Genomic DNA, 144,179 nt, shown 5'->3' on the forward strand with positions numbered 1-144,179 from the left:
AAATTTCAAACGTTACCATATGCCAGACTCTAAAATTAAAGGTGAATTATACAGCTATACCTAATCATTGAAACTATGAAACTTCTGGAAGAACACATCAAAGAATATCTTCATGGTAAAAAAAAGGGGGGAGGATTTTTAATGAGAAAACCTAAATTATTAACTATAAAGATAATTTACTAAACTGCCTTCATTAATATTAAAATGTCTGATCATCAAAAGACACTCAATAAAATGAAGTACCAGACATGGATGTAGGGAAAATACTCACAACATATATATCTAAGCAGTGACTATTATATAAAATTTGTAATGAATACTTGGAATCTATAATTAAAAATAAAATTATAATATATTCCAAATAGGCCCCAAAAAGGACACTTTACAAAAGAAGATAAAAGAATGGCCACTAAGAAAATTAAAAGGTTGTAACATCATCAGTCGTGATAAAATGCAACCACAGTGAGATATCAATAGGATGCTAAAATAAAAGATACTGACAAGATAAGTCTGAAATGCTGGAGAACAAATGAAACTTCCTATCTTCCAAGAAGAAATATAAAATGTTTGGAACACTGTAGAACAGTCTGGCAATATATTTTTTTAAAATAAAGTTAAGGGTAAACCTATTCTAAGAGCCAATATTCTCATACCTAGGTGTTTAACCCAGAATAAACAATTCAACAGGAAAACTTTTACAAAAATGATTGTGGTAGAGATTTCTACAACCAAAAATAGGAAACAATCCAAATACCCATCAAAAAGAAAATGGAAAAATGAACTACCCTGGGTGAAAATGCCAGAATCACAATTGCGTATGAGTTTTATTCAAAATAGGCAAAACTGTGAATAAGCTAAATGTCTACTAATAGTTTATTACATAAACAAATTATGATTTTTATATACAATGGAATACTTTCTAGCAATAAAATAGAATACATTATGATGCATACAATTATGATAATGAAGAGAGTCAAACACAAAGGAGTATGTACTATATGACTGCAATTCTTTGGAAATGAAGAGATAAAAATAAAATTATAATATTAAAAAATCATACAGCAATTGCTTATAATGGTGGGAATTGACTGGAAATGCATATAAAGGAAATATTAGGTTGACAGAAATCTAAATCTTAATCTTAAATATAAATCTTACATTTACCTAAATTCATTGAATTACACGCTTAACATATGTAAAGTTTAATAAAAGTAAAGTTTAACTAAAACAAAAGATTCATAAAGTTTTTTGTTCCTATTTAGAGAAAAAACAAAAAAGAAAATTAGTAAAGATATTTGTTAAAAAATAGATTACCCTTATAAATAAATATGCCAATTTTAAATTAAATACTATTTACTATATTTATTTTCATACTCAAAATTTTATAATCCAAAAACCTCTGTTAAAAGGAAGGGAGTAGGGCAGAGGTAGATAGGGGTGAAAGGAATAAAAATATGATAAGAATTTAAGTAATGAGGAAGTTTTAAAAAAACATATTAATACATTAATTTTATAGGCTACGTTCACAGACATATCAGTGTCTGTGAGTATATAGAATTTGATTGATGATTTGAACAACTTTTGATCTTATTTTGCTTTTTAAAAATAATCCACTTCAACTATTTTTATAATAACCCGATTTACAATACATTTTTAAAAAGAAAAGATTGACAAAGCATTTAAAAAAGGGAAAACATGTTAAGATGATTTCATGACCTTATTTATGCTGTAAGTTTCCTTAGATCCATAAAATCGACCATGTTGCATTAGAAACCAAAGTCTGAAAGTTGTCTACAAACATGAGTGTAATCTGGTATATTAAATATAATACAATAACCATTTTTTAAAAATCTACATATTTGTTGTTTTGAAATACTGTTTTTGCTATACCTCAGAAATTTTGAAGTGCTGTGTTTTCAACGCCATTTGCCTTTTACATTTTATAATTTTGCTAATGAATTTTTAACTCAATTCTTGCTGAAAATATGTGGTTTTGTTTACAGTCATACTCATTATACAATCTTTTGTTGATTTTTAATGTTTCATAATGTTAGCAGAATATAATCAGAATGGTACTATTTCATTGGAATTTATCGAGACCTGATTTGTGATCTCTTTCACGTATAATTTTTCAAAAAACACTTTAGGTCTGAAAGAATTGTTTTTTTCTGTGTAAAATTCTTTCTTGTGAAATTCAAATTTAGCCACTCATGCATTAAGGACCATAAATTTTATTGGAATTTGAGAGAGATGTAGTAAATCTCCAATAGAAACAATGCTACCATTGGTATTTTGTTACACAGTTGTCTTTTGTAATTGTGTCCTTCTACTTTCAACATTTCTATATCTTTGTTTTAAGTTAATGTTTCTTGTGCACAACATATTACTTAATATCAAAATCCACTCTGAGAATCTGTTCTTTATTAGTGAATATGTATTTATTATATATACATTTATATTTACTATAGTTACTGTTATGTTGAGATTTATTTCTTTCAAATAAATTATTCTGTTCTATACACTTTTTTTCTTTGTCCTATCTTGCCTTCAGTAGAAGAGATCAAAGACATTTTTCTGCTCATTTCAAATTATGTATATGAGCATAGAATATAAAATCTACTGAGATTATCTGATTATCCACAAAGGAAAATTATTTTTCTCCTGATTAATTCTCCACAGTACTTGTTTATACTATAAAATTTCTATAAACCTATAAACCATCTTGCAATACACTTAGATGTTATCAGTGTTTTTAAAAATTTTATTATAAGCTTAAGTCACTGAATATTTCCATATTAATCTTCATATTATTCCAAGATTTGCCTAATATTCTGGCATAAAATTCATGTATAATTGTTTTTAAATAAAATTTTATTAAAAGTAAATGCATTTAGATTAATAGTCTAGAGGGATATATAAATAATTTGTAAAATATAACATTTTTAGAATCAAATGTTAATAGGAAGAAATCACATTAAGTATTGCCAAAGAGTATTATCCTACACTGATGAAATAGATGTCTATTTCTGCAGGAGATAAGAATCACTTTTATGTTCAGGATTTTAATAGTTTCTTCTGGAAATAGTTGCCCAACTATTGAAAAATATATTGTATTGACTAAGTCTGTGATAATTCTACAGATATCATTGCATAATTAGTATTAGAAGCCATTTCAACCTTATACTAGGACAGTGAAAGACTAAGGAAATGAACAGTTAATATTATGCTTACCCCTGAGAATTTGAGATTCTAAGTCAATGCCTAGGCCTCCTATGCAGGTTATAAGAATAAAAATACTTGTGAATACCTAATGAATTAATTCATGTTAAAAAAAAAAATCAGTGCTTAAATACGAATTACACTAATAATTGGCAGTGATTAATTTGATACAGCAATTCTCCTCCTGAATGTGAAAAAAATTTACATCATATATGTAATATCCTGAAAATTCCTCACCTGTTTGTTGGTAGATCATAAATATGCATGCTTTAGTGGGTTGTGATGTGGATGGGTAGGGATAGAATCCTTAGATTTAATTTTCTTTACTTTCTTTTTGAAAATGTGCAAAATAGAGATCTTCAGTTGAGTAAGTGAGAAGTAAGGATTTTATCACCACTTTCATGTGCTGTGTTCTCAGAATTCCCATATAATATTAGTAACTGTGTATCCACATAATCACTAATTTGCGCTAAAAAAGATTCTGACTTATTTTCTTTTTACATGTGCTTTGTAGAGACAGACAAAATGTTAACTGTATCTGTTGTTCCACTCATTAGCATCTAAATTTTAATTTTTTTCTCAGTTGTTGATTCACGTTAATTTTTTAAAGTTTTGCATTTGTTTTTGTTTTTCATTAGAGTGGTAGAAGTGTTGCTTATACATTTTTGTTATTTTCAAATTATATCTTTATCAATGAATAGACAGGAAAAAAAGCATGCAGATTTAGAGCTTGTCACTAATATTGCTTTTAAATGACGAAAAATTTAACTGATACAATTATTGTATTTTGTCTTTTAAAACCTACTCGCAATTCCTAACAGTGAATAAATTTTGGCATTAAGAAAAAATATCAACCTTATAAATTTGAGAACTGACCTAAAATGATTGATCATTAGTTAAATTCAAATTTCCACTTCTTATATTGTTCTTTATTTCTTGTCTGTTGTTGTTGTTGTTTGCACTGAGGAGATGCAAAGCATAAAATTAATTATTTTCAAATTTAATTTACTTCTCATTTGGTTATCTCTGGTCTTAATCCTATTGAATCAAATTTTTTCTTTGCAGCCTTGAGTGATCTGATAATTTTTCCTTATGTACATTTTTATTTAGACTTTGAATCAAGCATATGCAGACTGAATGTTAGGATCTCATAGAATTGTTTTATGTTCTGCCTAGGGTTTATTAACACTGACTAGTTTATAATTTATTCAATAGTTTTAATTTGTTTATTCATCTGACCCTAAAGCTGTTAGTTTTCTTACTCATTTGTTTAATTCTCAAGGTCTTTATTTCCTCATTGTGCCTCTTCATTTGTTCATCGTTGGCCTTTTCTTGATTTAGCAACTCACAACATTCATAAAAACGTATAGTTCACTGAACATCTAATGTTAGAGAGATTCATTATGTTGACATTTTATAGTCTTTTCAATTATACTTTCTTCACTGGTTGTCCTCAAGTATTCTATTTATCTTTATAAGTACTCTCTTAACTTTATAGAAGCTTTTCACCAGGAATCCATTTTTAGGCTTTAGAAAAATCAGGCATGTACAATCCTTCCTGTTTCTAAGTATGTAATATTAATTTTTTCTCTCATTCCTTATATCATTTAGCAAAAATGGGAAAGGGAAATGGTTTTATTTAATATCTTATTACAAATAAGCTTCAGTCTGTTAGTTTAAAAATATCTATCATAGGCTAGACATTTCTTTAATGAGTTAAAATTTTAAAATACTACACATTTATTCTCCCAGTTTCTTTACTTTCTTCCTCCTTCATGTTATTACCTCTATAAAGAGTAATATTATGAGCAGACTAATGCTTGTTAGGATCAGCAGAGGGGTTCAATAAAGAGTACTCTCTTCTCTGTTGAGAAAATAGAAAAAAAGAGTCACAAATTAAGTATGCAATTTCATATTAATAGCTAATAATTGCCAAGTTGGTGTTCATGATATATATTTGGGCAAGTGCATTTCATAATACACACCTCCACAATCAGGTACCCTTATTCACCCGGTGAAAATTTTTGGTGAAAGAGCAGTGGAAAATGCTTTCATTCAAATCAAAATCATTCTGAATGTATTCTCCCCCTATGACAAGGAATGGGGAGGTGACCCGAGTGTACCCAGTCATACTCGAATATATCAACCACTAACTCACTTCCCTTCCCTATGTTAAGAGTGAATAAATTGAGAAGTCAGACGTTTAGAAAACGTCCTCCTCCTGGAAACTGGGAGTAGAGAAAAAGCATTCTTCAATTGTTTTTCCCCAACTTCCCATTCTCTTAAACCACCGGCCTTTGGGATTAAACCCAGGGTGTGAATAGACAAGTGGTTAACCTGCTTAGGGGTGGAAGGTGGATCTGGATCAGTATTTCTGAGAATTTATTCCTCTACTAAGCCATTGCATGTTTGTGTACCTTCCTGGGACAGTATGAGATAGCCTGGACATTTGCCCCTAAAGGCTTCTGAAATATAAGATTAGTACTTGGTTGCATTAACCCAAAAGTTTTCTGAAATATTGGAACAGTACAATGGCCACATTAACTTCAAAGCCATTGTTTTACCAAGGCTGAAAATTCACTTACTAATCTACTTCTTTTTCCACTTTATGTCCAGCTACATTTTCTATGAAAGCTTGAGATTCTTCAATAATGGAAATATTATGGTATTCTAAAAGCCAGATGTGTAAAGCTAACCAAGTGATTAAAATTCCTATAAATAGATATGCTATTTTTGAATATATATCCTTCCCTAATATCACATACCATGGTGAAATTAAATACTAAGTGTTAAATTCTCTTTAAAGTTAAATCACAAAATAGAGGAAGAAAGTCCAAAGTCTATTTCTCTTGCATAATGGTGAGTACCATTTCAAAGAAATGAAAAGCTACAGTCTGTCTTCCCCGCCTTTGTATTTTGCTCAATGCCTAGGTAGAATCTGGCCTCTTCAGCATCCTTACACAGCGCTAACTCTCACAGAAATATGTGGATTTCCTTCAGGGCCTCAGAAAGTGTTTTATTTCCATGTCAGTCTCTGATGTATCTCAAACTTAAAGTAGCCAAAGAATTAGAAGGTCACAAAAGCGTATTACTACGCTGGCCTTGTACCCTCTAGACCTAGCAGCATATACCCTCTACATATACCATAACCACACAGGACCCAACCCAGTTATCACAGATACGATTATGTTGCCAGTAGCTGGCACTTAATATTGCCTGTGGATTTAGAATAAAATCACCTGATCATGAGGGAGTGAGGAAAGAATGAGAAAAATCTTGGCTTTTGGTCCACCAAATTAATAGTCAGTAGATACCTGCTGTCTTGAATCCACATTCTGTGGATTTTAAATTCTGTTGAGAGAAAAACTAGCATAAAATTAATATTCATGTTATACATGAGTACTACCTCTGCAGATTATTCCATTATGCTTAATCTTATAATGTCCATCTCCCTTTGAGCCCTGTTTCTAACATGACAGTACTGGATTGGTTGTGAATATTATGAAATGACATAGCATCATTCCTATTTTTCAACTGGTTTTCAGTCCTATGTGGCAGTGGAATTCCTTAGGACTAAGAAATTTGCCTCCTAGGAAAGGTTTCTCTGTCATTTGTAGCTAAGCATTCAAAGGTCACCTTCAGACTATGCACTGGGAGATAGTGTTTCAGCATATGGAGAAGCTACCATCAAACTCAAGGTCAGCTAGTCCCACATTTTTCTGCATGGAAGGTCCCTGAATGGAGGACAGAACTCATGATCGGTAACCTAAATTTCTTAGCTAGCCTAGCACTAATGATTTATAGCTAAAACTTCAGCAGCACACATCATCATATCAAAACTCTGCTGACTTGCAATTGAGAAGCAGTTAACATTGTTCAGCTCCCAGACCCCACTTCCAAAGCACATAAACACCCTCTGTCCTTTAGAATCTAGTGTCGGTCTCTCATATGCATGCTTGAGAGAAGTTGTGCTTTCTTGCTAAGTTGCAGGAGCCTATTTTCAGAGACTCCTATACTCAGAGGCTGGCCACACCTACTAAAAATTATCCAGACCCATGATTTTGCTTGCGCATGTCTACTATGCACCAGAAATGGGTACAGCCACCAAAATTGACCCTGGGATCAAATTCCTTACGTTAGCTTGTCCAGTATAGTCTTAGTGACCTGCTACCATCTGTTGAGGTCACTTAATCCCTTGTGACTCTGCACTCTTTTATGGACCTTGCTGAAATGCAGGTCACATGTCTTAGCTTAGGTACCTAACCTCTACAGAAAGAGCCCATTGTGGACTGAACCACCATAAACTATAATCCTTCTCTTAAGTCAGTGTTGCTTGCAACCAGCTTAAAGCTTAATGCACAGTTCACAGACACTAAAAATTAAACCTAAATTAATCAAATTGTACACGGAAATAAGTGGCTTTTATCGTATGTAAATAGAACTTTTATTTAAAAAAAATAATGTAGCAAAACAAGAAACAGTCTATAAGGGACAGAATGTCTTGGTGGCATCTGCAGGATTTTAAAGAATTCGTAAACTCCAAACTTAAAAAAAAAGAGAGAATTTACTGTATATGAGTTACGCATCAATAAACCTGATTTTAAAAATAAGTCTTACAAAGGTCTCACTACAAGGTTAAAAACAAAACAAAACAAAAACTTGCCAGAAAAGAGATGCACAAAAGTCTAGGCCCTGTAATACAAAAAACAACAAAAATCTTACTGTGGATAATTTTTGATCTACAAAATTCCACTCTTGTATTTTGTTCATTAATTTTCCCAGCATTTGTATAAAAAGCTTTGAGTATCAGAGAGGGTCCACATTAATCGGGCCCCTACTTACTGGACAAGGTTTGAATAATTCAAGGACAAGTGGAAAGGAGTAGCTGATGAAGGTCTTTATTAACTTAAAGACCTTTATTAGTAAGAGAATCCAATTTGAAAGGCATGGCTTAGAATGGGCAGCAAGTCAGCTTCACCCCGAAAACTAAAACAACTCAGACTAAGGTAGAGATTTTTTTTCCTAATATAGTTGGTTTGAAATCCTGGGGAGAACTCGTACTTTCACCTCTCGTTTTTCCTCTGTCCTCCTTCTCTATCCAGGCATGTGGAAAATTACACTTCTGTTTATTTTGTTAGCCACCAGTACAGTTGTCTTTTAAGTGGATCATTTCTTTTGTCGACCTTCTTTACATTCCCAAACTTCTTTAGGAATGTCTAAAATCTCTGCAATTTTTTTTTTTTTTTTTTTTTTACTATATTAGATTCAATAGGTGTTTTTATTCCTTCTTACTTTGAGAATCACTGCCTTTTTTTTTTTTCTTTGTTGGTGCCATTTAGCATCCCAGCACTCTATCCTATAAACTGCTTTCCCGTACACTGGTCTAGGAGTTGTATCCTGTTTGCAGCAATGTGATGAGCTATATCTAAATCATCTGTCTCAAACACAAAGTCAAGTGTTTAGTATTCTTCCACTTCTCCTCACACACAGTTTCAGCTTTAGAGATGAGTAGCAGGCAGAAGTCCCAACTCAAATGCTTCTTAACACATTCATACTTTTTATCATGTGCTTGTCTATGTATGCCTCTTCATACAATTTACATTTCTGTAAATTTCATTTCTCTTTATTCCCTCTGTTCGAGTATTCTTTATCAGTCAGAGTTCAATCAGAGAAGCACAACTACTGGGAGATAGACATATATATGGGGATTCTTCACTGGACTTAACCTTCACACAAGCAATACCTATTTAAGCTGGCTAAGCAATCTCCCTCAGGCTGTTGTCTTTGCCTCTGAAGCTGCTGGCATGAAATTGACCAAGATGGCCTTAAAGTTCCCCTTAGATTAACCAAACTTTATATAAGCTCCTTCAAACTCTAGGCCCCTGATCTTTCTTCCTTCCTTTTTTTTTTTTTTTTTTTTGAACACTTATACTAGAGAATTTATAATCCTGAAACCTTTATCTCTCCTTTGAGATGTAAATCTTTTAAAAAACCACTTGCCAGGTTTATAACCCAGTAATCTCTTTTTCAAGGATCTTGAAACCAGGTCTTTGAAATATAATCAAAGAAGATCCGGCCTCTATCTCCTAGTTTCTGAGGGAGGATAGGACCTAAGTTCAGTGGTCCCCCTTGTTCCAAGTTTTAAAACTACCTCCTGTCATGAAGATAGAGGAAGTTTATTTTTCCACTGGGTAAATTCAATTAGCAAATACACAGCTGAGGGGTGGAGAAGCCGAAGGATGATTTAAGGGAAGTTGGAGAAGTTGCAACCCTGCTGGTGCCTCACATCACACCAATGATATGAGTGAGCATGTCCATGGCAACCCATGTAAGCTACAATATGGCTGCTACTTTACCTCCCCCCTCCAAATCTCACTCAGAAAACTCTCTTGTGGTCTCGGCTAACCTGAAAATGCAGGGAAAGGAATTCTGGGAAATGTTTCCTAAATGAAACACTGCAAAGCTGTCATACTCTCACCTTTGCTCTCTAGCAGGAATAAAAATAATCACTCTGCAAGTCTCATTGGGTATGTAACAACCTCTGTGATACCTTCTCTTTTTTGGCCCCTTAGAGTCACCGTTTTGTTTTGTTTTGTTTTGTTTTCATTATTTACAGGATCACTTATTAGAATATAACTGATTATACTTTTTTTGTCCTTCTTTAATACTTTCTTCACATACTTAACAGATTGCTTATTGAAATATAGTAAAGATAATTTTATACACAAATGTATGTGTCACATGTACATGGGAACTGCTTACTTAATCATATATAAAATTGTGTACAGAATTCTGCTTAGGAGTATGAAGCAACAGGAAACTTTTTTGAATAGTGTAAATAGAAAAATACCAATATGTAAATGAATTGACAGCGAAATCCTTATTATTCTTTTACTCCAACTTATTTTTATCTAGTTCATTCTTTAATAATTATATCACGTATATTTTTTAGAACAGAAATTCTTCAAACCAAAAAATAACATGCTCCCTGTATTCTAGCTCAGGTAACCTTCTGCCTCTTACCAGTCTACATAATCTCAATTATAAAATTTTAACCTGCATTGCTTTTCCTACATCCACTCCTCTCTCTGAATGTTTTTCTTTCACCTTAAAGTAAAAGAAACCTTCAGCATCACCCTCCAGCCAATTATTGTCTGTTTCCTCTCTTTAATTTTACCACAACGCTTATTGTGATTGTGGATAATATTATTTTTTTTTTTACATTTTGCCTTGCAACTTTTCACTTTACATATAAGTAGGCTTTCTTCTACCATTTGACTCTAGTGACAACTGTTAATCACTTTTAGAAATATTTTGGACACAAGCAACAGAAAACCTGGTTAAGAGTAATAAAAATAGACCATTTTCCCATGAAAGGTGCAGGCCATATATAGCCAGGGCAGCCACTCAAAGGTATCAAGGAGGAACAGGCTCCTCCTACATCGATGCACTTCCATCTTTAACATGTGATTTTATCTTCAGATGTGGAGTACTGCTGGTGCACCGTGGAAATCCTGTTTACAATTTTGGAATGTGAGACAAACCCAGAGCCCAAAGAAAACCGCAGGCCGATCTATCTAAAGAACTTTCCTGGAAATTTAATACTGTCAGTTATTTTCTATCTATATATGCTTTGATATTATAATGTTAGGTAACTGTTTTCTGGTTGGATTGCTGTTTTTACAGTTATACTATTTGGAAACTATCTTTAGACCAACAAATGACATTTTCACTAAAGTTCTATTTCGTATTCAAATTGTGTTTGTAGTTGAATACCTGGAAGTATGTTTATTATGATTTATTCTTGATAGCTTGACTGAAATGAGATCCTAGGCAAATAATTTTCACCTCCATGAAGATATTATTCCATTAGCTATTGACATCGTTTGCTATGCTGATGTTTCTACTTTTGATATAATATTTAAACATTTTTAAACTGTCTGTCATGTATCTGGAAAATCTTAAGATTTCTTATGTCTGACATTTTGCAATTTGACTTTAAATTTTCTAAGTGTGCAGTGTCATCAACCAGTCCAAGCTAAAACTACATTTCCCAAAGCCAAAATAAATTTCAGTCTAATTTGGAAGGCAGTAAAGATACAGATAGTTTTATTGCATGGAAATTAGGGAAGAGCACCAGGCCCTGTGTAGTTGTGAATCCAGCAGCTCACCTTTTTGACCTGGACAGCACCCAAGCCCTCAGCGGCTCCACTTTCTATAGGATCTCTCTGTTGGCCTGGTTCGAATACACATGAATGTGTAGTTTCGTGGAAAAGGGTGCTGGCTTGCTCTGCGGGTCACCCACATAATTATGGTTAGAGGTAGTATGAGTCAGATACGGAATCCAGTTTATCCTTGTAAGTCACAGTTTGTCTAAGTTTTTCTTGCTATTTTACAATTTATGTTCAGCTTTTTTTCTTGAACCTTGCCCTGCTTAACCCATATCATTAGGCCCATATCATATAAAAAAGCTATAATTGCATAGAATTTTAAACCAGCTCCCACATGGTATATATTCTAATAATCTACAATAAATCTCTTATCTATATACTTACCATGGTACTCCTTCTCTGAATGAACCATGGTAGATTTTTTATTTCTTATTCGTTCATTAATTTATTTATTCGTGCTACTTAGGACTTAATATCTCTTTTTTTTTTAGGCGAGACAACCCTTAGTTGACCTCACAGATTGCAAGGATCTTGTCAGCTTACAATTCCTTATTTTTTTATTTTTTTTATTTTTTGCACCTACAGCACCTAGTCTTCCTAGGTGGTCTCCCATCCAAGTGCTAACCAGACTTGACCCTGCTTAGCTTCCAAGATCAGATGGGATCGGGCTTGTTCAGGGAAGCATAGCCATAGACTAATATCTCTTTCAGTTGTGATATATCAAGTATTTATTCAGTTCTGGAATATTTTTTAGTCATTATTTTATTACTCAACATTATGCTATAATTTCTCAAAACTCTTACAATAATTAATTTACTTCTCTACAATTTTCAAATTAGATTGTATCCCATATATCGAGTTTTCCTACATATTTATCATTTCAAAATATTTGTTTTTTTTCTTTTTTTACTTATTTAAAAAAATTGTTCTCATTTATTTCTTTTTAGTTCATGATTCTTACTCTCAATATTTACAGTATATCTTTTAAGAATTTGAAGATTTCCAGCAGACATTGAAAATTATTTAGACTGATGCATTTTTTTTCTTTTTATAGAGAATTAATCTTTTATTTTTCTTTTATTTTGTCAGTGTACCCTTTTAGCATGAATTGTTTTCAATTGTGGTGAATTTTCTCATTCTCTTTCACCTTTACTGGACGTTTGATTTCTTTATATTTTTTTCTCTCTTATTTTGTATTCAATCTGACTTTCCAGGAGTTTCTTCTATACAGGACTACCAACTCAGAAGATGCTCTTATATTGATGGCATTGTCTTCTAACCCAGCAATTATCAAGATATTTCATTTTTAATTCTAAGCACTGAATAGGATGGCAACTCAGCCCAGTTCTTTGCAATGAGTTTCTGCATATTTCCTCTCACCTACCACGTTATGAACTATCATCAAGTCTATAGCTGTAGGCAGTAGTCAGAGTATGTTTTTTCTCAAGCTGCACTCTGTGGTCTGGGGTGCACATGCCATTTTTTGATTTCCAACCATGAACCTGGTCCATCCATTGACTCACATACGCTAGTCTTTCTGTTAACCTGTAGGAACTAAATATTTTAATGCCTTTGCATAGACATCCTCTCCTAAGATTATGTTTTGTTATTTGTCCATGAGTATATTAATTTTGAATTTTAATTTAGATAAGTCTATTTAATTGTTTCTGTTAATATTTCATTTTTGGTACGGAGTTGGAGAGATAAAATCATGAATTTGCAATACCATCATAAGTAGATTAAAAGTCTCACATATGCTCTCTACCAGAGTTGGAAAACTTTTTCTGTAAAAGGCCAGATGTTAAATATTGTAGGCTTTGCAGATCACAGTCTTTGTCAGTTATTATTTTCGCCCCAAAAAAGTTTTAAAATGTAAAAAACTATTCTTATCTTACAGGATATAGAATACATACAAAGCAAGAAGACAATTTTATGCTATTACACAGATAAATTTAGGACTGTTAGGACTGAGATGGTGTGTTGACATGATAAGTAAGGTGTACAGTATAAATTTTAACTGGAAAGATCAGAGTTACATTATATTTAATCTTAGTTTTCTTCATTGATATGCCTTCATTTATTTTTTCCTTAATGATCATTTATATATGTCAATAATTTTATTTTTTCAGAAAACATTAGAGACAAACTGAGCATCAGTCAAAATAATATTCAATTCTTACTGTATATGAAGATAAGAGAGTCAAATAAGGCAACTATTGTCAATCAGATAAATGGCCAAGGGTTGAACAAATTCATGCTGAGAAGAAGTGAGTTTGAGGGGAATCTTCTAAAAATGATAAGTATTCTTTAGTTATTTAAAGAACTTCTGAAGAAAAAGGTACCTTGGTTAGAGTCTATTCAAGAGTAAGAAACTTTATACATATTTGATGTTATAACTTCTGTTGAAGTTTCTCTCCAGTAGCAGCAAAATGAACATTATCAGCAACTGAGTAGAAGAGTATCACTTGAAAAAGACATTAAGCTATATGATATGTAATTTATAAAGATACATATAAAAGCCTACTTTTGTTGAATTATGTTATCTCTCAGAGCATGCAGTGTTCAGTAGACTAGAATTGGGAGGAGACAGGAATTTATTTGAGTCAAAATAATGTTCTTCCATTAAAGCAAAAATAATGTTAATTATTTTAATGAACATATGTTCTGAACCTCCTGGAGAGTTGTTAAATAAGAAAATTAAGAAACTCTATGAGAAAAGTTGGAAAATATTCTAAATAATTTATAAAAGTAGACATGCAAACATTTTATAAACATTAGAAAATATTTGGCCATGATATCATATAAATATTTTTAATTTCCAAATATACTATGTGGTTTTCGTCACACTTAAAAGTATAATTATCAATAACCACTAATTATTAAAAGTGACTGTAGCTAGTAAACTGAACACTTCTAAAATTACTTTCAGAGTTCAAATCAGTGCATCTTTTCTGGAGAAAAAATTTGGAAATGCATCAAGAACCTTTAAAAAAAAACCCAATTTAAAAAAAAAATGTAATTTCACATTCAGGAATCTGGTTTTTAATGTAATCAGCAATATAAAATATAAATAATAATTTGTATGAAGAATAGCCATTACAAACTTACCTAATAGATAACAGCAAATAAAATCTTATTAAACTAAATGTTAGTAAGAAATAACCCTGTATGTTAGGTAGACCTTATCTTGCAGAAATAAAACATTTAGTCATCTTTTGAAGGTCTAGATGTACAATCTCTACTACACAGATATTTCACATGTGACCTAACATCTGAAGAGATATCAATGTGTAGAGAAAGTTATGAGGTATGTGTCAGTGTTTTTCTATAAAATATTATGTTTTTTAGGTGTGTCACAAAACTTTATATAATTGTTTTTTTGAGTAAACACTGTCATATTAAACTGTTTTCTATTAGCGCATGCTACTAAAAGGTAGATATTCACTTAAAAATGAAAACTGAAAGTATGCAAATTATAACCCTAGAATACAGTTTAGAAAACACAATAAATTAATGTTAATAATACTGGACTTTTGAATTTGCCCTTATGATGTGTCTATTTATCATTTTTATCAATAATGATTATTTTTATGCAAAGTATATTTTTATTGGCTAAGATTACTTTCTCTTTGATAACTTGTGGTCTTATTTTTTATTTCACAAATACATTTTCTGCGAATGTAGCATCTCCTATAGTATATATTCATGCTATTGCATGTGTTAAAAAAATATTAATTTCCAGATAATATTCTTGATGCTCCACATAACTTTGGATAGATGACTATAATGAATAATGCTAAGTATAAATTTATTTTTAAGTTAATACATCATAAATGCTACTTTTGACCTCTTGCTATTTATAGAACATTTATTATAATCTACATTGTGAACACATACAAATGAAATAAAGAATTATTTATTCTTGATGAAAATATAATAAAAAGTGGACAGAAAACAGCTGCAAATAAATACGTACATATGTAGCAAATAGATATTAAATAAGTGACAGTGAAGAGTCCATAAAAGATCAATAAAGAGGTAAATTATGGATATATTCAAATATTCTTTCATGTATGCATTCAGTAATATTGTTTTACTCATATTATATCCAAGGCATGTTTGAAGATAGAAAAATAGAGATGGCAGATTTTGTTCCTAATAAGTTTAAGATCTAGTAAGGAAAATAAAGCCAGTAAACATGTAAATATAATAATTTTTGAAAGGCAAATTATATAATATTAGACCTGGAAAAATAGTTTAATAAAAACTGAGATGTTTTATAGTGTGAGTAGGGTAGCCTGGTTGGAGAAGCTGCCATTTGAATCAGTTCTTAAATGATACATAGAATTTGAGTAAGTAAGATTAGGATAAAGAACATTTTAGACAGTGGTGTAAATGTTTTGAAGGACAGAAAAAATGCAATATGAATAGAAAATGCTTGAAGAATAATGTGTAAGAGAATTGGTGTGTGACCATAAGCAGAGGTGCAAGGCGAATGTATTCCATAGGAACAGAGACTCAAGTAGGTTACTGTGCAGAGAAATGGAAATATCAGTGCTGTGCATCAGGACTATGAATCTGTAAGACAGATATGAATTCAGCAACCACTTACAAATCCACTTATAGTAAAGGAAACGCAAATAAAAAAAGAGAGATAACTTTCTTTTATTACATAGACTTTGGAAAATATAAAATCGTTGCTCTAGTTGTAATCACCAATACAAGTTTAACAAGGTAGAAAATGATGTGCTGTTTTTAACATATCAAAGAACTAAAGATGCAAAGAAACCAAAATAAACTAAATTTTAGCAGATGACAAATTCTTTACAGGAGAGAGGAGACTACAGACATAGTAGAAGAATCCATTCTTGGTATAGCCACAGAAGGAATCTACCATATTCGGTGGTACAGAGAAACTTCATACCTTTCCTAAAATGTAATGGTGACATGTGCTCTGGTTGCATAAAGGCTGGTAGAATAGATTAAATTTCTGAGAAGTCCCAGCTATAGAGTGAACATCCTTTTATCCACCTACTGTTTCCCATGGTCTTTCACTGATAACATGGGTAACAGGCAAAAAAGCGGGGGCACCTCAGGAGCCTTGAAAGACATGTATCTGAGACACTTCAGGGTCTCAGCTACCAAAGGCTGAGCAAAACAGAAAGCTGAGCAGAGTCCTTCCTAAGCATTCCAGACTTTTAGTTCTCTAAGGCAGGAGGTAGGTCAGGGAAGCACAAAGAAATTCTGAGGCATTCTGGGTACTCACAGAGTGATGAAACACCCTGAAAAATCTAGGGTCAGATTTATAGGATGTACAGACAGTTCCTGAATCTCAGAAAGCCGGTGACTAGATGATAGGGAAAAGAGAACTCCCACTGGGCCCCTAAATTGTTTCAGTGGGTGGCAATGAGAAGGGCGCATTATCACATGTGTATATTCTTAGTATAAATAAATACCTTGTGCCGCGGTCCAGCCACGACAGGATCCAGGGGGCCCCGAAGGTGGGCAAGGCGTCGGCGCGGGAGACAGTCGACTACACAGCTCAGAGGCGGTGTGACACTGTTCCGTTTTATTGTGATTTGAGTACAACTTTTATACTTTTTATTTTGGCATTTGATTATACTTTGTTGTTAAGGTAGCAGGGAGTTAAATTTCTGTGGTTAGGCGAAGCAGAAAATCTTATAGAGTATATTATTATTAATGTTCATGATTAACTAGTACATTTTTCTCTCAATCATTAGAACAGAACTACCTGATGGAACAATCTAAACTTTTAATTCTTATATCTATTACGTAAGATACAGTTTGATTTAAGTAAAGGTGATAGATGTATTCATAACAGCAAGCATTGGCTTGTGGGCAGACATTGTTCTTCTTTCTGCCTGAAGAAATCTTTTAAATGCTATTTGATTTATGCTATATCTAAAGTTCAAGCTGAACCTTTCTCATAGCTGTTCAAAAGTTTCCTTGGTGCAGTAATGAGGAAAATATTTATAAAAATCAGTTTTACAAAGCTGCTTTCATAAGCTAAGTTTCTGTTCCTTTGTTTTTAAGCACCAAGGAGATCCTGACCTAGCCAGCCTTTCTATGAAACTTAAACTACTATAAGGCACATGAATTCTATCTTTATTCACTACATGTATACTATCTTTATTATAAGCTTCTGAATAAGGCAAAGGAAGATCAGGTAATCTTTTCATACTATTAGCCCCGCTAGGTGGATACCAGAGTTTTCTATTTATCCACTAGGCCACAAAAGGAGGCCTTTCTATAGTAGGCACAGGCTTATGAGTAAATTTCTTATCCTTACTAATTTTTCTACTAACTGCGTGGGAACAGGAGTATAAACTGGTTCTAGTAATTCAGCTTTTTATAATTTATTCATAATATCTTTAAGAGGCGCGTCAAAAGGAATTTCCCTTAATAATTGTTCAAATAAAGGGTTTACGCATTCTGGACACGTCAGGGTGACTAGGGCTGATTCCATACGCGGGGAATTTACTATGTTTTCCTCAGAGCCAATTTTGAGGAAATTCATTTGTACAGCGTTTACACTTACTAGAATTTGTGCTACCCAAATTCCCCCTATTAATAGGATCATTTCTAAGAAACCAATTATCCCTAAACACATGCCACGTCCTCGTTCTTGACGATGCATTCCTTGAAGCCTCTGTCCCCATCTCTGGACCTTGTCACGCAGTAGGGTAGAAAGAGGACGTGGCAACCTTGGATCTTCCATCTCCTTTTTTTTTTTTTTTAGTCCCTTCTCTATATTTCCCTTCCTTCTGAAACAGTTTGAGACTTAAGCCTGTAGGTAGGATTAAGTCAGGTGTAGAGAAAACTCATAGCAGCCTGGAACTTGTGTTTCAGGCCTAAGATTGATCAGAAGAATGTCCACATGTGTGACTTCCTGGAACAGGATTTAGAAGTTCAAGCAGAGTATGGAAGACAGCTCAGTGAAGTGAATCAGAGACTGACATAGGAGAGGGAGATATCAATGTAGGAGTCTGCAAAATACTTTGGAATGAGGAAACATGTTGCCCAATCCAGGCCAAGACAAATACATTATACAGGCCCTCAGTATAAAATTCAAGAGTCAGATAGAAATAAGGTAATGCATAGTTTGTCTTACCATGCCTCTTTTATTGATGTGAGTCCAGCAAGTACTATTAGCAACTGCTCAGATATTATCACGACTAGCCAACAGATATCTAGAGGAATACATAGTCTCATCACTACTTGTGTCCATAATTTAAACTGATTTGTATTCCATTACCATTACTATGGATAATTTTAATGTTAAATTTTCTGAATATGATCATTGTTCTTCAGGTATGTAAGAGAATGTCCTTATTATTACAAAATATATGCAAAAGAATTTAAGAAGATAAATTCTCGATCTCTGCAACTTACTTGCCAATTTTTCAAAAAAATAAATAAGTGAAGTATAGGTAAAATATAAGAAAAATACGTAAACTTACTGAAAGGAATTATCAAAGCTATTTGAAATAATTTTTTGCAAATTTTATGAAGGTGTTTTTGTTGTTATTTGATGTTTTTCAAATTAAAAATATAATTAAAAAATAATGTCACTGGAAAATAAAAATGGAATGCAATTTCCTACTCATAACAGCAATCTAAGAGCAAATTTAATAAGAAATTTTCAGGGCCCATATGAACATAGCTAAAAAGACTTCACTGGGAGAGATAATAATCTAAAAAAGTAGAGAAATTAGTAAACTGCACTAGTAATCACCAAATATGAAAACAGGAATGAGATTGCCTTTTGTCCACCGATTTGGAAACTAAATCACAAAATAATATTTACAAGTACTATAAGTGTATGGAGAAATGAGCTCTCTTATATACTGCTTAAGGGATTTTATAAATTGGTTTAATTATGCTTTTGAGCAAACTTGTGATAAGATTAAATGGGACAGATATATTCCCGTCTTCTTGTTGCCCCCACTTTACTCAGAGAAGATTGAACCAAGTGGAAACAGTGATTGGAAATTGCAGGCAGGCAAAGGAAGGAGCAAGAGTATTCTGCCTCGATATCTCAGTGAAAATCTCTGTGGCTATAAATTCCCATTCTTCTGTCCAGACTGTGATTGCAGTGCCTACCCAGCAGTCATCCTCGATCACTGGGTGACAGTAACACTGTTTCTTCTGTTGTCCTTTAACCTATATGGAGTCAGAAAGTTCAAGCTGTTGCTAATTTCTAAGTTTTCCTCACTGTCCCATTTGTCTTCCAAACAAGTTATTGAAAGTAGATTTGTAACTAGTTTCTCATTTTAAATATGAACCACCTGGCATGGGTTTTGTTTGATGGAAGTATGGGATCTTGATTGATGTAGGTATGAATTCTACTCATAGGACTGCATCCTAAAAACACAATACAATAAATATCTGGGTTTGAGATGATAAATCACAGTTCCTTGAGACAGGAAAATGTAGGAAGCATTAAAACATTCAAAAGTCCTTGATTGGTTAAATATACAGTTCACTCATATTTGGCAACACAATGCAGCTACCAAAAATTGTGTTTTAAAGTTCTTATGTTTGAGAAAGTTGTTCACTCTTTGAAGTTTAGTGAAAAAAGAAAAAAATATCTAAATTTTATAACATTCTGAAATGAGCAACTAGAATGAACTTTTTATCATCGATTTTCTAATTGGGGGATTTAGATTTTCAAGAATTAATTTTTGTATTTTTCACATTTTACAAAGAATATATTTAATTATATATCATTAAATAATAACTGTTATTTAAAGGAAAAGATTCAGGATGATCTTAATGAGAGAACAGACATGAAGCTTTCTACTTTCTCTGTAAATGGCTCTCTTTGCATTATAGTAACTAGCTGGATAAATTCACTAACGTAAAGTCAACATTGAATATATATCAACATAAAACATTTTTTTTTCCATTCCTAATACATGAAATTGTTGCAGTCTATATTATTCATGGATTTGGTATTTACAAATTTGCCTACTCCATAAAATATATTCAGAACCCCAAAATCAATGATCATAGTGCTTTCTTATCATTTGAGGACTTGTACAGATCACCAAAAAATTTAAGTCACCTAGTGCACATCTTCCTCACTGAAGTTAAACAAGGCCCCTTCTTGTGTCAGTTCTCACAGTAAACAAGTGTCCTTTTCATGGTCTACTTAGCGCTATATTTTTATTATTTTTTCACATTTTGTAAGTGATTTCGTTGTTTAAAACAGCCCCCAAGCATAGTGCTAGACTGCTATCTAGTGTTCCTAAGTGCAAGAGACTGTGTGATGTGCACTACAAAGAAAATGCATGTCTTCAGTAAGATTCATTCAGTCACGAGTCGTTTGATGTTAATGAGTCCACAATATTAGATGTATCTTTAAACAGAATCACACATAAAGTTATGTATTGACTGGTAGATGAAAATGTTGTGACCAGATGCTCACAGAAACCTAATTCTGTACTTCCCCCCAGGAGAAATATTCAGTATTTGATAATTCATTGTTTGAAGGTAACGTATGGAGTATAACTACCACAAATAACAATCCATTGTTTTGTAGAGCTAGTTTTCTCATTTCTATACAACTTCTAAATAATTTTATCGCTTACCTACAACTCTTTCAGCAAAATGTCAGTTATTTACAACACTAGTTTCTGAAACATGCTCTTCAGAGACCTGATGTTTTATGGTGGCCCTGAGTAGACTCTTTCACGTGGAACAAGAGCCCCAATTTTTCAGGGCTTTCTTTATCTGTTTTTCATGTTGAGATTTATATAAGACCTTATCTGTACAGTTTCTGCTGATAAAATAGAAAAAGAAATGAAAACCACAGCCGTTTTACTAGTCAATAATGATGATAATGATGAGGATATTCAAATTATTAATATTGTTACTGTTATTATTTTAAACATAGAGAACTTACAAATGGAAGATTGCTTATTCTAACAACAAAATCCTAGATGCTAAGTAATTATTACTATTTTGCTGCATTGATTTTTAAGTACATTGACTTATTTCTTCATAATTAATATATGTTGTATATATTGTATTAATTTACTTTTTAAAGGAAATAATTAGGCCTTGAGCAAGAACACTGGCAGTGGTAATGAAAAGTGATTATAATAATTTTCATTCAGAAAGGACTTTCCATGATAACTGCTTGAATAGAAAGGAGTGATTAAGATGAAGGAGATGCAAAGGGCACTCAGAGATGACTTTAAGCTAGAACAGTAATGTAGAGGGGGAGGAGAGGGACTGGTCTGGTAAAGGGGGTGTGTTGGCACTAAGAGACATAGATGAACGAGAATGTACTTGATCTAGGTTGGAAGGTATTGGTGTTTTTTGTTTGTTTCATAATGTGCGATAAGTTGCTCAGAAACATTCAAAAGGCAATTGTAAACAGAAGAACTAGAGATAGAGAGGGAAAGTGTCGATGAGCTTATTTTTAAGAATTTCCAGTTTAGAGATACTAGTAATCTATGTGGAGCAGCCTCGGTTGAGTTTTATAATTGGGTTAACAGCTCTTTAATGGAATAGGTTTTAGTCTTAAAATGTAAAGGAAATGTGACTGATGATTAAATGTCCACAATGGTAGCCTATCATATTTGAGGTCTCACGTGAATGAGAAAAAAGAAATAACATAGTCTCAATGTGAGACCCTTGTGCCTGACTCCTGATACCTCTGCTAAATATAGTTCAAAATAAATGTACCTCACACCTTCTCTCCTTTCAATAAAAGCAAAAAATCTGAGATGCCATAAATAAAAGACAAATATTAGGAAGACTTCAATAATAAATCAAAATTTTATTCCAAAATAAATCTTTATAGTAATTTACTTGTCTTCCTCCTCCTCCTCCTTCTTTTTCATCTCTTACTTTCTACGTGTCATAATTAGCAAACTAACATCTAAGCAAATGTATAGAGAAAAGCGTTACTTTTATCAAACTTTGTTATAAATAAATAAATATAGATATAAAATTAAATTCTAGTTGCAAGACAAAAAGATTAAATATAGACTGACCTCAAAAATCTGTGTCTAGTGGGAAGGCAGACAATAAATCTATTATTACTATACAGTGTCAAACACCATGGAAAACGTGCTTAAAGTATGTGATAAGAAAGAAAATGTTCTTCTAACATTCAAACATGAGGGATTTGGGGATACTAAACACATAATACCACACATAAAAATCATTTGTAGTTATTTGGAAATTAATTAAACATGCAAGATTATTGTGTGCCCTAGATCCAATAAAATGAAAATTTTCTTCATAGTGATATAAAATTATATGTGTGTACACATATAAAATTTGTATATGTAAATTATTATATTTATGTTACATATGTATATAAAATTTAAGTATACATACACAGACACATGCATTAGTCAAACTCTGATCTGCAGAACACTTTGGCATAAAGAATTTTATGCTTGACCAGTTTGTTACAGTTGTTGGGAATTACCACCATAATGTAAAGCTGACTGAGTGGGCACATTATTTCCCAACTCCTGTAAAAACAACCAGGAATCACTGAGAAAGATATAATAGTTGGATTAAATAGTGAGATTGGAGATGATCTACAGGCTATGGCTACTGAGTTAAATGCTATGCCATGAAGGAAAACATGTTGAAAAGGACTCATATTCAAATTTTTGGTCTCATTCTTTATCATAAATTCTGTAAGACCTTCCCATCATTCTGCTAATTCATCTGGGTAAAGGGAGATCTGTTCCCCAAATCATTATTCCAGTTAATCAAGATTCTATAAAGCAGCCATATGAGAATTGCTACAAATAAATACTCTTGGAATTACTGTACTAAAGAGACAGTTTTTCTGCTGAGACTATGATGGCTTTACAGAGGAACAGATTTGAATTAGAATGTATAAACTGGTAGATACCTAAAAGCAGTAATAGGGAGAAAACACAAGAAAGGTGACTTGTGCCTGATACCGTCATTTAAAATACCCTATTTTATATGTTCGAATCTAATTTCCAAATTTATTTTCAGCTTTAGCAGCCACATAAATAACATAAAGTCACACTAGGAAGCAAAGTCTTGCTGATCTTTTGCCCTAAAATACCATCTTTGAGAAAATGCCATCAAGAGACATTGGCATTTCAAGTTAAGGTTTTATTTGGCAGTACTGCTCTTTTCTCTACATTGTTTCAGGAAAGTGTGGAATTTAAGGAAATGGAATTTTTATATCCTTTTTATCCCCTTGCCTACTGATACACTGATATTTTGGCACTCCCAGTAAGATCTCAGAGCTTTTCTGCAGTGCATTTTATTTTTAGAAAACTCCAGTAGCTTTATCTGCTTCTGTCATCTTCCACTCAGGTGACAGACACACACGCAAAAGTAGAGAAAATCCCCTTTTTTTAGATGTACTTTTAAAGAGTTACAGAGTTTTCTCTCCTATACTAGGCAAACTGAGGCTGAAAATCCTGTCCAAAGTTTCAGGAAGGCACATGCTCTGACAGACTTCATTACTGATATTTTTAGAAGGTATTGTTACAAATTTGCTATTGTATTTAAATAATCCCTCAAAGGAAGTTACTAGAAATAACAATAATTAATACTCATACAATTTTAGCTCTCAAGATCTTATTCAATCATTTTCTAAAATAATTTTATACTGCCTCTTATTGATATATTTTTATAGATGTGACTGTATCTTTTAAGATTGAAGGATTACATGAACTGTGTATGAGACTTAAACTATTTTATTAGCCCAAAAACCATGTGATTAGAACTGAGACTCTCTTAGCAAAAACTTGAAACAAATTCAAAATTATATTTCAAAAACACTCTCCAATTTCCCCAAAGAAAGGAAAATGGAAAGGAGAGGGAGGATTTAGCAATTCAATAAGTGGGAGTCGGAGCCCCCTTTTCCCACAGCTTCTGGGATAACAAGAACTGTGATTCCAGACACTTGGAAAATGCTCTAAAACTATTTGTTAGATCAATAAAGATGAATTAATGATGTTATGCACAAGAAGAATTTAAAAAGAACAAGGTACTACCACCTCATAAATACGGGCTCATACCTTTGAACAATTATCTCTGAGCACTAAGGCGACCCTTTCTTTAATAAAACAGCTGTCAGTCTCTGTCCAATAAATAAATGCCTTGTAAGTATAGCAGGAGAATATCTGGCACAAGCTATGGTACTATTTGTCAATTTTTCATATATTTTCATTATTTGGAAACTCTTAAAACATCAAACAATTAAATGATAGGAACTACTGTAGCTTTCACAGAGTTGCTAACAGCCTTTTACTTTTAGGCCGAATTTCTCTTGTGAGGTTAGCCAAACCTAAACTATTAAATGCATTTTACTAAATGTACATTAAATATTACACTGCGGCTTAGGAGATTGTTTTGACAGGTGAGATCAAAGTTCCAAATTAAGCGAGCATGCTGTATATAACATCACTTTAAAAAATAACTTACCTTAAAAGCAATTTTGTTTTTATGACCTGGACCCATGAAACCTGGCCACAAAAGCAGTAAGATATGCACATTTTTATCTTGATTATAAGGTTTTATTATTACTAAAGAGACATATAGTGAAATATTTCTCCGAGTATACCCAACACAAAGCATTATCTGTTATAGACAGGATACTTTGTTGAAAGAAGAATTTGATTGTAAATTATTAAGCATAAAAATGGTTTTAAAGGATATTGGAGATTACTGCCAGAATATATTAAAGTATAAACATTCAGAAAGAATGCTCAGAACCACAGGCAGATCTGCTTAAAGATGAAATCACAACCACTGCCATGGCTGCCACAGGACCCCAAAGTGCACTGCTACCAGGATTTTAACTTGCTTTGTCATCTATGATGCTACCAGCATCCACACCACTACTGCCACAACAGAAACCCAATGATACAGTCAATACTTTATTCATAATCCACAAGTATCTACAAGTATCCACAAGTATCTACAAGTATCTACAAGTATCAACTGACAAAGTTGCTTCGCATGGGGACACTTTCCACAAGGTACGTAAATTTGAACTGAATCTTCACCTTGGTGAATCTGATTGGCGAAGCGTACACTAGATGTCTTTGACCAGGATGCAAAAGAGGCACTGAAACATTTTTGGGCTCTACTTTGAGGAGAAAGTACTCGTATATTTGATTAATTCTCAAACAATAATAGGGATGTTTCAAATTTATTGGAAAAATAGAAACTATAATGGAATTCTGGCACATTTTCCAAAACAAATTAGCTTTAAAGTTTTATAATACATATAAATCTCATGTGTCAAGTGCATTTAACCATTTGTAACAACTAAACAATAAAGACTACTATTACAAACTTGTATTTATAGAATCCTTTGCCATTAATAGAACATGTTAATTAACTTCAAATTTTATTTACTTTTCCACATTTTATTTTATGGAACATGGAATATGGGACCAAGGCTAGAGCTCAGATCTCATTTCCTGTAGCATGGCAATTCTCAAGAGTTGGGCCATGCATGTTTGGTATACCAAGATGCTTTTAGGGGGCATCTTTGAGAGAAAATGATTTCCACAATGATAGTAAGCTGTTATTTGCCTTTTTGTAGTGGGTTGATATTTGAACTTACAGTGCAAAAGCAGTAGTGGGTAAAACAGTGGTGCTTTCACACAAATCAGGGAAGTGAAGACAAAACTATACTGCCAGTCTTTATATTGTTCACCCCCACAAAATCAAAGAGAGAGAAAAATCTTATTGTTGAAGCAGTAAAAGAAAATGATTAATATTATTGCAAGTGACCTTTGAATACATGCCTTTTTTAATATTCTGTGTGATCAAATAAAAAGTTCTCATGAAGAACACCTACTGCCTATTGAAGAGTGATGGTTGATAGTTGTCTTGAAGAAAAGCACTGTGTGACGGAGTTGCAAGCTGAACCAACTGACTTTTTTTCTCTTCTAACAGCATTTTAAAGAACAGCTTACAGTCTTAAAATTATCATTCAGACTCAGGTATTTGGCATGTATTTTCTAGAAAATTAACAAAGTGAGCATGTCACTCCAAGGAAAATAACTAAAATTTGTTGTCAGTGATAAAATTTGAGGGTTTTGTGAAAATCAAACTTTGGAAAATGTAACCATGACTATAAGTTTGACAGTCTTCCAGTATTTAGAGCATGTTTGATGAGGTTGGAGATTATATAAATAGATGCATTTAAAATATTTATTTTATAATTAAATGTTCCATATGAAAAGTTTACTGATGTGACTTTGGATTAGAGATTGCAATTAGACTTTAAGAAACTACCTCTTGTGGACTATTGGTGTAGTATCAAAGAAGAATATATGCTGTCACCTAAAGTTATTGATAAATGCCTGCCATAAAGAATGTCATGTGTTTGATTGAAAACAGGCATGCTATCATCCCCCATTTCTTCCAGAAAATGATTAGCCATAGAGAATCTTCACTCTGAAGATTAAACAATGTTTTCCTCTTTTGAAATCTCTATAGTTTTCTTATTTGCGTAAATGCTGCAAACCAAGGACAAAAAATGTACCTGAAGACCAATTAGAAAGTTTTCACCACTTCCAAAACTCCTACCATAATGGAGCACTTGCCAACCACAGACTGTCTCAGGATTTCCTCCATTTCCTCCATAAAACTGACTCTTCCTTCAAACACCTTTGAACCCTATTGAAAAGAACATGGCCATACATGTGTTCCCTTAGGGCAGCAAGCTGATGAATAAATATCCTTTATAATTTTGTCTCAAACTTGCTATTGTCTTTGACATTATTAAGATGCTCCTCCCTTTCCAAGTACAATTTTGTGTGAGGTTGAATTTTCATGTACTTCAACCAAAACAATATAACAAATTAAAAGTAGATGAATGTATTCTTCAGAAGACGTCTCTCCTCTAATAAACCAAATATGTAAGAGATTTGCAAAAATATGGAAAAATGATATTCTGCTTACCAATTATTTTTGGTTTAAAAAATGTATCTTTAAAAAGGTATATTATTTAGGTTAGCATGTAATGGATTAATCTCACTTTTTAAAAATTAATCAATTAGTATTTTTAAATCTGTTTTAATCTATCATATGGCAATTATTAAAATATGTGAGCCATGATACACATTTCTATGGAGTCCTCAATAAATTTTGAAAGTACAGAAATGTCTTGAAACAAAAAAAATTTGGAAACTTCTCTTCTGACCTTTCATTAAGTTCTATCTCCTGTAAATGTATGCACTGTCTCATAAAAAGTAATTATAATAAAAATCGTCAGCAGATTTTTAAAATCTTTAAAGTCAGACTCTTGTTACTGTCATAATTGTCAAATACAATGCCTAACATTCACAGTGTGATCAAATAGGAAGAACACAGAGTCAAAAACGTGTCAAAAAATAAAATCGATGACACTTGAAATGGGCAAGAGGGCAAATTCAATAATATAGTGTATTGCATTCATTAGTATCTATATGTTTTTAAATTATGGTGGTAATGATTATAATTTCAAAAAATCCAAAGAGGAAAAGAATGGAAACAAAAAGCAGTGACTTAAAACAATAATGCAGTACACCCTTGCCTTTTCCTTCACATTTCAGCAGTTACCCAAACTTTTATTCACATTCTGTTTTATTCTACAATTATATCCTCAGCTGTATGCCATGGAAATGTATTTCTTATTTACTTCACAAGAGTACTTTTATAATGAAACAATTAACAGCCCACAAATTGTTAATTCCTTGTTAGTATGAAACCATCTGTTGTCAGATTCTACACGCCAGGGTGGGGTTTGAAGTAGACACGCTCCCCACAACATGTTCATCACCAGTGTTAATCACCAGTGAAAGAAAATAATCTGTTTTTAGAACCGGCTATTGTTTTAGACAGGTTTTTTTTTTTTTTTTTTTTCCGGTACAATGTTTATTTCACTTGAACCTATATTGAAATTTTATTAAATTGTTTGTGTCAGGGGCAATAATAACATCCATTTCAGAAGCTTTACAAGGTATAGGACATCAGATGCTTTATATTTTCCTGTAAGCACATGAACCATGCATGATCTCATTTGCTGAACATTATTGTTTTACAAAATATTTTAGAGTATTTTTTACATTTAAAAAATATCTAAAATATATGAACTTACATGCTCCGTGTGAATAAGAGTAAAATGATAGGAAGCATGAAAATTAATTGTTTATTATATAAGTATACATATAAGAGATCATCTGAGTCTTTCTTGGTCATAAAGATATATCATAAAGAAGAAATATGACATTTGCAACATTCCGTCTCTCTTCACATTTTATTTTCCTACTTAAATTTTTGTTCACCCTGGTTATAATGTTGACCTAGTTCTTTAACGATTTCTGAACATCCATAGGTCCGGATATTTTCACCTTCCCGTGAAAATGGTGAGAGGTTCAGATAATTTGGGAAGTTATGACTCTCAGTACAGAGGTAGCTGTTTTTTCTACAACAGGCACACTCAATTTGACAAGCTTGCTTGAATTTTTGGAAAAGATGGTAGTTTTAAAAAAATCATTCTTAAAAATCTCTTTACCTACAACTCACTTAAAAAACAAGAACTAAATGTAAGGAAACATTATTGACAAGGAAACTCAGAAATTTATTATAATATCAATATTAACCAGCATCTGCTATTTGCAATACAATATAAGAAAAATGAAATAAAAAGGGTTTTCAGACCAACCTATATTTTTTCTACTATAAGTCAAGGTGCGATGTCATAGGACATGGAACTTGAAGTACACTGCTCAGTCTGTCCTGTGGTTTGATGAAGTAAGAATTGGAGGCAAGGACAAGCTGCAGGGAATGTGGACAGGATACTTTATTGTCATCAGCAGTAATGAAAGAACCAGGAAAATACCATCCTGCCAAAATACACGTTAAAAACAGGTCTCATATCTAGCTTCCTACCTTGGAGGAATAAGGCCTAGAGATGAGCTATCTTTGCAGCTGCATAACAAATCTTATGAAAGAGAAGAGCAGGTGCTGAGACACATTGCCAAATGTTTATAACGATTCCACTGCATAGATGTTTCTTTTCTCAAATAAGCCCCCTATTTGTGGCAGCCCCAAAAATAGCCCTATGATTGAAATATCTGTGTCATCTGATCCTGCCCAGTTAGATGTCCCCTCTCCATGGAAATCACCTGCATGGAGTTTGGGCCTGCCATGTTTCTCTTCCCAATAAGTGTAGATATCAAATTTCTTACTCCAAAACCTCCTGAAGTAAGTAGCCGAGGACAGAGCAGGAGCTAGAAATGGCAGAGGTCTGGAATACCTACAAGATAACACTACTTTTTAAAATTCTTTCTGAGTACTACATCTGGTTCTTCATTGAGAAGTTATAATAGACCTATTAGTTTTCTATAGCTGCTGTAAAAAAAAATTACCACATACTTACTGGTTTCTAAAGACCCAAATGTATTATTTTATAATTATTAGGTCACAAGTTGGTCCCAGGCTTATTGGGGTCAAACCACGATGTCAGCATGGTTGTGTTCCTTTCTGGAGGCTCTAGCAGAGAATCAGTTTCTTTGCCTTTTTTAACTACTATAGGCCTCATATGTTCCTTGACTCATAGCCCTTTTCCTCCATCTACAAAGCCAGCAATGTTTCAACTTTATTTTTCCATAGTCACATCTCCTTCTCGGAACGATTCTTCAGTTTAAAGACCCATGTAATTAGACTGGACTCACCAGGATAATCCAGGATAATCACAGAGTCCTTAATTTAATCAAATCTGTAAAGTCCTTTTCCCATGTAGAGTAACATATTTATAGATTCTGGGCATCAGAACTTGGACATTTGGAATGGAGCATTATTATGTTCACCAGGCCAGAGGAAAATCCTCTTGTTTTTGACTCTGAAAATAAACTTGTTTTACTTTATTTCCACAAAGTATCTCTGTGGAAAAAAGTATTTTCAGATTATTTATAATGCCATTATCAAAATTAAACACTACGTGTATCTCTTTTTACAGTTCAATCAAGCTCTCAGGTTTTATTTTTCTTCTTAAAGGGCTAAAATAATAAATTTGTGTCTTTAGAAAGTAAGTTTGTGGTAAATTTTTAGAGCAGCTATAGAAAACTGAAACACCTAGCAAAACTTCCAAATGAAAAATCAGATACAAAACACAAACGGCTATGAAACTGAGGACAATTAAGTTTGACATGTACAGTTTTAATTCTCTCAACTCCAATGATCCTGTGCTCTGCAAAGTCTGTATACTAAAGACAACATTTCACAGACTCTCATGAACCAAAATGTGAATCCAAATATCTACTAAAAAAAAAACTCAGATAAAATATAACCATCTCAGAGTTTATCTTTCTGAAACACCACAGGATTCTCAATCTAATGCATTACTACTCAGAGCACGCTTCTCTGTCAAAAATTATAGATTGCTTATTTGATCATTACTTTCCCTATTCTTAATCCAAAATGTATTTATTACAGTTACATCTAAAATCCAGCAAACCTTTTATATTCCATACTTGTAATGGTTATTCCTTTCTTTTCTCAGGAAACAAAAATTTAAAATATACAAATGTAACTGACAAAGTTTTTAACTTTTTGAGAAATGAAAATTTTATAGTGGAAAAAATTATTACAATTACATATTTTCTAATTTCTCAGAGTAATTTTCTTTTTGAAAAATAATCAGCTTTTTATGCGAATACAATATGATAAAGAGGTACTTGACTCCTGAAACTACTTCAAATTAAAAAGGGGATAGATATATGATTTGCTCTCTATGTTCAATCATTTCTAAACCAGATATGTCATGAAAAAATTAGGACAATTCCCATATTTGAAGCACATGTCTAATTAGAGATAATACCTGTTCTAATCTATTGTCTTTTAACATCATTGGCTCACATCATACTTACGGTAGGGAGAAAAATTTATCTCTGAAACAGAAGGATGAAAACATTTTCATATTTCTATAAGTCATGTGATATTTTATTGAAAACAGGAAAAAATAGGTAAATCAATAAGCTATGGCTGGCATTTAGCTTCATCTTAAAATTTATTTCACATTTTTTTTTCCTGGTTTTTAAGAAACAAAAATAGGGCTTAGAACTCTGTCGATCTTCACATGATCCATAAAATGCAATCTAAGAGCATGAAGGCAAGAACTTCTGACCAAAGACATAGGACTTGTAAGAAAATAAATTCCAAGAAAAAAGTGCTAATGAAGGTAAAGTCATACTTAAAAGGCTCTGACAGTTGGATAAGTGTGTGCCTTGATCTCACCGGAACGACTATGCAAATTTCATGAAATTTAGATAAACACAAACACAATCATTCTAAAATGCAGTTTCCCAGTGTGTTGGTTTTTGTTTAACCACAATTTCCTATACTCCCCAAATCCAAGGAGTTCCAAGTATGAAACACAATAAATAAAATATCAACCCCAAGACCACCTACTTTCAATCTCTACAAGAAATATCAAAAATCGGCCATATAAACTGGGAGAAGAATAAATTCCAATCACAATGTTTTTGATAAAAGATTAATCACAGGTATAACTGCATCTCTTCAAAGATGAATAAACTGAAGGAAAAAATAGCAAAAAAAAAATAATAATCTTACATAGTTCCTTTTCAAATGCAGCAAAGAAAAATGGGAAAAGGGAAATTTTAGACAGTATAGAGATAAACAAAATGTGTTGGATGCATTGCAATAGAAATAAAATGAAATTGCAGGCTAAAATGACTCATTCTTTGAGGAATTCTCAACAAAAAGTACTCTTAAAAAAAAGAAATAATCAAGTAATAGAATTCAATTAAAAGGGAATTCAAGAAAGGAATTGAGGTAAGGATGCTATTGTATAATTTGCAAACATAGTCAAGAGTAGCAAAGAGTAGAATTAAAGCACCAAAATAAATCACAGACATTTGAGAAAAATCTCACAAAGGCTGACAAAAATATACAAATTAATTAAAGACATAAAAAGAAAATTATAAATTATAAATTTATAAATTATAAATTTATAAATTTATAAATTAAAAATTATAAATTATAAAATTATAAATTAATTAAAGACATAAAAAGAAAATTATTTGAGAGCAGAACCAATGGAAAACATAGAGATTGTTGGTGTTTCTGACCAAGAGAAATAACAAGAACAGCAACAAATCCAAATTTTAAGTAACCATTTTTGTCTGATTTGAATAAAACCATGAGTATTAAACTTTTTCTCAGAAAAGCAAACAACGCAAATAACATAGATAGATAGGTGATAGATAGATAGATAGATAGATAGATAGATAGATAGATAGATAGATAGATGATAGATAAACAGGTAGATAGATAGATAGATGACAGACAGACAGAAGATAGATGAAGTTATTAAACTTAAAGTATGAAATCTTAAAAATTCCAGAGATCACTTCAGAAAAATCTGGTCACCTATAAAGGAAAACAAAGTCACACTGTCCTTCGGCCTTCTCCTTGGAGGTATTAGATGCCGAAGTCAAAGGAGCAGGGTCTGCAGATTTCTGAAGAAAGCAAGATTAAGATTGATTAATTCTATACTAAGGCAAGTTCTTATTCAAGACTGAGAAAATAGAAACAGAAATTTAAAGTAATTTAAAGAATACCTTTGATTCCTAAAAAGTCAATTAGAAAGTTAAGCCAGTCAATAGATAAATACATTTCAATAATGAAAATATAAATGATGAAGCAATTTACAGATGTCAATGAATAGAAATACTGCTATTTTTTTTTAATTTACAGTATTATGGCTTCAAAGCAGAATGACTTTTTTAATAAAAAAAATTAATTAACATTCATGGGCTAAAGTAAAGCCAAAGACTAGGCCAAAAAGAGAATGATTGTATATGGGTTTGAAGAAGGAAGAGTGGGTTGGAAAATATGCAATATGCATATTTTCCTATTTTATTTGAGTGCCAATTGTTAACATTTCTTTCTGGACATAAAAAGTTAATAATTATAATTCATGTTGATATATGTCATCCCTTTGTATTAAAAACAGTTTGTATAGCTTTTAAGTTATATGAAACAAAAGTAAGATTTAGTAACAAGAAATATTTAGTAATATATGGAAAATAGTCAGTAAAATAAAGCATAGAATATTAAATATCAAACACATTTTACATTTGATATGGTAAACTTATCAAGAGAAAAAAGGCTCACCTTAGAAAAGCAAAAGTTTGGCGATATAGCTCACAAAAAACCAAAGGACTCTAGAAGTTAAAATTAAATTATTAATATGAGTTAGACAAATGAAAACCTTAAAAATCAAGCATCACAATATTTATGTCAGATAAATTAAAAAAGTACATGTGAGCTTTTAAAAAATTATTATAAGAACAAACTGTAATGAAGTTATGTTGTGAGTACTGATGGAACAATACATAACTATACAGATGCAGGTAAAAATGTTTGAATCTCACAGAGCTACTGATAATAATGAAATACAATGTTAGATATCCATAAACTAACTCAGTCTTTTATCTTTCAAAGTGATTAAAAATAAAAAAAAACATACAGAAAATCTGAAAAAATAGAATCACTGTAATTTTTAAGAACATGTTAACTTTACTTACCCTACAAATATAAAAAACATCTTTTTTGCCTGCTCTGTGATATTTTCAAAACTCTCAACAAATCTCTGCTTCCAGTTACATATAGTTATTGAGATCTTTGTCTTTTCTTTCGATTTTTAAGTTTTATTATTTTAATTTACTATATTTCTTTTCTTGAATTCCATTTTCTCTTACTTCATAATTTGTCTTTATAGTTACACTCAGGGAATGTGGTCACAGGACTGACAATCCTGGAGCCAACTAAGTCCACAATATAAAAGATGTCAGAAGCCTTTCTTTGTCATCTTTACCAATAACACCTCTCTAACTATAATAGTACCCAATAGATGTACCTTCACTTTTAAATTATTATGTCACCTTGGACGCTGTGATACTCAAAAAAACATTTGTTGAATAAATGAACAAACTGATATGTGTGTGCACATGTATGTACATGTTTGTTTATCTTTCTGTCAGACAGTATATATTTCCCTTATGAAATTTTATTCTCTAAGTGGCATAATCTCCAGATTATAACTACCAAATGTAGTGGCAGGGTGAAGGATTTGGGATCTGTGTGCTATATTGCTGGCAGCAAAGCTAGCTGTATATTTATTTTGTGAGACATCCTTTACTAGGCACTACCTGTGGTTTATTGAGGAACAACTAAGTTTTGAAACATCCAGCAGACGTTCATCAGAGGAGGCAGAATACAGGCTGTATATTTAGGCTTCCAGCAACAATCGTCAAGCAGCCATCCTCTAATATGTTCATTTCTTTGTTGGTGTACATCCATTTTCTGCAGTACTGTGAATATCTCCTGGTGGGTTGTCTTCTCAGTTTCCTTTTATGTCTGTGAAGAACAAGGGGATGCTGGCTAGAGTTAGGAATAACTCTAATATATATATACAGGATGTATATGACTCAACTGAAAAGTTAAGATAATTTGAAGATTATTATCAGGGGTCCCTCAAAATTACTGACTATAAGAAAACAAGGGTGCTATTTTAATAATCAATCCATCTTGCTCCTCTGGAAGAATTTTGTTACAGTGTTGCTTCAGTTTGGATTATCTGACTCCCCTGCCATCTTTCAAATGACTAGAGAACAGTAACTGGGAAGTTCGAAGTCTCTAAAGCTCACATAATTTTTATTGCTATTTCATAGGATTCTTCCCCAGTTACATTCCCATTTGCTTATTTTGAGTCACCACCTGAATAGTCGCTTTCTCCATTTAGAATAAAATAATATACACTAATTTCCCTACGACCAATTGCACAGGAGATCCACACTTACAAAGTGGTAGTTGTTATAACATTGCTCATCAAATTGCTCCTCTTCATATCCAAAAGACCTTTCCATGGTCCACAAACGCACCCTAAACCTGCTAGCTCATACATAACCTCGTTTGGGGGCAGCTGAGTTGGTCAAGCAAGAATAAAGTTTTAACTATCTCCAAAATCTAAATATCTATCTGGTTTGGGGTGAGCTTTGTGTATACACATTCATTAGACTTAGCAAATGACAGTGAGAGCTTAAACTAAGATTGAATGCTTGTTGCAATTAATTTCTATAACTTGTTCTGCAACTTCACCGTTCATCAAAATTGCCCAGATTTCTCTCATGGAATATGTATGGAAGTGATCAAACAGTTAAATATCTTAATGAAATCTATTTTCTTATAGTACAATGGTTGGCAAGTCAATAAATGGTCAGATTGTCAATATTTTAAGCTTTGTGGGTCTTACAGTTTCTTTGGCAGCTGCTCAAGTGTGATATTGGAGTGCAAAAGCAGCTAGAGACGACACATAAATGACTGAACGTGGCTGTGTTCCAATGAAACTTTATAGACACTGAAGTTTGAATTTCAAATAATTTTTATATATTATATTCTTCTGAATTTATTTATTTATTTATTTTTGACCATGTGAAAATATAAAACGCCATACACAAATGGCCAGCAAGTGAGGTTTGGCCAACGGGCTATAGTTTGCCAACCTCTGCTGTAGTATACAAACTTCAAATTATATTTTAGAAAATATAGTCAGGCATTAGATCTTTTTTCTCTGGATATAAAAAAAAAAAAAAGTACTGATGGAAATAAGTGGGAACTGGCCACTCTGATCTGTCAACCCCGGGCTAAAAATCCACAAAGCTCCTTGGCTCATACTTTAAAAATCTGTTCCAGTTCTAATTCAGGTCCCTGACAACTTGGAAGTGAGTTGCCTTCGTTCTTTATCCATCCTGTCAAGGCAATGGCTGTCTGCATGGTTTCTTAGCTACATTTGGAGAATCTGCTAGTGTTCATTTATTCCATATCCCATAGTGGGGATAATTAACTAAGACCCAGAATAGAAAGCGAGTTTGACAGTGCCCTGCTTGGTACCATTGTAGAACGAGAGGTCTGCTTTTTTCTTTTTTCTTTTTTTTTAAGCCAATTATGAAGGAAAAAGTACATGATTTTAAGTAATTTTATTTTTCTAAGACATGCACCAAGTTTAAAAAGTTAAAAAAATTCTAATAAGATGTTAGTGAAATATCCTCCATACTCAAATTGTGATTATTATATTATTTTATATTTTTCTTTCATCTAATATTTATCTCTACTTTTTAATGATAATGTTTATCTTGCTATTTTATTTAATGTTGGCAAGCATAATCTCTTGATTTATCATTATTTTAATCAGTTCATGTACACTACCAGGTCACCCTCTTTCCCTTCCCTTCCTTCTGTCCAATACAGATATAACATAATTTTTGTTTAAATCAGTACTTAAAATTTACAATATTATGACCATAAAAATATCATTTACTTTGAGTCAAATAATTCACTATGTTTATGTTTACATTTACTTAGGAATTGATTGCCTCTTATTTATGTTTATTTCTCCATGTACCTATGGCTAATTCTTCTACCGTCCAATAGCCTCAAACAACCTCTCAATATAGTACTCTAAACTAAAAACTCTCCCCATTAATCTGTTCACTACATGCACTTTTTTCCCCTCCTAGTGAGCCTTTTGTTTTCTTGCTCAAATCTGTACCAACTATGCATGCAAGGATGCCCCAATTCTCCTGCTATTTCCTTTAATCTCATTCTGAAAGGTCTCTTTACCATCTTCCTTTGTCAAATGTTCCATTTTCAGTGTCTGACATTTTCATTTTCCTAGGTTTAAGCAATGATTTGTGGAACTCACCATTCTAAAAAAGAGGTCACAAGAATGAAAGTTTTGGAGACTTGTTTATGTAATTTTTAAAATTCTACTTTAGAATTTGATGAATAATTTCATGTAGTTACATAACTTTAAATTTAAATTAATTGTCCTTCAACATTTTTGAAACATTTACCCATTTTCTTCTAGCTCCCAATATTGCCGTTAAGATTCTTATGTGCAAAAATTTTTATCACTCCCCTTTTGTTCTCACTATTAAAGCTTTTCATCTTTATTTATCATCTATCTATCTATCTATCTATCTATCTATCTATCATCTATCTATGTATCTATGTATCTATCTCTTTTAATCTATCATCTATCATCTCTATGTCTTTCTCTTTTAATTTTAAAATGATATGCTATAACAAGGAGGGATTTTTTTGCATCCATTATTCTGAATACTTATACATATAGAAATTCATGCAAGTTAATGTTGGGGATAATTGTTACATTATTTTTGTAATATCTTTTTTATTTAATATTTTTCTTTATAGAATTTCAATAAGGTGCATGTTTGAGTTCCTATATTCTTTATTTCCTTGTATTTTTCCTACTAGACTCATACTTGGAAGGAAATTTCTTTATCTTATCTTTCTACCATCCTATCTTATACTAAAGCTTTGATTTTTTTAATTTATCATGCTTTAATTCCTGAGTTCCTTTAATTTTTTTTTCATTTTTTCTCTTTTTATAGCATATTATATTTGATTCTCTTTTTTGAATATTAATTTTTCAAAATAAATTCTTGACTTCTTTTTGCACCTTGGCTGTTTCATCTGAGTTCTTTTGCTCCTGTTTATTTACCTGCTGTCTTTTATGACGGCTTCTGTTCTCAAAGTTCTAATGATCTTGGCACTCTCATACACATTCAGCAGTGGAACACGTAAACGCTGATAGAAATGTCAGCTTAACTGGAGGAAAAAGAAAACATGTTTAAGTGAAAATTTCTTTCTTAAAAAGTTTGCTAGAACCAAAACCTGGTAGTGCTTAATGTCAGAATATAGATGAAATAAGCAAATTTTAGTTAGATATGAAATCTGAGAGCCTGAGTAATAGACTGTTTATATTATAAGTATACCTACTTGCTTGTTACTATTTATAAAATAGGACTTTTAAATTTTATTTAAAGGAATCATTTTTTTCTTCACTTTATCTTCATTTCAATTGCCCCAAATCCCACATACACCTGTAATTGTACTACTTTTTGAATATTCTGAAGATAAAAAATGGTGGGTTTTTATTTATAATTCCATCAGTAGTTTTATTTTCAAAGGATGCCTTGAAGTTAAGTTGATCTCCAATAATTTCAGAGAACATTTTCGTTACCTCATATTGTTAATATCTGTTTTTATAAATGTTCACTAGTTTTAAATTCTTGCTGTTTAAGCATTCATGATCCTTCTCTATATAGCCTTTGGCTTTAATAAACTGTTAGCCAAAGAAACAAAATATAATAATATATAAAATGTATTATTATTATTTGCATACTTCTAGGTTCCTTATGTGTATGAATATATTTAATCTTCACTTAATCCAAGTTATGTATTATTGCTATTATTACTTGCATTTTCTGGACAGGGAAATTAAAGGAGAGAGAGAGAGAGAGAGAGAGAGAGAGAGAAAGTAATTTGCCCCAGACCCTACAGTAAACAAGCAGCCAAACATACATTTGAACTTGGGCTATTGGGAATGACCACTAAGGTCTATGGAACCTCAAAGAAGAAGTCATAGCCTTGGACTATTTTGGTTTATATAACAAGATAAAATATCATAAATAAAATTTTGAATTTATATTTAAGTTGACATTCCACATATTTCCATATAAATGAGAATTAGTGCACCTATAGTACTCTATCAATATAGACACATTTCTCATTTATTCCTGAAAACAATACTAATCCTTCAAACTGCCTGGAAGATGCTTACTGACTATAATACCCTGAAATCAATTTTATTACAGGAAAACAAATGTGTTAGTGAACTTTTAGATTTATTCTAGGTGAGTGCAAGTATATTGACATATGACAGTAAAAGCAGCTTTCATTATTAACCAAATTATGTTTTCATTTAGAACTGAACAATGGACTTCTCCCAAGTACCACAACAGAGAATCAAGAGAAAGCTCCACCACAAGAAACAGGTATGTGCTGGGATGTCCTCCAGAGAAATGTAAGTCGGGTTCTTTTCACATACACACAGTCCATGGCAAGGACATATTAAAGTACTACATTCTAAGCCTGGTCGTGGAGCAGGTGTCCTAGGGCTCCAAAAGCAGTCATCACAAATCGAGGACAACAGGCATGATCTACATGTCCTTTAATAATGACCTGCACTGTGACCATCAACAGCACATTGTACCTGCAGATGTAGGAGTCTCTCTGACCTCTACCTCTGGGCCTTCAGAAAGGGACCAAGGTGACATTCGAGGAAGATGAGCTTTTGAATAGAAAACAGTAAAATAAAATCCAGAAAAAAATTATAGTGAAAGGAAAAAAAAAAAAACAAGATCACCAGTTTTCAAGAGGACTAAGGCCAGCAGGGAAGGCTTTCATTACTGAGGCCGACCAGTACGGCTGAGCCGATGGCTTCGTGCACATTGCTGGCATGCTGTCTGAGGAAAATCCAGGTCCAGAGAGGCAAATAAACCCTTCTCCATCCTTTCTTAGTGCATGAAAAAAAGGCATTCATTGTTCAAAAATATTCTACTATGAACTTGCCGCTGTAAGAGTATTTCTACTGGCAGACAAAACAATTAGAAGAGTAGAGCAGGCAGCCGTTCGCAAACATTTCTAATTTTAAAACCATCTTAGTCATACTTCATTGCAACCATGTTAAACCAAATCTTGCATTTACTTTCTGAAGATAATTCATTTCGTGCATGACTACCTGAGACATATTTCTTTTCCTGGAATTTCCCCAAATATTCAAATACAAAGTGGTGTTCATAGTACAAAATAATATAATGTCTTTATAAAAATATAGTAAAATAATAAAAAGTATTTTATTATATCATCACTGGGAATGCCACATTAATCTCTAACTCTAAGGGTCTTTCACATTAGTCACAGAAATTTGTGGTTATTTTGTTCTAGCTTGATGTGGAATGCTGAGATATAATCACTTCTTTTGTTTAGTGATCTGAGTTCTATGTGCTGACTTTTGTTTCTTGTAGATTTATTCCAAACTATAGTTTCTAGTATAAGTTACTTAGCCTTTGTGATCTTCACAAAGAAAAATAAACAAGCAAAAAAAACAAAACAAACAAAATATTCTTATATCCAGAGCAATTAAATAGAAATACTTCTCTGTGGCAGAGACAAGAAGCTATCTACCAAAATTTTTTCCTCTCCATAAAACAGAGTTGTAGTTTGAAAATGAATACTAAGGCAAGAACTATACTTCCCAGTTCCCTTGAAGTTATGGGTGATCATAAGATTAATTTTTCTCAATAGAAAACGAATGAAAGTGATATGTCTCCTTCTGGATCAAGGCTTTTGATAAGCCAATATTTCTCTTATATAATCTCTCACTCTCCATCCAATGGACCTAATTGAAAATTATATCCTACTGGTTGGTTAAGCTATAAGACAAAAGGATCAGAGATTTTTGCAAAACCACATGGAAGAGAGCAGTTCCATTAGCCTGACCAGTCACCAAGAATTGTTTTAGAAGAAAGAAATAACGTTTCATTCTGTTGAGCCATTACATTTGGATTTAATTATCACTGCATTCTTGCCTATCCTCACTGATATATCTTCTCTGCTACTGATTATGAAGCCTCTTCAAATTTTACAAAGATCTCAAAGTCCACACAACTATTCTGAGGCTTTTGTATTTTGGCTTACTTTCCAACTGCGTGCACACACTTTGTGGGTATTCAAATATGTAATAAGCTCAGGAGCTAGAGTTGGGGAGTCATAACTATTGGCACACGGTGGAAATCTTTTTACTGAAATGGTGAGTATAACATTAATAATCCACTTGGATGTAGAGTGATTTTACCACTTCTTAAAGTAGAAATATATTCCCTTGAATTTAGCAAATATTATTTGCTGTGCCCATGAACATTCATTGACACATTTGATGAGACCACACATTCTACTTTCCTTTTTCAGACAATAAAAGCTGTTTTATGAAACAAGTGTTTTAGATGAAAATGAATAGGTAGGAAATAAAACTCTAATGTAAATCTAGACTCATAGCTGGATAGTTGACAGCTGCATGTCTGAAGGAAAAACAGTCAATATTTTCTGTGATGATAGATTGAAATGGGATTAAAATACAGCTGGATTTCATCTGATACTTCTCAACAGTACACATTTCCCTCAGACTTAAAAGAAGTATCTGGATGAGTTTGAAGTATTAAACTATTCACCAGTTATAAATTCTGTTTCTTTTCCCTGAATATAAATAATTTTCATGTATCTAAGCTGACATCTGACATTTCTGACATCTCAGAAATAAGGAATATATTTCCAAATACTGTTTGTAATAGGTTCAAGTTTGCTTGTATGTGACTATATGATTACTCCTCTGAGACCCCACCAGAACAATATGCATAAATCATGTCTCTTACAAGATTAAGAAAGAAAAGAAGACCATGCCTCAGTGAGTTCATAAATTGTGATTTTGAAAAACATTGCAGCCACTCGGTTTCTTCAGACATGTTATAATTATGTTCAGATTTGTACTTAATCAGTATACTTTAAATATTACTCAAAAGAAATAAGACTTCATATATGTACCATACTCTATCAAACTGTTAGTCACCCTTCCATTAACATCAAATACATCTACATGATTTAAATGCAGCAAAGACTTATTATTCTTAATTATCTAAAAATGCAATAAACTCATACTCTCAGCCTGTGAATATTATGAAAACTAACAATAATGATTATGTTGATAACCATTGTTCTAAGAACAAAGACTCAAATTTATCCTGGCCCACAGATCTAGATCATCTGTTTTCCATCTGCCTCACAAGTCTCATTTAGCATTATGTTCTCACCTCATGGTCTGTGCTCTAGCTACTCTGACCTCTTTTCAGTTCCATATTAAACATCTCAAGCTATTTAGCCTGCCTGAAATTTCCTCCCCCTGCTCATCCACTGCACACAATTCTTGTCTAGTTGAATCTTACTTTCTGTCAAGTCTTAGTTCAATAGTCACTTCCTCAGGAAAGCCTATACTAGGCTCCATACCTAAATTATTTCATCTAATGTTTGCTTTCTTATCAGCATGCTCCTATTCTTTATAACTGTTATGCTGTCTGAATTTTTTTGTTGTTTATGTGATACTATATTGAACATTATTTTTTTCTACTTAGTTGCAGGGACTGTGCCATTTGGGGTCACCTTTATTATCTTCATCACTTAAAAAATAAATTGAACATAGTAAAAGCTGAATAATAAATACTGGTTAAATGAATAAATAAATGAGTAAAGTAGGTTTTATATCAGGATCAGTGTCTAACAAGAAGAATATTAGACATAAATTGAGCCATTACAGTCTCTGTTTGATGATATCTTTAAAGATGTTTCAAGGTACTATAAAACAAAAATCTATTTTTAATTACACTTTGAGAAGAAAAAGATGATTTCTTTCCAAAATCTTGTTTATTTCAATGAGAATAAACTTGAAAATAAGAAAAATGAAAACTTTGAGCATAAAATTTAGAAAGTGTTTTAGCATTCTTCAGACATTCTTATTTTTAAAAGTACTCTCGTCCATTTTAAAACTATATATCCTATGTAAGATATTTTTTCTTAAAGAGGAAACAGGGAAGGAGGAGGAGGAGAAAGAGGAGGAAAGGCAGGGAGAGGAGGAGAAGAGGGAGGGGGGAGGAGAAAGTTATTTTGATGGGGAGTCACTAATTGAAATGAAGAATGACACTTTGAGGAAGGGAATAACCCTAAATGAAATATTTATATATATGGTCTTTAAGACTAGGAGACAAATAAAACTCTTAAAGAAAAATCTGCAGTATTTTTGTCTTGAAAAACCAGAGACTAGAATTTGGAACAATAAACTCTGCTTTAAGTAATGGAAGAATCCTAAAAAAGGAGAGGACAAGACTGGAGGAATGATAAATTATGTGTGTAATGTATTTTCAAATTGCTGCCTGACTTATGAACCACATGCACAGAGCATACTCTAAGTAGCACAACAAAAGCTAAAATCGCTGTACTGAATTTTGAGCTCATGTCCAAGAGACAAAGATTGCAGTTGACGTACAATCAAGTTAATGCCTCTTTAAAAATTCCAATCTACAAAAAAATTAATACTATCTGGTGGAATGTAACAGAATCTAAAGTCTCCAAAACATAGCATTCAAAATGTCCAGGGTACATCTTAAATTATGCAGTATATGAAGAATTAGGAAAATGACCACATTAATACACAGAGACTAACCACAGGTTATTGGAATTAGTGAATAAGAATTTTGAAGTAGTCATCATAACTATAATTTTTGGTAAAAGGGAAAATATGTTCATAATTTATAAAAAATAGAAGAAATTACAGCAGAAAAAACCATGATATAAATACAAATAGAAATTCTAGAACCAAAATATTAAATATCTAAAGTAAAAATTTTACTGATTAGATATGGTAGACACCCTCCAAAAATCTCCATGTCCCAATCTCTGGTACCTTTGTATATGCTAGGTACATGACTAAAGACACCTTGCAAATATAATTAGGGTTACAGATCATGAAATTGAGAGATTATCCTGGATTATCTGGTGGTTCCATTGTAATCACAAGAGTCTTTAGCAGAAGAGAAAATTAGATAAGAGTGAGTTATTATGGAAGAGGTGAGAGAGGTACACTGATTCTACTCATTATTGCTGGCTTTGAAAATTGAGATGGGCAGTTATAAGCCAAAGAATGCAAGAGGCTTTTAGAAACTGGAAAAGGGAAGAAAAGATTCCCTCTAGAGGCCCCAGAAAGGAATACAGTACTTTAGACACCTAGACTTTATTTAGTCCAGTTAACCCCATTAGGATCTCTAACGTACATACTGTAAGGTAACTAATTTGTGTTGCTTTACGAATAAGTGTATGGTAATTTGTTGCAGAAACATTGTAAACCTAATGCAATGAGCTCAACATCTGAATAAAGGTGAAAGTTTAAAGAATCAGCAAGCCTGACAATAAAACGATGGTATTATTCGATGTGGAAAACAAAGCTTAAAGAAGAGGAGGAAGAGGAAGAAAAAAGAGAAGAAGAAGGAGCAGAAGAGGAAGAGAAAAAGGAACAGAAAATTTAAGAATAATGTAAATTGACTGTTAGAACTGTTATGCAGATTTATCAATGCTGCTGAATATAAAGTCAATATATAGAAATTTTATTTTATACTTCAGTAGTAAGTAATTTAAATATAAAATTTTTAATTACCATCAAAGCAAAATATTGAGAATTAAGTTCAGCACAAATATGCAAACATGGACTATGAATTTTTTAATTACTGAGAAATATTAAAGAATACATAAATAAATGGAAATCTATGAATTATCCATGAATTGAGAGACTCAGTATTGTTAAGAAGACTACTCTTTCTAAATGGATCTATATATTTAGTATAATCTCATTAAAAACTTCCCACAGACCTTTTTTTTGTTGTTTAAATTGAAAAACTGCTTCTAAAATAGATTTGGACATGTCAATAACCTAGATACTAAAGTAATTGCTAAAAAAAAAGCAATATTGTCTGACTTATACTACTTCTCTTAGAGACATAATAATCTATACAGAATAACGCTAGACTAAAAAGTTACAAATATACCAATTGAATTTAATAGAGAGCTTAGAAATGGACCAAATTGATATAGTTGTTTTATTTTCAACAAAGTCATGTAAAACAATCTCAGTTAAGAAAGGACAGTATTTCCAACAAATGACACTGTAACAACTGGATCCATACAGTAAAAAAAAAAAAATTAATGAACCATACACACATACACACACACACACACACAAAAGTAAATTGAGATGGATAATAAGCATAAACATTAAAAAAAAAGAAAAGAAAAAAACTAAAATCACATCAGTTTTAGAGGACTACAGTGGAGAATGTCTTCATGTCATAAGAATAGGTTCCTTAGAAAGTACACACAGAGTAATAACTAAAATACTGTATACAAGTGATAAATTAGACTTTATTGAAATTAAAATTTTTTCTCATCAAAAGACCTCATCAAAGTAATGAATTCCATGGACAGGGAGGAATTTGGGTAAAACATATATCTGACCAAAAAAATGGTATTGAAGATATATAACTCCTTCAAGGGAATAATAAAAATACAAAAAATTTAATTAAAATGAGCAAACAATGTCAATGGAAACTTTACAAAAGGTAATGTACATATGGCCAAAAAATTCATGAAAATGTGATTAACAACATTAGTGATCAAAAAAATGCAAATTAAATTCCCGGTAGGCTTACACTACAAAGAAATAAAGAAAACTGTTGTATTTACAATAGTATCAAAAACCTTAAAATACTTAGGAATAAATTTAACCATGAAAGTGACAGATCTGTACAATGAAAACTACAAGACTTTGATGAAAGAAATTAAAGAAAATTTGAACAAATGGAAGGATAACCCATGTTTATCAATAGGAATAATCAGTATTGTTAAAATGTCCATATTACCCAAAGTAATCTATAGATTCAATGCAATCCCTATCAAAATTCCAATAACATTTAGTCTGGAAATGAATTAAACAATCCTAAAATTCACATAGAACCAAAACAAACCCTGAAAAACCAAAGTAATACTGAGAGAGAAGATCAAAGATGGAAGCATCACATTTCCGGATTTAATACTGTATGACAAAGTTATAGTAATTAAAACAGTATTGTACTAGCATAAAAATAGACACATAGACCAATGGCACATAATAGGGAACCCAGAAATAAACTCGCATATATATGGTAAACTAATATTTGACAAGGGAGCCAAAAAGCACTCAATAAAGAAAGGACAGTCCCTTCAACAAATGGTGTTGGGAAAACTGGATAACCACATGCACAGAAATGACGTTGGACCCCTATGTTATACCACTCACAAAAATGAATTTAAAATGAACTGAAGTCTCAAACATAAGACCTGATACCATAAATTTCCTGAATAAAACATAGGGAAGTAGCACCTTGACACTGATCATAGCAATAACATTTTTGGATATGACACCAAAAATACAAGCAACAAAAGCAAAAATAAATTAGTAGAACTACATTTAAAAAAAAAAAAAAAAGCTCTGCAAAGCAAAGGAAACAATCAATGAAATGAAACGATAACCTATAGGAATAGGAGAAAATGTTTACAAATTATATATCAGATAAAGAGTTAAAATTCATAATATTGAAAAAGATCATACAGTTCAATAGCAAAAACCGACGATAACTACAACGGTTCAATTAAAAAATGGGAAGATCTGAATAGACATTTCTATTCACTTCTGAGTATATATCAAAAGGAAATTAAAACAGGACATTGAAAAAATATTTTCACTTTCATGTTATTACAACACTATTTACAGTAGCCAAAATGTGCACACAACCTAAGTATTTGTCAATTGATAAATAGATAAAGATATGGTATACATACAATTGAATATTACTAAGCCATGAGATAAAAGGAAATCTTGCCATTTGCAACAACATGGATGGACCTTGAGGACATTATGCCAAGTGAGATAAGTCAGAGAAAGACAACTGTATGTGATATCACTTAAATGTGTAATCTAAAAAAGCCAAAGTCATAAAAACAGAGAGTAGAATGGTAGTTACTGGGGTTAGGGAGTGGGGGATTGAGATGTTGTTTAGAGGTACAAACTCGTAGTTAGTAGATTAAATAAGTTCTGGATCTCTAATACACAGAATAGTCTCTTAAAGTTGCTAAGAGACTATATCTTAATTGTTCTCACCAAAAGAAATAAATGATAATTATGTGATGTGATAAAAGTGTTAGCTAACACAATGGTGTTAATGACATTGCAATATATAAATATATCAAATCAAGACACTGTACACTTTAAAGTTACATAATGATGTATGTCAATTATAGCTCAACAAGAAAGAAAGAAAAGAAGGAAGGAAGGAAGGAAGGAAGGAAGGAAGGAAGGAAGAAGGAAGGAAAAGGAAGGGAAGGAAGGAAGGAAGGAAGGAAGGAAGGAAGGAAGGAAGGAAAGGCAGAGTGCTAGTAGAAGTAAGAAGGAAGGAAAGAAAAAGGAAGAAAAAATCTTGATTTGTTAGACTCAAATGAAATGTAATGGATAAATTTAGCTATAAAACCTCATTTCACACTTCTGTCTGAAATTTCTAATCCCTTAAATATATATACTGAGTTTCCTACAATAATTAAATTAATTTTAGGGAGTAAAGATGCCAGATTAATAGTGAATAAGTTTATGGTCAAAATGAGAGAATATTTCATTTATTTCTAACACAGAGAGAGAGAGAGAGAGAGAGAGAGAGACTTTAAATCAACGCTTCAAAACATCCAGCAGTAAAAATAAAAATCATTATAAAGTACAGATCTCTTATGTGGGCAACAGCAATAACAAAAGACAACATGCATCTACAGATTGATGATTATTTGTGCCATGAACCAAATAATGATTAACCTAATTCCACACACCTGAGATAAAAAAGGAAAAAGAAGCAAAACAAGAAAAGAAAACTGTAGTTAAGTAGATTTGATTAAGACAAGCTTTTTAAAGAATGAGCATATAATTAAGAAGATATAAATATATATATACTAAATTTAATTATTCACTATAGGATTTTGGGTTTCATTAAAATAATTACTGAGCAAATTGGTCCGTGGTAAAAGGCATACGGTCAGTCTTTGTGTAGTAGGTCTCCTTAATTCTCAATCCTTGATAAAATATATGAAGGAATGCTCAGAGGTCTTCCAAGAGGAGAAATCCCCAAATCATGACTTACCAAAGCTTGTTAGAATATTGCTATCTCTAATCTCTCTTGATTTTAATAAGAAAATATCTTCATAATTCTCTTCTTTGTGCTTTTCCCATAAATGTATAAAGTATTCAAATAAGTTAAAAATCCATCTCAAATATTAAGAAACAGATTCCTGTTATTTATGCTAGGTTACTTAATCCCTCTTTCATTAAATATCTGGAAAAACTCCAACTTGTTTTGCATTTCATTTTAAAGAAATGATAAACAACAGTTATCTTATATAGATGTATCTTATCTTATATAGATGTATCTTAAACTTATATGTTTCAGGCATTCTCCCTCTAAAAATAATACATATTTTCATACTGTGTCCTAGACATAGTTCTAGATACTGGGAATTTGCTGTTAACAGTAAAGATGATATTCTAACTTTTCCCAATTTTATGGAGCTTTTATTCTAGTTGGGAAGCTAAACATAGTCTACTATCCACACACACACACACACATAAAAATAATATTTTTTATTGTATTGTGAAGAAAATAAAACAGCTTGTTATGATATATAGTGAAGTACCACTTTATATTTGGTGGCCAGAATGTAACTGTCTGAAATATTGACATCCTTATTGAGACCAATCATATGAATGTGCAGAAGAGTGTGCAGAATGTGCATTTTAGGCAGAAGAAAGTGTGAAGTCTCTAAAGTATGCATGAACTTGGCATAATTTTAAACTGACTGAAAGCCAACGTGGCCAAAAGTGATGAAGTGAAGGAAAGAGTGGGATGTGATAAAGTTGGAGGGACAGGCAATTTCATGTAGGAACTAAAAAGCCTAAAAAAGAATTCGTAGTTTTCATAACTACAGTAGAAACCATTGCTAAATGACATGTATTTTCTAAATATTATTGTTACATTGTATATATGAAAGTATAGACAAACAAGGAAGTCGAATGAACAAAGAGAAGTTAGTAATATTTATTACAAAGTAGGCAAGAAATGACAATATCTTGAAAAAAAAGTATAACAATGAAGAAAGAGAGAAGTAAGTGAGGTTTAATTTTATTTTAAAAATAGAATTAAGGATTTTGTTTGGTCCTTTTTATATATTTTATGTAGTTGAGCTATCAAAAAGGCAGTGAAATATATACACCTGAAGCTCCAGGGAAATACAAAATTAACTCTAGGAGAGTTAGCCAAAACCAATAAAAATTTGGGTTAGAACTGTGTAATGGGAGCCAAAAACAAAACAAATCAAAAACAAAAAAGCATCAAAAAAAAATAAATTCAGATTTGAGCTTCATAAGTAGAGATAGTAACACTCAGTAAAAAAACTATTACAACAGTTCTATTCTTTATTCATGACACAAGACTAAGTATTATATTTATTTTTAATCATTACCTTTAAAATGATAAAGGCAGTGAAGAGTTAACAATTATAGAAATGAGAAATACTGGGAAAACTTGAGGATGTTTAGCTTAAAAAAATAGAATCACAGTGGTCACAATATCTGCTTTTTTTCATATATGAAGTCTTGGATGGTTTAAGATTTGCTTTTTTTCAATATAATGTTCGGGTAGATCTGTCAGATACGTACTAAATACAGACAGTTATACTTACAGCAGTACTAGGAAGATTGATCTAAAGAATTACACTAACCTGAAGTGTGTGAGTCTCTATTCCTTGCTGTATTTATCTGCCTACTCCTCTGTACTACTGTGGTTGATTGACTGATAATCTTTCAAAAATTGAAAGGAACTTGGCATCTGCATTACAAAATGATACATTCTCTCTATATGTTTATCAAATAGTTTATTATTCAACTTGAGATCCATTTGAGAATAAAGGATGCTTTATTAATATTTAAAATGAAAAAACTGTCAGAACTGAACTGTCCTGGGTAGATCAGGATGCACGGTCAACCTTCTTGTAGATAATAAACCAATACTATCTTCATATTAAGAGATGGCTTTCTTAATTTCCTTAACTCTTTAATTCTCTTCTCCTCCATCCCTCTTTAGCCACCCACGTGTATGTCATAACCTGGAAAATATTATCCCTTTTAACTAATCCACTCTAGAGATTTTAAATTGCCATATCCCAGGCTCTTTCTGTTTTTGACTCCAGTAATGGAAATAGTTGGTAAGATTCACCTTGGCTTTAGCAACTTTCCACTTAGTATGGACCAAATGTTTGATCTCCTGAACCATTTTTGTGTTTCTGTAGAACTTGCTCAGCAGAGCCCCAACTCAGCATCATCCCAGCAATGTAGATACCCATACCTTGCTAACTGTACAGGACTGATATCTCTAACATTCATAATTTTTAAGTCTTTCTCTCTGTGCTAAGCAGCAATCCTTTGGCATGTTCAGTCACCTTCTCTTTCGCCTCTCTTTTCATAATCTCTATCATTAATTAATAGCATTGAAATAAACTGCACTGGAATTTTTCAAGCCCTGACCTTGAATCTACAAATATATATTTATTTCTACTCATTTTACTTTTAAAATAATGAGATTTGTGTTCCTGTTTGAGGACGAATTTTTACTTGAGCTCTTGGTTTTCTTGAATATTCTCTGAAACATGGTTTCATCGAACCATCATTATATCAGATGGTTTTTCCCTCAATCTATGATCACATGTCTTGCTTTTTTTAAAAAGAAAGGAAATAAATATCATACTTTGGTTCTCATGTATTGCTTCTCCTTCAGACAGGCTTCTTCTAGTCATAAGCTATCTTGATCTCTTAATCTCCCTTTTATTTGACAATCTACTACTACTTTCTAACATCTGCCTCAATGATATCAAGAAAACGTCTCCTGCTTAGGTTTCCAAATCATATGTTGATCACTTTATTCAGCATATGCTTGGTGAATACCCATTGTGTATCAGGAATTGGTGAATTGCTTAGATTAAATCAGTGGTAGAAAGAATAAAAGAAACAGGCAAAGCACCTGCCCTCGAGCAGTTTATATTCAACTGAACTGAAAAGATTTTTAATAATCAAGGAGCATACTCAATAGATAATGTAGTTTGTGGAAAGTGTTAAAGAGCAAAATGTGAAAAAAGAACACTTTGGTAGGCAGAATTAGGACTGGCCTGAAAGGTGAGATACAAGTTTTGATTGAGTGGTCATAATAAACCTCATTGAGAAAGGATATCTAAACAAGGTTTTTATGGGAGGTGCGGAAAATAGCTTTATGAGTAGCAAGGGGACGTGCCCAACGTGTTCCAGGAACACCAAAGAGGTCAGTGTGGTTAGAGTAAGGGAGGGCATAGCAGAAGACTGGTTCACAGAGGTAATGGAAAATAAGGTTTTGGATGACTTTGTAAGACACTGTAAGTTAAATGACCTTCATTTGGACTGAAACGGGCACTGTGATGCTTTTGACAGAGTGACATGATCTGACTTAGATGTCAGAAGTATTACTCAAGATTCTAGATTGAGAATCTTGAGAATCTTAGATTGAGACCTTGGAGGGCAAGGGCACGTACTTGGAGGCCGTTAGAAAACTATTAGAATAAACCAGGAAGAAGCTGAAAGGATTTTGACCAATATGGAACCATATGGTGTTAGAATTACTGCTAAAAAGTAAAAATAGGCACATTCTGAATATGTTTCAAGATGGTGCCAACAAGATTGGAGACATTGGATCTAAGAGAAGGGATAATTCCAGACTTTTTGGTCCAGGTGGATCTTGATTAGAGTTTTCCAAAGACATGAATAGTTGCTGCCATTAAGAGGGCAACAGAACCAGTGAGAGAAAAGCAGTCAAAGAGGGAAACTTGAGAAGTCTCAGCACCTTACTACATGGAATGTGGCCCATAGACAGAAGCATAGAAATTACCTAAAACTTGTTAGAAATGCAAAATCTCAGTTCTATGCCCAATCTATTAAATCAGAATCTCCATTTTTACAAGATGTCCAGGTGATTCACATGTACGTTAAAGTTTGGGGAGCATCTCTTCAATAATACGTTATATTGGAGAATAAGAAGGAAGCATGAAATTGGCAAAAGTGGAAAATTCTTTTAAAAAACATTTCCTCCTAAATAGTGAAAGCATTATGGGTTATAAATTGTTATTAATCTGGAGTAAAGTTATTAAAAATTGCTGATATTTTATACAGGAAAATTGATGCTGTAGCCTCTCCATAAAGTTAAAATGTCTATTTTTAAGTAAGTTAATTTTATAACCCTGTTTATTGTCCCTCCCTCAATTTTTCTGATTTATGTAAGCTAATTTCTGATTTTCTTATTTCTATCAAAAGTATATTTAATGTAACTAACCATATAATGATTTAGCCACAAATGACTAGGATGTCAGTTAGTCAAGAATTTGTTTAGAGATATTGAAACAAAGGCCTCTGAAGCCTGCATAAGAAATGCAAGGTCATGTAGCTAGTTAGAGAGAGACTAGGACCAGAATAAAAGATCAGTGAATTCTTGAAGATAATTAAGTTATGATTTTTAAAATGTGTTCCATATCACAGAGGGGTTTTTTTGCCCGTATAATTTTACTACAAATATAAATAAATTGGCAAAAATTGCCTTTTATAAAATGCTTATCGAAAGCATCTGTAAGTTTATAAAGAAAATAATTTGTGTTAATCTACCCATAATATGTGACATATGTCTAGGATAATATGTTAAATTAAGAGGTGCTATTTTAGCATGTTAATATTAGCTACTGTCATATATTTGGTAACAAACGAGCATTAAAACCATAAAATATAAATCTCAAAGCAGTCTGCTTTGGAAGTGATTCTTAATGCCAAATTGTACTTCATCCAGCATGTAGTACTGATGGTAATACAACTGGCATAGAAGCTCCTCTGAAACTGCCTCAATTAATATTTCTAAACTTGATTTTTATTAACTATTTTACAAATATCGGTGGATTTTTATACACTCCACTCAAAACACATTGTCTCAACAATTTTTAAAAGGGTATTTCTATGCCATGTTTCTTTCCTACATCTAGAGTTTTCCTCCGTCACACTCTCACCATCACCTACTGAACTTTTCTTTTCAACCTTGTAATTCTCATTTCAAGATGATTTCTTTTTAAAACTTTTCTGACCCATTACCAGGCCAGAACTGATCTTTCACTGTTTTTAGTCTCTGTAGAATACTTTCTTCTGTCTTTATTATTCTCCTTTATTATTACATAAGATAATACCATATATCGTGGTTATTAGTTTGTTCAAATTCTAAATTTAAGATCCTTAAGGACTAGAATGGGTCTTTGAAAGCACATTAACTCTGTGGACAAGAAGATCATAATAACGGAAACAGCTAAGTTTCATGGTATATTTATGCTCCAGGATATCATGTGCACAGGAAGCAGTTTCTATCAGCCTAAAGTGGCGAAGTTCCTTGTCCAGTCAGCCTGCAAGTTACATTAATAGGATTCTAACCCCTGATGCCAGTGCTGTGATTGTATTATTTTACAACACTGTTTTGACAAAGAGTCTGGAATTCTACAGTTCCTTGCTTTCTATCCATAACTTCTCTTTCACTTCATGAACAACCTTTGGAAGCAGATGTAAATTCTCTGAGATGTCTTTCTCATAGTAATAACATGGTAACACTTACATGACAGTGGTGTTAATTAGGAAACCAAATTACTTATATTTCATTTCCTTTTTGGAATGATTTGTCTTATAGGTATATATCACAATGTCTCCTTGATTCATGATTAACTTTCCTTGACAATATCCAACTTTAACGTTTAATGGGTCCTCACAAGGAGATCCCAAAGAAGTTACGTAGCAAGTGACTGCTTTAGGTTTTACACTTGCCACTTAGAATTGACCTTTTACATTCATTGATTAAAAAAAAAAAAAAAAATTCTGTATCACTCGAACAAACAAACAAACAACAGAAAGATAAAAAAAGAATTCTTAAGACAGATTCCCATCATTTTCAGTCTATGAAAACAGTTTTAATTAAGGAGATGAGTGACTTTTCTCTGAGAAACCACAAGTAATTTTGTTGTCAGTAGGAGAACTAAAAGCATTTGGTTTATACATGTGGTATGGGTGTCTTAATCTTTTAGTTCATAAAATTCCAAGGAGTGAGCAAAAGGCAAGGATTGTAGCTTTAGCTGCCAAGGAGAGTGTGAATCATTTCTCTCAAGATTTTAAATATCCTTTTTTAGCTTGGAGGCATAAAGCAAACAACCTGAATGAAAACAGATTTAGACTGTAACAAGAAGACAGAATTTAACCAGCATATGTTAAAGTGCCTTACTGAAACAGAACAAAAGTTTTAAGCATAAATGTTACTTTAAAAAAAAAAAAAAGCATGCAGCAAATTATTCACACCGTGTTCGCTGGACCTTATTATAGCTGTAAAGGTCATGAAAACTCTACTAAGATAAAGAACTAGAAATTCCCAAAACAGTAATCTGTCATGACAAAGAATTTTTGATACTTATTGATCAATGCAACTTCTTAGTAAATCATCTACCAAGATGTACTCAAAGGCTTGTATAGCCGAGTTAGTCATATATTACATTTTTATATATTTACTGAATTGATAATCATTTACTAAAATAATGTACTATATTTAAATATTATTTATCTTAGCATTTTATAATATTAAATCCTACAGTTCAGTGGAACAAATTAGAAAGCTCAGAATGGACTCAAATATATATAGACATTTAGTTTAAATTAAGATGACATCTGAAATCAGTATGGAAAGAATTGATTATTCAGAGAATGTTATAAAAATAGTTGGAGATCTATTATCTATCTGTCCATCTATCTTTCCAATCATCTATCTATTAGACATATAGATCAGTATTTTATACTTTACAGCAAAATAAATTCCAAATGGATCTAAATTCTAAGCATAAAAATCAAAGAAATAGCAAAGTACAATGTAAATACTAAATGCTAAGTAAATACTAAATAAAATATTATAATTTTCCTTATTGATTAGAAAATTCTTTTTAATCTTCATATAAAGTCCAGAAGTCATATAAGTTTTATAATTAGGTTATACAGTTGAAAGACTAATATATATCTAACATACCATAAACCAAGTTAAAAGATAAATATGTATTACACATAAGAAATTGATCTATGTTTTAAATATATTAAAAATTTATGCAGATCAATATAAAAGATCAGCAGCAGAAAGACAAGGGGCTTTTCTTCAGGTCTCTGTGTAAATATTTCCTTATCGAAGAGGTCTTTCCTGACCTCAACTGCACAAACAGAGCATCCTGAAAATTTCTCTAAACAGTTTCACTGTATATTTTCTGCAAGTTCTAGATCAGTAACAGGGACTCTATGTTTAATTCACTATTATATCCTAGCCCATGAACCATTGTTTGGTTGTAATTCTTGAAATAAATGTCCGGAGTGAATGAATGAATGAATTCAGGATAAAATGTAAAGAGGCATGATAAATAACAAAAGGATGAACTGGGAAAGAATGACATGCTATTTTTGGAGGGTAAAGGCAAAAGAATAAAAAAGGATGTATATTATTGTGTGTGTGTGTGTGTGTGTGTGTGTGTGTGTGTGTGTGTGTTAATAGGAAATAACCTAGTTATAACCTTAGTAAAAGGGTTATCAAGCACTGTTGTGTGAACATTTGACATTAAATAATATGAATTAGTAGAGAACTGGATGAGTTAGGATTTTATAAATTTCCACATAATTGCTCAACTGTCTAATGTTCAGTAATAGAGGAATATACAAAAATGCCTTGGCTTAGAGTTTGAGAAGAAATAATTACAAGTACTGAATAAAGGAATGATTTCATAATGATAGATTATGCATATTTGAAATGGTTTACCATTGGCTTTGCCGTAGGCAAAGGAAGCTAGAAATAGTGATAACATTAAGAGATAATGAGAGTTTGGAAACTCATAAGGACAATGAAGAAGAAATTTAGGAAGTGGAAAGGAAAATGCTAAAATAGGTTTGAAATCTTCTTTAAGACTTGAGAATATACTTTCTCTTTCATTTCCAGCTTCTCTGACTGGCTTTTCTTCCCATGCCTTTTTATGTATTGATGCTCTCCAATGTTTCTATGTGTGCCACCCTTCCTGAGTGACCTCATTTAATTTTATGTCCATCACTAAGACCTACACTTTAATGATTTCCAAATGTGTACCCTCAATTCTGTTCTTTGCTTTAAAATCCAGATGTATAAACTAACTTCCAACCAAATGTTGTCAATTGAGAACCATTTACAGGAAACAGAATCCATTCTAGCTATTTTAAACAGAAAGTGATTCAATACAGTGATTAGATGCTTTTAAAATTTTTGGAAGGAATGGAAGTACAAGCTCAAGGCTAAGACCCGGAAGGCACAACGGAGTTGTTGAGATAAAGAACACACAACTGTAGCTATGATCCACTTATCAGGATGTTACCCTAATTGCACTCCCAGCTGTTGAAACATAGAAGATAGGGACTAGACTGCTGTAGAAAAAAAAAAAAACAAAAAAAAAAACATCCACACAGCTACATGAGATAGGAGGAAGAGCCTACCAATTAAAAGATGATTACTCCATCTAACTCTTTTCTGCATTATATATGTTATATAAGTGCATCTAATTAGAGATACCTACTTTGTATCAAAATGGGAAAAGCAAAGTATTTTAGAAAGGCTGTTTTAGCTTTCGCAGCCTCTGAATGGAGGTAGATGGCTCTAAGGAGGTAAGCCAGGATGCTGAGTGGAAACAATTCATGATTACCCCATGAACACAGCAGTCTGGATGCTCCATAGACAGTTCAACATTAAAACGGAAAACAGACATTTTGTCTGTCAAACTGCTCCCCATCTTAAACACCTCATCCTAGTTAACACCACTATCTAGAAATCTTTATTTTATTCTTCTTTTCCCAAGTTTTTAATTCCAAAAGGTAAATATGCTTTATTGGTTCTAATATTTAAATATCTTTTGAGTTTCTTATTATGGATCTACATGACATGCCACTGATGCATTTTGTACATAATTTAGGACAAATTTTTAGTTCTTTTATGTTTATTATTTTTGTTCATGATTGAAAAGATAATAAATGTTACTAATTAAAGTGATCTGGAACAGTATTTTTTAAAAATATTTGCATGCATATAGTGAACAATCTTAATATAGATATATTTCTTATGTAATATTATTTTTTAGAGATTTATTTTGCTGAAAAGGATTATTTTTATCATCGAGAAAAAGTAGAATTTAATAAACTTGTAATAAAGATTGTATTAGTGATTGTGATGTATGCTACAAACATTTTTTTAACCAGTGTTCAAAGAATAATAAATAAAACAATGATCTAGAATGTTAGGATTGCAGAGGCTTTTAAGTTATTTTTGTCTTAGGTTATAAATGTTTTAGTTCCAGTTTTATTACATTTTACATATTTAATTTGTTTTTTAAAAAGGCTTGGTGATAAAAGTTGCATATTCCATGTTGTGGTAAAATAATTAAAGATCTCCAAAGATGTCCTCATTTCAATCAGTGAGGCCTGCGAATATATGATTTTATATGGAATAAGGGACTTTCCAGATACGATTTAGTTAAGGACCTTGAGAGGGGGGAATTATTTTGGATTATCCAAATGAGTCTAAAATAATCATAAGATCCTTTAAAAGGGGAGCAGTAGAGTCAAGTTCAGAGATTAGAAAGACATGTAATGATAGAAGCAAAGGTTGAAATGATGCACTTTGAAGATGGAGAAAGGAGATAAAAATGAAGAAATGTAAGTGGCCTCTAGTAGCTGGAAAATGCAAGGAAATGAATTCTCTTTGAAATTTCCAGAAGTAACAGAAAAAGCTCTGCCAATACCTTGATTTTAAAATTATGACTTCCATAACTATGAGAAAAAAATAGTGTTGCATTTGTGGTGACTTATTACAGCAACAATGTCAAACTAATTCAAATAGTTGCCAATTATAGAGATTATCTTCAGTCTGTCATTCTGTATTATAGCTTTCTATCAGAGTAAACATTTGACTTGGATTGAATGTATTCTCAGACCCGCCAGCATGCCTAGAATTCAAGGCAGCAAAGAGATTGATATCTCTGCTGAGAAATTAGTAGAAATGAACCAATTTAAAATTTTCTTTGTGCACATGGTTTTATTTCCAAAATGGCAACATTTTACTTTTTCACTATTTAATGATAGCAGAATATTTATTTCACATATTTAGTGATGTCACAGAATATTTATTCTTCGCATATTTAGTGATGTCAGAGCATTATCCAAATCCATCTTATCAACAGAGAAATACAGTCATATCTGTTAATCTTACATTTCTTATTTTTAGATGTAACGTATCACTTGTAGCATGAAAAAATACATATTTAATACACTGATATTTAGAGAAACTCCCCTATTTCTTCGATATTCTGTAAAATAAGTTACCTCAAAGAAGAAAGCCCAATTCAGTTAGAAGATAGAGGTATTCTCCAAGCCACGTGATTATCAAAGAGAAAGTTGGACAGATATGAAATCAGATAAATACAAAGAACCCTGTAGAATGAAAATGTCTGGCTGCTAAGGCATATACAGGAAAAAAAAAAGAGGGATAAAAAAAGCTAAAAAGAGGGATATCAATAGAATTGTCTTCAAAGGGAAATATTTTCTCCAATTTTTGTTTTCTGGAAATAGTCATTACTTGAAAATAATGAAACCTGTATATGATTTTCTGAATTAAGTATCCTAAACAAATTTACAATTAGGATATAAAATCACTAAAATCAAAGATTCTAGACATTATGATAGGGTTGGTAGGAAAAAAGAAAATCACCTCAAAAGAACTGGAATGCATTGGAATTGAATCGTTACATGCTGAATAACTTAGAACAAGGACATGTTTATCTCTTGCACTTTTCTCCAAGTGGCAAATCAAACACCGTAATTTTCCACTCTCGCCCTTTATCACAATTTAGTGCTGTTGTTCTGAAAACATAAACTCCTGAGCTCTGGTTCACCCACCACTCACATGTGACAGACAGAGCTTTGGTTCCCTTCCCATGCTCACTGTGCCACCCTTCTGTGCACCTGAGAGGCCACGTGCCAGGTATCCTAGTAGCTGGCCTGGCTCTGCCCATTCAGGGGCATACAATTTATTCTCATAACCATGATGACAATTTTGTTAAATATGCATATCCAGGTCCTATCCAGGTCCCTGTGTATCTAGTGTGAACTCCTATCCCTCCCTTTATGTTTTTTGTTTTGTTTTAAGAATTTATATTTTAGAGCAGTTTTAAGTTCACAACAAAATTAAGAGAAAAAGTACTGATATTTTCCATATACCTCCCACTCCCACATAGGTATAACCTCCCCCATTACCATCACTCACCAAAGTGGTACATTTGCTACAACCGACGAACCTACATTGACACATAGTAATCACTCAGAGTCCATAGTTTACTTTAGGATTCACTCTCGTACACTCTGTGGGTTTGGACAAATGTATAATGATATATATATCCATCATGATAATATTATATGAAGTGTTTTCGCTGACCTAAAATTCCTCTGTGCTCTGCCTATTCCTCTGTCCCACACCCCGCAACCCCTGACAGGCACTGATCTTTTCACTGTCTCCACAGCTTTGTGTTTTCCAGAATGTCATATTTTAGAATCATATATATATAAGTACATAGCCTTTCAGACCAGCTTCTTTCTCTTGGTGATATTCATTTAAGATTTCTCCATGTCTTTTCATAGCTTGATAGCTCATTTCTTTTTAGTGCTGAATAAAATTCCATTTTCTAAATGCAACACAGTTTATTTATCCATTCACCTATTGAAGGACATCTCTGTTGACTCAAAGTTTGGACATTTATGAATAAATCTGGTATAAACTTTCCTTTTCTGTAAGTGGCAATTCTTTCACCTTTCAAGATATGACCATTTCAATATAGATTATGTATGTTTCATTTCTGTCTTCATGCCATTTAGAAATTTCTTTTGAATTTTTCATGTATTTAACAAACATTGATTGAGAGTTAATAAGAGTAGTGAAAATATATTTCTTCTGAAGTAAATAATTTTAAATGTATTACTGAAAGGTCATTAAAATAATTTTATGGGAATTCCTATTAAAACGTGAATACTCCCTCTTTGCACTCAATGTTTTACTTATATTTTCATAGATAAATACATGTTTTATCATATATGAATTACCAATTTTCCCATTCTATCATGATCAGTTAGTCAAAACCTAGCTCTAAGAGATCATATGCAGCCGAAAAAATTAATTTAATTCATTCACAAATGTTGGATATTTAGTTACAATTTGTTATATTCCTTGTAGCTTTCTCTAAGTTAACTTCATGAAAAAAAATTAGAAGCCATTTTCAAACTAAAATCATTTTGAAATAATGCCATATATATACCTAGACAATAATTTAATTCTAACATAAAAAAAATGTGTTGGGCTTTCGCTGAGTATGGCTTGAGCCCATAGTTCCCAGAAAGCAGGAACTAGAGTATATAATTTCACCAGTACAGCAAGTATTAAATAAGACTATAAAACCAAATAAATTGGTCTCATAAAGTATTAAGGAGAGATGTGACATGTGAAGCAAAAAGAAAATGTAATGATTACAATTGTTTTGAATGAAGAAAGAAAATAAAGTGGTAGAAGAAACACTAGTATTTTTTAATGAACCAGTTGCAGACAATTGACTAACACATGCCAGGTCAACATAAAACTCATTTTCCATTTTCATGAGGAACAGATGGTATGGATGGACATGGAAAGTGGTTTCATAGTGGGAAAAATGGTTTAGTTTGGCAAGTTCATTTCAGAAAATATACTTCAGAGGTAGATATGTGTAGCCATTTTGAGTAATGTTCCCCCACTGATATGGCTGATTAAGGGGTGACCATGGCTACACATGTGGTCTGTAGAAGAGCATAGCATCTAGATGCCTTTCTTTGAGAAGATGCTCTCCCTAACCAGCTGGGTTTGTGGAACAAGTTTCCGAGAATTTTCTTTTAAATTAATTTAGTGGAAGTGTAATAAACAAACAAACAAAAATCGTATGATAAATTAGAGATACTTTGCATTGCTTAATGCCTGTAGCATAGTTTATGAAGAACAATTACAGATAAATAAAAGAAGAGGTCAGAGCCAGTGTTTTTTTGAACAAAGATTTTTTTTTGAGAAAAATTAAGAAATAATTTGTTTAAGAATAACCAAATAAAATTTTACCTAAGAGGTTGTATTTTTGACTTGGAAAGAAAATTATTTCATTTCGGGTAGAAATGAGACCGAAGGACAGAAGGCTCAAGTCAAGTTTTTATCTCTCCTTCCAGTAAAAGGTCTAATTTAGAAAAAGTAAAGGAAGCGAACAGCTGGCTGTATCTGTTATGCCAAATAACAGGTTTTGCAAACTGGGGCTACAACAGGAAGTTCCATGGCATAAAGACAAGCTCACGTGTTTGGCTTGGCATCTTCCATTCTAACCAAGAGACCTTTAACGTGAGCACGAGGGTGAGAAAGAACACACCCCAGAAGAATTATAAAACTGGGTGTAAATGAAGACAACAGATGTGGTACCAGAAGATTGGTAAAAGCAAAATAAAATGCTTCTTAGTAATTTACAAGGAAAATAATTATGCAACAAAATGTGTCTTTAGATATAAATAATGACAGAGAGATTATGAGTAATCAACAATTTTAGCATGAAATTTTAACACCAGACATAAATATCACATGAAAATACCAAAATTGTATAGTGTGGAAAATAGGACTTTATAGACTTTTAATAAAATGAATCTTATTCAAAGAATCATATCTAATAATAAAAAAGAAAACATATAATTGTATATATATCTAGAAATCATCTGCCTAGATGAAAAAGTAATTCACTTAAGAATAGATATATGGATGATGAAAAGAATTAGGGGGGAAATGAAACCAACTGGTAAGAACATTGTAACTCTACCAACTAGACACGAAGTGCAGAGGGAGGTATGACTTAATAATTTCTTGGTTTGAATTCATACGTAATGAAAGTACTGAGAGAAACTGTTGTTCTGAAACAAAATCTCATGAAAAAGTAAGAAGTAGTTATTTACACATACACTAAATCTGGAAAGAATGGGAAAATGTGCTCTTGAATTTAATAAAGACAGGAAATATTTTGCATAGTCAATTTAACAATGACATTAGCAGATAGTGTTACAAAAAAAAGCAGAAAATAAATTATACTGCCTTTTAATGAGAAAACAGTAAATGTATTTATGTAAAAAGTTTGATAACCATATTATTAAGTTAAACTTTATGAAATTTTTATTTTCATATGTCAAACTTAGGCAAATATCAACAATTCCAAATGCTTCAACAAAATACTTATGGCATGCAAATTAATGAGACAAATAGATCTAAATTTGAAATGGCTCAAATACAAATAAAGGTGTTTGAAAAGAAGTTCTCAAAACAGAGTTGAACTTGCCTGTCCCTGGTCTCTAGGAGGCTGTCCATGTATTTCCTCAAGACACAGAAACACAGCTACTTCACTGTGAGATTCATCCTGTGCTCTAACAGGGAAAGAAAGCATGAAAGATCATACCGGCTTCACATAAATTTTGGCCCAGAAGTAGTACATACATTTCATTGGAGAGAACTAAAAACCCTTTTTTGTGTGCTCAAGAAGAAGAATAAATACATTTTTGGCAATAACCATCAATTTCAGAAATGCATGTGCGCATATGCACACACACACACACACACACACACACACACACACTACATTGTTAAAATTATTCTTGGAATGAGTACAGCAGCTTAGCTAATGGGACTCAAGGATCAGACAGCCTGGGTCCAAATTCTAATACTTCCTACCTGTAGCAGGGACAGTGGAGCTCACTTAACATTTCAGCAATTTCTCCATATTTCACAGATGTGGTGAAGTTACAGATGGTCTTGTTCTGGCCCATAGATGCAGGCAGAAGAGCCATCATGAAAATCTTCAGCATGCTTCTCTAATACTGTGGAGGATGAAGGAGATATGTGTTACAAAAGCTGCAGCTACAAGATGGTGGAGCTTCTATCACCCAGGATCCCTGAGTGACCATGTGGAATAGAGCCACATCACACATCCAGGCCATAAAGGACAGATGGCTTAAAAGATAGATACAATTTTTGAGTATTAAGTTATTTATAATCAAAGGGTTATGTGGTATCACGTAAAACCTAGTATATATACATGCCGTCATATAACTATCTATATAATAATAATAATAATAATAATAATAATAATAAATATCAAATCACAGAGATGTTATGAAGATAAAATTATTGAATACATATAAGACACAGAGCGCATTGCCCTCTTGGAACTAGGTAGGCACTTAATAAATTAATTATTAATAGGCTATTAGAAGTGGAAAAATGTTGATAAGATATCATTAAATCACGTTTTTCATTATCATACATATTAAAAAGATTATTGCAATGTTTAAACCACTTTACTCAGTTATGATTGACATACAAAAAGTTGTACATTTGTAATATATGCAACTTGATAAGTTCACAGGTAAGTATAAAACCATAAAACCATGACCACAATCTATGTCATGAACATATCTATCTCCTCCAAAAGTTTTCTCCTTTTTTATTATTATTGTCATTTTTTATAAGAACACCTATCATAAGGGTCTACCTTCTTAGCAAAATTTTAGGTAAATAATACAGTATTGTTAACTATAGGTTTCATGTCATACAATAGATCTCTAAGATTTATTCTACTTGTATAACTGAAACTTTATACTGTTTGACTAATACCTCACCATTTTCCCCTTGCCCCAGACCCTGGCAACCACCATTCTACTAACTGCTTCAACTAATTTGACTATTTTAGATTCCTCGTATAAATTGTATCATGTAGTAAGTGTGCTTCTATGACTGACTTGTTTCACTTAGTATAATCTCCTCCAGATTTATCCATGGTATTGCAAATGTAAGGATTTCTTTCTGTTTCAAGACAGAATGATATTCCATTGTATTATATACCACAATTTATTTACCTACGTATGCTGTGTTTAGGCTGAAGACCATAGGTAAGCCGGTGTCATGGCTAGGCCTGGAATAGGGTTCTGCAGTAGGATGGTTCCATTGCCAGGGGCCCCAAGAAGGTGGGTAGGCCTGCTGCTGGAGGCCACAGAGGAATGTTATCACAATTTAAAAAGCTTTAAAGGATTCAAAATTTTACCATAACTTTATGAGGAGGTCACTTCTATTTACCAACAAAAACACAGATACACAAAATACTTAGGTAAGTTGAAAAAAATCAATCATAAACTTAGTAGTTGTAGAAATAGGAGTTAAACTTAAGCATATCACACTTATCTGTTTAACTTGTAAAACATCTTGAAAATTATACACCTCTGCCTTATATATAACATACAAAACAATAATTTGTTTTATTATAACAATGTTATGCAAATTTATAAAACTTTAAGATTAGTAGATGCAAATACACCTGCATAATAAACTTATTTCTTAACATAAACTGTACAAAAAACAAACTGCTATATGCATAAGCAAGGCAGAAATTGTGTGAAGTAAAGTTAAAAGAATGGTAAAAAGAACAGAGAAACAAAATTGAAAATGTCAAGTAAAAGCTTCTAAGGAATATCAATAATCATGTTTTGTTTTGTTTTAGGATTATTCATTTGTTTTAATCTGTAGTCAAAGAAAAATGTGATAGAAAAATACCAATGTTGAGACCAAAGTCACAATGATGAAAAATTAAACAGAAAAGTAACTTTTTTATTTTGCTTTCTTCTGAACTTTAGAAGACAATTAGTTGCAAATCAAAAACTAAAGAATAAAAATATAATAAAACACCTAATGACCAGTAATGGCTTTTTAAGTTCCTACATAATTTAAGTAGGTTTTAACATAAATCTTAATGATTATTTAAATGCATAATTTGTTTTTATAAATTAGGAATTAAGAAATGAGAGAAAACCCAATTGCTTTCTTATTTAAATCAGGGATAGGGTGGGAAGACAGATTCTAAAAATACAGGATAATAAACTTGATGTCAATTTTTTTCCAAATTATGGAATAGAATATTAAATTTCATGATGACTTACATAAGGAGACAGTGATCACAGTAAGAAACATAGCTTACAGAAGCAGCAGCAATAAACATCTAAATTTGCATGCTTTTCTGAAGGATTATATCTGGAAAATGGCAAAAACACAAGGTAACGTGATGACAGCATAGAATATGACAGTATATCATATTAGTTTTGCAAAGTGGATTTGTATTTTCACAGTTACTTGAATCAATCAATTGTAGACTGAGTTGCAAACATAAAAGACTCTTGACCTAGAAGCAGAAGAAATAAATTTAAATTTTTCTCTAGTCTCTCTGATTTTATATATCAATTTCATAAATAAATTACAATGGAAGGAAAAATAACTCAGTACCTTATCTGTAAAACACAAGCAAATGACCTCTTTCATTTCCCTGCTCTCAGGGAAATTGTGCTGGTGGCATAAATTTCCCCTGAAAATCTATTAGTCTATAATTCTATGATTACGGATTTGTTCTTTGATTCTAGGAAAGGTTTTAAATTCACTAGCTGGTCATGAAACATATGAACAGTTATTTCAAGTAAAATATTTTTCCTATACAATTCTCAATGTTGCAACTTAGATGATTCAAACCATTTGAAACAAATTATTAGATATTATATGTTATATGTCATATTACATCTGAGACTTTTTCTTTCAGTTTTTCTCAAAAATATGTCCAATGGCTCTAAATATTTTAGAAAGCTCATAGAAAAGGAAACGTATAAGTTGTTATCTCTCAAATGAATATCAAATACAAATTTGATATTGTAGCAGATATAATAATAAATAAAAATATAATAAAATTTCATGGTTCATTTTAGAAAAATGATTTTCATCTTTTAAGTGTAATATTGACAGTTACTACATGTGAAGGTTAATATAGATTGTGTTAGCTAGCTTATTCACACACATTTCCAATTTTTAGCTAAATACAAGCTTGGTTTATATATTTAATACTTTTACACATTTTTATTGAACATCTCATTATTTGTGATGGGCTCATTGGTGCTGTGGATACAATGAAAGAAGAAAATACAATTGGCCATATTTTAATAAAGATTATGTTCTAGTGGACTAGATATACATTAATTAAAGAACCACCTAATAAACATAAAAATAAAACTCAGGAAATTTCCAAGAGGAGAGGCATTAATGAGGTAACACTATTTATTAGAGGAAGTTGTTTTAGCAAGAGAGGTCAAGAAAATCAAGTAAATGGTGATTGATCTGAAACCTGCAGGTATTAATTAGGGAGAGGATAGAGGTGAAATGGAGTTCTGGAAACTATTTCAAGAAGAGGGAACCTCTTGGGCAAATTACCTGATGGAGCTTATAAAGATTTAGAAACTTTGGAACGTCCTGTGGTTGGATTACAGAAAACCAGCAATGATATTCCATTGTATTATAGCAATAGTATGATACAAGGTAAGAATTATATCGATTTTTTTTCTATTTAAGGAATCACTTCTGAACTTTCTGGGTATGAAACCCTGCAAGGAAAAATCCAATATATGAAATTCTATGGGCAACCTATGCATACTAACTCTTTTAAAAATAAGTATGTACATATTTATTTCAACTCTAGAACCTTTATTTTAAATGCAGATAACTGATAACTGATTATCTTTGAAAAATTTAAGGTATAGTCAAAATTAACATCTCTTTTCTTAAAAAATTTGTCTATTCAATTGTCCCCTTGGCCCCATGGTCCTCCCCTCTCAAACTTGAAGTTAACTGTGTCATCTTTACATCAGTGCTAAACTGCATAAACACCACACTTTCACTCTCTCTGTTTTTATTTATTTATTTAATTTTATCAAATCCCTTTCACAGATCAACATACTTCAATCTGGATTTTTTTCTCCATCACTCCACTAATCCTCTTCTTGATAAGGTCTGCAATGACTCCCTTGCAGTTCAATCTGAGAAATATATTTTAGTCCATTTGAACTATTCACCTATTTTGTCCTTTAAAATATCTCACATGGCTTCCACAACCGATGCTATCCTTGTTTACCTCTTACCCACTTGTCTTCTTCCATGTCCATCTCATTGTCCTCTCTCCTCCTCTTTCTTACACTTTAGTTTTGAAAGCCCACAGATTTCTGTAAAAGTCCCACCTTTCTCTCACTCTTATTCTCTGGAAGCGATTTCATCCACCTCCATGACTTCCATATCATGTTTTCTACTGTCAACAGTTATAGTCCAATGACAACAACCTAGTTCAAACCACGGATATTATTTGCCTGGCATGATGGTTAATTTTATGTATTAATTTGACTGGACCACGGAATGCCCAGACACTTGGGTAGATGTTGTTATGGTGTGTCTGTAAGCTTGTTTCTTGATAAAATTAACATTTGGATCAATAGATGGGGTAAAGCATATTGTTCTTCCGAATATGGGTTGGCCTCATCCAATCAACCGAAGACTTGGATAGAGTAAATGGCAGAGTAAGAAGAAACTCTTCCTGCCTGATTGCTTGAGCTTAGATGTTGGTCTTTCTCGGCCTTTGGATTCAGTCTGAAACATCTGCTCTTTTTGGATCTTGAGCCTGGTGGCTTTCAGACTTACACTATCAGCTTTCCTGTTTCTCAGGCCTTAAGACTTGGATTGGAACTACACATTGACTCTCCTGGGCTTCCAGCTTGCCAGCTGCAGGTCTTGGGTCATCTCAGACTACATAATTGTGTGAACCAATTTCTTATATTAAATTTCTCTCTCTCACCTAAGAAATAATTTTTAATGAGAATTTAATTATATATACATATATATAACATTTTAATATTATACGTTAACCTTGATATAGAGCTCAAAAAATATATAATCCATCCATTAGTATGTACTGTATTCAAGCATCGTGTAGTTATATTGGTTGCTTAGTTTTTTTGCCTAGTTAAAATTTTTTGAAACATTTTTTGTTTATGAAAGTGAGTTAAATGAGACTTTAAAGATGGTTCATTATTCCAACACTGCAAAATTACTTGCTTGATGTTATCAATAAGTATATCCTAGCTACCATAGTAGAATAACAGATATATTTTTTAACATCTGCCCATCAAACACCAACATAATAAAATAAAAGAGTAGGTGTACTTTTGCTAAGAAACTAGGACATTTGATTTCTACCTAAATGATCTTAGAAAAAACTTAGAAATACTTTTCTTTTTTGTACTTTTTCCTCACCTATGAAACATTATTATTTAGACTAAATGATCCAAAAGATTTCTACCAACTCAAATTTTCTGACTGCAGATTTAAATTATAGATATATAATGCTTCAGTTGTAGCAAACAAAATTAAGACATTGGGGGGGGGGAATTTCAGAAAAACAAAATGCAACCTGAGAAATGTATATACAATGCAATGCAATTGCAATCAGAACTTACTTGATTTTAAAATGAAGTTAAAAGGATAACTGTATATATGTGAATAGCAGTCTATTTTTGGAATGAATTGTTTTCTCTACAATTATCTAACTCATAATTCTCAAAAGTGTTAGGTCTTCAAAAGTTAGAATTAGAAAATTTGTACCATTTGCTCTATCCTAGATAAGCACAGTCAAAAATTATAATTTCCTGTATACATTTTCCTCAAAATAAATGCAAATAGAATTAATGCTTCAAATAACATAATCAATTTCACTTTACTGAAGCACATCCTTTTATAACAATATAGCATGAAATTATAGAGATCACAGACAAATATATGTAGTAGCGGTCAACATTTTAAAATTTTATTAAGTTCATGGAATTCAATTAATAAACTACTCATGTGGAAGCAGATTGAATGTTTAAGACGCAAACATTGTTCTTCATTTGCATTTTTTCTCTTCATAAAAAAAAATGAAAAAGAAATTCCATTTCCAATATTAAACCATATTTTAGTTAGACTATCCAGGGACTTTCCTTCATATATAGCTACAGAGTTTGAAGTGTCTGCTGGTAGGCCAAACAATTCTGCTTCGTTTTCACACTACTAAGATTTGTTGATCTTCAGTTGAGAAGGAAGCACTGAGCACAACACTTTTGAAGCCTGATTACTTCTCTTATGTATGTATGTATGCATGTATGTATGTATGTATTTTATGGTGGCATTGCTTAACGAAATTCAGCAAGTTTCAGCCATACTTTTTAACAGTAAAGCATACATATATTTACATTGTGTGTTCACCTCCCATAGTTAGATATTCTGTCACCACATATTTGACCTCTTTTACCTCATCTACCTCCCCCCACTTCTCTCCCCTCTACCCTCAGGTAATCACTAGTCTATTGTCAATGTCCATGAGTCTGTTTGTTTGTCCTGTTCGTCTGTTGCTTTTAGGTTTATATCCCACATATAAGTGATATCATGTGATTTTCAACATTTTCTGTCTGGCTTATTTCGCTTAGCATGATTATCTCGAAGAATGACTTCTCTTTTAGAAATGATTTATACATTAGAAAGAAGTATCTCATTTGTCATCAGTCATAGCACCATCTACATTTTTTAGTGATACTAGAACAAAAGCACACAAGTTAAAAAGGATTTTTAAGTGAAATTCAAGTATATTTATGCACATTGAAAAAGTTACATTGAGTCTAAGAGTTTAGATATCTAACCAGAAGATGTTTTGAGATCACAGAGATTATAAAACCAATTGTTTGCTTTATTTCCTTCTTTCAGTAAGTTTATCTTTATTAAAAAAAAAATGAAAGTCAAATCAGTTAATATAAATGGAAAGCATGTTTAAGTAATACTTCATGTTCATCCATTCATTCAGTTAACACATATTTATTGAGTACCTACTCCTGTTATATATTTAACATTGGATTGAAAGGAGGAATGATAATTTAAAATATTTCTACGAAATAAAAATACAATTATATGGCTGCTGGAGTTTTAAAATTAAACTTGTCAATATGGACACACTGAATAAATAACTACACCTGGATCAATTCCATCTGTAAGTAATTCAGAAACTAATTGATAGACTATTGCACACCAGGTTAACTGAGACAATATCTACATTGAAACTGGTAGGAAAAGTTGATACATAACCTTGACATAAACCCCTCTCTCAGACGGTGCCAAGCACCAGTAGAGAACACTCAACTTCCAGCTTTCCCTCTGATAGAGGAAGGTTTTGGACCACATACCCAGTACCTTAACTTTTTTAACTGTACCCAGGGGACTGACTTATATCTCCCTGTTCTCTGAAGGCTAACAGCCTAGCATTCATTAGTCCCCTGGGACCATAAAGAACAAAGAGGTGGTTTTCAATGGGTTCACTAGCACTTTCTGTGTCTCCTTACCCTGGTCAGTTCAGAGGGAGAAGGTAATATAGCCCAGTTCTCATCTACTTCCTGGAAAGAATCTTAGGCTATATATGTAATGTTCAGACTCTCTAGTTGCTGCCCAAGTCTGGCATATAAGTAACCTGCCTTTGGAAGTTGCACGCAATCACTGGGAGTTTAAATGGACATGTGGGCACCGACTGTGTCTTCTTCTCCCAGCTCACTGCAGCAATAAAACTTAAGACCCCACATCTAGCATTCTGATTTTTCCAGCTGTTGCCTGAGGATCTGGCTTCTAACTCTTTTGTCTTTGGGAGCTCAGGGGCCTGGTAGTCACTAGTCTCCTGGGCTTTACAGCAAACAAAGCAATGATTCTGAATAGCCCTGTGAGCTGTTCCCATGACTCCTCCCCCATGTACCACTTGTTACAGCAATAAAGCCCAGCTCTCAGTTTCTTCCTGGAAGGGCTTAAACTGCATATCTAATGCTTCAACTTTTCTGGCTGGTTCCTAAGAGACTGGCTTCCAGCTCACCCATCACTAGGAGCTGATGGGCAGACAATCTTTAGTACCCGAGGTATTTGAACAGGCAGGTGGTTCACTCCAGCAATAAAACCAAGACTCCATCTTCCTCCTAGATAGGATTGTTTTACACATGTAGCCCCCCAAATTTTCTTGCTGCTATCCAAAAGACTGGCTTCTACCATGCCCGTCTCTAAGGGTTGATGGGGCCCAGCATTTACTAGGCTCCTGGGAGTGACAGAGAGCAAGGCAACAGTTTAAACAATCATGTGGTCTTAACAAGTATGCAACTATTTGCCACAATTCCTCTCCTCAGTTCAGTGCAGAGTAGGTAATAAACACTTCCCAGCTTCTCCCTGTGGAGAAAGGGAATTGGACTGTATGTTGAGGAATGAGCTGCTATTGAGAGATGAGCTGATATCGCACCTGTCTCAAGGACTGATGGAACTTGGCATACTCCAGTCTCCAGGGAGCTACTAACAACAAAGACAGTGGTTTGGATGAACACAAAGGTTTGAGATGCACTGAGAATCTCTGGCCAATCTGACTGGTGGGAGAGGTGGCTGTTTTATCTGATGTGCATAAATTGGCACAATGGAAATACAAAAAAAAAAAATCCTAAAATTCATATGCAACCACAAAAGATCAAAAATAGGCAAGCAATCTTGAGAAATAAAAAGAAATCTATAGGAATAGCACTTTTTAATTATAAAGATACAGTAATAAGAACCCCATGGTACTCACATAAAACAAATAGAACAGTGAAACAGAATTGAGAGGCTAGGAAGTATTGGTGAGGATGTGAAGAAAAGGGAACTCTTGTACACTGTTGGTTGGAATGTAAATTAACACAACCATTATGGAAAACAGTATAGAGATTTCTCAAAAAATTAAAAATAGAACTACCATATGATCCAACAATCTCACATGCAGGTATATATCTGATGGAAGTGAAATCAGTATATTGAAGAGATATCTGCACTCCCATGTTTATTGCAACACTAGTCACAATAGCCAATGTATAGAAACAACCTTAATGCCTGGTCATGGATGGATGCCAGTATTATTCAGCCATTAAAAAGAAAGCTATCCTTCCATTTGCAACAACATGGGTGAAGCTGGAGTTTATGATACTTAGTGAAATAATTCAGACACAGAAATGCAAATAATACATAATCTCAATTATATATAGAATCTAAAATAGTCAATCTCATAGAAGCAGAGAACAGAACAGTGGTTGACAAGGATGGGCAGAGAGGGAAATGGCCAGATGGTGGTCAAAGGGTACAAAGACTCAATTATGCGAATAAATGCATTCTGGAGATCTAATGTACAGTATGTGGCTGCAGTTAACAATATTGCATTATATACTTGAAATTTACTAAGAGGATAGAGCCTTAGTTTTCTCACTACAAAAAAAGTAAAATATGATAATTATGTGAGATAATGAGTATATGAATTCACTTGATTATGTTAATTCACTTGTTCATAGTGATCATTTAAAATCTATACATATATCAAAACATCAAGTTGTACATCTTAAAACATATACAATTCCTATGTATCAATTCTACCTCAATAAAGCTGAAAAATTATCAATATTAATATTTTTAGTGATATTGAACTATAATGCCCTCCAGTATGTTGCTAGTTATTAGAGTCCAATCACAAGTGAAGTAAGTTATTATTTTCATTGTTCATTAAATACTTTTGCTCTAGATAGAATTTCCTTTATGTAATGGATATGTCTTTACATTATTGCCTGATTAATATCTTTGCATTGGTGGATTGCTAAAAAGAAAGTTAAATAACCATCATTGCCATAACATCACAGCAGTAATATCTCCACCTTCTATTTTTAATTTATGTTTCTGCTCTAATCTTTACCAAATAATATTCTAAAATGGATTATGATGCTATATTTTTCACAGAAACTGGCTTAGCTAAAAATACCCATGATAGACTAAGCCTTGAAGAGAAATCGGGTCAATTTACTGTCAGTACACTGAAGACCACCATAGCTTTCTGCAAAAGCTGGGAACTAAAAAGCATCTAGCTAACAATTAGAGGTTTTTTGGTTTTTCTATTGAATCTATTAAGGTTAAGGTGATGAAACTTATTTTAAATCTATTACTATGCCGAATATTTCTTCTCTATACAAATTGTTTAGCTATGATAATAATAAAAAAGATGGGTGCTTCCTATATGGACCAAAAATAATAGCATAATTTCATATTTTAAACAGCATAATTAGTCAGTATATTTAACTATGCTGATTGGTGTTTTGAGTCATATTTTATTAACCGTGATGTCAAAGTGCTTTAAAATTCAGCAAATTTTTATACAAACATATTTAAAATTGCTTTACACTTCAGTGAAATTCACTCAGCTTTAGGCTAAATATAGAAACTTAACAGTCTACCACACTCATGTCAAAGCTAGTTAAGGGGGATAGTAGAAAAGGTAATCCATTCAGTCAAAATCTCTAGGGAAATATAACATTCATGGAACACTATGTCCCTTCTGTCACATTGCTATTATTATTTTATTTACTTTTTACTGAAACTTTTTTATAAACCATCCTAGAAAATAATACCACATTTTAAATGACTTGAGCCTTATGTGTATATTTATAACATTTAGGACTAGGCTACCGAGGGATTCCAGCTTTACTGACTAGCCCTATAGTATAAGACTTTTATGTCTTTTTTTTTTAATTTAAAATTCTTACTATTGTATAAATGAACTTATTATGCTATGGCTTAATAGAAATGACATTTCAAGATATATATAATCTAGTGGTTGTAAAATGGATGCTAGAGCCATTTGAAGGTCATTTCCACTAAAATAACCTCTGGTTAAAAAGGAAAATCACCCAAGGCTAAGGAAGGAAGCTTTCATTCTCTTCTACAGCTGGAAAGTACTCTCTTTGGAGGATATTACTTCTTATATTCTTAATACTATGATTCTGGCCCTCTGGACTCTCTAACTTAACACCCATGAATCTCATTTAATTATCTAAGTCAACTGTCTTTTTTTTTTTTAAATAAAGATGACTTCAAAGTCTAAAGTACAATAACCCGGGTTCCAAGCTTGGTTCCCCACTTCCTAATAGTGCAGGGTTGGTAATTTATTTTACCTTTCTCTGCCTCACTTTTCCTCACATAATAAATGTGAATAACAACTTCTTGAGTTCACAGAAGGATTTAAGGTTAAATAAGACACAGCCTAATGTTCTTATTGTCTGGCCCAGACTACACAGCCAGCCAAGGGATGGTAGCTGCTTTGATTTCTGTTTCTTTTCAAAATTAAGTTATGCATTTCTACCTACCTTTAAGATATCTTCATCTAGGGGTATCACCAGTAATGTATACTTAAGAAAGTCCACATTAAATACAAAATAAAACAAAATACCTCTCTTGTCACAGACTATCTCTAATGCCACAACTAGAGTTTCATTCGCCCAGTTTTCAAGCATGAACTTATTTTATTTAATCTTCTCTGTTACTACATATGCAATATTATATCCTCTGAATTTTCTTTCCCCAGAATCCCTTTCAAAGGTTCTTCTCAAATACAAGTTGTCCTCATAAGTCTTACCTATACTACTGCCTCTGAGAATCACAGTCTCCTAACTATTCATCCTGTCTCTAGATCGTTCTACTCCATAAGATCTAAGTCTTTGCAGTTAGATTGATCTTCCCGAAGCATACTTCCTGTCACATTCTGTGTCTAGTCAGAAAATTTTAGTGGAACTCCAAAACAAAATAAAGTCCAAGTTTTCTATTCTATCATTCAATAGCAACCAACTTCAGATACCAGCACTATGTATGTTTTCTTTATTCTCATTTTTATGAATTGTTACTATTTCCAACCTATGCTCTATCTTTTCCAAACTTATGACATTTCTTAAGATTTTCCATAAGTTTCCTTTCAGTCACGTTGGATGAAGAGCCCATTGTACTCAGTATGACCCCATCTTAACTTTACTACTTATATCTGTAATGACCCTATTTCTAAACAAGGTCACATTCTGGAGTTAGAATGTTAACATGCCTTTTAGGAGACAAAACCCGTAACAAAAAAGGAAGTGAAAAAATTATGAATGCTTGATGCTGGAGCAAGACTACCTGCATTGGTTCCTCTCTTCCTGAGTTGGTCCCTCACTACCTGGGTTAAATGCTCATTCCTACTACTTCCATCTCTCTGTGGTGCTGAGCAGCTCTATAACCTCCCTGTGCTGCCATTTTCTCATTTGTAATTTACAAATAATGATAGTTCCCACCTCCGGGCATTTTTGTGATGATTAAGGATATTAACATTAATATACCATTTAAAACAGTGTCTTGCACACAGTAATCAATGTGTGTATTGTTTTTAGTTATTTCAGGCAGCCAGGAGGTAATAGCCTCAGTGCCCAGTGGGGGCATTGAGGGTTGAACTTCTCTTATCAATCTGCTTAACTAGACTCCATGTGATGTTTTCCTACTTCTCTGACTTATTTCCTTGATCTTTTCTGGTTTTCACCTTTTGCTATAGGAACGTTAATGGAGCATCTTTATTAAAGGTATATATAAGATACCAAGTATTATCTGCCTGAGGCAAATAAAATCACAAAGGAGGAAATGATTGACTGCTTTACTACTAAAGGATGGAGTGCCCCAAGAATGAACACTGATGCCTCAGCTATTCTTTTTTTATAGTCCTCACCTTCAGAATAACTTTCAGTCCCACGTCTTTACACACCATCTGCATTGCAATGAACTCCATTAAAACAACAACAACAACAACAACAAACTCCAAATTGGCACATACAATTAATTATCTACATGGCATCTACACAAAATTTTCCTATAGCTTATTAAAACTGTCAAAATTTCAGAGTCAAACTAACATTAAGTGAAAATAAATATTTATTTTTAAAATCAATTTTACAACAAAATAATTACAGAGAAGACCTTATTTTAATATTTTGTATATTTTCTTGTTGTCTACCTCCCATACAAATTTTAACTACTGTGTTCTCTAATACCTGATTTTTGGGATATTTGATTTGAAATCTATAATTATATACCTTTTTCTTGTATAATTTATATTTTTGCCAATTCTTGCATACATTTAAAACATAAAAAGAATGAGAGTATTCTTAGTATAAATAGAATAATAATTCACAATGAAGATCCTCCATAGATAAAGCAAGCCTAGTTTTAATAAAAATGAGAATCTATTTGAAAGCTAAATTCCATAATTGTTCAATAAAGCATTCTCATCACATTTTTACTCTTATACTAAAGGGGATTTCTAAGGGGAAAAGCCATATGAAATGGTAATTTAAAATTAATTAGCAGTACATAGGGTATTGTACGATTCTCCACAACCAGGTACGAAAAGCTAATGTGTCTACATAAAGAGCTTAAGTAAATCCAAGTAGTTCATAACTTGAAAACATCTCTAAAAATTACCTGCAATATGCCTGTTTCTATTGTAAAGTAAATGTTAGTTCTTACAGTGAATTTAGATTCCTATGTTTTACTTTATAATTGATATGATAAAAGAATATTTTCAATATACATACGAAGCTGTTTTCTATGACTATCTTTACTACGTTGCATTAGCATATTCAATATTGCTTTCGATAAATGTATTTTGACTTATACATTCATCATATACAAAATAACAATAAGAATTTGCCATGGAATATATATAACATCTTTAATGATGCAAAGAGTGTCTGGCAAAAATTCTATACATGTGTTTATTAAATATTAAATTTAATAAATGCATTTCTATACATTTTATTAATGTAAAAGAATATGTACTAGCTTGTGGGCACTGGTTCAAAAGAAGTAAAAGTTTAAATGGGACATCAGATACTATTTGTTGAAAAATCTTAAAGGTTATTCCATAGAGAGCTTTAAACAGGTTCTGAGGGTGTATGAATTTGAAATAGCCTCCATACTCTTAGAATATATACTCTAGAAAAGAAAATTAGACTTATATGTATGTCATTATTTAACATAATATTAAATATAAGGTTAATTTGGAAAAGAACAAAAGTTATTATTTGGTTTTAGAAGAATATTGCTTCCAGCTGGGTAAATCAGGAAACGTTTTGACCAGGAGCTTTTATAAACATAAAATGGATGAGTAGAGTAATTCAAGTAGTGAATAGTGAACTGTTTAATTGGTTTGTAGTTTAAAGCAAAATAAAACAGAGAGATTGTGTGGCGAAAAATATGATTAGTTAAGATTGGAAAAGTCAGCTTGGGGACATAATTCTGGGTTTCACATAAAAATTACTGTAGATTTCATTTGGTATGTATTGAAGACTCTAAAAATTTTTATGCAAATGTAACATGATTGGGATGACTCTAGGAAAATAATCTGACTCCACTGTGCCACGTGAATTAGAACAGAAGGTTGAAAAGTCTATTGAAGTTTAATGTAATGGTTCAGGGAAGTGGCAATGAGTTTAAGGACAGTTGAGATGAAGCATTGGCTATAGGGTGGATGAAAAAGAAAAAAGTACAATGAGTATAAAGGTGTTACTAAAAAAAATAAGAAATAAAGGCAAAAAAGAATGCTTGGGAGAGTGATGACTTCATTCTGGACATGTTGTATTAATATACTACAAAAACACCCAGATCAAAGCGGCTTAGCAGTTATTTGGAAATGCTGAATGATAATCAGGCAAATGATCTAAAATATACACCTTTTGTTTCAATTTTTGAAACAAGTATCGTTTCAAAACAATTTTTGGAAAGTGAGCATTTTGACCATGTACATCGGAATTCCCTTAGGTGCTTACTAAAATGCAGATTCCAAAGCCATTCCTTGAGCTATGAATCAAATATGTATTTAAATTCACTAACCTTATAACCTTATTGTATTTCTGCATACTATGTCCTATGAATGAATTGTAAATATTAATTTGGGGCTTAAATGCAATTCAAATAAATTTTAAATTATAATGACCAGTAAATTATGGGAATAAAGACATATTTTTTAACGCGATTTTTTGACCTTGATGCTTCAAGAAGAGATTTCACTTTTAAGTGAATAAGTTACGGTGCTCTATAGAGACTACAGTAATACTTAAATTAATTTTAAATTGCAGTGCAATATTGTTGATTCATAAATACAGAAATAGCATTTTTTTCTTAAATTATATATAGTCAGTGCTATAAATGGCCACATTTTATTTCAAACAAAAATTATACAGATAATTAGCTTTTATTATTGTGTTTCACTACTCAGATTTTGGCATATGTTTCATTTATATTTTTATGAACTTCTGTTTTGATTAAATTAGAATCCCATTAAAGTCATAGTAAATTAATTTTCTTTTCCTATTATCTACTATGTGGCATTAAATTAAGTAGAACTATCAAAATAATTGTAAAAAAATTTAGCACGTTTAACAAAATGTCAAAAGAAAACCTCCTTTTTATTAAGTTGAGAAACACTTTTCATTAAAAATTTCAAGCAAAAATCTAACAAAATTATTTTTTTGGTGTCATTCCTCAACTATTTCTACATGGCTTTAAGTGATGAATGTAAAGAAAGAGGAAATTTGGAGAAATTTAATTACTTGTATTTGGGATGTAACATTTCTGTTTTTACATGCCTTAAAGAGCAGATGATTTTATAAAAGGTAATTTTAAATTATCCTGTCAGAATCAATATTAACCTTATTAGAGATTCATGTATGCAAATATAGAAGATAAAACTAAAGCTATTGCCATGATAAATTCCTTCTGTGTAGTCAAGGTTTTGATAGCATCAAGGAAGTGGCTGATTGTGGACAAGGTCACTAGAGACCCAATAATGTTATTGGAGGATATTTATAAACCTGTGGTTCAATAAATAGACCTCAAGGCCTAGAAACCCATTTTAATAAGAAGAGTAGAAGATCATGATGAGGTTTTTGTTTTTGTTTTGTTTCTTTTTTTTTTTTGTCTGTTTTGTTTTGGTTTTAGTAGAGATGGAATAAAGAGTAAATTGAATGGATTAAAAGCAACTCGTAGGGAAAAAATTAAGAGAAAATGAGTTGTACAAGAATGAATGTAGGCAGGATCAAAAAGATGATGAAGCTGGAAAGATGTTTGCCATATGGAGATATAAACCATGATATGTCCTAAAAATGGAATTTATATACCAATCTAGATCTGGACTGAGTTGAATCATACAAATTTCAATCTTCTTAAGAATATAACTGAATAGAGTCTAAAGTTTACAGTTAGCCAAAAAAAAAAAAAATTCTTAAGACATAGTTTAAAAAATAGAACATTGGCTTCCTGTTAACAGGAGTTGTTGAGTCACTGTACATCAGATTATAAAATAATCTATAAAAAATCATGTATAAGTCATTGAAATATTCTAATAATATATTTTAAACAATTACCATTTTAACTGGAAATTTGTAAGTGTTCCCTGAATAAGTTCGACCTTTTCTTAGTTAAAATGGCTATAAGGCTACAATACTAGATGTCAACTCACACAAATATGCAAAAGTAATAATGTCAGGCATAGGAATATATATTAATAGGTAATATGTATTAGTGTTAATGTTAAAGCTGATGAAGAAAATTAAGAAAAACATACTCTGATAGTGCCTTGAAGATTGCCAAGCATTAAACCAAAGCGCAGGCCAAGTGATAAAAAGAGAAACTCCTGCTGACTCAGGTCATCTCTCTACCAGAAGCAGACTATTTTCACTGTTGAAAAATTTAACCCCCTCTTTCAAGCAGGTGGCCAATTAAATAGTAAATTTATTCTGTGAGTTAAAGGCTAGAGATTGCTGTAAATGTAATAGAGACCCTAGAAATAAACTCTCACATACATTGTCAAATGATCTTCAACAAGGCTGCCAAAACCACTCAATGGGGAAAGGACAGTTTCTTTAACAATTGGTCTTGGAAAAACTGGATGCCCACATACAAAAGAATGAATGTGGATTCTTATCATATACCATACAAATATTAACTCAAAATGGATTAAAGAGCTAAACTTAAGACCTATGGGCATAAATCTCCTAGGAGAAAACATACGGAAAAATCTTCATGACATTGATCTTGGCAATGATTTCTTGGGTATGACACCAAAAGCACAGATAACAAGATTGCATGAAACTTAAAAACTTTTGTGCATCAAAGTTCACAATCAACGAAGTGAAAAAGCAAGTTGTAGAATTAGAGAAATATTTACAAATTATATATCTAATAAAGAGTTAATGACCAGAATATATAAAGAACTACCACAACTCAACATCAAAAAACAAAAAACAAAAAACAAATAACCCAATTAAGAAATGGGCTAAGACTTGAATAGACATTTCTCCAAAAATGATATACAAATGGCTGGCCAGTGTATAAAAAGATATACACCATCACTAATCATTAGAGAAATGCAAGTCAGAACCACAAGATATCACTTCACATCCATTAAGATGGTGTCTATCAAAAAAAAAAAAAGGAAATGAGAAGTCGGTGAGGATGTGGAGGCATTGGAATCTCTGTGCAATGTTGGTAGAATTATAAAATGGTGCAACCGCAATAGAAAACAGTGTAGCGTTTCCTCAAAACATTAAAAATAGAACTACCATATAATCTAAAAATCTCATTTCTGGGAATATATCCAAAATAATTGAAATCAGAATCCCGAAGGTATATTTTTTCTCTCATGTTCATAGTAGCACAATAACCAAAGAGTGGATGCAAACCAATTATCCACCGGTGGATGAAGGAATAAAGTAAATGTGGTATATACACATATAAGATGGCTATATAATCACAATATATTATGTTATTCAAAGCAGTATTAAATATGATAATGCAATATAGTAGAAGCAGTCATAGAAAACAGATTAAAGATTTGTCGTATGTTTTCCATGGGATTTTTATATTATCAAGTTCAGGGTCATGGAATGTATCAATGTCTCCACTTCAAGCCCTCTCCCTGAAAGTGAGATTGTTCAGTCATCAGTCTTGACCCAAAGAATTGGCCTTACTTAAAAAAAAGAGAGCAGAAGACAAAGAAGTTGTGTCCATGGGCTGCAATAGTTTTGGAAAGGCACATTATAAAACCTATTTCCTAGTAATAAGATACCAGGGCCTTCAGTGTGGGAGTCAGGGAGGAGGGTGGGTGTTTCTGACACTTTTTCTATTTTCCTTGAAGGTTAGTGTGTGGTAACATTCTATACCAATTCTCTCACATACAAAAGGTACAAAAAGATGCTTTCTTCTTATTCTTTTATGGAAATATGAAAACATACGCCAGTATGATTTTAACATAAAGAAGGATTATAAAAGAAGATTTGCAAGCATTGCAGAGTCTTATTTTTATTTCAGAACATAGGCTTATATTTTGATAAGAGCTCAGAAACCTGTTGTATCTTGCTTAAGACAAATAGACACTGATTTAATCTGTTTTCTATTCTGTTTCCCATGATAAGAGGAAAAAATGATAATTTTTATTGATGTCAAGAAATCCAAAGTCTGGTTTGGGATTTTTTTTTTTTCTTGATGGTCTGTATTAGCTATAAGGGATCACACACAATGAAAGAATAACTAACAAAAACAGCATATTGTAAAGAAAAGACAGAGAAGAGTGAAGCCTGTTAACCAGAAAAATTGAAATACTAAAGACTTTCTAAACAGGTTAATTGAAGTACCATTTACATACTATAGTAATTCATTTAGTTGTACAATTAAATAATTTAAATTTACTGATTTGTGTAACCATTGCCACAGTCTAGGTTTAAAAAATCTCATCACTCCAAAAAAAATCCTTGTGCCCATTTGCAATCATCCTTTATTTCCATGACCAACCCTGTGGAAATTTCCTCTCTTACTCTATAGGTCTGCCTTCTCTAGGGAAAAAAAGAAACTATTCTAAAAATGTATACAGTTATGTTTTTATAAATATTTTAGACCAGTATCAACTGCACTTCATATCCTTTATTCTTTTGCCGAGAATTCTAAATATCTGAGTGTTCATAATAAGCAGCCCTTCCTATGTTTTCAGAAAAATAAAAGTTGACAAACGTGCTAACTTACTGTTGCAAGAGCCTAGCCTCATTTGCCGTTACTTTCAGCACTATGCTACAAAAAGTTGACATCTCTGTTTCTCCAGTGCTCCTTAGCTACTTATCAGAAATGATTCCAGTGTCACAAAAACTTCTTCTACGCATCTCTTTTCCTGCAACTGATTATTCACTCAACTCTGGTTGGGCTTTATTCTTATTCATTGTTTCTGATCTTACCCACAATCCCAAGGCTTCACCACATAAGAAATTCTAGTGGAATTACATAGAGGGACTGGGCTTCTGTTTCTTACCAATACATCTTCTAAATGTCAAATGCTCACCTTCATGAATGGACAGCCATTTATTGCTCAGGGTTGTAAATGCACACACTGGTTGTGATTCTGACCCCCTATTGTAGCCACCCTGGTATTAGGCATTGTAAAAAATTGTGTTAGAGAAATCTTCATCTGCTTGACACTAGCTCACCTGATTAGCGTCTACAACTGCATCCATCCCTTCAGAACCAGCTGAAACTAGTAGACAGTTTTCATGCCAAGTTCCAGGTTTGTCACCTGACCTGTCATCACTTGTTGACTTAAAGTCAAATTTGTGAGTTTTTCATGCAACATATGCCAAAGAAGTTTATTTACACATTTTAAAAATTAAGAGAAGGAAATATTCTTTTTCCTAGCTTAAATAGACCCTACTTATATTCGATTTCAATGAATCTGTTGGTAAAGGAGAAATTGGAATGACTCAAAAGCCACCTGCAAGAGACCTGGTGAGTCAAACAAGAAATCATGACATTTTGCACAGATGAAAAAAGAGTATCTTTTTTTAAAAAGTCAATATCTTTCAGTTGTGTCATAAGGCAGACAAACACACAAGCTGTTATGCAAGACAACTCCTTGTTAACTGGGAGTGCAGTGACAGCATGACAAGGTTATAAAGAGATCTATCTAGACCCTTCTTGTTCTCAGTCATTCTCTCTCCCTCATTTTTTTTTTAATTATTATTAGTTAAGTTACAAATCATCAGATCATGAACTCTCATGGAAGAAAATACCAACCAGTAAATCAAAATCACTGTCGAGAACATCTGGTACTGGCATCACTAGTTATTCTGAGGCCATCGAGAGTTCAAAAGAATTAAAATTTGAAACATGTTTCTCCTTCATCCTAGATTTTTTTTAAAAAAGATTTAGGCTAAAAGTGATTGATAAAAGTCGATTTTTTTTTTCTTTAATTGCTGTAACATGTAATTCTTCCTTAAAAGTAAAATCATGGTAGAAGAAAGGCCATATGATCTAAGAAAAAACTGTTGGCTTTAGAATCAGAGATTTGATTTCTAACTGTGCTCATTTGAAATTTTATGAAAGAACAAACAAAAATTTAATAGTTTTTATCTAAATATTTTATGCCATGACTATTTTTTTTCTGGTCTTAATCTTTAAAACAATTGAATAATGTAGGTAGTTCAGCCTCATTTCCCCACCTGCAACCTAAAAGCAACTTAAAGTAAAACTAGAGATCCATTTAGACCTAAATCTATATGACTCCAAAATACACTTTATTTTAGCATATTTTCTTTTGGTTAACTGAAATTTTAGTGTAGATGTACATAACAAAGTTTACAATGCATAAATGTACAGTTCAATGAATTTTTTACAAACTGATCACATTTGTGTCACCAAAACTCAGGTCAAGAAAGAGTAATCGCTAGCTCCTGCAAGAGCTCCCTCCCAGTCACCGCTTCTCCCAAAGTAATCACTCACCTAATTTCAAAACCACAAACCATTTTTCTCTGTTTTTGAAATTAATATAACTAGAATCATGTAGCATAAAACTTTGTGTCTGCCTACTTTCGTGCAACATTATCTTTGCAAAACCTCTATCTCTTATTATATGTAATTGTAGTTTGTTCATTAATTAATATATATAATATTCCATTGTATGAACCTACCCATTTTTACATATATACATGAATTTTTAATGTATTTTACACATACATTTACATGTATAAAATATATATGTATATAAGTATAATGCAAATATAAATAAAAAATACATATATATGTTTATATATATCCTGCAGTTATGTTATATTTTGAATATTATAAGTGAGGCTATGGATATTTTTGCACATAAATTTTGGTGAATATTAGTACACATTTCTGTTGAATATAAACTTGGGAATAAAATTGTGGATTAAAGAGAATACAAATATTCAACTTTAATAGATGTATTTTAGTTTTTTATGCTACCATGCCCTAGATTCCTCACTTTCCCTCTGCCAAGATATTTTACCTATTGGAATAATAAGTTTCACATCTGAAGAAAAGAATATCATTTTGAATATGAGAATTAACACCTGTGGCATATTAAGAGTCACCCATATTCGGCCCATTGGAAGTATTTGACCTATCAGTAGCTTACTCATCTGGATTTCCTTCTTTGTTTTTCATACTTCATCATCAATTATTTCAACTATTCAATCTGTTATTAATTTTAATGCCTCAAAAACTCTTATACTTATTATACCCAAAGAATATTTGCATTCTAAGAAAAAATATGTATGCAAAACATATATGAAAACATATTAGATTTGTCATATTATGAAGATGTCAGCATGATGCTAAAATAGTAAACACACAATTTAAGGTCTAGGGAGCCAATTTCAAATAGCATTACATTATAGCTACTGGCTCAGAATGGCAAACAAAACACAGTCCTTGCTTTCACTGAGCTTTGAGTCTGCTTTCACGTAATAGGTTTGTAAAGAATACCAAGTCACGTCTTTCTTCCCTTTTAATTTGCTACAGAATAATGCTCAGAACTATCACTAAGCTTATTGGAAGTGGTGTGTTCCACCTTGACTTAAATTGAGAATACCTATTTTGGAATAGATAAAATAGGATAAACACAATACGTTTAGGAACTCAAGAACTCTATTTAATTTGATAAATATTTATTGAGCAACTAACTAATTAATTGAGCAACTGATTGATTATACATAATATATTAAAACATGATCACTCCCATCAAGAAATTCACAAATTATTCCAGAATTAGAGAACTACACTATAAGTGTGATTTATATTCATGTCCAATTGAAATTTTTGTTATTCATTTTTTTTTAATGATAGCCTTATGTTTTTAAATTTGAGTGACAAAGATATCACCTAATGATTTAATGGTATTTTAAAGTTTCTAAAACAATAAAACAAATCATAAATTTTTCCAAATTTTTGGAAGGCACATCTTAATTTTAAATACATAAAACAGTGTTGATTGGTCTTTCTATAAAATAAAAAAAAATGGTTATTGATAGAAAAGCTTTTAAATTGTTTTAGTCAAACTCAAATAAGATCTTAAAAATAAAACATGAACTAAAAAGAGTTTTACCAGAATACTGAGCTCTCCTTGATATTCACAGAAATCAACACAATGTCCATTAGTGCAGAATAAAAGACATAAAACAATTCAGTGTAATAAAACGCCCTGCATTAATGGAACATTAAAGTTATGATTTAAGCCCACAGAATTCAGGAAATTCAGAATTAGAACTCCCATGGTAACCTTCACTGTGACCTCCTGTGCATGTACACTGTTTAGAAAACTGAGATTTTTGCTTTCCTGATCATGTATCACTATGAAGAACAATTTCGAAGTGGAAAAAAAGGTCCTACCACTGCCTATGTTTAAAGTTTTATACTCACTTAGAAAATCTAACCATCAATCTCACACTACCATATAATTATGGAATAAGAAAGAATTTTTAAAATATGCTATTGAAAACTGTAGAAGCTACAACATAATGAATGTACCCTTGTAACATATGAATTTGGGCTTTCTTTTAAATATAGCCATAAGTGTCTACTGTGTAAAAAAACATGTTCATATTGCAGAGTGACAGTGGGGGACATTATTAAAATTGAATTGCATGTAAAGAAGAAGGGTCAGGGAAATAATTGAGCTGAGAGTCAAAAGTATCACGCTTCATATTTTGAAATCTACACTTTCCTGGGAAGATATTTTATCTCCACAGCTATGGCTTTTTCATTTGTAAATGAGAGAATTGAGTTAAGTGACACCATGATTTCTTCTATCTTCAAAAATATATGATTCTGTGACTTGATTTAAATTTATATTCTATAGGAGAATCATAAACGACATTATAATAATCCTTAAGTAACTTGTATCAATCCTTAGATATGCCAAGAAGGAAGGTAATGCTGATAATCCACCAAGTTTCCCTTGGATAAGACCAGACTCCTTCAGTGATACTGCCCTTTCCTTTGAATCTTTTAAAAAGAAAAAAAAAAAATCCATGCAAACACTAATCCAGTCTCTGTGACTGGGATTAGGCTAAACGTCTTTTATAAACTGAAAAATATCCATCAGGCATCCTAAAATAAGTTTTTCAATGTTATGGATGTGAGATGAAGAACTGTAGAGAAAGGCAGAAGTGTAGGAAGGTCATATTAGTGTCCTCGTGGTATATAGTTCTTCCAAGTAAAGTCACCAAGGACCATTTTTAATAAGGAAATATGTTTATAAAGAGATAACTGAAAAAAAATGTATATACTTACGTACACACACACACATACACAGTGGCATAGCAGGCACTATCACAGCTCCACCCACATCCTCTCAGATCCACTTACTATTTTGACACACTTGCTATGGTTTATTTGCTCTCCCAGAAGCCATCATTTGCATCTCCTTGTCAGAGGGCTACCCCTACACTGCTAAAACCTGCTTTGCCTACATGCACAGAGAGTATCTGAAAGTATCTGGAAATATCTTGGAATTTACAGCCCCTGGTAAGTTTATAGTGGCTGTTAACCCATGACTGGTGCAGGAGTATAAACACCAGTGCTCTCCTACTTCCTATGTTGTAACCTCTACTGTCTTCACAGAGTTTCCCTGCAAGGCTGAGGCAGAGTTATCTACCCTTTAAAGGCTTTTTACTTAACATCACATCTAGTCCTCATATGCTGCTGGATTGCCTTCGAGAATCTTGGAATTAAAAGAGACCCATTTTTTAATGATGTGTGTATTCCAGGATTGCCTTAAAAGGCAATCAAAAAGCTAAGAGAAGTGGACATGTGAGAAAAGACCCGTTATAAATAAGCTATGAAGCTTTCACTGGCCAGCCAGCTGCGGTGTGAGTTGTGTCCTTGCTGGCCATGTTCCAAGAGTACTGTAGCCCCCTACACCTGCCAGTCATGCCAGTCATGACTTCACCTTCTCCCTTGAGGAGCCCGAGGCACTCTGGAGCTGACACTGATCCAAGCCAGACTCACTCACGACATGGGCCTCATGTTTCTCCCTCAATTCACTTTACTATATGGATTAGTTTGAGGCCCAATCAAAGGCCCATTAACTAAAGAATTAATTTCTAAAAACAAGCAACATCAAAAACTTTCATGACTTATTCCTATTTAGACCAAAGGAGGCAATTGTGCTTTGTTTTTAATTGCATGTGTTTAAACCCTTTGTTAAGATAAAAATACAATCAGTTACAAATACTATAGAATACATAGAGCAACATAAGGATTCTGCCTCAGGGCAACTCAAAGCTAATAACCATCTGTGAGGTTGAGACTTTGTGCCCAACTGTTTCACCCAAGAGCAGAATGCAGTCTTCAGGAAAACCAAAATGTCTGGATTTTCTGTGCTAGATAAAGCATCACAGAGATCACTCGTGGAATCCTGGGGAGATAGGTCTATATTGCCCACTTACATGAAGATAAATGTTATTCATTGATGGATATACTATAAAGAAAGTAATATTACAATGTTACCCTTAATGTCATTTATAAGAAGCCAAGAAACCTCTTTATTACAATGTTATAGTTTTAATTGCTGACAATTTTTTATTAGCTTTGTTGAATAGCAACAACAGAGCCTGTGACATATCCTCTTCTTATTGAAAAGCAAAGTGACTTCTGAAGAAAATAAAATGTCCTATAAATCAAAAACACATCTCAGTTATTTTTGTTTTCATATTATCTTCCATATATTATCAAAAAGGATATGCATATTTTATGATTGAAATAGTAATGACCAAATCATTCTATACTCTGCTTTTTAATGAAACATTATATATACAGTTTATATGTTACAAAATTTGTCACGATTATTTTAAAGACAAGATAATATGTTAGCAAGCTAATGCACTGTAATTTACATAATTTCTTTATTATAGGACATTTTAGCTATTAGAGACTATACCTCAGGAAATAACCATGTGTATATTGCTTTTTTTCTCTTCTTGACAAATTTCCAACATGAAATATTTATGACGATACACAAAGTGACATTGTAGGTAGTTGAAGGTGAGGAAAAGAGTATTTAAAAATTAGACTGCAGTCTTAACGGAAGTGACTGTCAATGATAAATTATCTACTGAAATACCAGGAGAGAAATCCTGTCTTTTAATGGTACGTAGACATTTAAGAGTAAGCTCTCATCGATATGCATTATCTATTCAGCACCCAAACAAGTTGTTGCTGAAAAAGTAATGGGGGTATTTTAGATTTAAACATTGTTTCAGAGTCACAAAATACTTTTAAGTACTTATGCAATCATTTTTATCACTTTAACCTTCAGATTAAAATGTTAGGGTCTGAATTCAGGTATACTCACATTGCAACAAAAATATGGATGCTACAAATTTAGCAGATCAAGCATTGATATTTTTAGAGTGAGCACTTTGCTTTGTATAGGTAATAAAATTTGGGGAGAGAATGTTTCATTATGCAAAACAAGTGCTCTTACTCTGAAATATCACTGTAGTTGAGGCTAATACTATTTTAGCAAACACTCTTCCACTAGCTTGAATGCTTTGTGGTGCTTTTCTTTATAACATAGATATGTTTCTCTGTGGAGGAGCCAATCCCCTTATTAACTCATTAACTTATTCTCCTTGCAATTACTCTTCTGCCTCTATGGTCTGGTCACTGCACCTACCACTTGGCTGACAATAGGCATCAATAATCTCTGTGTGATGAAAATTAGAGACGTTCTAGTCTCTATTTTATTTGGCCTCCTTGCTACATCTAGTATTTTGATCACTTGCTCTAAGAAATTTATTTTCCCTTGGCTTCCATGTAAAATATCTCTCCTGATTGTCCTATAACTTTGCTATCTTAGCTTTTATTGGGGGGCGGGGGGGTCCTTTTAGATTGAGGCTTTCCAAGCTAATGTCCTATCCTATTGCATTCTCGTGTTACATTTTTACATGCTGAAACTTATTCATTTTCATTATTTAAAAGTTACCTCCTATTCATTGATTCCATAATTTAGGTTTCCCATCCAAATCTATGTAGAGAGTAATAAATATACACACTGTAAAGCCAGTTTCCTCTCTACATAACTAGCTTAAGCCTCATAAAAACTGGCCCTATTGCCTCAAGCCAAGACCTTCTATTCCTGTGTCAGTAGTTGTTCTGATGGAAGACACCACCGTCTACTTAGCCAGAATCATGTCATGCTCATATTCACCACCACCACCACCCTTCTTTTATCCTATGCATCCAATTAGTTATCGTATAGTGTCTCAATCTCTTTGTAATCAACTTATTTTACTTCGTGCTCTCTTATATTCCTCCATAAGTTCCTCTTTCCTAAAACATTGAAATATCCTCTTAACTCATATCCTGATAGTCGTATTCTAATCTTGTTTCTTTCCAAGTTTCCTCCCAAGCTCGCCAAAGAGAATTTTTTTTAAAACACACGTTGAATCAAATCACTTCCCTGTTTGATCCACTGAATTTCAATCACCAGCAGAAAAGTACCCATACTCCCCCATATGGATGTGTATTTCCATGCAGCCACTTGTCCCTTCATACAAGCACTCATTCACCTGAGTCCCAGCCGTAAAGAGAATGCAGAGTTCCTGCATTCTCTTATAGTCAAAGACGGAAGACTTAAGTTTAGTTGGCATTGACATGGGGAAGAAACATGTACCATAAAAACGGAAGCCTATAAACAGAGGACCTAGCAATGCTACAGAGCTGGACACAAAGGCTTTGTGGTCTATAGTAAGTTATAAGCTGCATATAACTCCCAGTGGAAACAAGGAGAATGGAAGCAGCAGTTCATGGAGGGTGTTGGGTGAGACGATCGTCTCAAATAGAGGAAAAGCTTTAGAAGAACTTGACGAGAGGAAAGGGAGCATGAGGATTTTACTTCTACTGATAAAGGATGTGGGAGAGTAGATACAGATGGAATTTAGAATTACTGAGACAAGAGCTTGGTGAACCCTGCTGTCACATTAAAGAGGCAACATGAACACATTTGCATTTTAAGAGAAATAAGCAGGCAAGCAACCAACAAAACATAAAATCTCTGGTTACAGAGTATAAATGCAAGGATCTTCGTGACCTAGCTCCTGCCTCATCTTCTCCCAATCATCCCTGGCCGCTGATCTCCTCCAATCCCAAATGTCCCCCACCAAAGTTAATGTGGCATTTTTCTAGTGTCTACTCTTTTGTGCCTTTACATCTATGCAAATGCTTTTTTTTAGTTTCCAAAATTTGCTCCCCCTTTTCTCAAACCATCAAGAGCTTCCTCATCTTAGCAAGCTCTAGCATTTTCTCCTCTGTAAAGTTTTCTTGACTTAAATTTCATTCACCCTATACAACAAGTCTATTTGAGGATACGCATACCTACTTTTTTATTTGCTGTCCCTAGAATTTACTTATATACATACATACATGTATATATTTGAGGATACGCATACCTACTTTTTTATTTGCTGTCCCTAGAATTTACTTATATACATACATACATTATATATATATAATTAAGTTTATTGGGGTGACATTGGTTCATATAATTATATAGGTTTCAAGTGTACAATTCGATAATATAGAGAGAGAGAGAGAGAGAGAGAGAGAGAGAGAAGGAGAGTGCATTGTGTGTTCACTACCCAAAGTTAAATTTCATGTCCCTAGAATTATAGTACCTAAAATCACTGAACATATTTTAAAGTCTTTATTCACACTACCAAGCACAGTGCTTGGCACTTGATAAAAAGAAGGAAAGGAGAGAGGGAGGGAGAGAAAGTGGGGGAAGAGGAAGAGAGCGAGAGAGTTATTTGATCAGTATGTGATGTGTTCCTACCATTTGCATACGAGGGTAATATGCTGGTGGAGTGGTGAAAAGACTTCCCACAAAAATAATTATCTTCTCTACAGAATCCTTGACAGATGGTCATACAGACTTTGCTTGAACATTCAGTGACTGTGGCTTATTCTCTCCCAACTACGCCATTGTTCAAAATGTTGAATTTTTAAAGCTGACATTTGCCTAATTTCTATGCATCCTTACTAGTTCTTCTTCCTGAGGATATGGGAAGTAAGTGAGTAAAAAAAAAAGTGTCTCTAGGTACTTTATGTGATTTGGTGCACGTCTCTGGACAGTTGCTGTTTGATACCTCCCAGTGTGTAAAATATAGCATTGATTAAACATAATATGAAAACCATATTTGAAGCTAATGCTAGCAGATTAATTCCACCTATTAGCTGATATTCTTGGAGTCATTTATCTTTCCACTTATTTCTTGAAGATTTTGGCTCCTGAGTTTGTTTACGTTCTTTCCAATATTTCTTCTGTCCTGAACTTTGATGATTTTAATATCTCCATAGATGATCTTTCTAATATCCTAGACTTGATAGTCATTCATTACTTCTGTAGATACTCACATAAACATTTCTGCCATCCACACTGTGCACGGTCATACCTGAGACCTTCTTGTTACCAATAATTGACAATACTCCACAACCTCAAATTCAAGAATTCTATTCTCACTGCTACCTGTTCCTCTAATTTCTCTAGGTCCCTGACTCCAGATTTTTTTTTTTATTCCAAAGGGACAAACAATCCATTGATTGTTAATGTCCTTATAAGAAGATACACCAGAGAGCTTGCTTATTATCTTTCTTCCGCCGCGTGAGACAGCAAAAAGCCTACTGTCTGCAAACCAAGAAAAGAGATTTTACCGGAAACTAATTATGTTGACAGCTTGACCTTGAACTTCTAGCCTTCGGAACGTAAAAGAAATAAATTTCTATTGTTTAAGCCACCCAGTCTATAGTATTTTATTATGACAGCCTAAGCTGCCTAAGATAGTACTATTCTTCACAGAAGAGGATGAAAAAAAGATGTTATGTTGTATAATAATGCATACTTTTTATCTTTTTTTATTATTATTATGCCACCATTTTATTTTTATCAAACTTCTTAAAAGCTTGCTTTCAAATCTTCATTCATCTTTCTTCATTTCTTTCTCTCCTGGCCTACTTCCTTAAAGATTTTCTTAATTTCGTCTGGAAACTATACTTCCTTTCTCAAAAACTGGAGCATATGGTTATTTATTTTAAGAACTTACTATTTCTTATCTATCCATGCGATCATTCTGCCTTCATTGCTCAAAACATTTTTGACAATATCAGACTGGAAAACAAAGACACTGTCAATTGAAGGTCATCTATTGCTTTCATCAGAATCTATATTTGTTGGATTTCAAATTGAATGATCTTTTTTCCTGGGCCTCTTGTGAAAACAGCACTTACAAATTGCCACTCAAAATTATCTGTATTTCATGTTCCATTTGTAAAGAAATTCATGTTAAAGAAGGATTGTTATAAGTACATTTGTGTACTGGTTTGTTGTTTTCTGATTCATTCAACAACAAAAAAAACTTTAATATAGTTACCTATATCTAACTAATTGAAATCTTATTGTAATTATTTTCTTCTATTAAAATGTGGTATTATGTACATGTAAGGACCAGTAATCCACCAGTCTTTCTCTCAGTTTTGTGTGATTAAGCAGCAATGTTCATGGATCCGCTGTTTCTTGTGTCTCCATGTTTTCTATAGCTAAGGAATGATGTTCACTAAGAAATAGAAGATAATTCACTATGGAAGCATGCATTTATTTTTTTCATTGCAATTCACCAGGATGTTAGCTATAGTTTTATTTTTAATTATTTAATTAAATGATTTTATTCACTGCTTAAATGTTAATGACTTCTTATTCTATCACTTATATTTTAAAAGGTTTTTTTGCACTACTTAATAGTGATCTTAAAAATGGAAATTTTTAAAAACACGTACCTTTTATTTACTCCATTTACCTTTTGAATGAATTCAACAAGCCTTATATAACATTGTTCAATGATTCAATAGACCTTATTCATTGGTCAAAATTATTGACTAACTAGCAATACCATGTGTTCTATCCTCATCCTCAATAGACTACAATGAATGGAGAAATGTAAAGCAGTGAAATACATCTAAGTTAAAATAATACAAGATAAATAACAATTTAGTATGGAAGAATAGAGCTTTAGCTTAAGACCTACAGTCAATATCCAAGTATGTCTATTCCATAGGTTGTGAGTTGATAAGGAATAGAGGAATAAAGAGAGGTGAAGTTGAAGATATTTTTTAAAAAGAGCCATTATTTCATAATAGTTTCTTATGCTATGCAAAGCCTTAGAATATTATCTTAGAAAACATAAATAATTATTGAATGTTTGTTAAAGGGGACATGCTATAATTTTATGCTCACTTTAAAGAAGCACTACAACCATAACGTGAAGAATACATTATAGACAAACTAGCTTGGATGAAAAATCAACTGAAGTGAAAACAAAATTGCAATCAAGAAGAAATTATACTTAGAGATGATGTGAAGTATATTGGTTTTAGTGCAGATGGAGAGAAGTAGACAGAAATAAGGAATATTAAAATGCAATAAGTAAGTTAATAATACATTTGATTAATTTTCTGCTTTATATAAAATATAACATACCAATTATTTATAATTTAAATTAGGAGAAATATAGCAATAAAACAATGGGCCAGGAAATGTCTTTGGATTTCTTATAGCATTGTCAGATTTGAAAAGTAAAAATTAAAAAACAAAAACAAAAAACACACATTTAATCTGAAGGATCACTTCTAGCTATGATTATAGTTTCCTTTATTAGAATGACATCTAATGCTCAAACTTTTATATTAACTAAAGTGTATAATAAAAGCTCAAATTCCTCTTCCAGCAGTGATAGAGTAACTGATGTCAGCCTTGCTCAAAATAAATGAGGAAAGTATTTTTAGATATTGGACAAGAGGAGTGTGATCCTTGAGAGAAGAAAAAATTCAAGTACAAGTCCATTTGTACTTCATGCCTCTATTTGGGAACACTACCTAGAAGAGGAGAAGAGGCAAAAACAGAACATGGTGTTTTTGCTGACATGAAAAGGCAGAGCTCAGAACTTAGAGTAGTTGAAATGGTAGAAATTTTCAGGCCAGAACACTGAAGAGGAAAGAGAAGAGAAAGATAAACAAAGGTGAACATCAGACGTCTACATGGGGGTTTCTATGAATCTTTGCCTAAGTTTTATCTGTGGTTTTATGGGGTAAAACCTTTTGAGGCTAGTAGAGAGGGACTACTCCGAGGACTGCAAGCTGAATAAAAACACCAAAAGTCATACAGTGCTGGGAGAATTTGGAACCCTGCAAAGATAAATTTGCACCAGAGTAAATTTAGGCCTTAGAAATAAAGATTATGTGCTACATAAAGGCCAGATCCTATGAATAAAGTCAAAACAGAAACAGCATTTTCAAACAATAAAATCAAGCCTGGCAGAACAAAATAATTTACCAGTTATTTAACTCTTTTCCAGAACAAAATTTAACATCCTTTAAAGGGATTCCACAAGATCCATTCCATCATCAAAATATTTGGCATAAAGTTGAAGAATAATTTTTCATATGAAGAACTAGATAAAATGATAATTATTTTATTTAAAAACACATCCTTAGTATATACACACAAAATGGATTTTTGTGCATTGATTTTGTATCCTGCAACTTTACTGTATTTGTTGATCGTTTCTGATAATTTTTTAGTGGAATGCTTAGGATTTTCTATATAAAGAATCATGCCATCTGTACAAAGTAACAATTTGACTTCTTCATTCCAAATTGAGATGCCTTTTAATATTCTTGCCTGAATGCTCTACCTAAGACTTCCAATAGTATATTGAATGAGTGGTGATAGCAGACAGCCTTGTCTTGTTCCTGATCTAAGAAGGAAGGTTTTTAGTTTTTCACCAGTAAGTATGATGTTAGCTGAGTGTTTGTCATATATGGCCTTTATCATGTTGAGGTACTTTCCTTCTACACCCATTTTATTAAATGTTTTAATCGTACATGGATGCTATATCTTGTCAAATGCTTTTTCTGCTTCTATTGATATGATCACATGATTTTTATCCTTTATTTTGTTTTAGTGGTTTCACATTGATCGATTTGCATATGTTGAATCATCCTTGTGCCCCTGGAATGAACCACTCTTGATCATGGTGTATAATCTTTTTAATGTATTGTTGTATTCGATTTGCTAGTATTTTGTTTAGAACTTTTGCATCTGTATTCATCAGAGATATTGGTCTGTAGTTTTCATTTTTTGTGTTATCTTTACCAGGTTTTGGTATCAGGGTGATGTTGGCCTCATAAAATGAATTAGGAGTCTACGGCCATACCACCCTGAACAAGCTTGACCCCGTCTGATCTCAGAAGCTAAGAAGGGTCAGGCCTGGTTTGTACTTGGATGGGAGACGACCTAGGAAGACCACGTGCTGTAGGTGTAAAAAATAAAAAATAAGGGATTGCAAGCTGACAAGGTCCTTGCAATCTGTGAAGTCAACCAAGGGTTGCCTTGCCTAAATAAATAAATAAATAAAATGAATAAAGAAGTATTGCTGCTTCTTTAATTTTTTGGAAGAGTTTGAGAAGTACAGGTATTAAATCACCTTTGAATGCATGATAGAGTTCACTAGCGAAGACATCTGGTCCTGGACTTTTTTGGGAGGGAAGTTTTTGATGATTGTTTAAATTTCCATACTGTTTATCGGTCTATTTAGATTTTCCAATTCTTCGTGATTCAGTCTAGGAAGGTTGTATATTTCTTCTAAGTTATTGAATTTGGTGACCTGTAGTCTTTCATAGTATTCTTGTATAATCCTTTGTATTTCTGTGGTATATGAAGAAAGCATTTGACATGATTAAAGAGAATGAAAATCTCAGCAGAGCAATTGAATCAATATGGATAAACCAACTGAAAATTTTAGAATTGAAGATTATAATGTAGAATATGAAAAATTTAATGAATATAAATTTGCATAACAGTAAATTGGAGACAGCAGAAGAAAAAAGTAAGTAAAAGTAAATAGATTCATAGAAATTATAAAAGTGAAGCATAATCATAAAAAATAAAATGTTTGAAAACAATGGATAATGTCTCATTTTGGACAGTATGAATCATTCTAATATAATTGCAATCAGAATTCTAGAAATAAAATTGTGCAGAAAAATATTTGAGTAAATATTGGCACTTTTTGGATAAAGCATAAACCTACCTATTAAAATGTTTGACTAATGTTTGGTAAGGATAAATTTTTTAAAAAAACGATGCTCAGGTTTGTAATAGTTAACATGTTGAAAGCCAAAAAACAAAAACAAACAAACAAACAAAGGCTACCTAATGAATAAACCATGTTAAATGTAGGAAACTACCAATTTTAATGATATATGAGAAACAGTTTGGAGGACAATAGAATAAGGTCTTTAAAGTGGGGAAAGGAAAAAAGTCAATCTAGAATTGTCTGTCCCACAAAATTTAACTTTAAAATTGATTATATTTCAGATAAGTGGAAGCTCAGAAAAATTCATGCCTAGTAATATACATAAGAAGAAATATAAAATAAAAAATCAAATTAAATCCAAATAAATAGGAGAAAAGAAATAATAAAGAGACAAAAATGAAACAGGAAACAAAAAATAATCAAACTATGTTTGTTTTTAGAAGTTATCAATAAAAATAAATTTGTAGATACAAAGAGAAAAACACAAATTAAAAATATCAGGAGTGAAAAAGGAAACGTCACAAATACATATACTCATAAATTATATTATATATATTATATATAATATAATTTATATAATTATATAATTTATATAATTATATATATAATATAATTATATATTATATGTATATGTATTTGTGACGTTTCCTTTTTCATATATATTTACCATGGGAATATTATGTTAATCTTAATGGCAATAAATTAGAAACTTAGAAGTAGATGTATTCCTTGACTACACAAATCATCAAAATTGATTCCAGAAGAAAGTAAATCAGAATAGTCCTGTATTTATTTAAAAAAAATAAAATTCATAATAAAACACTTTCTTACTACAGGAAAAATATGTGTACTTTTCCATAGATGGCTCTTCGCTGGTGAATTCTTTCAAACATTTTGAGAAGAAATATTACGTCTTATGCAAATATTTTGAGAAAAAGGAGGAGGAATAATTCCTTTCAAACTCTTTGTAGGAGGACGTTACTTTGTTGTCAGAACCAAATGAAGAATATTGAAGGAGGAAAAGTCAGATAAATTTTAGTAAAACATGCATTATATAGAGAACTGCAGGTGGCTGTGACAGGAAAAGAATTGAATTGCAGAGATAAAATGATGTAGATAAAACAATTAAATAAATTTAAGAGTGACCCTACTACACAGATTTTGAGGATAATGTTCTCTGGAAGGGAGAATGCATAACTCTGAATAAAAGTCCGAATAGGTTTAGAAAAATGATAAAATTGAAGATGTAGAAATCGAAGATATAGCTGACATAAATTTGGTGGTCAAAGGGAGAAAAGGCAACAAAATACCTTCATCTTACGTAGAAACTATCACCATATGACAAAATTTTTTAAAAATAGTACCTTATATCCTGAGAAGGACTGGAAATAATATTCTATTTTAATTATATTTTGGATGAAAGAAAGTGTCAAATAGCAAGTAATGCCTAAAATTAATAATTCAAGAGTAATCTAAATAACATCTTTAAAAATTAATAACAAACTGTTGAATATGTTTGCCTCTGTTGAGTGTGGTTTCTTTGTAGAAAAAAAAATTAAAATTATTTTTAAGCCATCCTAAGATAGTTGACTTTTTCATTTAAAAAAAGTGCATATATTATTTGAAAATTAAGACAAATGTACTGGAACAGGATTCCAGTAAAATTGAAAAAGTGCTAGAACATACTAAAACTAGGAGATATACCAATCAGCTAACCAATCCATCATAAAAGTAGTAGTAAACCTTTATTTTCATGTTAGAAGTAAAAAAGCAAACAAAAATTGTGTTGAAGTATTATTTCTTGAAGGAGCTTTCAGCCTAACCCAGGACACACACATATGCATATCTCCTCACAAATTACATGCAAGTTGAATAGACTTTCTGACCTCTGAGAGGTTAAACAGAATCAGATGTGTTAAAATAGTTTAAACTGTGATCTCAATGCTGAAAGAACCACAAAAGCTGTGTATTTTAAAATTATACAACTTAATATTAATTTACACTTAAAATATTTAACTATAAATATTTAAATTACTACTCTAAATGATAATTCCTAAATAAGCTGAAAATATTAATTTTTTAAGTTTCACAAATACTCTAGCCAACTGTGCTAAAGTGTATTGATAAAAAAGATGCTTTTCTGTTGTGACAGGGATTTTTGTCCATTTTGGGCAGACCAATGTTCTCACAGTTTATTTTATTTTTAAAGAAATCTCAGAGCTTAAGCAGATGTCCTGCAAGTCTCAGGAAATCTCCCACACCACATGATGGTGTTTAAAAGAGATTCTTGAAAAAGGAAAAAAACTAAACCTTTAAAAAGGACTAATGTGTTTTACACCAGCCAGAATACAAATCAAGTACAAAAATATACAAGAATATTTCCCTTTGTTCCAAAAAAAATTAGTGGCTCTATTATAGCTATTAGACTGTTTTTTAGACAGTTTTCCTTATTGCTATTGTTTTGGATTAAGTGGAAAACATTTCACTAAAATAAGAATTACATGTTTTCCATGCCTGTTTGTCATGTAACCATCAATTCAACCCAGCATCACTCTTGTCTGTAGAGCCTCCTAGAGTGATTATTCAGGGCAGTTCGCATCATAAATTTGTTTCCATTCAATGCCTCCTCGTTGCATTCAAGTTCATATTTTTAATATGGCTCCATGTACTTAATGATCTCTTACCTGTTTTTCTTCTCTTTCTTGCTTCTAGTGTTTCCATATACTCCTTCTTCTGTCTGGGAGTATCTCTGACTCCTTCCCACTGCTAAACCTGATGACCCTTCAGTTCCTCATGTGAGCTGGATGAAACCCTAAAATCTTTTCTAGATTGGAGATTGACATGAATGCTGGTTCAGGTTCAGTGAATTTGCTTTCTCTGTGTTTTGGTAATCACTAACAACTAGATGCCCTAAATGATGGAGACAAGGATACAAAGTAGAATATCACCCAGTGATCTCTTTGTTACTAAGCAAAGGGTTCAGACATTTGGGATTATGACAATTCAAGTAAACAAGGGATAAAAAATAAGGTTTGTCTGAAAAGCCCAGTCAACTTTTATGCAATCTGTTAAAACAAATATTTTATCTACTTCCACAGAGAGAACTTTATTGAATCTTTAAACAGCTGCAACTTAGTATTTATCATATTTAAATCTGTAACTGTCCTCTTATACTCTAAACTTAATGAGCAAAGGGGTAAGGATGCTTATTTTTTTTTTAAATCCAAGAGTAGCTATCATTAGCAGTCACTAAAAATGTATTCATTCATATATCTTGAATATTTTCCATGTGTCTACTATGTATTAAAATTTGTTGCTGGAAAAGGAACAGAGAGAAAGAGGCAATATTTTGGTAAAATCCTATCTTCATGAATTAAAAAAAAAAAAGAATAGTCTTCTAGCCAATAACAACTGATTACAAATGAGCAAGAATTTTTTTTGTTATAAATTGACTTCTCATGATTCAACTATCATGCCCCAAACCAACATACCGAACGAGTCAGGCAAAAGAAAGGCATTTCAAACAATGACAAAACTGAAAAGAAAGTACCTTGTAGGAATCTATCTGAAGATAATTCTCAAAGAAATACTCTTAACGAAAATATATTTCATTAAGAACATGGGTTTCAACAGGGAAGATAAAAGGTAGGGGAAGCAGTGGTGATGATCAATAGGTCTTGATAAGCATTTAATTAACTGAAGTGGATGAATGTGCGATATGAGTGGAGGCAGGATTCCTGTAGTGGGGGAAAAAAAAACATACAGGAAAGAAAAACTGGTAAATACCCTGGAAGAAAAGTAAAATAAAATAAACTATGCCGGCAGAAAACAGGAAATTGGAAGGTGAATGAGATTAATGCTAAATTTCTCTAAAGGCATTATCTTATTTCATAGTATTTCCCCAATAAATTTCATTCCTCATTAGTTATGCATGTTCTTCATTGCTTGGTATGTGAGCAGAGTATTCTTGACAGAGACAATAGAACTAAATTGTATGCACAACTTCTGCTGCTGAAAGGTTGTCAGATGATGGTGGGAAAAACACATTTTTAAATAGAGAATAGAAAAATGCTCAGGAAGCTGTGAACTTTAGAAGTGACTTTATGCATACAAATGGAAGACCAGCAAGACAGATGTTTTCTGGAAGGGGATCGGTATGTGGGGTTGGGGCGGGCAGTACTTTGTTAATAGGATTGAGTTTATTGTTTTAGGTTAAGTCTTAGCTCTCTGCTGTTTCCTGGAAGCATGGCCATCAGTGAAGCACTACCAGCTGCCACCGCAGACTCTTGAAGCAACTGTGGAATAGCAAATAGCTAGACTGTCCCTGAAAAAGTGCCAATTTGCTTCTCTCTCTCCAATCTCCTCTACACACACACACACACACACACACACACACACACACACACGGAACAGACTTACTTTTACTTCATACTTTTGTAATTGGCAGGATGTAAATGTCTTTTTCTTACTATATCAAAGTCTAACATGTATCTGCATAAGAATAGTCCTTTCTTTAGACAAATAAACTGAACCCATCTCTGCATCAGAGAAAGGATTTAGGTCTCAGTGCCTCGCTGCAAACACAGTCATTAGAATACAAGGATAATTAAGCAGTTTTCAAATCCAATGGGAAAGAATGGAATCAAATGTACCCTCAGCTGGCATGGGGAACTGGGAACTGGCATCTGTGGCTTATAATTCCAACCCTTATGTTGTAAGAGAAAATTCTATTTTCTCTTATTCTATTAGGGTCTATTTTCAATTGACCATTGTCTCTTTTCACTTGTTTCATTTACAAGCCTTGTAATTAACCTTCACCTAGAGGTTTCATTTGCAGAAATGGATGGAGTATTTTTGGCTGTGTTGTTTGAGGAGTGGAATGGGATCAATATAATCAATTAGATTAAAATAGGATGTATTCCAATTGTTCAAGGCAACTGGGCACATTTGACATATCTTAGCATATTAAAGAGGAGATTGAGAAAATAAGTTAATTTCAATTTATAATAATGAAAGAGGAAATTGAATGAAAAACAAGGGAAAAAATCTCGCAGAACTTTCTTTTGCCTCACTAAATGGAGTTGACAACTGTGCTGAGATTTCTAGTTCACTTGTTATCACTACCATCACTGTCACTGGGTCACCTTGTCATATTTCACATTTATTACACATATTTCTGTAGAAACCACAATAATCAGTATACATCCAGACAGGTTTTGCTGTCATCTCTCCAAAATGTTTATTGACAAAAATGGAAGCAACTGAATGTATTAGCCAAGATCAGAATCTTCAGAGTTCAATCAGTAGTTTTTTTGTTTTTTTTTTAAAAGACATACGTGATGCATCTAAATGAGGTTAAATTTAAGAAATAGCAATAAAAATGATTAATAATAATTCAGTGAAGCAAAGAAACATAAGCACATTTTCTGTGCAATTTATCCTCTTCAGTAATGGATGTGAAGTTGGAAGAAGTAGGTTAATTATTTCATCCATGAACCAAAAAAGAAATCAATTGAATATTTATATCTGTGAACAATTCCTACTTTGGACATGTTTTAGTAAGGTCAAATTCACTTATCTGTTGCTCTTATTTTCTCCTTTCTCTACCACTTTATGAAAAGATGAAGTCAGAAACAGCAAATCAGTTGACAAATTTCATAAACCAAATTACAAATTTTGCTAATTACTCTTTCATTTGTCATTTATATGGTAGCATTAGAGATGATACAATAGAGAAAAGGGAGGAAATATGAGTGAGAAAAATGCATGGATAAAATAGTTCTAGATATAATTTACAAATCACTAGCTCCAAATAAAGGAGAAATTTCCATACAAATCTTCATATGTCAGAAAAATATACCATTTTTCTTAATTTATAGAATAATACTACAGATGCAAATAAGCACAAAACAAAAAGAAAAAAGAAAACCTGCAATGTTCTCATATTTTCCCTGATATTACTGGTTTTGTGTTATTAATAGACCTAAACAGCTTTTACTAGTATCACTCCCATGTCACAATGTGTTGACACATTATGTATTTTCTAACACATTTGGAATGCTAGGTTTCCCTAGTGAATCTCAGTATCTCAGAGGATGAAAACAAAATCTGAACACTGTCAGAAACATCCAAAACTGCTCTAAATTAGAGATTCAATGGACTGCCCAATTGCCTTGAGATGTTCATTATTTGAGAAGAAATAAATCTTTTTTTTTTTTAAGTTTTTACTTATTTAATTATTTAATTTTCATTTTTGGCTTACTGATATTATGTCTATCATTCTTCTTATTTCCTAGGTCACATAACCAACATAAATATCAGAAAATGGTAAACTTTAATAAGTAGAAAAATTACAAAGAAAAAAATAAATTAGATTATAAAATATTTCACTACTCACTGCTGTTTTCGTGAACCTTCCATCATTGTCTCTCTGTTGCACAAGTATATGAAGAAAACGAACACACATATATGTCATTAAATATTCTTTGAATACCTGAATTTCAATAGCTACATTTTAGTCAGTATTTAGATATAATAATTCTGTATAGTTAGATATGTAAATTGCTTCTATCTTTTTTGCAGCCATGGTTGCCAAGTACATTCATGAATAAAAAATACTGTCTCCACTTCTTATTTCCTTAGTAGAGAGTTATGTATATTCTAACTTTGCTTTAAAGAGAGAATGAAAGACAATAAGCCAAAGTTAAAAATGACATGAAACTCCAAGAGTTTGGGATTTCACACCCAGTTACATTGCTTAGCAGTCCTGTCAACTTTGGGAATTTACTTAAATCATTTGAATTTTGGTTTTCTGGTCTAGTCCAAGAAGAATATGAATTCTACTCTAAAGATTACCTGGTGTGCCATGTGTAAGTTATTACTGTAATGTCTGACAAACTGTAGTGTTCATAATTGATAGATATTATTAATGAAACTTACAAGCACTGTGTTGTGGTTGAGAACTTGTCTTCTAGATCCAGATAGCTTGAATAAATACTGGCTCTTCCAACTCCACTGATTATGAAAACTTAAACAAGTTTTGAACCTCTTTGTGCCTCTATTTAATAATAATAATATCCAATCATCTGGCAAAGGTCATTTGGGTTGTATTATAAATAATACTGAAATGAACATGGGGTACATATATATCTACAAATATGTGTTTTCATATTTTTCAGATAGATACTCAGAAGAGGGATTTCTGGGTCATAAGGTAGCTCTATTCTTAATTTTTTGAGGAACTTCCATACTGTCTTCGATAGTGGCTGCTAAAATTTACATTCCCATCGGCAGTTCACGAGGGTTCCCTTTTCTTCACATCCTCTCCAACATTTGTTATTTTTTCTCTCGTATTGATAATAGCCATTTTAATGGGTTTGAAATGATGTCTCATAGTTTTGATTTGCATTTTCTTTATAGCTAGTGATGTTGAGCATTGTTTTATATATCTGTTGCCCAATTGTATGTCTTCCACGAAAAAGTATCTGTTTAGGTTCTTTGCCCATTTATTAATGAGTTTGTTTATTGTCTTCTTGTTTTGAATAGTTATCTTTCCCATATTTATTTATGATAATTTCTAAATTACAATAATCTATTTTATTCCATTAACTCCTCATAACTATTTTTAACCATGTCATACTATTTTAATTCCGTAGCTTCTATGTTTTCATGTCAGAGAGGACAAATCTTACAATTTGTTCTATTCTGAAACATTTTAGCTATTAAACTCATTTTTTATAACGCTTTAGAAATATGTATGTTTATATGAATGAAAACATAGTAACTGTGTTAATGACAAAGTCAATATCTATTTGTGTCTTTTGATGCAATGACATTGGTGTTAACTTTAGTCATTTTGGAGAAGAGGGCATTTAAACTTTTTTTTGGTAAAAATCGAAATATTTATTCAACTTCCACAAAATTAAAAACAAATATGTATATAGATAGATAGATAGATAGATAGATAGATAGATAGATAGATAGAATGACTAAAGTTACTGGATTCTTGGCTATCTGATTTTCATATGACTCTCAATTTGAGAATATATTTATAACATTATGGAAATTAGATACTCAGAGAACAAAGCATAGTAATTTGTACCTTTCAAGTAATATTGTGAAAGATAGTATAGGATTCTATTTATAGTACAAAAGAGTTAAAGTCCTATATACCTTTTATCCAATTAGGAAGATCAGTAACTCCTTTAATTAGCCTAAGCAGAAATAATAAAAGTAGGAAGAAAACATCAAATTCAGTTAATCTTGGATAAAGAGGAGTACACAAGTTTTTGCCAAGAAAAACGTTATCTAAGCAGTCCTGATATCATTGAAGGCAAGTATTTTAGTGATCTTAAAAATCTCTAAATAATTATCACTTATTCAGATACTTTACCTAGGAAAAAACATATATGAGAGCACTACATTATATATAAATAACTTTAAGGTCATTTTTGGATTATCTCACCTATAATGTTTTAAAGAACAAAATCAACAGGTAAGACGTTTGCTTCAATTAGTGCTAATTTCTTGCTGAGAAAATATATAAGCCAATTATCTAAATAATGTCAGTTTATGAGTGATGTTATTATGTCGCCCAAAATAAGATTAACAGAGGAAAACATACACAATTTTCTATAAAAATCTTATAGTACTAATGTTTTTATATATGCAGCCTAGTTCTTATTGACTTCAAAGTAGCTTTATTTACACATACAGTGGCATAATTTCAATATATACATAAATTTTATTAGATAATGGCAGTCTACATGATTTTCTATCAGGATTATGCTCTAAGACCACATATTGAAGAAAATTCCAAAACACACCAGATGTGCACTCACACGCGCACACGCACACACACACATACACACACACACACACAGAACAAATTAATAACAAGATTTAGAAAAACACTGAGTTCAGTTATAACATAAATATTTCCATAATCTATAATCAGAATATAACCATAAATCAACTGTGGTTCTGAAGTTTTAAGCCTCCCAACCTTCAGTAGGCAGACAACAGAGAACAGAGGAAAGGTTCCCTATGTAATAAAAGTAAATAATTCTATTTAAGGCACAGGAGCAAAACAAGGCTCCCCACTCTGACACAGGTATCAGGGGCAAAAAACACTTCATAAGAAGTGAATAAGAAAAGCTTCTGCTTATCACTCCCTGAAGCTATGAATTATTGGGGAGTTTTGGGAGATGGGAGTTGAAACAAATCACCATGATTGCTTGGTGATTGACTCTACAGTATTCACTATCACCAAGTGACAATGTCCCCAAACAGCTTTTGTATTAATAGGAACTGAAGTTAGTTGAAGTCATTGCTAAAACTTCTAGACAGAGAAAGTAAAACACAGAGAAATAGAGAAGTAAAAGGGAAAATTAATTTATATCTAGAATGAGTTGCAACCACAAAAACACGTGAATGATACAATATCATGAAAGAAAACCTAGTCGGTATACTCCAAATTAAATTAAGTAACTACATAAAATTTATTTTTATTAAAGTGTATTTTGATCTTCAAAGGAAATGGATGAATAATTTAAGAGAACATAATATCAACAAAAATTGTATTATAAACACAAACAGAAAGAAATTAAAGTTATGTTTATATAATGTATATATGTATATAAAATGAATACAGAAGTGGTGGAGATATTAGTGTGTGTGTGTGTTTAAAAGAAAATTGAGGGCCTTAAGATAAATATAACAAGAATTCAAAAGACTGAACAGCGAGAGTAGCAACATTTTAGCAAAAATGACTACAACATTTTATAATTAAGAAAATATATGAGGCCTCAAATTAAAGGAACACTAACTCAATCTAGTAGACTCATATTCTATGAGCTCTAGACTGAGTTAATAGGAAAAGTTTAGAAATTTTAAAATAATGAAACCCAGACAAGTGTCCCAAGCTCATCTGGAGTATAAAAGTAGATCAGATATCATAAATGTTTTTAAAATAACAATCAGTACCACATTGCAACCTATTCTGCTGTCTGCTTAAAGCAGGGGATTCCATCTGCCCACACTCAGAACAAAGAGATTCTGAATATATTAAACATTAGAATTCAATTTGTCAAAGACCATTGCATCTGAATATAGTTATCATTAGATAGTAAAAGTGAGACTATTAGTGTCCCGGTTAAAATCCTGTTCAAGGAAAGGAAAATGTAGTTAAAAAAAAAAAAAAAGGTCAGTCAGAAAGAAAAGAAATGCTCATTGTAATGTTTCAAGCCATATTCTTCACATATCTAAATTACTTTTTTATATACTTTAACAATTTAGGTTCATTTTATATTTCAAGATTTTGATCACTATTTAGGACCACTGGAGGAATATTTATAAAGAGAGGAATAACACACTCAAGAGTAAATAATGCCCTTGTGACTGAAGGAGTTAATATAACTTCTAAAGGAAATTAACTTTGTAGAAGTTAGTACTTTAGAGCTTCTGACTTTTTTTTCTGTCCTGATGAGGGCCAAAAAATCCCATTAATGCTGCTGTTTACTTCATATTACAACTAGTGCAGAATATTTTGTTTTGGGCAAGGGGAAAAATAAGCAGAAAACACAACAGATTTTACCATGCGACTATCTTAAAGCACTTCGTCTCAAACATTTAACATCTTATCCCTCTCCCTTCTTTGCATGGATCTATTCTCTTTGAAGACATATGGTTTGCATACTAAAATTAAATTGAAAATTTTTAAATATAAACAATTATCAGATTATACATTCGACCCCTAATCAATTATATTCAAGTGAAGGATGGTTAACTCAATGAGAAAAGAAAGGAGAATTTTTGAGAAATCCACAGCTATGTTCTTCCTGATATTTAAATTGCTGACAGGACCAAAAATATACCTAGGAATATCACTTAGTACAGCTAGCAAAAGTCAAGGGAACAGATATTTAAGTGGTAAATAGTAGAAGGTCACACGCTAGTGATTGCACACACATATGCTAGAAACCAACGAGATGTCAGGGGGAAACATAAAGTTCAGCCAAACTAATACAACAAAGAATCTATACACAAGCATATCATTTAGCCTAGATTATAACACAAAATATTTGCTGATCTCTGTCTTAAATAGGTCTGTTTTCATAAGCAATGAAATAGAATGTAAAAAAAGTGGCATTTCCTTTAATATATAATTTGCAATACACAAAGATCACCTTACACTTAATTTGTACAGTTTTAACTTACTCTTTGTAACTTAAAATATAAGGATATTTTTCATTTGTGGAAATATTTACATAATAATTGTGCTGTTTTAAATCCATAAGTTTTCAACTTTTTTAGTTAACCTGTGGAGGACACGGATTCTCTTCCTTCCTGTAAACCGATCAGATCCACAAATAAAAAGAGAGAATAAAGGGCAGAAGAAGACAGAATGAGAACTGAGAAAACAGAGTAAAAATGTTACTGTGATGATTCCTGGTGTGGGGACAAAGTATAAATTCTGAAGAAAAGGTGCTCAACAATCAACATTGTGCCAACAAGTGGTATTTTGATACATGTGTCAAGAGCATGAGTTACTTATTCTTTACATAAAGTGTCTCATATATCCAGATCTCATTTTATATTTTGTATACAAATAATATTCATTATCTGTTTGGTATATTATTTATAATGCTTTGCAAAGCCGTGGAACAAATTCAAATTATTTTACAGTAGTAGACATACACACCCTAGATTATCCCCAAACAGAGCCATTATCATTTCCTGGGATCTACACTCTACGTATATACTTCATCTCTGTGCAAAATTCTACTCAGTGAAGTAAATAAGAAGATCATTAAACCATTGACAGTAGCTCCAGATGGATGCCTGATCCACTGTGAGCATGACACGCAGGCCTCCGTGACGGAACTGACCCTCCCAGCTAATCTATTCCTTCGGTACATGTGTCCCTCTGGCTGCTGTGGAATAGTTAGTATCTACTTGTCCTAGATCTTCCTCCAGTGTTAGGAGGAATTGAGAACACTTCCTCACTTCCTTCAGACTACTGCCAGTGTTACTGCTCTACACAGAAGCATCTGAGCTCTATTGGCAATCTAGGACTATCGCAGCTGATATACTCAAAGTATGCTTTATTTAGGGGTTAAATGCATTCTTAACGTCTGCGCTTTTAAATATCAGCTGAGTGACACATGATTACTGAACACATTTGAGCTCCCTAGGTTTAGAATCAGGCTTTTTGTTAAACCTTACGTTTTCTCACACTTCTTGAATTTGGATTACATTTGCTCATTTTTGTTTCCATTATTGTTCTATGACCTTCCATATCTTCCTGCCCGAACTCCACTATTTAATCTAGCAATGAGCTGTTCTAGTAAATGAATTTGTAGTACTATGTCAGGAGCCATTGATGTGTTAGTGGAAAAACGCTGGTCTCTATCACTCTCCTTTTCTGTAAATAACAGAGGTGCATTTTAAGAGGAACCTTCGAAGACCTCCGACTTTGCTGTTTAACACACTGACATACTTTTAAATGGTGGAGATGCTGATTCAACTATTTGTAGTGTTTCTGGATGTAATTCTCCCTCTCACCTCTTCCCATTCCAGCCCAGATCATACTATATTTATGGATGCATACTCTACCCCTACGAAAGATTAATGGTTTTAATTATTTGCCAACTAAAACATTGCAATTATACACAAAACATGTATAGAACAGAGGCTCCAAAAATACAGTTTAATGTTTATTATAAAAGAAGTTCTTAGTTCCTTCATATTGGATTCAGTTGGTAGTCTTGTTCATTCATTCATTCATTTACGTTAAAAAAATGCATCTAATGCCTACAAGGTTTAAGTGTGGTTCTAAACACTAAGAATCATCTAGTGAACATAGCCTAGTCTCTTCCTTCTAGGGGTTTGTAACCTATTGAGGGTGGTAGTAGAAATAGAGATAGAGAATAAAGGCAGGGTCAAACAAACCCAAAGGAAATTTTAGTGTTGTGACAATGTTAGTGTTTCTGACTCAATTCCTATCTCATCATCCATATCCCACCTTTTTGACATGTGCACACCCAGAAATTCTACTTTAACAGCTACCTTTTTAAAAAAAAAAAAAAAGCTTAGAATAACCTTTTCTCCCTTCCTTTCCACGTATGATCAAATCACAAACTATTGTCACGCCAGACTTCTAACTATCTCTTTAAACTAGGTTTCTTTTTCTCCAGAACCTTCACTGTGGTCCAAGTGCCCTCTTGAATCAGGGCCCTGGTGCACTAGCAGGAACTGTGACTCCACACTCAACTCTGAGAACACTTCTGTGAATAAGAAAAGAAATGACACCAACTGTCCACTCCTGCATCATCCAACCTGGGAAGTTGTCCCCAAAGAACGAGGTCACATATGGTACAATGGCTATTGGCTCCTCTCAAACCACTGACTCAGTTATACAAATCCCCATTTTTTGTCTAAAGAGAATCAGAGCAATTCGTCTAGATCTTGCAATATTATATAGATTTTAGGGGCTCAAGTCTGTGAAAATCAGAGCAGAACAATTAGTTTTTAGTACCTATGTCTTAAAAAGATGGTTATATATGAGAAGACAGAGCTATATGTATTGGTTCATTTTCTTTTAAGTTCCAATTATATAAATTGGAATTGAATTGTATTGCTGAAGTTAGCCAATCATAATGTTTTTCTATTCAATATATGTAGAGTCGCACTGTTATTCTTGATTTATTTTACATATTAAATTTAGGTAGTCTCTATAATTCAATGTAAGTTCACTAAAACAGGGACTCCATGAGGGCAGGGGATTTTTTTTTAATTCTTTTTGCTTTTAAATTCTTAACACCTAGAAAAATGTCAGGCACAGAATAGGTGCTTGATAAATATATTTTGATTGAACAAATACATCAAAGTATTTTTTTCCTTTCTCCTTTCATGAGAAACAAAAAACATTCTGAAGAAAATCCTTTTGCACAGATTACCACTTTCTTTCATTTCTCCCATTTGCCTCAAAATGAGAAAATTGAGAACACTTTAGGAAATGTGGGGTAAAATTACCACCACTATGAGTTTATACAATTCAGCATGCTTACGGATGCTCAGCTGTCAGGAACAAAAATCTAGCTCAAAAGATTTAGTAAGCAACTAAATTATTGTTTCACAAAGCTGACAAAAACCCAATGATATATTCTTCAGACATGGCTGAATAGATGCTCCCATTATGTCCTCAGGGATCTGACTCATTTTTTTTCCTCCTCTCAGAAATGTTTTTGTTTTCATTGACTTAATTCTCAGGCGGACTTCTGCATATGGATTCAAGATGCCAGTGGCATCTACAGGCTCACGTGACATTGCACTTCGAGTTTCCTGAGAAAGACAAAGTATGTTTACTGATACATCATTCTGATAAATGTCCAAGGAGCAATAAGATAGTGTCAGCATAGTTTACATATGGATCACTGAGCCAACCACTGGACTGGGTGATCTCTGGGTCTCCTGTTGACCTCTGGGCTGGAGGCAGAAAGTAGGAGTAAGAGTAGCTCCATCTGTGAGCTAAGTGGACATAAAACATTGTCAACCACTCATAGTCCAGAGAACACTGCAAAATCTCATTCCTCCTTTTTTCTCTGGCCATACCTCACCTCACTCTCTTTCTAGTTCCCTTCTCTGTGTTCCAAATAGATTGACCTTTTTTTTTTTCCCTTAAATTTATCAAAGCACATTCACTCCTGAAAGCTTTCACACATGCTGCTCTATCTGGAATATTCTTCCTTCTTCTAGCGACTTCATCCCGACTAGCTCATTTTTATCTTGTAGCCCTCAATTTAGTGATTACTTTCTCGTGGAATCCATTGATGGTTTTCTAGTTTGGTCAAAGTCTCTTGTCACATGCTCCCTGTTAGAAAATGCATATGCTTCTTTTCAGAACTTGTCATTATTGTAATTGTTTATTTTCAAAGTATTTGTTGACTTTGATCTCTTTACCTAGAGGAAGACAGTTTCCTACACTGTCATCTTCCTCAGCGTTGCTCCAGCATGTGACATACTGTCTGGCACATGGTAGACATTAAAAATATTTATTAATGAGTGAAAGAAAATGTGTCAGATAAATAATTGGATTAAGTAAATATTGAATAACTGACTAGTTTATTGGGAGAACAATTTTTTTCAGTAAAGATATAGATAGTAAATATTTTAAGCTTTGCAGTCACACAGTTTCTGTTACACATTTTTCTTTGGATTTTCCTTGTTTGTTTGTCTCTGTTTGCTGTTTTACATCCATTTAAAAATGTAGAAAACATTCTATACTAAACAGGTCACTGGCCAGATTTGCCCACCTATGCATTAATATATTGGTAGTTTTGATTCTGTCTGTAATTGCATATGATAATGATAATGAAACTCTAACTCAACCGTTTTTATCTTTTGCTTTGCTTTTGTTTTGGACATGTGCACTTAACTTTCTACCCTAAATAAATACTAGTTCTGTTCTCAGCACCTAATCCAAGATCATGTTGTTGTGCTCTCTTTTCAAACCCATTTGTTACTAACTTCTCCTCCCTATAAAATGCCTGTGCATTTCTTCTGATCTCCCACTGTCTGTGCCACACTGTGCCTTTTCCATTCTTTAGCCAAGTGCACCTGCTGCCCTGGCTTCTTATTGCTGTTTCAAATTTTTATGCTGCATCATCATCCCTTCTGCTTTTTGCAGTATATAGTGTAATATTTCAGTAGAAGGAGAAATGTTTATTTAAAATAAACTGAGTAAAACAGACATTCCTAGATTCTGACACCTGAGAAATAGCATGCCATCTGCCCTCCATAAGGAGCACTTTGCCTGAGGGACATAACCATATAATCCAGGTAAGCTCTTACTAATGTGTAAATTGTACTGCAACCTACAAATTGTAGTTGTCATTCTAGACCTTCTGTCCTTTTCCTGCCCTCAGTTCTATAGTACATTTTTAATCCTTTTGTTGTTGTTGTTGTATACACTTTGACATCTCTTCCCCTGGAATACAACTACTAGTCTTAAAAATAGGAGACTTAGAACATCTCACTCATTATTTTTTTGTGCCTTCAGTTTCTCAGTATGAATTGCAGGATTTTTCTCTTTTCTAGGAAAAAAAAAACTGCACATTTTAAGTACCGCTGTTACATAATTGGAGGGTAATAAAGTAAAACCTTAAAACATAAGCGTATATAGATATTTTAAATGTCATCTCTAGTGAATGCATGATTTATAAAAACATGCTATATCTTGCAATCTTCAAAAAAAGAGTTCTGTCATCAACTTCAAATGAATCATATGAACTGTGGCAAAAATAAATTGTTTTTCAGTATTTACCATAGACATCTAAAACAACACAGTTTAATAGTTCTTTATCAAATATGACAAATATTACATTAAGATAAACTTTACATACAATAAATTACAAAGAACTTAATTCAATGAGTTTTTATAAATGCAACACCTATGTTAGCACCAAAACAATTAAGACAAAAACATGTTTCCATCCTCTGGAAAAAAATTTTTTATGCCTACTTTCAGTCCACAGAATTAGTTTTTCTTGCTCCTGAACTACATATAAATCGAAGCATAGAGTATGTATTATTTTGTTTCTAACTTTTTTATTCACCATAATGTTTTGAGAATTTTCATGTTTCGTGTGTTCCAAGGGCCCATTCCTTTCATTGCAGAGAATTATAGCATTGTATTAACGATGGGTCATGAATATACTCCAATTACTTCATCCATTACCTATTTGATGGGATTTTGAGCTGTTGGTTTTTGTCCATTATTGATAAAATTGCTAATGAACACTCATGAACAAGGTTTTTTGGTGGACTTAGATGTTTATTTCACTTGGTGGAATACTTAGAGTATGTTTGCTACATTATAGGATACTTGTATCCTTAACTTTATAATACATTGCCAAACAGTTTTCCAAAGTTGTTGAAGCATTTTACATTCCCAGAAGCAATGTTTGTGAGATTCAGTGACTCCAATCCTTGTAAAAATTTGGTGCTTACAGTATTTTTATTTTTACTTTTTTTTTTATTAGCTATGAGGTAGCTTAATATGCATTTCTCTGATGCCTATTGATGTTCAGTACTTATTCAGTTGTTTATTGGCCTTTCATATAATTTCATTTTGGTCTTTATATCATTTCTTTTATGTTTTTTTGACCAACTTCATTGTTTTTTGTTATTACTATTAGCTTGTAAGAAATCTTTATATGTCTTGAATAAAATATCTTGCATATATATTCTTGGTTTGCATATTTATTTATTTAATTGAATTTTAAAAAGAAGTAAAATACTTGTAAATAAGCTTTTTATTTTAGAACAATTTTAGATATAGAAATTGCAAAGATAGTAAAATATTTCCTATACACTCCACATCCAGTTTCCCCTATTAATGACTAAGATCTTATGTTAGTATGGAATCTTTGTTACAGTTAATGGAGCAATATCAATGCACTATAATTAACTAAAGTTCATGCATTTTTATATTTCTTTGTTTCCCGCCCCCCCCCCCAATATCTTTTTTTTCTGTTCCAGGATCACATTCAGGATACCGTATTACTTGTAGTAGCTATATGTCTTTAGGCTTCTCTTGGTTATGACAGTTTCTTGAGTATTTTTGATAGCTGTGACTGTTTTGCAAAACCCTAATCAAGGATTTTGTAGAATGTCCCTCAAGTGGAATTGTCTAATATTTTTTCTCATAATTAGACTGAAGTTATGTATATTTGAGAAGACCAGAAAGATAAAATGCCATTTTCATCACATCATAAAATATATACTATCAGCCTGACTTATTATTGTTTGTGTTGATCTTGAAGACCTGTTAGGTAATATTTTTTAGGTTGGTCCACTGTAAAGTTACTCATATACCTTTCCCCATTCTCATTCCTTACTGTATTTTTTGGAAGAGACTCATTGTACACAGCCTAAACTTAAGGGATGAGAAGTTATATGCCACCCTGAGGAAAAAGTATCTACATAAATTATTTGGAATTCTTTGTCACTGGAGATTTGTGTCCTTTCCCCATTATTGATTAATTCAATGATTTATGTTTATCAGTAGGAACCCATGACCATATATTTAATACTTTGGGTTATAATACAGTATTTTATGTATTTTATTGCTCAAAACATTCTAGCTTTGGCTACTCGGACCTTTTTTAGTTGGCTTCCATACCCCTTTAATATACTTCATAAATTACGTGTACATATATATGTGTGTTTATGGTTTATTTGTTTGTTTGTTTATTTAAAATTAACAGAGGGTTTTTGTAAGAGAAGTTTTAGGGTTACAAAATAATGGAGCAGAAAACATAGAGCATTCTCAGATTTCTCTTTTCTCCACTTACCCAGTCTCCCTCATTATTAACATTTTGCATTAGTGGGGTATATTGTTGTAATCGATGAGCCAATCTTGACACATTATTAACTAAAGCCCAAAGGGAACAATAGGGTTTACTTTTTGAGTTGTACATTCTATGGGTTTTGACAAATGTATAACATGTTGTATTCACTATTAAAGATTCATACAGAATACTTTGCTACCCTAAATATCCCCTGTGCTCCAACTATTTATTCCTCTCACTCTCTGACCTAAACCCCTGGAGGATTGTTCTGTTTCTACATTTTTCCTTCTCTAGAATGTCATATAGTTGGAATCATACAGCCTTTTCAAACTCTTGTCTTTCACTTAGCAATATGCATTTAAGATCCCTCCATGTCTCATGTGACTCGATAGTGCTTATCTTTTTATCGCTGGATAGTGTTCCACTGTATGGGTGTACTAGTTTGTTTATTGATTCACTTAATTGAAGAACATCTTGGTTATTTCTAATTTGGGGCAACTAAGAATAAATTTGTTACAAGCTTTCTAATGCAGGTTTTGGGGTGGGCATAAATTTTTAACTAATTTGGGTAAATACCTAGAAGAACGATTCCTGTGTTGTATGTTCATCTTTGCAGGAAACTACAAACTGCCTCTAAAGTGGCTGCGCTGTTCTGCATTCTGACCAGCAATGAATGGGAATTACCATAGTTCCTCATCTCTGGAAGCGTTTGGTGGTATAAGTGTTTTGGGTTTTAGTCATTCTCATTTCATTGTTGCTTTAATTTTCAATTGCTAAATGACATATGATGTTGAACATCTTTTCATATGTATATATATATTGAACACTCCCTTACTTTCTGGCACTACATGATGTTTCAGGCCTATCTTATGTATTTCCTGCCTCAGTCATAGAACCAATCTTTTTTTTTTTTTTCTTTTTGGGGAACCCTGGTTCTTTTTCATGGAGAATGGCATTAAGCACCAAGATCTGGGTGTTAGACACGCTCCTTATAACCAGGGTATCAGTGCTTCTAAGCGATCTCAGTTGATAAAACAAGGGCATTTACATGTGTATAGATATAGCCTCCATAGATACACATATCGATATTTATTGCTGTATGCAACCTTCTGTATCTACATTAAGCTAAACATGAGTTCATACTGATGTCTCCAACTCTAATATCTTACCACACGGATCTTTCCGGCCTTCTTCTTTTGCTTAATTCTAATTTCTCACATCATTGGTATGAAACCTGGCTCCCACAATCTGTTATTTGTTCAATTATGGTACACTATATGAGGGTAATAGAGTTATTAACCATCACTCTCATGTGAAACAGCTTTATCAGCTAGAGTACAATGCTTATTACAGTTGCTTTTGCCATTAGTCTTACAGAATTCACTCATTTGCAAAATTACTTAGATCGTACTTTTTCTCCTGATTCCCTTCAGTGAGGTTGTTCATATACTCGTAACAAATAGATTGTTTGGTCATGTTCTAGATTCCATTCTCAGAAGCCCAGATCTCCTAAATGATATTTTAAAATTTGCATACATAAACATTTTACTCTTTGTGCCATGAAGTTCTGTGGATTTTAACAAATGCATCATGTCATGTACTCACCATTACAGTAAGAATAGTTTTATTACTCCAAAAAATCCCATTCGTCACTTATTCAACACCACTACCACATTAAACTCCTAGAAATCTCTGTTTTTACTATCTCTATAATTTTGCCTTTTTCAGAATCTCATTTGGTTGGAATTATATACTACAATATATTCTTTGCAGACCGACTTCTTTCAGTTAATAATAGACATTTAAGATTCACTCAAGTCTTTTTGTGGCTTGATAGTTAATTTTTTTATTGATAAATAGTAGTCCATTGTATGGATGAATGACAGTTTGTTATAAGAATATGTATTCTCCTATTGTTAGATGGAATATCCTATAAATGCCAATTAATCCAGTTGATTAATGGTGCTATTCAGAGCAATATATCTTGATTAATGTTCTGTCTTCTTTATCTATCAATTACTGTCAGAAGGCTGTTGAAGTCTTTGATTATAATAGTAGATTTCTTTATAGTTCCCTCAGTTTTATCAGTGTTGGCCTTGTGTATTTTGATATTCGTTGTTAGATGCATAGATGTTTAAGGTTGTTATGCCATTATGGAGAATGACCTCTTTATCATCGTGTAGTACTTCATGTTTTTCTCGATAATTTTCTTCTGAAGTTTGCTTTGTCTGAAATTAATATAGCCACTCCAGCTTTTTGTTGTTGTTGTTAGAGTTAACATGATATAGCTTTATCTGTCTCATTACTTTAACTTGTCTATGAATTTATATTTAAAAATAAATTACAGATAGACAACAAATGGTTGGGTATAATTAATTCTTATGCACTTTCAAAATTTGTCTTTTAATTGTTGTGTTTGCACAATTCATATTTAAAATAAGTATCGATATAGTTATACTAATATCTACCATATGGTAACTCTTTTCTATTTATTAGTTTTTGGGTTTTTTTTTCCCCATTCATTTAATGCCTTCTCAGGTTTAAATTGAGCCTTATATATGGTTCCATTTATCTTCACTTTTTCCATTATATTTCTGTAAAAAAAAAGTTTTAGTGGTTGCCCTAACACTTATTCTTAATTCTTAATTTCTTCCTTCAATCCTTTATGACATCACTGCTGTTCATTTCACTTGTATATGTGCTATAATCACCCACTTTAAACATTTCCCTTTGTATAACTTAAAAATAAATAGATTTTTTCCTTTCTTAATGAAAATTCAAATTTCTGGCTTACATTCTTTGCCTCTCCCCACTCCCCGCCGCCTCCCCGCAAAAAAAAAACCTTCTTTTAACACTCTTGCATGACTGGTCTTTCTATGAGTTCTCTTAGTTTTTATTTACCTGAGAAAGTCTATATCTCTTCACTTTTGAAGGGATATTTTTCTTGACATAGAATTCATGTTGCCATTTTGTTTTTGTTTTGTTATTCCAATAGTTTAAATATATTAGTTTATTCTTGCTTGCATAGCAGCATAGTTTCTGATAAGAGATCCATTGTGATTCTTACCCTTGTTTTTCTCTGGCTTTCAAGATTTTCTTTTTGTCATTGATTTTCTGCAGTTTGAAGATAACATACCTAGGTACTTTTTTTTTTTTTTTTTAATTTATTTTGCTAGATGTTCTCTGAATTTCCTAAAGCTGTACTTTGGTGTCTGTCTTAATTTTAAAATGTTCTTGGTTGTCATTATTTCAAATATATCTTCTGTTTCATTCTCTTTTCTCCTTTTAGTATTTCAGTTACACATATTAAATCTTTTTGAAATTGTCCCACTTGGATGTTCTCTTCCATTCTTCTTTCTCTTTTTTGTTTTTTATCTTTCATTTCAGCTTGTAATATTTCTATTGACCTATCTTCAAGCTCAGTGATTCTTTCTGATGTCTGGTCTACCAGTGATGAATGCAAAGCATTCTTTAATCTGTTACATTGCTTATAATTTCTAGCGTGTCCTTCTGATGCTTTCTTAGTTTCCATCTCTCTGCTTATATTACCCATCAATTGCATATTTTATACTATTTCCATTAGAGCCCTTAACATATTAATCAAAATTACTTGAAATTTTCTGTCTGGTAATTCCAACATTTGTTTCATATCCAAGTCTGATTCTGATACTTGGTCCGTGTCTCTAGACTTTATTTTGTCTTGATTTTTGAAGTGCTTTCTAATATTTGTTGAAAGCCAGACATGTTTAATGGGTTCTAGACTCTGAGGTAAGTAGGCCTTTAATACTAGGATTTGTGGTATACTGGCTAGGAGTTAGGTTCTGTTTAATGTTTGCTATAGCTGCAGGTGCTAAAAGCTTCGGATTGCTCTAGCGTCCTGTTGTCGTTGTTGCTATCTTAACATGGGCTTTTCTCAGTACTCCTCAGAGGGAGTCAACTTCTTGCCCCTCTTTCAGCTGTGAAGTACCATCATTATGCGGCAGCCCGTTGGTATAGTGGCCAGGTGTGGGGGAAGGAATATATTCTAAAATCTGAAGATTAAATCTGTCTTTTAGTGGTCTTCTGTCTCTGGTTTGGAATTTTCACATGTGTCATTTTAAGTGGTGTAACTGTTTTCCCACTTATCTGAGACAAGAAGTCAGTGGAAGATGGAATCACGGGACAGCTCTTCTCTCGCTGGTAAAATACCTTTACCTTGGAGAGTAGGCTTTTGTAATGGAGAACGTTATAAGCACATTTCACAATAATCAATCTTTTCCCACTGACAGAGAGAGATAGGAGGGCATTTTTGAAAACCTGGTGAGCTTTCTGAAGATAAATTCCACAAATTTGACGCAACGGCCAAACCATAGCCCCGGGAGTTTCTCATTCTCAAACCACTCTACAAACTCCAAAAAAAATCATCAAGTTTATGGCTCCAGAGATTGTATTCCAGGTAAGCAGATCTCCGATCTAATTCTCAGAATTCACCTGTTTTTCCAGATTTCAGAGTGGATAGTTTGCTCTGCAACCTCAGTTCTTTAATAGGCCCAAGAAAAGTGATTTATTTTTAGTTTGATAATTTATTTCTTGATGTAAATACAAACCTCTAAGTTCTTTACATACTGAGACTGACACCCAAAGTCTGAATATTTTAATTTTGATAAAACCAAATTTACAATATTTTTTCTTCTGTTTCTTTCTTTCTTTTCTTTTCTTTTCTTTTTTTTTTTTTCCTTTTTATTCTAAGATATTTCTGTTTACCCCAAGGTCTTGAAGATTTTCCTACATTTTTTTTTCAGGAGTTTCATAGTTTTAACATTTATATTTAAGTTCCCCATCTATGTCAAATTAGTTATTGTCTGTAGAATTAGTACAGAATTCTAAATTAGGTAAGAATTTAGGACCATCTTTTATTAACATTTATCTAGTAGATGCAGCAGCATTTTTTGAAAACACTTTCTTTTATCCTGAGCTTTTTGTACTTTTGTTGAAAATCGATTGTCTATATAAATATGGGTTATTTTCAATCTGCTTCATTGATCAAATTTATAAACCTAAATTTATAAGTTTCTCTAAAATGTTTTAATGTTTGCATTAAACAGTCATTTATTTTTAAAAGTAATTTTTAAAAAGCAAAATAAGTGTCTTTTATATTCTCCCATATATTTACTTTTTTTGGGTGCTCTTCATTTCATCCAGAAATCCAATTTCTATCTTGAGCAATTTCCCCTTTATTCTGAAAAAATTTTCTTAATATTTGTAATGTAAGAATTCCCCTAACCTTTATTTTTCCTAAATTCCTTTATTTTGTATTCATTTTTGAAGGATCTTTATAGGATATTGAATTCTAAAATGATAGTTATCTATTTGTTTTGTTCTATTGTGTACTGGTTTATAATTTTTAAAAATCTTTTTTCCTATCATTGTTTCCTAAATATAATATGATATTTATGATATTTCTTAAAGGCAATTTCAAGAATTTTTCTAGCTTTCATCTTTCAGTGATTTGTTCCTGCGGGGGCTAAAAAAATAATACCTTTCCTCCCACCTTCTAAGTTCTTCTAGCTAGGAATCAAATTAACATAGATTAACAGGAGAAAATCAAATTCTTACTACATTGCTCATGCAGAATTCATATATGCATGAAAATTCCAAACAGTGAGACAACATTGGATGTATAAGACATTTTGGACAAAGGAGAAAGGGGTGAAGGGGTGTTAGATTTTAGAAATGAGAATGGACAATTTACAGGCAGTTAAGGAAGAGCAGAACACACATGGCAAGAACATTCTAGCTGGGCAACTCAGAAACAGTGGGACACAGTGGGCATCTAACAGGCCCCTGCCTAAAGCACTCTTATTTACCTTACCTAATTCAAATTAAGCAAACATCCTAAGATTTCCTACCTGAAGCACACTTTTTTGTTTCAATCTCTTGGGAAGGAAAGAAGGGAGGGTCAATAGTTTTTTTCAGGGTAGCAAAACCTTGGTTCCCTTGACTCCTATGGATTTTTCTTCATCCTATATTAGTTTTCCTAAGTTTCTTAGATTTTTAATATAATGTGTTCACCAAATAAGCAAGACTTTCAGTAATTATTTTTTCGCTCTGTTACTCCAGCTAGATATATGTCAGTCCAGTTTATAGTTCTCACAACTCATGGAGGTTCTGATTCTTTTTATTTTTTAATTTGATTTTCTTTTTATATTTCATATTGGATCTTCTTTCAAGTTTATATTCCTTAATTTTGCCATCTCCAATCTGCTGTTGAATCCATGTGTCTTTTTATAATTTCAGATATTATAGTTTTTATTTCTAGAATTTTAATTTGATTCTTTGATATAGTTTCTACTTTTTTTCTGAGATGATCTATTTATTATGACTGTATTTTCATTTAAGTCCAAGGACTGCAAAATTTATAATACCTGCTTTGTATTATTTTTCTATCGCTTCATAACAAATTACCAGAATTGTACCTGCTTAAAATACACCAATTCATTATCTCACCATTTTGTAGGTCAACCATCTCAGTGCATTCTTTTAGATGTATAGGGTCTCACAAGGCTGAAATCAAGGTGGCAGCCGAGCTGGGCCCTTATCCAGTGTCCAGGAAGGAATTCACTTCCAAGGTCCTTCTTGTTTTTGGCAGAATAAATTTGTTTGTGGATGTAGGACTGAGGTATTCATTGTCTTTCTCCTGGTCTAGGGCTACTTTCAGCTTTTAGAAACCCTTCTCACATACTAGAAACCACTTCAGTCCTTGCTTGTGACCCCTCCATCTTAAAATCTATTACTGTGTCAAATACTTCTTATGCTCCAAATCAAGCAGATAGAAGAGTATGTACCTTTAAAGACGAATTTTCTTAGAATTGGTTTAACTAATTTTATATATGTGTGTGAGTGTGTGTGTGTGTATTATATATATATAAAAAGATTTATTATAAGGAATTGGCTCACATGCTTTTGGTTCAATTCTGTAGTACAAGCTGGCAGTAGAGTTGATGCTGTTTAAGTCTGAAGGCCAGCACCCTGGGGACCTGGGAGAACCAATGATACAGATGAAGTCTGAAGTCGCCCACTGGAGAATTCTCCCTTGCCCTGGAAGCCTGTCTTTCCATTTTATCATGCCTTCAACTAACTGGAAGAGGGCCACTCACATTATGGAGGGCATTCTGCTTTACTCAAAGTTAATCTCATTCTAACACACCTTCCAAATTGACACCTAAAATTAATCGCTGTGAGTAATGGCCTTAATTTCATCTTTTCATTTACTTTGCTATGTTACATGACATGATCGTTGTTGTGATTCCTCAACATATTACAGTCCCAGCAATTAAGACAGAAAATCTCGGTGGGCCTTTTTAGGATTCTCCTACCACATGTTTTAGAGTTCTTGTCTGTTCATTTTAACACACATGTTATCTCAATTTCTACTTATATTGATTACTTTTTCTCTTGATCTTTGATCACATTTATTTCATGCCTGATTACTTTTCACTATAAACTGGATAGTGTGTATAATGTGAAGAGACTAAATTCTGTTATCTTCTTCGAAAACGTGTTTATTTTTATTCTAGTATGAAATCAAATTACTGTCTGTCACTTTGAACTTGTGGAAATTTGACATTATACTTTTATTTTTTCAAAAGAATCTCCTAAATCCTGCAGTGTAGTCTTAATTTTAAAGTGCAACAATCCTAAAACATTTATCATGTCTCTTTAATGTTCTGGGACTCATACTTCATACTTTGCTACAGCTTAGCAGCTTTAGCCTTCCAATGGTTACTTTCTGACAGGCTTCTTGAAGTCATTTCCAGGTCAGGGTTCCATTCAGGGATTAAAAGGGACTTGTATGCAAATTGTGGAATTGCCCTTTTGAGTGGCTTCCTTCTTTTTTTTTTTTTTGGCTTCCTTCTTGATATGATTTTCTTTCTCAATTTTCAGCCAGCCCAGCAGCCCAGAACTCTATCTTCTAACATCCTAAATTAATAAGACTGCATCTTTTTTGCTTGAATTTTAATCAACTTATGCCCCATGAGCTGATGGTTTCATTCAGATTAAAGCATCATAAGAATGTCACTTAACATATTTCCCTTTATTTCAAAGGGTTGCGTTTACTCAGACTTCTGATTACCTTTTCCTTCTAGTGATTTCTTTTTAGAGATTTTTCTCTACTTCTTTTTTCAAATAAATTTTATTTGTTTATTCCTTTACTTAATTTTATATTTTGTCCACAGATTATAATTCCTCCTGTGAGAGGACTTGTCTGATAACAGTTGATACTGAGATATATTGCTGTTACTGAACTGGAACCTCCTATTGACATCTAATTAAAAATCTTAACAAATATTTAGATGATGATGATGACGATAGTAATAATAATGGCTCCTCAATTTTGGTTTGTCCCTAAATTTGAAAATTTACTTTAAACTTATTTAATTTTGTAAGCTATGCACACATACTTGCATATAATTCATATATACATACATATACTTTAGTAGAAGTGAAATTTCGTACAACTGCACTTGGAGGAAGTACTGAAATCATTATGTGCCATTTAATTTGCACTATTTAAAATAAGTACAGCTGGTCCTTGCCTAATCATGCATTCTAAACTATTCAAATTATGTATTCCTTTAAGATCTAATTCAATTTCTATCTGCCAAATAAAGAATTCTTCAAAGACTGTTAACACACTGATATTTAAAACATGATTTAGCACTACTTTTCATACTGACTTAGCTTTCTCACTCTTTTAGTCATATCCATTACTCATGCCACCTCTACTTGAGAGCAAAATTCTTTAAGATAAGTACAAAGTTAAAGGTGATTTTTTAAAAATGGCTCATAGTGAAATTGAAAGGGCTTAAGATCTACACTCAAATAGATGTAAGTTGCAGTTCTCACCTAGTACTTGGCCGAGTGACTTTGACACATTTCCTAAATTATCGGGCCTCAGTTTCCCCTCTGAAAAATGTACTTGAGAGTGTTCTGTAGATTGTACTTTGGTCTATTTGTTATTATTTTTCTAGGATCATATATTAATGCTAAAATCATACTTCATTTTCAATAATCTTTACTGAGTGATAATTTTATTCTTATTTTTCTGAATGTGTTATGAATACCAAAGCTAATTAGATCTGTATGCTTCTATTTATCACAACACTTTCAATGAACAAAATTTAACACTTTTTGAATAATATTCCTAAATGATATATTCCTGATATCAACAATAAAGATTGTGTAGCTATTTTAAGATATGCACAGGATGCCAAATCAGATATACCATCATGTCTGAAAAATTTCAATGTAAAATGAGTAGGATGGTGAGAAACAGAAATTCTAAAACTTTAAATTTGATTTGAAATGATACCAGACTTTATCAGTTTTATACTTTGCCTCAACTCTCTGGATGAAATGCTTATCTTTTAGCAAACAGATTTAGCATTGGAAAATTTAGAAATTTTCTCTGGAGTTGGGGAGGAAGGAAGAAAATTAGGCCTCTTTTTTTTCTAAAAAAATGATTATTATGCAAACTTTTTAAATTGTAAAATCTCTAACTACAATAATTAAATTAAAATCAGAGAAAAATGAGATGGTGTTTTATTTAGTTCACCATAATAAATAAGCTTATATATGACACATTTTATTCCTAGACAGTGACTTATCCAGCCTCTGAAAAGTGTGAATTAATTTACCCAAACACCATATCATATTTTTCCTATGATTTAAATAAGAAGTTTAAAACAGTCAATTGATTTAGTTATATTGTAATAATATCCTCCTATATTTTGCCATAGCTCTTTGTTCACTGCAGCCATTTTATTGATGTTTTTTAGATAAAAACAAATCTAGAAAAAATCGTTGGCTATTATCTTGACAATTATGGAATGATAAAACAGATTTTTCATATTCATGTTTGTGTTTATTGTAATGGGTTAATGAAATTATGTTTTTTGAATTAGTGTGTTCTTTAACTCTGTGAAACTCTAATCAAACGTTTTGATCAATGTATTTTTAATTGCTGAAAAACATGTAAGGGATAATTGATAGATTTAGAACAAGTTTTAATTTGAAGTTGTCAAATATGAAAACTGTCATTATTTTCTTTTTAAAGAAAAAACATTTTATTACTGAATTTGAAAAATTTTCTAGATTTTTTTGTGTGTGATCTCAATTTTTGTTTCCATTTTTTTCTTGTCTCTAAGCTCAGATACAGCTTAGTGGATTTTTCTAAGGATGGTGATGACAATGATGATGATGATGATGATGATAATGACGATTATAAATGTGTTTAACCAGTTAGGTTATTTGAAGAGTGCTACATTATACTATGGTATAGGTGGAGAACTTAATGTGAATAAAGGGCCGTTTTTCACTTGCCATTAGTCTATGGACTATATATTACTAAAGCTACATTTGAAAAAGAAAGGAAACTAAAAATGTTGCATGTTGCTGGCATTAATAATCGAAGAAAACAAGAAATGTTATAATTATTCAAATTTCATTACACATATGCTGAATTTTAATCTTTGTTTCTGTCATACTACTTATTTTCACAATTTGTTTATGGTGAACATGGATTTATATACTCTTTTTATTTCCATTAATTATCTTAATTCTTAATTCTCAAAACAAAGCTATGAAATAGGGACTACTTTATCTCTGCATTTTATAAATGAGGAAAATGAGTTGCAGGAGGATAAATGACTTTCCTAGAATCTCACAGCTAGTTGATGCAAAACAAATATATGGACTCTGGAATTTTGGCTGCAGGATTCATGTTTTTAACCACTTAACTATGTTTCCTAAGAGTTAATGGGCCTTTCATAGAAAACAGTTCCAAAAAGAAAAGGTTGCGAAGCATGAGCAGACAGGAAACTGAATGCTGAAATGGCCAAGATGTGTTGTTTTGAAGAATCTGTTTTCCTATTCCACTAAGCTCTAAGACTTCTAAACTGCTAAAATGATTAATGGACAATAAAACTGTTACTTGATTCTTTCATACATACGTGTACATATGTGCCTAAAACTGTATCCACTAGGATAGATACATGGGTAATTTTTTTTAAATTTATTTTAATCTCTATGGCTTTCATTAGGGGAAAAGATATATTAGTTTACAAAATGAAGAAGGAAAAAAAGGAAAAATGTGTTAGCGATACACTTCACTAAAAGATGAGGAAAAGAACATTTTTTTTGATAGAGGTGGGTTGAGGGGATAATGAGGGCAGATAAGAGTAGCTACAGAGTAGGAAGGCAGTTCGTGGAAGAAAGAACAAAGTAATTTAGAAATATCTCTATGGGCTCTGGGTTTATTTCAGTTTTGGTACATATTTGTAAAAGAATAGAATTTGTTGATAAATTATTTTGGATCTTATAAACGCACTCTAGTTTTGAACTGGATGAGGAACACACAGAGGCATATACACATCGAGAACCAGACATGACTATCCTCCCTGGGAAAACCTCTATTTCTGCTTTAAGCCAACACTGAAATATACATATTAGCAATGTCGGAAGCGAAACACATTCTACACGACATGACTGAAAAAATCTTAATTTGAGTGAATACGTTGTTGAGTATACTGGAAATAGAGATCTCTTGTTTAAACAAGAGCACATCTCCCATTTAAGATCCCATTAGACATATATTTCATACCAGCTCTGTCAGGGGAGCCTTCCCACAATGTAATTTAAATGGAAGTCCTTCCTTACATTTCTTTTCCATGCAGAGCACTTTAGCTTATGCTCAAATTCCTTAATCCCAGGTCTTGATTGAACCACTAAATCAGAAACCTCTTTGAACTATTTTACAATGATAATTATCCAACAAAATGACCTGAAATGGCATTATTAAGTATTAAATTACATCTGGCTGTATTGATATGTAAACTTAAATTTAATATATAAGTAAATATATATAAATTATTTTCTCAATGAAATATTATGTATATAATATTTTAATGTAAATAATATAATTATAGTATTTAAGGTTTTTTTTTCCCCTGAGAATGCTAAGAAACAAAGTTTTATAGTTATATATCCTTTAATTAAATCTTTGGTTTTATTTAAATGAAATACTTAACATTTCAAATAACTCTATGTATCTTTCATAAATGAAGCCAATCTAACATCCTTTTAAGTACTAATGATAACTCATTTTCAATGATTAAAGCAATATTTGATATACTGATCGCTAATATTCATATAGTCGTTTTTAAAATCAGGAATAAAAATGTCTGTCTATGTGTTTACAAAGATAGTGATATACAAGCTTTTATCTTCAAGAGTTTTTTTGTTTTTTTTTTAAATGAACATGAAGATACTTTAAAGTAAGCCAAACTATTAGAAATGTTTTGTTAAGTCTGTTGAAGCAGTCGATTATTAGGAAGATTGGACTGGATTAGAAACCACACTATGAAAGAAACATTGTTTTGCATTAAAAAGGAAGATTGCCATGCTCATTCTCATACAACTTTTAATGATTTCAAATATGTTTCCAGGCTGTTGTAATATTTTACGTTGTATCTTAGTATCATAAGAACACTTATCATGAGATCTACCCTCTCGACAATTAAAAAATTTTTTTTTCTTTTTATTACAGTGACATTGGTTAACAAAATCCAGTAAGTTTCAGGCATACAATTCAACAGTAAGGCATGTATATATATATATTGCATTGTGTGTTCACCGCCCACAGATTTCTTTCTGTCACCATATATTTGATCCCTTTTACCCCATATACCTCCTCCTTCCCCTCTGGTAACCGCTAGTCTATCGTCCAGGTCCATGAGTCTTTGCTTGTTTGTCCTGTTCGTTTGTCGCTTTTAGGTTTATATCCCACATATAAGTCATATCATGTGGTTTTCGACTTTTTCTGTTTGGCTTTTTTCGCTGAGCAAGATTATCTGAAGATCCATCCATGTTGTCACAATGGCAGCATTTAGTCTCTTCTATGGCTGAGTAATATTCTATCATGTATATGTACCAGAAAGGAAAACCTCTTCAGTAAATGGAGCTGAGAAAACCAGAAAGGCACCTGCAAAAGAGTGAAACGAGTCTGTTGTTTATCACTATACACCAAAATTAACTCATAATGGATTAAGGACCTGAATATAAGACCTGAAACAATAAATTGCATACAAGAAAACATAGGAACGAAACTCATGGACCTTAGACTTAAGTATATAATGCATTATTGTTGACTACATGTACATGTTGTACAGCGGATCTGTAGGGCTTATCCATCTTGCATAACTGAAGCTTTATGCCTGTTGGTTGGAAACCACCCATTTCCGTCTCCCCTAGCTTTAGACAACCACCATTCCACATATGTCTATGAACTTGACTACTCTAGATACCTCACAGAAGGACTTGTCTTTCTTCGACTGGTTTATTTCATTCATCATAATGTCCTCCAGGTTTATCTACATTGTTATGTATTACAGACTTCCTTTCTTTTTAAAAGTGGAATAATATTCCATTATATGCATATATAATTTTCATAATCCATTCATCTGTGACGGACATTTAGGTTGTTTCCATATCTTGGTTACTGTGAATAGTGCTGTAATGAATATGGCAATGCTGATATCTCTTCGATAGTCTGATTTTAATTCTTTTGGATATATACTCTGAAGTGGAATTGTTGGATCATATAGTAGTTCTACTTTTAATTTTTTGAGGAACCTCCATACTATTTTCAATAACAACTATTATATTCTTAAAGTAGTAAAAATACTAAAAAATAATACAGAAAGAGATAAGGCATTTTTTTCTCTCCATTTTATAGATGAAGAAACAGAGGTAGAGTTTAAATCACTTGAACAATGTCATAAGGCCACTGAGTGACAGAGCCATAATACTAAGCACACATTCTCTAATGTAAAGTAATATGATTAAATATTTTACCTACTTTCTCATCAAGGTAAATTCTAATCACCACCATTATATCACTATCACTGACCCCAAATGAGAGGAAAAAATGAGACATGAAAAAATAATGTAGGATTCTGTATAACATACTTAGCTCTACAAATACACTGAGATTAATATCTTAGCTCGCAAACAAATATATCACAGTTTAGACACTATCAATTAAGCACCAAAGATACATGTAAGTGCTTCATTTAGAATAGGCCTTTCTAAATGAAATCATGCCTATTCCTCTGGATAAACCTAGTCAGTGTCCACATTAGATCAAAATTTGCATAACTCAGGACTAAAAGTCAGTGGGTTTTTTTCTAAAAGCCGTCAAATATTATTTAACATTTGAAAACAATTTGACTGAATTTTTAAAAATTTCAAGAAGCTGTGTATTTCTTTTGTTGATACAGTCACAAACGTAAAAGCTGATATGTTTTAAAGCAGCAAAATATGGCTTATATTATGTACCATTTTCTACATGCGGTGTTACTTTGTGTATTCTCTTCAGACCTCTAAAAGTGCCATTGAGTGAGTGAGTGATTGGCAGTTTTACATTTATAATTGACCAGTATTGAAAATGTAAATGAAAGAAAAATATAAGATGTCAGATGGTGATAAATTTATAGTACACTTTTTTTAATGTAATGTTCTATAACTGAAACAATATTTGAAAGAAATTATCTTTGAAGAAATTTTTCCTGCAGGCACGCATATGGATCATTCTCTAAATTGCCTTTGTTAACATTTTATTGAAAATGAAATACTTAACACTTTTACTAATATTAACCCTTCAGTACAACAAGTAGTACTTTTATTGTGATATTAATATTGAGTACACAAGCATCTGGAAATAACTATGCTTGAAAATGGTTCTGCTATAAGACTCTGGTACTGCATAATAGTTTCATGTAAGTTTTTTAAAATTCTTAATCAATGTAGATTTTAAAAGCTGAAAGAGAAGGAAAACAAAGAAACAAACAAGCAAACATACCCGAACCTCTAAAGCTTGAGCTAGTCATCTCCCACAATCTTTGTTACAGCTCCTACATTCTAGAAGTTTTCAGAACCTAGATTTGGATGGGGTTTCTTAGGGAAGCCATGAAAGCAAAGGAACTGGAATCAAAAACCCTTGGCTGCTTTTCAGTTTATACATGAAAAATAAAGGCCACTGGACTTTTAAACTCTTCATTTGCTATTTTGGTTATTGCTGTTTGTTTGTTTGTTTGAAAAACAATATATTACCTTAAGCTAACCTCGATATTATTATTTCTTTATGGACTTTTTATTCTGTGCTGTACTTTACTTTTTGTAGACAATGAGATAAAAATTTCATTGGGGAATTAAAACATGCCCTGGCCAAAAATAATATTTCAAAACTCTATTTCAGGGAAAAATGATCATGATGGAATCTTTTTTCTAGTCTACATTGACCCATGTGCCTTAACCTTTGTCAAATAAGTTGTAGTCTACAAAGCAATGGTAATTTTACATAGTACATAAAAAACTATTTTTCCAGTCAGTGAAGACACAGTAAATCAAAACAAAACAACCGAGGTCATTGCTTTGTTTTCCAATGTCCCATTAATTCCATCCATCAGCCATAGGTTGGTACCCTAACCCTGTATAGAGACCTTGAAAATGTGAATATTTATTTTCTTAAATTTTAGAAATGGAGTTAGTGTAAATGGAAATGTGCAAATAAATCACCAGTTTTTCAAAAAAAAAAAAAAAAGATAAAACTGCAAAGTCTATAATATAGATTGATGAAGAGTATCACCCAAAAGATGCTACTTAAGTGAGCATTATATGTACACACAGGTAGGTGTTCTTGAAGATTTAATCCTCTACTTGAAATGTACAAGTCCAAGTTAGTAAATGCCTTAGACCCCAAAGGACATGTGATTCCCTGTGGTTCTAATACTGCGACAGCTGCACATAAATAAATAAATGCTTAAGTATTCAATTGTTTGACAGGTCTCACATTTGCTAAAAATTAGCATTGCAATATCAAGCAAGGATTAATATTTTTCTAAGCATACTGAACTCTCAAACAATGATTTTTGAGAGGCTTACTCACAAAATTCTAACCGGTTCTAAGATTTTATGATTTAGTGAGTTAGCTAACACTCAGTATGTTACAAAGGAGGTCACATAATGTAGTCACAGACTTAAAGCTGGAAAAAAGTTAATCATGCAGGAATCAGAGAACACTGTTAATATCACAATTAGTCTTTCTCAAATGTTGGCTATAAGACATTAGAAAATTTTTGTTGAGTTAAAAATACTAAGATATAAAAGGTGGTGATTTAACTCATAAGTAAAGTCCTTGTAACAAATGTCTGGAAAAAATTTAAGTAAGCAAATTTGTGACTTAATTCGATGAGGAAAAAAAAAAAATCCCAAACAGAACTATCATTAATTAAATATTTTGAAAGCAAAACTGAACATTTTTTACTTCGACATCACTAAATTTTACAGACAGGAAAAGAAAAAACCCTACTGATTAATGATGATCTTAACATGGATAAAATTGTAGTCTCCATCACATGGCTGTTGATCGTATTTCACATTTTTAAAAACCATGAGGTTAATAGAAGCTATTTTGCGTTGGTAGATTTTTAAATGTTTTCAATAAATTAGCAGGACAGTAATTTAGTATTATTATTTTCAAAATTCTGAATTTAGTAGAATATCCACATTTTATGGTGAAACAGAATGAGGTATTATTTTTGATATAAATGACTTTTTAAAATATTTAGACAAAAAATAGTGAACATATTTTATTATATTATTAATTTGGTAACTAGGTTCTGGCTTAGCTGCCACTAATATTTATTATTTATTATTAACTATTTACTATTTATTAGGACATCTTTTTTTTTTTCAATGTATGTGATGCTTCTTCACACTATGTACTTTTAAGATTTGGCCGAGATGTGTATGCCTACATGATGAAATCAAAGGTAGGCCTTAACACAAGTAATCTTGTAAGAACACAAATTAGCCACAGAAATCTCTCATGCCTAGACAAGAATATGATTTTTTTTTAAGAATTTTTAAACTCTTAGCAATACTTGAGATATTTGATGATAATCTATAATATATATAATCAAAATAATTTTATTACTTGCCATCGTTAAACAAAATACAACCAAGTAAATACAAAGATCTGTTTTCATTGAGCAATTTATGAATCAAGCAACATCACATATAGCAACTAGAAGGTGTCTCTTAGGGGTTGTACAAAATTGAAGGTTAAGGTTTTTATAGGAAAATGGGTGGGGCAAGGGAGCTATTAACAGAAGAAAATAAAGGAATATTCTGGGCCCAGACAGTTTTTCTTTGGGAGAAGAGAGTGAGAGTTTTTAGCATGCAAACTGCCTCTTCTTTCTGTATGGGGATAGAGAGGGAGCATGTGACAGATTATCTTACTGGTACTTAACCAGAAAATTTCATATTGATTAATTAAGATTATGTTTCTGGGAGAGGTTGAAACTGCAATTATATCAAATTTGGTATCATGGGTTTTTAGCAATAGTGACACCGTTTGGGATCTGTGCTGTTGTTTTTCTTTTTCTTTAACACAGTTAAAGTTCTTTTCTCAACAGATGATTTAATGGGAGTATATGTTTATCAGTAAATATTTAAAAACATACCTTGCAATAATAGTAAGAGATATACACATTTAAGTTACATTAAACTAAATATCATTACCGAACTCAAAGGGTTTGTTTGCTTGCGTGCGTCAAAGAGACAAGAACAAGAATTTGCAGCAAAAAAAAGTAGAGGTTTATTTGAGGAAATAGCATTAAGCCTGGAGACACAGGTGAGCTGGTGCTCTTAAAACCCGGTTCTTCGATGGTCTCTAGGGGATAGGTTATATAGGGGAAAAATTATTAGTCCTAGTAGCTAAGGGAGTTGAAGTCATGGGCTCTACTGATTGGTCAGAGTTAGGTTAGAAGGCAGTTGATCATTGCATCATGTCCTAATGTCAGCCATGGTCTAGTTCTGTCTGGATTCAAAGGAATGTTGCCGGTAGAGTCATTTCCCTTTCACGTGTCTGCAGCTGAAACACACCGAGGTCAAGACATCATCTTTAGTTTGACCAAAACTGTTTCTGTGGTCAACAGAGCTGAGGCTTTGTTCCTAAGATTGTCGGATTCTGACCAGAATCTGATATCCTATGGGCTTAATGGTTGAGGGAGTACATGAGCAGAATGTTCAAGGTAGAAGGATGAGGAAAGAAAAGAAGCGAGTGAGTCGTGCTGCTATTAGACTATACAGGCCAGTCTGAATCAAGGAGGAAGAGAAGAGGAAACATCATCTTAAAGAAGATAAGTTTTTGCATGGTTACATTTTTTTATGTACAGCTTATAAATTTATATTTGTATATTAGATACTTATGGGTTTGGAAAGAGCTGGGTATTCAGATGTACTTTTAAATAAGATAGTAATTCTTTTAAATATTTTAATTAAATACAAATTTATTTTGACTGATTCGCTTTTTAACTTAATAAGTGTATAAACAGGCCTCTTCATTCTTATTATAGTGTTATTCACACATATAATGCTGACCTTTTTAAATTAATGTAAACCACAGTCATTATGTTTAATATTTAAAACCTATCACCTAATCAGCCTAATATTCTCATTCCCACATAACGTCACTTGAGAACCAATTGCCACTGCTAAGAAAAATCTAAGAGCACAATTTTACAATACTGAAATCTCATCTCGACGAATGTGTATGTACTTTCAAAATATCATCCTTACTTAGATTTTCAAATCAAGGTTTATCTAAAAAAGCATCGACTAGAAACTACTCAAGTAAAAAAAAAAACATGAAGTGATCAGAAGACAGGTAAGCAGAAAATACTGAAAGGAAGAAATTCCACGTGAGCAGCACAAAAGCATTGTGTCAAGCATGAAAATACTAATGGTCTCTTCGAAAGCATTATTCTGAAATTTTTAAATTAATGAAAATAGAAATAGTTATGTGTGATGTTGAAGGTAGGGTGAAAGACAGATAAATTCAAATTATGTGAGGTGTGAAAAGTAAGAAATGTTTTAAAATCACAAAACAAACAGTTGCAAATATTTTGGTTGGCCGCATACCTGTTTTCCTCAGTTCTTATCTCAGTATGGCAACTCCATTTTGTGGTTGGAGTCATCCCCTTTTCTGTTCTCCCAACACTAATATCTAATCTGTCAGCAAATCCTGTTGTATTTATCTTCAAAACATATCCAAAATATAACTATTTCTCACCAACTCCTCCATGACACCATTATCTCCTACTTGAACAAGTCTCTGTGTTGGTCTCCCAGCCTGACTACTCCTAGTCTTGCCCTTACAGTCTGTTCTCTATAAGGTGGTCAAAATGGCCTATTTTAAATCCAAATCAGATGAAATTTTTCTTCCGCTTCTAACCTTCAAGAGCTCCCAATCTCAGCCAGAATAAAATTCCATGATGTGATCAGCCTCACCTCATTGTGAAATCCTCTGTGCTTGATTTACTGTTTTTCATTCCTGATGATCTCCGTTTTTTTCCCTCAAACTGAGCATGTTACTGCTCCAGGGAATTTGACTGGCTTTTACCTCTGTTTAGAGAGTTCTTCCCACTTGTATGCAAATGACTGGCTTTCTCACTTTATTCAACTCTGCTCTAGCATCACATCATCAAAGAGTCATTCACTAACAGTGGTTTGCATAAAGGTACATACTTATCAGTGTTCCTTGATGTCCTGTATTAGTTTTCTATCACTGCGGTAACAAATAACCTCAAGTTTGGTGGCTTAAACAATGCAAATTTATTATCCTACAGTTCTGTAGGTCAACATTCTGATATGGGTCTCACTAAACTAAAACCAAGGTGTTGGCAAAGGCTATGTTCCTTCCTTTCCAGGAAACAATGTTTCTTTGTGTTTTTCACCTTTTAGAGACTAATCGTATCCTTTGGTTCATCCATCTTCAAAGTCAGTAACCATGTGTTGAGTCCTTCTCATGTTGTCATCTCACTGGTTCTGTTTCTCTTTTTTCAAATCTCTCATTGACCTGAAATGTTCTCTGCTTTTAAAGACTCATGTGATTACATTGAGTCTGCCAGAATCTGGCAGGATAAGCTCTTCATCTCAAGATCCTTAACTTAATCACATTTGCAAAGTCCCTCTTGCTATGTAAGATAATATATTCAAAAGTTTCAAGGATTGGGGTGTGGACATCTCTGGGTGCCCTTTTACTGCTTACCTCACCTTTTTACCCTGCTTTATTTTTACCTGTAGCTCTTATCACCATCTGCAGTATTACATGCTTGTTTATTTGCTTCTGTCTTTTCCCCTTTAGTTGAATGCACATTTCTTGAGAACAAAGACTGAATATTTTCTTTACTGCTGTATCCCCAAGGCCTAGAATAGTCCCTGGAATATAGAAGTCATTAAAGAAATATTTGTCCAATGTATAATTAAGTCAGGTATATTTAATAACTTAAATATATATTTATGACTAGGAATAGTAAATTCAATATTGAAATTAAGAAATATTATTCAAGAAATTTGTGATTTCATTTAAATATAAGAATAGAATTTACAGGTGTAATGAAATAATATATGTTATATGTTTTCATTATAGCAATCTATCTGCAAACCACCACATTTCCCACGCCCAACCAAGAAATTTTAGATTAAGAAAAATTACCAAGTCTTATATAAAAAGTTTGTAACCATATGAAACTTTTGTTCTTTAAAAGAAACAAAACATACAATAGTATATTAGTTGGTAAACCAGGTCACCCCCCAAAGATTCCAAAGTGTATGTGGGCAGGGGGGTCACTAGGAAAAACAAATGAAGTCTAAACATTTCATGCTAAGGGAATTGTACATCAGCATCTTTTAATTAAAAAGTGTTAACACCCATTAAGAAAATTATCATCTGAATTCATTACCTTTGCCATTGGTCATAGCCTGATTGTTTACATTTAACTTTTGACTATATTTTATTTTTGAGAGATTGCATATAAACAAAAGTTTACATACTTATTTCTATTGGTTTCACCACTGGGCACAGTTAATTGTGCCTGCACTATAGACTGTATGCTAATAAGAACACAAAGAATAAAAGATAACATGATATTTTTCAAAGCTCTATAATTAATATCTGCAATATACTTCCCTTTATGATATCCAAGCCATTTATATCTATGACTATATATACTGTGCTAAATTTAAATACATTCACATATTACATATGGTTCACATAACTCTGTTAATACTGCTAATACAATAAAATTTTAAATTTTCTGATCTTTATGTGGTTGTCAACTTCATAAACTTTTCAGTGGCTTCTATTCATGTGTAATTTTCTTTATTAAGAACAAATATGAAAATTAATTGACAAATTATACAGAGAAGCAAAGACAGAGACACAAGAATGAATATAGAATTGTATGAAAAATAATAAGATAGTGAATCATAAACTTATATTTAGCATAGTCTCCTTTATTCTCCATTTTGATTTTATTGAGGGGAAGCAGTTCATTGTGGTGGTAACAACCATCTGTCCTAAGCCAGGCCAGAAGCCTCCAGTGATGCGGCTGAGCTTGGAGGCCCAGCTATCCTGGGACTTTGATTCAAAATCAGGTTTTTTTTCCCCCAAGTCTTCTAGGCACCTGCATATCCTTCTCAGTTTGGGCATTCTCTCTTTCATACTATTCTCTCCCAACCCCAGTGCAAGATATAAGGAACTGAAAACATCTAGACTGATTAATATTAGAATGAGAATGAACTTATTTAAAAATGTCAAATAAGTGTGGAAGATTTGAAAAGGGATGTGTGAGTGAGAGAAGAGACAGCTCAGAATTGAGATAGAGAAGGGAATTATTTTTTTAAAAAGAGTAAATAGTAAGGTTTAAACATACTTTGATGATTATGGTATTCTAAATATCATGTCTATACAAACATTTAAAAGTTTTAGGGTTATTAGAATGTTACTCGATATGAGATAATATTGATAGTTTTGCATGTTAAAACAACTTTATGTTTAGCACTACTTATTTTGTTAAATAATGTTTTCTTGTTTTTCTTAAATATTGATGATATTTTTTCTTTAGAGAAAAGCCATTTTACTATTCTAGAATGATGACAAATGACAAAAGTAAAGTAGATAACTCATTTAAAAAATTTCCACTCTTGGGACAATATTTATAGAAACTAACTCAGAAATTTCACAAATGTTTGTTTTTATGATGTGATTTGTTTCTTAAGTTTAAATTTAATATTTTAAACCAGGCAGTAATTGAACTGCTAATTATTTTAACAAATCACTTATATTTTGCTTTTGACTGTGTATTTTTTGCAGACTTTTAATTCATTTGCATTAATTGAGTTAGGATAAAAAATGCAAAATGTTAAGCCACTATACTTAGCTTGAGATCTTGTATCTAGTTGAATAGTTACTGTATCAATTAAATGATGAAATTTATGAAATATAAATCTTTATCTAAAAATAAAACTCTTCTAATTAGAGTGCATTTATTTTGGCTGTTGGTTTAACTGTGGACTGAATCAGATTATGTTTAAAAAACTCTAAATACTCGATAAGTATTGGTAACTTTTCAGCCAAACAGTATTTTGTTGCAGGGACCATGATAAAACATATATATATTTATATAAAAATTACACAATGGTATAATTCAGTATATGGATAATTTCAACACAGTTGCCCGCACTCCCCTCCCCCCACCATGATTTTCCTACATGTGGTCCGATATCAAAGAATTAACAAAAGGTTCAAGAGTTGTTTCATGTTGTTTTGTTTGTTTTATTTCGCTAGTGCTGAAAAGTTGACAAACATTAAAGTACTTTCACAGGGCTAGAAAGATATAACTTTAGACACATAATGGTAGTCGAAGTACATTTTGCTCTATTCCAATAACCTATAGCTTGAGCAAGATGTTCTTAGGGCAGCAAAATGCATACGAGCATCTGTGCATGATACATCTGATAAATCAGAAGTCTGCTGTGGTTGTGGTTACAAATACCTGCAATAATGGAACTCTTGGCCAATTAGGCGCTAGGAGGGCATGATTTAAATGTTACCTGGCAACACACACAGTGATTTCTTCTAAAAGTCACTGGGGTAAAGGGTATGGCGTCATGTTTCTAATTTCACCTCAAGCCTTACCTCATCTAAGGAGTTTTCCCATCCTAACTCCTCTCCTTACTTGTCCCCCTAGTTAGGTCAAGACCCTTATAAGCTGCAATACAATCAAGTTCCTTCCATCAGAGCACTTATCACAGTGAACAGTAATATAATCATTTGTGACATTAAACAATTATTCTTTTCTCCTGTTAGAGAATGAGCTGTATGTGGTTAAGAGCTGAGTAGATATTGATTACCATCACATCCCCAGTGCTGAGCAAAATGTATGACACATTAGCAGCTCAATAAGTAACTGGAGAATAAATAGCCGAATACATGAATGAATGAAATTTTACCTACTGATTACATTGAGGGCTTATGCCAATGCCTTGACACTAGAGATCAAATGTTACAGAGTCAAACTCAGTTTAACATGAGTCAAGTACACTTTATTGTCCTTGTTTACTAATGACAAATAGATTTATCAATGTGTTTGTCTGTTAAATGTCAACATTGATTATTGTCCAAACATCCACCTATGACAGGACCTTTCTACTCCATGAGTGACATCATACTACATCAGCATTATCAGCCAGTTTTAAGCAGATTCGATACAAAATCATGTGCCCTGATACAAAATGAAAATGTGGAGCCCTTTGTTAAAAAATTATTTAAAAATTAAAAATGCACTAGCAGGCCATTAAATCAAAAATGAGCCCCTTCTAAGTGTGGGGCTCTGTGTGACTACACAGGATATACACCTATAAAGCCAGCCCTGTCAATAGAAAGAAGACATTTTGGGGTTCCTGTAGTTTTGGAATCTGATTTTATAAAACTTCTCCTCCTCCTCCTGTTTTGTCTTAGTGTTTCATTTCCTCTTCCTCATTCTCTTCCGTAATGTCACATGAAGGATTACATAGGGGTGAGTGTAATCACAAGAGGATCTGGGATAAAGACAGACATTTGTATGCAAAGCAAGCTCCCGTCCTCAATGGAGATTATAAGAAAGGAATTCAGAACTCTTCTTCCTTCTGGTCTGTTCTCTTGGTAACTCTGGCGGGACTTTGTTTAATCAACATGCTGCTAGGACGGAGCATCATGGCTGGGCCTTTTTACTGCCATCCATCCCCTTAGCATGTTGACTGCTGAAATGAAAAACCAAAGCTGACATTCATCAGAGTCGTAATTCTCTGTTTGGAAACCTCGAGAGTAGCTACTTCTACATTCATCACACACTTGGCAAAATTCCCTTCTTTCTTCCCCTTCATTTACTTTTGTGTATCACTTGTCTTCATTACTGTCTCTCTCATTAGATGGTTAAATCCTTGTTCAGCCAGGACCGTGATTATAGCTCTCCCTCCCCCACAATCTCATAAATAGCACAATGTTTTGCAGTGATTCTGCATATAATATGTATGTGTTAAAAATAATAAGTGATTGCATAAACAAATCTCTCATTTGTAAACCATGAGTTTGAAGTCAGGGTTTCTTTCTTTTCTAGATTTCTTTAAAGCAACTGTACGCCAGTAATTCTCAAATTGTAACTGAGAATCACCTTCAGACATACGAAACACAAAACACTGACAACTCCCATAGTTTTCAGTTTGGTGGGTCTGAGACAGGACCTGAGGATCTGCATTTAGAACAAGGACTAAGGTGATGCTCATGTTGTTGATCCATACACTGTGTTTTGAGAACCATTGTTCCAGACATTAAAGAAAACATTACTCAGTGACACTCAGTAAAGCATGATAAAGAAGGCTTTATTTAAAGGGTTCATTGTGATGGATATAGGAACCACTGCAGTGAGTTTTGCAATGGGGAAGAGAGATTGGGCTCGACTCCAAATATAACATAGGCAGGTGGGAAAGTGTAGCCAAGGAGCAGAGTGGGGATCAGTGGATGGAAAATTACTAAGAAATATCAGGAGTAAGAGGGCATTCTGGCTAAACTGACTTAACAGGGTTCTCGCTGAAGGCAGGACAAGAAGATCAAACATCACCTAGGGGATGATGGATCATGAGAAACCTGATCAAAAATTGAGCGTGATCAGATATTGAGAGTGGGGATTCTGGTTACACTGATTTAGCAGAATTCTTGCTAAAATTGGACAATGCAGAGACAAAAATGGAAGTCCACGAGTCAGGCCTAGTTGAAAAAGAGTTTAGGGGACCATGAGTAAAGCTTGGTCCATGAGAGTCTCTGTCACAGGCCATATAATTGCCTCTATAGGTAAAATAGCCATTTGCAGAATTTCCCTCAGGGTGACCATGTGCTGGGTGGAGGCCAGTTTTCCAGCTGACATTTCTCATTGGACCAATAAATAATAATCTTGGGAGACAATTTTCCATATGTTTCACTTTTCTGCACTAACTGCCCTTTTCTTTAAACTATCTTTGCAAGGACATCTGTACAGGAATATCCTCGGATGATGAGTTACTGTCCCCATCAGAGTAGAAGGATTTTTATGCTACACAATAAAATAGAGATAATTTCTCCCGTTGGAGGGAAGTTCAGACAGTTTTGTTCACAGTACATTTTATAATGAGCAGGTTTCCCTAAGCATGGTGTCCCTTAGGTAAGATATGCAAACCCACAGCAGGTGCAATATCTACCTGAGCTCACCTGGGGCATTGCCCAAATGAGATGTGATGGACAAAGAAAACTGACACAGATTTGATGGTCATGATGCTTCTCTGGTTCATGAGGTTCATGTCTTCTGCCAGCATTTATACCATGAAGATGTAAAGCTAATTTGATAGTTTACAAATAGAGTACAATATTATAAAATTAATTAACAGTTATTGACAAATACTATGAGAAGGAAAGGAGGAGGAAGAAATATTTTAAGATGGAAGAAATAAAATAATAGTTGTGATTTGTCTAGTCTTTTATAATACATATTTAATGTGTTTTAAAATATTGCCTTTTCTTAAAAAGATTCTAAGAATCCTTAGAAGGGCTTTTCAGTGACGATATTAATTAAAATGCTACTTTTACCACTGAGACTTAAATCTCTGCATTAACAATACAACTTCAAGTAACATATAAAAATAAAAGATTATTTTTTGTATGTTAAATGCAATTGCAAGCATATTAGACTTGTGACTTATTGTTTTTCACTATTTTTTTATTTGAAAGATTTTTCTTTCATTCACTTTCTCAGACATAAAGTTAAATCACAACCAGACAATGGAAAATTCATTCCTGATTATTTTCACTTCGCCAATGTTTCAAAATTTAAAATAGGCCATTAACCTTATTCAGGAATGGATGGAAACAGATTTAGTAAGAATTTACTCTTCAATCAACATGAGAATAATTCAACCTATTTTTTTTTTCTGCCTTGCTAAGAAGATAGGATTCAATTTACTTGTAAATCTTTTCATATGTAACCATTTTTTTTTACATTACAATTATAGGGAAAAAAAAATCAAGCAGTGTGATTCAGTTTGATCTAAGAAAGTTAAAAAAGCCAACCCTGACATTTATACCTAAAGTACACAGAACATGGTGGGTTCAAAGAAGAAGGGAGCAGGAGGATCAAAATTAAGATCACACGTTCTTTAATGAACTCTGATTGGTTTTCAAAATAATTACATTTTTTTTTGAAACATAACTGGCTGTTTATACGCTCCTCTTTCCCTGGCTCAACCCTCCCTGGTCCCACTCCCAAACTGTATGATCTAAGAGATCTTGAGATATGGTTAAATAATAATGGTAACAGATTACTCTTCAAAAAAATGATTTAAGTAACATGTCAGTTGCAGATAACAGAAACCACTCTAGCTACTCGAGGTAATTTAATAATAAGAAGAATAAATTATTTTTGAGTTTTAGATAGCAGTTAACAACTTGAATAGAAAGAGAAAGAGTAGGTGAATATCAAGACCACTTTCAGCCTCCCAAATCACACATCCATTACTGTGGTCCAAACAGCTGCAAACACAGCCTAAGTAAGGTAAGGGCGACTGCAAAACTATACTTCTTCAGCTATAGTGGCCAAATTAATTTGTGGGTCAAACAAACTATACCAAATTATTTTTCTGCCAATGTATTTGTGAAGCAGTGTAGACATTCTCTGCTATCTTCTTATAGCCATAGAGAGAATTAGGTTTGATTAACATCTCGTTATAGTAGAAATTGATATTATCTCTAATACAATTAAAAGGAACCCAAGAAAGTGTGGCTGGGAAGAAATTGTTTCAAAATAGTGTGTAGCCATTTAACAAGTGACACCTTAAGGATTGATGTTCACTGTTTAGCAACAGCATACAACTTTTAGGCATATAATTCCACATGGAATGGAAGGTCGTTTTACTTAATTGATTTTAAACGAATTGAGTCTTTCACATTTGCAAGGAAGGGAATCGGCCTTCAGAGGGTCCCATTATTATAGTGATAGAATGTCCTATAGTTTATTAAGTGTTTTATGATTATAGTAAGACATTTTATCTGTGCAATTTTACATTTACTTTTAAAAGTATAGAGGTATATTTTTTAAAGTTTTTATTAGTTTTATTTGCTTATAATATACGTGTGACTTTTCCTCACACTGAGGACACTTTTGTGAAGCACTGACCCATTCATCCCATTCATACAGAGCTTACTGTGTATTTTTCTGACTTTTCATGGGTTACCATTTCCTGACCTTGGTGACTATAGGGAAGCTTTATCTAATTCACAGGACTACTTTGCATTAAATTTCCAGAGAAAACTTCAAAATAAAGAAATTTACAGAATCCTAAGTTAACCCATTTATAGCGTGAAATAAAGAAGGAATTGAGAAATAATATTGTTTAATTAAACAGAACTTATCAGAGGTTTTAATGTTTAGTCAATATTCTGTTTTTTAAAAAATTTTAATTTGTATTTCAAAGCTTATATTCAACAAGATAGCACAGGAGTCTCTCTTTTATAAGGAATATATTAAGGCAAATGGGATATGTTTTAATGCACTGTTTACATGCTCTCTCATATCTATATCTACAACTCCTGAACTTTGGAATACATAGATTTTTTTTTATCATTTATTGAATACATTACCTGATTATAAAACAGAAAATGCAATAACTGGCAATACCATTGTTTCATACTTGAAAATGTTAAAATATTATTAAAATTATATGCATGGATACCACAGATCTAATGACAAATATTTTTGTCTCTCATATAATGACACAATTTAAATTTTAGTCAAGAATAAATTTTTTTCACTAAAAAGTCATAAAATATGTGATTTATAGCTATGACAGCACTGTTGCTCTTTGTATCAATTCTGTCATCTCCTTCTCTAATAGTATAAATCACTTTAGGCGGGCAAATAGCTTTCGAGAGCAAATACTACATTTCCAAGCCTGCCTTGCAACAATTTGTGGCCAAGTGTCTTGTTTCCAGCCAAGGAGATCATAGAAGATTCCAATGGGAAGGGAGCATTCTTTCCTTCTTCATTTTACTTCTCTTTCTAGAAAGCAGATGTGGGGGTGACCTCTCTTGCATCGTATACATAAGTTCAACTCAGGAATGGGAGATAGATACAACCAGACAGATACAAATTGAGTTTTTGAACACTATACAGAGCACGGCCATCATACCAACTCCAAAACTTACGTTAAGAGAAGAATAAACTTCTCTCAGGTTAAGAAACTATTATTTTGGGAATACCTTATTATAACATGTATTTTCATTAATAAAATATAATTTCCCATCTGATTCAGCCCTTCATTATTTTCTTAACCAGACCCATTTAAATGTAATCTAAACAACTCCCCATTTTTTGCAGCCATTTATTCTGAAACTAACCAACATACAAAAATAGTTAATCTTATAAGAGGACATCTTACGTGTGTGCACTTGACCTGCTGCACTTAAACACCATATAATTTATATACAGAGTATGAAATTCCAAAATTTTTCTTAACAACCAACATTAATTTGTCTATGGCAATTTTACATTAAACACACATATACATCATGTTAACACATCACAGAAAAAAATGAAATACTTATTTTGACTGAACTCTAAAGTTAAGGCACTCTGTTTAAAAAAAAAAAAACTATGGGTGAATGATAGAGGTTAAGTATATGAATTCTACCTCTGTTATCACACAACTTTAACTGAGTCATTACAATTTTCCAGATCTTAATGCTGTCATGTGTAAAATTAGAATTTCAAAAGTCCCTTTGTGCTTAAATATTATATTATTGAGTGGAGATATTCGGTATTTAAAATATAAAACTAGTTGGTAACATCGGTCATATATATAACCTTGTGATCTTCTAAAACTTTTTTTAAGCTAATTTACAATAATCCTTCCCTTCCC

General features: G+C 32.5%; 1 long non-coding RNA gene and 2 pseudogenes across 1 annotated transcript; 1 reads left to right on the plus strand and 2 right to left on the minus strand.

Moving 5' to 3' along the window:
* Positions 1–11,966: 11,966 nt before the first annotated feature.
* On the minus strand, positions 11,967–12,085 carry LOC120586446 (uncharacterized; annotated as a pseudogene).
* A 20,644-nt stretch (positions 12,086–32,729) lies between these two features.
* Positions 32,730–99,447, minus strand: LOC120586236 (uncharacterized). The gene is made up of 5 exons (XR_005648647.1): positions 99,147–99,447; positions 62,942–63,087; positions 37,984–38,090; positions 34,610–34,817; positions 32,730–33,622 (listed from the first exon to the last, which is right to left on the minus strand). It is a non-coding gene; the product is annotated as an uncharacterized LOC120586236 (long non-coding RNA).
* LOC120586456 (uncharacterized) lies at positions 95,567–95,685 on the plus strand (annotated as a pseudogene).
* Positions 99,448–144,179: the final 44,732 nt, after the last annotated feature.

The sequence above is a fragment of the Pteropus medius genome, unplaced genomic scaffold (assembly GCF_902729225.1).
Source record: "Pteropus medius unplaced genomic scaffold, Ma_sr-lr_union100, whole genome shotgun sequence".
Lineage (NCBI taxonomy): Eukaryota > Metazoa > Chordata > Mammalia > Chiroptera > Pteropodidae > Pteropus > Pteropus medius.